Source organism: Acanthopagrus latus, chromosome 12, assembly GCF_904848185.1.
Source record: "Acanthopagrus latus isolate v.2019 chromosome 12, fAcaLat1.1, whole genome shotgun sequence".
Classification (NCBI taxonomy): Eukaryota; Metazoa; Chordata; class Actinopteri; order Spariformes; family Sparidae; genus Acanthopagrus; species Acanthopagrus latus.
This window is the reverse complement of record NC_051050.1, coordinates 20,472,307-20,616,485: the sequence shown is the minus strand read 5'-3', so window position 1 is coordinate 20,616,485 and position 144,179 is coordinate 20,472,307. Positions and strand designations below refer to the sequence as shown.

General features: G+C 41.1%; 3 protein-coding genes and 1 long non-coding RNA gene across 24 annotated transcripts in view; 3 read left to right on the top strand and 1 right to left on the bottom strand.

Moving 5' to 3' along the window:
• Window positions 1-12,242, top strand: part of mast4 (microtubule associated serine/threonine kinase family member 4) — a 99,964-nt gene extending 87,722 nt beyond the window's left edge. For 12 of the 13 annotated variants that reach the window (XM_037116415.1, XM_037116413.1, XM_037116412.1 and 9 more), the window contains 9 exons: window positions 215-324; window positions 991-1,112; window positions 1,340-1,554; window positions 2,686-2,886; window positions 3,331-3,557; window positions 4,107-4,229; window positions 4,487-4,623; window positions 5,408-5,592; window positions 5,687-12,242. In XM_037116415.1, coding sequence (XP_036972310.1) covers window positions 215-324; window positions 991-1,112; window positions 1,340-1,554; window positions 2,686-2,886; window positions 3,331-3,557; window positions 4,107-4,229; window positions 4,487-4,623; window positions 5,408-5,592; window positions 5,687-9,246 — 4,880 coding nt within the window. In that variant the 3' untranslated portion in view covers window positions 9,247-12,242. The remainder of the gene's footprint in view (window positions 1-214; window positions 325-990; window positions 1,113-1,339; window positions 1,555-2,685; window positions 2,887-3,330; window positions 3,558-4,106; window positions 4,230-4,486; window positions 4,624-5,407; window positions 5,593-5,686) is intronic. The other variant, XM_037116414.1, reaches the window with a different exon arrangement.
• Window positions 12,243-16,698: 4,456 nt separating this feature from the next.
• LOC119029479 lies at window positions 16,699-21,545 on the top strand. 3 transcript variants are annotated; one of them, XR_005078006.1, is made up of 3 exons: window positions 16,699-17,211; window positions 17,469-17,618; window positions 20,629-21,545. It is a non-coding gene; the product is annotated as an uncharacterized LOC119029479 (long non-coding RNA). The 3 variants fall into 3 exon arrangements; XR_005078005.1 differs by lacking the exon at window positions 16,699-17,211 and having other exon boundaries at window positions 17,229-17,618; window positions 20,629-20,740; window positions 20,809-21,545; XR_005078004.1 differs by lacking the exon at window positions 16,699-17,211 and having other exon boundaries at window positions 17,229-17,618.
• Window positions 21,546-44,392: 22,847 nt separating this feature from the next.
• Window positions 44,393-68,676, top strand: pik3r1 (phosphoinositide-3-kinase, regulatory subunit 1 (alpha)). Of its 3 annotated transcripts, XM_037117077.1 has the most exons (15): window positions 44,393-44,664; window positions 46,184-46,810; window positions 56,426-56,518; window positions 57,061-57,135; window positions 57,912-58,043; window positions 58,678-58,879; window positions 59,207-59,289; window positions 63,840-64,041; window positions 64,138-64,318; window positions 64,413-64,538; window positions 64,625-64,767; window positions 65,080-65,256; window positions 65,348-65,422; window positions 65,510-65,680; window positions 65,795-68,676. In XM_037117077.1, the coding sequence occupies exons 2-15, from the start codon at window positions 46,474-46,476 to the stop codon at window positions 65,982-65,984; spliced, it is 2,187 nt and encodes a 728-aa protein (XP_036972972.1). In that variant the 5' UTR covers window positions 44,393-44,664; window positions 46,184-46,473; the 3' UTR covers window positions 65,985-68,676. The 3 variants fall into 3 exon arrangements, with proteins under 3 accessions (XP_036972972.1, XP_036972973.1, XP_036972974.1); XM_037117078.1 differs by lacking the exons at window positions 44,393-44,664; window positions 46,184-46,810; window positions 56,426-56,518; ... (2 more) ...; window positions 58,678-58,879; window positions 59,207-59,289 and adding an exon at window positions 61,244-61,693; XM_037117079.1 differs by lacking the exons at window positions 44,393-44,664; window positions 46,184-46,810; window positions 56,426-56,518; ... (2 more) ...; window positions 58,678-58,879; window positions 59,207-59,289 and adding an exon at window positions 61,775-62,718 and having other exon boundaries at window positions 65,795-68,412.
• Window positions 68,677-89,387: 20,711 nt separating this feature from the next.
• Window positions 89,388-143,860, bottom strand: zmp:0000000846 (tenascin). Of its 5 annotated transcripts, XM_037118260.1 has the most exons (31): window positions 132,975-143,860; window positions 119,928-120,116; window positions 115,030-115,142; window positions 113,167-113,723; window positions 110,633-111,946; window positions 109,985-110,248; window positions 109,795-109,910; window positions 108,669-108,822; window positions 107,212-107,481; window positions 106,792-106,977; window positions 106,604-106,693; window positions 106,160-106,423; window positions 105,445-105,843; window positions 103,680-104,132; window positions 102,783-103,058; window positions 100,434-100,706; window positions 99,974-100,246; window positions 99,602-99,874; window positions 97,909-98,220; window positions 95,709-95,981; window positions 95,249-95,371; window positions 94,651-94,794; window positions 94,403-94,522; window positions 94,102-94,245; window positions 93,866-93,996; window positions 92,753-92,885; window positions 92,202-92,353; window positions 91,935-92,031; window positions 91,691-91,852; window positions 91,020-91,183; window positions 89,388-90,110 (listed from the first exon to the last, which is right to left on the bottom strand). In XM_037118260.1, the coding sequence occupies exons 4-31, from the start codon at window positions 113,642-113,644 to the stop codon at window positions 90,000-90,002; spliced, it is 7,149 nt and encodes a 2,382-aa protein (XP_036974155.1). In that variant the 5' UTR covers window positions 113,645-113,723; window positions 115,030-115,142; window positions 119,928-120,116; window positions 132,975-143,860; the 3' UTR covers window positions 89,388-89,999. The 5 variants fall into 5 exon arrangements, with proteins under 5 accessions (XP_036974155.1, XP_036974156.1, XP_036974157.1 ...); XM_037118261.1 differs by lacking the exons at window positions 103,680-104,132; window positions 105,445-105,843; window positions 115,030-115,142 and having other exon boundaries at window positions 132,975-141,292; XM_037118262.1 differs by lacking the exons at window positions 97,909-98,220; window positions 99,602-99,874; window positions 99,974-100,246; window positions 100,434-100,706; window positions 115,030-115,142 and having other exon boundaries at window positions 132,975-141,270.
• Window positions 143,861-144,179: the final 319 nt, after the last annotated feature.

Below are 144,179 nucleotides of genomic sequence, written 5' to 3'. Positions count from 1 at the left end.
TTGATGAGTTCAGCAACAGAGGGGCTGTTTTGTTGAACAATACAGGGGTATGTAAATATTTACCTGTCAGCCATGACAAAATGACAAACACAACCAGATTTCTCAGGAACAAAGTTGAGACAAGCAAGTGGCAAAAACATGAAGCGATACATACTTGCTATATTCTTCACACCTTAATCATCTGAAATCTAAACCTGTCATCATTCATTCCCAGCTCGCTCTGAGAGATACCATCACCTGGAGACAGAGGAAGAGGATACAAATGATGAAGACTTCAACGTGGAGCTGCGGCAGTTCTCTTCATGTTCTCACAGGTTCTCTAAGGTTTGTCCTTAATCTCCCACTTTCATCATTACTGCCAGAAATGTTCCTAATGTAAATGAGTTGATGCCCTCATCTGTCCTGCTCCTTTTCTCATGGGAAAGAAAACACGAATGTTTAATTTCATATGGAAATTTGTGCCCCCAACTCTCCTGCTCCCCTTTTAACCCTACAGTATTAAACATAGATTTCAGCTTTGCATATATTTTCCGCTTGCAAATCAGATGGGTTTTTTTTCTCTCTTTCTTTCTTTTTTTTCTTATTGTAGAACACAATACACAATAGAGTCATATAAGCTGGGAGTCATTGTTGTGCTGCATTGCAGTATGCTCTCCTCTCACATCAAAACAAAGAATTACAGCGTCTCAGAAAGCAGCGGGGCGTCTCAGAGGAAGTGTCGAGCTACAATGAACCTCCACATGAACGCCAGGGTTGTTAGACATGATGAGTTCTGCATTAACACAGACAGCACAGTGTCTCTGCTCCACTTTTAATTGTACATATTAAAAACGCTGCTGTATTAACCAATGCTAGCTGCACAGAATATTATACATTTATTTATCAGTTTTCTAAACCTGACTGTGTTTTGAAACATCTGCATGTCAAAATAATTTTACATTTACAGGCTGCATGAACTGAAGTGAGCCTTTGCTTCTGTGTTGTTGTCAGGTTTATAGCAGCCTGGATTTGTCCCGAGGGCACCTGGAGGAAAAAGGAGAGACGGAGGGGAAGAAGAGCGAGAGCCCGCTCACTGTTGACACTCTTAGCTGGACGCCAGATTTTACTGAAATGTATGTTTTCCTCCGTACTTTAGTCCATTGAACAATCGAACATTGCATTAAAGACAAGAAAAGGCCTTTTTGATTATTGACAAAAATAGTTGCAGAAATGTCATCTTAATAATTCTCCAACTTCAGTGGTGGTACCTTAGATTGATGTAGAAATATATCAAATATCAAAAGTAAAAGTGCTTGTTCTGCCGAAAATCTTCTAAGAATATGTCCTGTTCTTCCACCAGGCCGTCACTGTCCCACTCGACAGACACCGACAGTGTCAATCAGGGTCCTCGGCCCAACTTGTTACCAAAGTTTGCCATCTCAGCAGAGAGCGAAGGAGACGAGACCTCAGGCCTCGGTGACCCCAGCAAGACCTCGTTCTCCATCGGAGAGCTCCCGCAGGATGAGCCTGACGCTACAACCCCGGGCAGCACCCACAGCGGTGCCACACTCTCTGGTACAAAACTAGAGCTGCATAGTATTCAGATATATAATACAAATGCTTGTTTTTTATTTTCATAAAGCACATCAAGTTGTAAACAATGAAACTACAGCCGTGTCTCCCCTTCCACTGTAAGTGAATTGCTGGGAATTGCTGCCTTTTTGCAAGATAGAGAAGCAGGAAACCAGCTTTATTTAGATAAGTCACTGATAAATAGTCTTTGGTGAGTCTACATTGGACTATAATTAAAGAAACTTTAAAGTGTTAACTTTAAGAATGGAATTTGTTTCAAGGTGCAAGGATCTGTTTTCCGATATGTTAGAAGTTAATTGGTACATTCATTCAGCATTCGTACTTTGGCCTTTTTTTTTACTTCCATTCAAAGAAAACTAATCTAAGTCTAATCTAAAGAGGACAACAGCAGACCACACCAAAGGAAAGAGTAGCTCCTACAAAATACAAGCTAGTTCACAAGAATACAAGAATACAGCTGCTGTTTCATGCAGCAAAACACTACAAGAAGGATTTATCAGTAAAACACTGTTAAAGCCTGTCGAACCAAAACATTGCTCAGGCTTTTTTAAGGTCAATAAACAGAGAACAAACTAGATAATTTTTTTTTTTGCTGGCTTTTTTAATGGTCAGAAATACCCTCTATAGGTTCATGGCCTATAGCTGACACATATATCCTTGCTTTAAATGTTGTTTTTCTATCTTAATTTTTCCTTGGTATTTTTCACTGTATTTTTGTCACTCAAATACAAGCGAGTAACCTGTAAACCTCAAAACAATCAAGATAGAATCTGCTAACTAAATTTAGAGCTGTTTGTGGGAGGATTCTGTTAGCTTACAAAACCTCTAACAATCACTGAATAACACAATATGCCTTCAGTGTTTTTTCTGTACAGAAAACAGTGTAAAAATGACAAAGTGTGGTTTTGTGGGCAGTGTTTCTCCCTGTTTGTAGTCCATATGTTTTGCTAGGCTAAGCTAACTGCCTGCTGGCTGGAGCTTTACAGTAAAAGACAGAATTTTTCAAAATATCAGTGTTTTTTATGCACGTTAATGTAGTTAAATGTGATGTAGTTCTGTACCTCACTTTATTCTCATCTTCTGTAAAAAAACAAAAAACAAAAAAAAAAACAGGAAGTTTCTCTGAACATCTGGACCAGTTGACGCCCAGAGGTGAGGGTTTGGAGAGCCCAGACAGTACCAGCCATACCTCTGCAGATCAGGGGGCTCAGAGCAACTCCCTGCGGCCGGAGAGTGCTGCAGAGAAGACCGGGGCTGTGGCTAAAGTCCCAAAGTCTGTCTCAACCGGAGCCCTGTCCCTCATGATCCCTGGAGGTAAGTCGAAGAACAGCATGCAGAAAGAGATGCATACGCTGACTGAAAAATATGATCTCAAGCAGTTCTGTTGAAGGTTGGAGTATGTCAGAGCCATACCATGTGCAGAATTACAATAAGAGCAGCGGACTTTGAACAAATAATGTGAAAGAGATGAAAGCGCCCTATAGATCCGTGCGAAATTGACCCAGCATGACACCTGCTGTGAGTTCCATTTTGCAGAGTGGCTGCGGGCGAGTAGCCGAGTACAAGCCGCTAACAAGTAAAGCAAGCAGGCAAGGCAGGAGAGAGAAAATCCCATTAGTTTCACCCTCAGCAGGAGCAGAATGAACCAGGCTCATGAGCTTTATGGCATCACCTCACTACTGACTGGAGGGCCGGTCAGAGTCTGATTGATTGAATAAAGGAGTCTTCTCAGGTGGTGATTATCTCTTGTTTTTACAGATATGTTCGGGGTTTCTCCGCTGGCCAGCCCCCTGTCTCCTTACTCCCTCTCCTCAGACCCTTCCTCAAGAGACTCATCTCCGAGCAGAGACTCCTCCCTGTTCACCGCCAACCCACGGCAGCCCATCGTCATCCACAGCTCAGGGAAGAAGTTTGGCTTCACGCTGAGGGCGATCCGGGTGTACGCCTGTGACGGTGACATCTACACTGTCTACCATATGGTTTGGGTAAGGATTGCCGGCCTGTAGTAGACAAGTCGTGATCAATTATCGGTCGGCAATCTGTAAAAGTGCGTTATTTTATCTGTTGGGTGCAGTTTAAACAAACTGTGACATGTTTGCCAATGTAGTTCTTGTGAAGGCTGTACAGATGAAATCTCATTCAGCTTCCAAGGGTACTCTGTTCTGGTCTTCTGTTGTTTGTTTTTGTTGTGAAAACAAAGCAAACTGGATTTTGTGATAGCACATATTTGATCTGTTGGTTTCTTTCCCTGAATATTCAGACAGTGAGAAGCAGTTTGAAAGCTTAGTTCCTGCACTATTTAAGTTAGCTGTTTGTCAACAAAACTATAGTGACATGTTGTAACCACACAGCAACTATTCCAGTAATAGTACAACACGAAATACCGTTTTTGACCACTTCGTTAAAACAATTTTTGCGCCTATTGTTCTGTTTGCTGATACATGAATGTTAAAAATATCTTAAACCCTAGTTTTAGTTGATCGTGATTATAGAGATGATAACAATAATAAATATGTCTTGTGTCTGTCAATCAGAATGTAGAAGACGGTGGACCTGCACATAAAGCTGGACTGAAAGCTGGAGACCTCATCACTCATGTGAACGGAGAAGCAGTTCACGGTCTCGTCCACACTGAGGTGGTGGAGCTCCTGCTCAAGGTAAACCAGAGTTTTAATTTATCAGCATTTCAAGTTATTAATGATTTTCTTCTTGGTGTTTGGAAAATGTAGTTTTGTCATGTAATTGCTCTGTATACCATACACAGTGGTTAGCACTGATTAATCCTGACTGCAATGCAAATTAAATTTAGATTAATAACTAGAAATGTAACATTTGTGTAGTCTGACTTAAGTTTTAGTCCTTTGTTGGATTTGAGAGACAAAATGTCATCCTAAGTGTTGTCCTTCCTTCTCAGAGTGGCAGCAAAGTGGCAATTTCCACAACCCCGTTTGAAAACACTTCGATAAAAACTGGTCCTGCGAGAAGGAACAGCTACAGGAGCAAAATGGTCCGATGTGCCAAAAAGCCCAAGAAGGAGCGGACACCAGAAAGGTACTTAACCTTTTCATTTTATTCACTCTAGATTGAAGGCTTTTGTCTCCCTCTTCTTTTCCACTCTAGGTTTCCCTTTCAATTTAAACCGCATGGTGTCACTATAATCTTAAACTTTCTAAATACACAGATTTTGTGTTTCATGAAAACCATTTATTGTGGAAAGATTGTTCAGAAAGTGACAAATGTTGGAAAATGACACAATTTTTGACCAGTTCAGTCGGTCTTGACAGTATTATGGTTCCATACTCAAAGCTAATGACGACCAGAGTCAAGAATTCATGTGCTGGTTCAACGCAGAAAGAAACTGCGACACAGTTCTGCTTGAGATGCAGTTGAGCATTACTATATTCCTTATTGTCCTCTAGGGGGCAGAAAGACACCACTGGGGGGATATTTTAATATGTGAATGATCACTCTGTAGGATCAATGGGCTGTTTTGCATCTTAAGGAGACTGTGAAAATGTGCAGGATGATGTGTGTACAGTGAGAAAAGCAAATAATGTAATAATATAGAAATGCAAAAAGCATAATGGCAAAAAATGTATTAATTCTGAAGCAATATGATGTTTATGTTGATTTCTAATGCACTTCTAAGCTATTATGTATCCATCCACCCTTTCTTACTTACCTTTTTGTATTTTACTCTTGCACTGACATGTGTACATTAGATTTAACAAACTACTTCAAGCAATAAAGTAAATCACACATCATAAAAGACGACCGCGGGAGGTGTTCAAATGAATCTGGACTAATTTCTCTGTCTCACTTTGCTTTCTTCCAGGCGACGCTCCCTTTTCAGACGTTTTGCCATGCAGCCCTCTCCTCTCCTGCATACCAGCCGCAGTTTCTCCTCTCTGAACCACTCCCTGTCATCTGGTGAGAGTCTCCCTGGCTCCCCTACCCACAGTCTTTCCCCCCGTTCCCCTACCGCCGCCTTCCGCCCCACACCAGATTTCACCCAGTCAGGTGGGGATTTCAACTCACTCTGATGTAACTGTTTGTTTTCATTTTGTGTGTGAAATTACTGATAACCATGTTCTTTTGTTCTTTTAACTTATAGGTGGAAACTCCTCCCAGAGCAGCTCTCCCAGCTCCAGCGCTCCAAACTCCCCTGCAGGCTCGGGCCACATTCGTCCCAGCACTCTCCACGGCCTCGGCCCCAAGCTGCCGGGTCAAAGGCTTCGTCAGGGACGGCGCAAATCTGCCGGCAGCATCCCCCTTTCTCCTCTGGCTCGCACGCCTTCGCCTACACCTCAGCCGACATCTCCTCAGCGCTCACCCTCTCCCCTTCTTAGTGGGCACTCTGTCGCCATCTCCAAGACGACACAGTCCTTCCCAGCCAAGATTCATTCCCCACCCACCATTGTTCGCCACATCGTGCGTCCCAAAAGTGCTGAGCCGCCTCGCTCGCCCCTCCTGAAACGAGTCCAGTCTGAGGAGAAGCTGTCCCCGTCTTACACTGGAGATAAGAAGCACCTGTGTCCCAGAAAACACAGCCTGGAAGTGACCCAAGAGGAGGTGCAGGATGAGGAAGTGAGGACCGGGGAGAGGGATTACACCGTCTTGCAGAGTGTGGAAGAAACAGCCTGCGAGCCACCAGCAATCACCCGTGTGCGACCTGTTGAGCAGGGCTGCCTAAAGAGGCCAATCAGTCGCAAGATGGGCCGGCAGGAGTCTGTGGAGGAGCTGGACAAGGAGAAGCTGAAGTCCAAGGTGGTTGTGAAGAGGCAGGACTGGTCAGAGAGGAGGGAGTCGCTACAGAAGCAAGACGCCCTACGTGACCCTGAATCATCCTCCGCGTGTGGTGATGACAGGGATGATTTTCCATCCAGGAGTCAAACCAAAAGCAGCCCAGACTCTGGTCCTCTGGAGCCCAAAGCTGCGAGCACAACACTCAAAGATGTGCTGTATAAGAAACTCAACACACGTGTCTCTGAGGGCATGGCTGATACATCTGGTAGCAGCGGTGACAGTGACGGAGGACTCAGATCTTCTCTGTGCTCCGTCCACCCAGAGTGGCAGCACTCCAGACAAAGTAAAGACAACATGAAGCCGGACAGATTGGACTTCAAGGCTCCAAACATCGAGTTCACCAGGAAGAGGCTGTCATTTGAAGAACGAGAAGACTGCATGTGTCGCTGCTCCTCCAGCATCCATGAGAACTTGCACTTCGGCTCCACCAGGTCCAAGAGCCTCCAGCTGGACACGGCCATGACTCATGACCACATGAAGGCCGGACTGGGAAGTGTCCACTCCAGCCCTGAAGGCCTGGCCCCAAAACTGTTCTCCGGTAGAGGAGAGAGCGCTGTGGAAAAACTCCAGCTCATCTCCTCTGCAGAGTCCTCACTTCGAAAGACATCGTCTGAATATAAACTGGAAGGACGCCATGTGTCCTCACTCAGACCTCTGGAGGGCACTCTGGATATAGGTCTGCTCTCAGGGCCCAGAGTGTCCAAGACAGAAACCTGTTTATCTAAGATGGCAGACAACACAAGCGACACTGTTTCTATGAGTCCTCCAATCTGGCTCCAGACCCCGACGGAGAGACAGATAACCATCCCACAACTGAAAACAGCAGACAAGCTGAAGAGCCCACTGACTTTGTCTCCGAGCCCTGAAGCTGTTTCTTCTCTAAATAGCATAGTCGCCTCCAAAGATCAGTCAAATAATGCGGCCACAGAGGGGAAAATCAGTACGAGTGGTGAGAAAACACAGGATCGACTCAGTGAATCTTTAAAGGCTCAAACCAGCAAAGTGGAGGCGTCGAGCTTTACTGCTAAACAAGAGAGCAGGACGGGTTTGAAGACCGGGTCAACACTGGCTCACGAACACAGAGGCCCTCGACACAGCTCCCACTTCTCTTCGTGTGGAAAAACACCCTCCATACGGGAAGTCAGCAATGAGGATCAGGAGGATGAAGTGGAGCAGCCGGAAATCACACCACACACAGACGGCGCCAACACACTAGTCTCTTTGACTTCAGCGAAGCCGGAGGCGAATATGAAAACGGTGCAGTCTCCGGCTGCAGCAGCCTGTGAGCTGTTAACTGTGTCAGTGAAGCAGAGTATAAACTGTGGTTTGGATACAGGTCAGCGTCAGAGCAGTGAGAAAACGGCACAGAACTCCTGCATGACCTCTGTTTCTAAAGCACAGAACAACTCATCTGTATCTGTAGAAACTAAACAGCAGCCGGTGAACATCTGCTCCTCCAAAACACAACCGCAGGCCTCTGTGACAGCATCAGCGTCTGCTCCTGCACATAAAGTTAAAACCTGCAGTTTGAAATCTCAAAGCCAGGACTGCTCAGAAAGATCTGTTAGTAAGGACAGTGTGCAAGCTAACAGATCAGCTGTGAAAGTGGCTGGAGATCCAGTCAACACGTGTGTCACAGCTGCTAAAGCAGAGCAGAAGAGAGACGTTTCTACTGTGGTCACCTCGTTAAATAATGTAACTTTGAGTGTAAATAAAAAGGATAAAATTGTGTCCGGTGGTGCAATAGAGAGGGTTTGCGTATTGCCGCAGAAAAAAGAGGATCCCGTCTCACCAAAGATTAAGAATGTGTCAGAGCAGCTATCGAAAAACAATCCAGCCGAAAAAGCACAACAGAAATCGTCTGATCCAGAACGTTGCACCTCTAGAAAAGAAGAACCTGTAATCAGTGTGAAAGAAAAACAGAACTGTTCACCTCCAGCAGCTGAAAATGTAAAGTCGAGGCCTGACCCACAAACTGTAGCACACACCGCTGTGAAAACAGAGAAGGAGACAAAAACAGTGGAGGTGAAATCACACAGTGCAGCTCCTCCTGTCCCAGCGCTCAACAAACAGAGAGATCTGTCTAAAGAATCTGCGCTCCCAACTTCAAACGCTCAAGTAACCCATGACTCTAAACAGAAACAAGCCGCACCGCCACCCGCTGGTGTTGACGTGAAGCAGGAGGAGCTGACACACTCCCCCAGTCATGCTGACATGAAGCAAAGAGAAACCCAGCCCAAAAGCTCTGTAGCAGCTCCAAACACTGACTCGAAGCCAAAATGTCTCCCTTCTAAAGCTGGCCCTTCCTCGTCCACTCTAAAGACATCTGTAGCTCCAACACTTCTTAAACAAACCCTTGATGCCAAACATAAAGACCCTTCCCCCAAAAACCAAGCCCCGGTTGTTAAAAACCATCATGACTCCAAACCAAAACACATCCCTTCACCTCTCGCTGCACCTCAACACCAGCTGCCGCCAGATGTTCCCTTACAGCCCGATCCGCCGCCAGTGCTGCCTAAACCTGCAGCCAAAAAGGATCCGAGCAGCGGCGCCGTCTCGGGCAGGATCTCTAGCTGCGCACCCCAGGAGACTGGTGGCAAGCTATCCAAGGAAGCCCCCAAACCGGACAGTCACAAGGGCCCGGATACCAGAACCACCACCCCTGACAAACAGGTGACCCTCAGCAAGAAGGAGCAGGCTGAGAGGAAGAAAAAAGAAACTGCCCAAGAACTGACGTCTGCGCAGAAAAACACAAAAAGAGACGCACCCAGAGCTGCGCCATCTGCACCGAAGGACAGCTCAGACAAAGACGCTGGCAGGTGCAAGCAGCAGAAAGAGTCTCCACGTAGTTCTAACAACAAAAAATAAAGAGGGAAGTGAAGATGGCATCATCGCTGTCCCGAGAATCCAGATGTAGTAAAATGTTAGAAATGTTTTGTGCAAACATCATCATGCCTTCTATTTTTCTTTTTTTTTTGTTTGAGGACCGGGCAAGCTGTTACATGCTGATAGAGAGGCAGATGTGTGTGTGAGTGTGTGACGTGTTTCTAGGTCTGAATGTAGGCATTCATTTGCTGATGATTTCTGACGTTTCTCGCGTTTTTACTTTTAAGTGAATGTTTGGTAAATTTTTGTCGATCCCCGAATGCTTTCGTGCAATCAGTATGTCAATGGGGGTAACGGGGGTAAAGTAGCCTTACAAAGGTTGTGACGTACTGTAGAGTCAGTGCCATAAAAGATTTTTTATTTGCACTGTTTACTTGTAGACTTCGGAGGACCTGATGTCTTTTAAATGCAGTAGACCACACAAATTTCACTCGGCAAAAAGTTAGCAGCTGCACCACGATTGTTTCTGTTCAGTGAAATCGGTTTTAACGTTTTTTTTTTGGGGGGGGTTTGTGCAGTGGTACATGGAGGGAATGCACCTAAAAACTTCACAAGAAGATCCAGAATCATGTCACGGTTCTAGAAATCATAAATTAGTGAAGGGGCCTTAGGATTATAGGAAAATAAATCTTGCTGTTCTTAGCAAGCTGTGGTGTTAATTCACATTCCTCTGACATCTGTACATATATTTTTGATTTTTATGCAATAGGGTGTAAATATGATAACACTGTAAAACGGGGATACATGGGCTTACATGTTTGTATCATATGTATAGGATTTTGCAGTGTCATTTTGTTTGTATGCTTGATGTTAAAAGAGTATCACGTTCTGCTTGATAACTCCGTGGTCTAAAAGTAAGCTACTGTGATGTATCTCGTCAAAAGGCATCTTCTGCTTTGTGACCTACATGTTCCAAATTTAACTTGAAGAAAAGAGAGAGAGAGAGGAAAAAGGCATGAGGGGGTAACTGGGTTATTTCTAAAAATGTAGCATTATATAACGAAACTGTGAGGGCTGTCAGTGATTCCCTAGAATGTCTCTACTGTCGAGGATGTATTTGCTGGCTCACGACAGTTCAAAGGGTGATGACTGTGTGAAATATACGAGGAAAAAAAAAAGTTTTTCGAACCAGCAGTTCTGCTTATGTTTTGCAAAATAATTGCTGCGGTTAGATTTCTGAAGGCTTTCGGGCATCGTCTGCGCATCATGTCCATGTCTGTGCAGAGCGATAAAGGTCGGACGGCGAGCACAGAGAGATGGTTTCAAAGGATCTTTTGACATCAGGCTTCAGTCTCAGTGTTGTTCAAGTCATGTGTGAGTGTTTAGTTCTTCATATTGAGCAACAGCTGGCTTAAAGGGACAGTTCAGCCAAAAATGAAGTAATCCAACAAACATTTCTGGAGCTTCTCAGCAAAACAGTGCTGCAGCATCATCCAGAACAACTAAAGTAGTTGGAGAATTGTTTTAAAACTCTCTAGTAGCCCCGAGATCCCAAATTGATTTAAAGAGATGTTTTTTGTACACCGTTTTAAGCCGAGAGCTTCACTGTAGCTGCTAAGCTAAAAGTGTTAACCTGCACCTTGTCTGAAGTAGGTGCATGAGCTCAACAGCGCTTTGAGGGTGTAAATAACATACTTTTTAAAGGTGCAATATGTAAGAACCTGAAGCTAGTTAGCTCGGGGAAGTTTGTTCATTAACACCTCTTGCAAAGGAGGTTTTGGATTTTTAATTCTTACATATGGCACCTTTTTGTTTTACTGTGAAGCTCCAGAAAATTTTTGTGGTCTACGAAACTTCAATCGACTGCTTTTCAGCAGCTGAGTAAATAATGAGTGAATTTTTCATTTTTCGGTGAACTGTTCCTTTTAGAGATTATATATGAAGAATCCTGGTTATTTGCATCGCGAAGTTCGTGTCCACAACATACATTTGATGTTGAACTTACAAATACTTGGTACTACACTTATAGGCTGTCATGTATCCGTATCACTTTCTGCGATTCACTCGCACACACAAACACATTTCTATACTGTAGATGCCTTTTTAGATTGCAAAACCCTAAAGGACAACCAGAAAGTAGCCTAGGACACTAAGTATGTAATGCAGTATTTGCTCCGTCGTGCTGGCTATGTCAAAAAAAAAACAAAAAAAAAACGATAATCTTGTCTACTACATATACTCCATGTCGACGAGTCAAAAAGAAAAACACGTCATAGTCTGAACGACATACTGTATCCGAGAATGAAACCGAAACACATTGAGATTGATAGCAGAGATTTTAATGTTAATCTGATGTTTACTCGCATTAGATATTGTAAATGTATCGCCGATGTATTGTGAGAGAACAAATGCACCTTAATGTTTTGCCAGCGTTCAGTTCGGAGGGCGAGACGAGGAGTGAAACTGGAACTGAAAGTGGTTCATGAATTCCCCACTCGTCCTGACTTTACATGAATCACTGAGTTTTTTTATTTGAACGATCGAACGCGTGTTTTTCTTTTTTCAACACTTTTCTTCTTTCTCTTGTGACGACTGACATTTAAATCCTCAAAGCACATTCAATGTTTGTTTACAAAGCATCATGGATGTATATTTTGTATATTGTTGATTTGCCAAATCTATGTTCTGTGTCACGGATAATGTTGTTTCTAGTAGTGTGAGACTTTGCTCTCTTTTGCCACAAGGATGTTTAATAAGAACATTTTGTTTGTGCAGTAAATCAATGTCTTATCACATGTCGGGTTCTTCTTCGTCTGCTTGTCTTTTCAGTTTCCGTTTTCTTCCTCTGTGCAAAACTAGTATTAAATGAACTCGCTTAACGATGGTTTGTCTTTTAGAATATGTGCAATAAAAGTGTTTTGAGTTTTGTAATTTGCCCAAGGAAAGCTCTATGGATGTCATAGATGTTGTATATTAAAACAGATATTTATACTTCTAATGTTGCGTAATACTGAAAATAAAATGGAATTATAAATTAATCTCTTCACTCCTCTTTTGATTTTTAGAATGTGGTCTTCAGTTTTAACTAGTTGAATTGTTTATCAAATGTAAAAAGTCCATTATTTCGGAATAAAACCATAATAATGTCCTTGAAAAATTTCCTAAAAATAAAAATATAACTTAGATTAAAGATTAGATTAAATCAATTAAGTACAAGAATGTCACTGAATTCATTCCCTGTTGTTCTGAAGTACTTGTCTTTCCGTGCCATGTTGTACTTCTACTCTTTTTACACCATATATATCTGATCTTTAAACTCAAAACATACGATGAAGATCTTGTAAAATCTGATGTTACATAACAACTTAAACGATGAGACGGCTGACTGAAAAGTAAGTGAATTCCATGTTAAAATGGAGGGTTTGAGGTTTTCATGCCGTCACCTTGGGCATTTCCTCTGAATTATTTCAATAAATCCGATTTTTGTTGATTTATGATATTGTGGAGGGTTGTGATGTGTGTTTGGACAGAACAAACATTGTGACGGCGTTTCTCACTGATTTCAGATTTTCTTTTTAAATTTTCATCCTGGGTAGAACTGATGATCGTTCTACATTAATCGATTGTCTGTCAATGTAGAACGATCATCAGTTTAATCCAGAATGAAAATAATCATTACAGAGCAGTGCAGAATGAGCTCCACCTCAACCAACTACAACAGTAAAATCCTGCTTTTACATTATGCATGAGTCATTATAATAATCTAATGATGTCGTATGTAATAATAAAACAGTCATGGGACATTTTACAGCATTGAAAATCTTAACATAATACTTTTTAGTGCATTTTCCTTATTATACTTAACATACTGCGAACAGAAGATAATATGTCTTACACATATTGTCTTTTGAATTTATTTATTGTATAAAACATAAAAAGAAGCCCTCCTCTTGTCTTTAATTTACAAAGAGTGATGCTCATACAGGTCCAAGTCACCCATGAGTGGTGCAGTGTGTCACCAACAGGGGGCAGTATCCTTCCACCTGTGTGCTGCTCGGTGCAGCTCCTCTGTTGTGTAACATCTATCAGTGGAGACGCAGCAGAGCAATGTAGTGCCGTGAACGGAAATCCTCTCAAGATTAGAACAAATCTGATAAAGCTGCATAATTAAACTGTCTCTTTTACACCGATTACCAGCTCCAAACAGTGTCAGACCGGACTTTAAGGACTTTACAGCGTTCCTGCTGCATCTTGATATTCATTTATGACCATATTACAGGTGTTGTCTGTTGAAACAAGGACATATTAAATATTTGAGGCTTAATGCACGTTCACCCCTCCTCCTCCTACAGATAATAAGTTCCTGTTGATGTTCACTAACTGTCATTTCACACGAGATTATAGCATTAACGATACAGATGGATCAGCATCCACACAGACTGATTACTAAGCAAAAAATAATAAATACAGGAATGAATGTGGGGAAAAAAATCCTCTTAGTGTTGAGGAATGGGGTTAACTGTTGGGAGAGTGGAGGGGGGAGAAAGAGAGCATTGTGGTAACTAATTTATTATCATTAATTGGTTGTGAGCTTTCTTCCTCCCTGCAGACAAAATGTCTGTCTCGTGGTGCGTCGCAGCTGCAGGCCTTTACTGCATCTTTACATCTGTAATGTACGACATGTCGACCCCTTTAATCCATCGGCTGTTTTTCAAAATACCATCTCATAAAAGATATCTTGTTAATGGAGGAACACCCTGATCACATCACTCTGATACTCCTTTAAAAGCATGTCATCATATTTTGTTATGTTGCTACATGAAGTAAAACTAAACCCTCTACGTACGAACCATCCCCCCCTCAACCGTATTCCTCTTTGTTGTCACCTTTCATTAGAGTCTGCAAACGCAGCGCTTTGGCACTCCACCACTTGAACTCACCCCTTAACATTTACCCTCCATCATATAAATAAATAAAAAATGGTTGGTTGGTTTTTCTTAGTAGATTGTGAGGATAATAAAATGTATCTTCATTGTCCATCTGGTGGCTCCCGGAGAGTGGAGGCTGTCTGGTTCGTAATCCGTTTTGGAAACACTGATCAATACTAATGATGTGACCAGCTGTGTGTGCCATTATCAATAGGGTGTGGAGTTAAAAGTGTGTGTGTGTGTGTGTGGAGGGAGCATATATGTGTGCACAGAGACACACATGTACACTGTAGAGAAACAAACAACTACACTTCAACAGCCCGGCTAGCAGCGCTGCTACTTATTAGACACAGCAGTGATTTGAGCTAACGTGATGCTAACGTGATGCTAACAGTTTCCAAGTCTGAAAAGTGAAGTCGATGCGAAAGTGTCTTATAACTGCCTTCTTCCTAACGGGGAGGCGACTCCACCGGTTTCACAAATAAGTCTGATTGTATTTGAGCTTATGAGAAAACGTATTCAAGCCTTCTTGATGTTCATGAGGTAAATTATGGCACCATTTGCAGTAGAATGGACCATGAAGCAGCGTTTGTAATACCACTGGTGGCCACTGAGCAACATTTGAAGCAAAGGTGAGTTTCTTTGTCAGATCCAACCAGCATATCATCCAAATATGGTCACTTCTGGCTCCAAAATCCAACATTGCGATGGCCATAATGCCAAACTTGATGCTTTGGAACCCAACAAACCAGTGGGTGACATCACTCCTTGTTAGCCTACCAACATTTGTTGATGGGCACTAAACTAGAAGAACAGCTGAGGCGGATGGGAATATTTTTGGTCAAATTGAACTTTACCTGATGGTGGCGCTAGATGAGAAGTCAGGGGGGTCAGAAATAGCCAGAGAAACCATCAAAGTCACTAGGAATCATCATCTGGGAACCACGAATGTCGGTCTGAAAACATGCTGCAGTGATATTTTACATTTTAAGTTCCCACTTTGGCATGCTGGTGGAGCTAAGTGAATAATAAGGGGCACCACCATAATAATTAAGATTCATCCTCTGGGTACCATGAGCGCTTGTTCCAAATTTATAGCAATCCATCCAGTTGTTGTCAAGATAATTCACAAAGGTAGAGACTTCAACCTCTTGGAGGAAAAGTCAGGGAATAATCAATAACAGCAGGGATCTCCCTCTGGGGACCATGAATGTCTGTACTAATTTTCACAACAATCCATGAATTATGGTGCCAATTAAGGATTGTCAAGATGTTTATCTCTGAACCAAAACTGTTGGAGTCAAGACGTTGGTGCAACAGTATTAGTCAGCAAATCACCAAAGTCACTGGAAAATTATCATCTTGTGACAATGAATCAAAACATGTGCCATCCTCTTTGCTAGATATAGAGATATTTTCCTGGATCCAATGTTGTTGTGATGTGTCAAGCAAAGTAAAGATCCCAACCTCACGGTGCTGCCAGAAGAGAAGTCAAGGTATCATCACACCCAGCAGGCTTCTCCCTCTGGGGACCACGAATGTCTGTACAAAATGTAATGGCAACACAATCCAACTGTTGTGTCTGTATTGCATTTCATTCAGGAGAACCTGGAGGACCAACTGACTGACAGACCATCACTGCCAAGTAGTATTAGTGGTAGTCGGGCTAAAAATAAATAAAATAACATTGTCAAACAAATGAACACACAATATCCCGACAGTTTGCGCTGCGGCTGCGGTGAAATCTCTGAAACATCTGCTGTTTCCCTCATATTTGTCTTTAAAGAGCTTTCTCGACGACGAGTAGAGAAAAGTGAATCTTATAAATAAAGCAGTGGAGAGGCCGAGAGCGACGGTGGGAAGATTGCTCGTTCCTGTAGACACATGCAATCCGAGACACAGAGAGATAAATCCACTCTGGCCCTGTATTAACTTTTGCTGCTGGAATTTGTTCAAGTACACTCTGTGACTTGGGGGGAAGCCAAAAACGCCGGCCCAGCTCTCATATCTCATGTTGCAACTAATGGCTTCTGGCCGACTTTTTCCAGCGCTCAGCCCTGCTGGCCCGTCTCGCACACGGGGAGGAGCGAGCTCGTTGTGTAGGAGGAGGTTCACTCTCATGCTAGAGATGTTAAACAAAAACCACCGCTGCTGTGTCAGAAAATATAACATTTCTCATGGTGTCGGTTTCCACCGTCTGTGTTATTACTTCCCTACTTTCACTGCTCTGGCTTTTGCTTATTATTTGCACAGTAAAGCTGCTGTAAGGCGCGTAATCCTGTAGACATAATTAAAGTATTTCAGATGCATTTTGTGGAAGAAGCAGCGGTGAAAACATCCCCGATCCTTACGCAACAGTTCAAACTCTCATGTATACCCTGCAGACATACGGACGACCGTGTGACATGCCTGCTGCCGTGACGTATTTCGTCGTGTTGATAAAGTTAAATGGATTACGCAATGTAGAGACAAGGTGAAGTGCGTGTTTGTGTGTGTGTGTGTGGGTGGGTGGGTAGCAGCCGGTCAAGTTCAGGGTTAGTCGATGCTAAAGTACACAAAATGGAGATTGCGAGGCACTCTCTGAGGATATTATTTTCGGAAATTCGTGGAAGCGTCGGTGTTGCAGCAGTGAGATGAATGAACACTTGGTGATTACTGAATCTGTCGTGATGAAATGCTCGGTTTGAAAGAGATTCTCGGGCTCGGGAGCACAAATGAGCAGCCTCCATGTGTGGCAGGGCACAAAGAGAGCGCTGATTAAAACCTTCACAGGGCCCTGCGTAGTTACAGTCGAAATGAGGGGATGATGTATGACTGGATGATTTTGTGGTCAGTGTGTCAGGCGGCTAAGTGGTGGGTTGAACCAGCGCGCTTGTGTATACTGTGAGCTCAGATGCCGAACAGTGCCGGGTCAGCAAAAACGCTCCTTTTCAAAGATTGTATGCTTTGTGAAAGTACTTGTGTCACGAGCTTGTTTGGTTAAAGTTTTATATTTATACCATGACTTCAGTTTAAACAGACGGATGATAGTGTTTGTTTTTTAGGTGTGGGACTCGGGGGAGCGGCAAGAAAGAGAAAGGTAACGCATGACTCCAGAAGGCCTGGATGGACTTGATTAAAACACATGAGGGCTGCTTTGTTGTTTTTTCTTAATCCAGCCATTCACAAAGTTTGTTTTTATAACTTTAAATTCATAGATGAGCACTTCATTCATTTACCACTGCACTTTTCTAACGCCGGCAGACTCACAGTTTGCGTTTTTGAAGGTGCAAAATGAAAAAAGAAACAGCTAGAAAATGTGTTAGAAACATTCACAAAGTGGACTTATATCATCAGCAGTGTGTGAAGAAACAACAGAGTTCACTACATGCCAAAGAAGACAATGTAGGCTGCTCTGATGAGGAGATGTCTGCTGAAGTTAGCATGCTAACCAGCTAGCCCCGGCCTGTCCTGTCTCGTAATCGGCCAACCACTCAGCAGCAAGAGGTAATAGATAAATAAATATAAGACAAATATTGTTGTGGAATAACTGTTTACCTATAATAGAATAGAAATACCTTGAGAAGTCTTCTAGAGCCAGACCATATGACAACTATAGTCCTTTTCCTAGTCTTTTTGCTGTTTTATCCCTCCGTCTTGATTGTTTTAAAACAGCGGGGGCTTTCAGACACTTGATAGTTTTCCTCCTATGAGTCACAACTGACCAGTAACACGAATGTCTCCAAAACCAAAAGGGGCTTTTACTTCTAACTTCCTCTCTGCTGGGGTTCTCGGGGAAATCTGGCCCACAACTCATCCTTTAGAAAGCAAAAACAAAGTAATCCGTCAAAACCTCAATATCTTTGGAACGAACACAAGGAACATCTGGCCAGGTCACTCTGACTTGTTGACCTTCAAACATTTTTATGCTTACGAAACTGAAAATAACACTTTTACTCTGCCTGAATTGAAGTTTATCTCTTTTAACAAACTGAGACGAGCTTCATATGCCTCGTCAACCCGTCGTAAAACAAACTCCGTTCAATCAAAGCAAACTCAAGTCAGCTAATAAGACCACTAGCTCCACAGCTAATTAGGCTAATTAGCCAATGGCAGCTAGCTAACTACAACAACACGTATAGTGAGCAGCAGCTGTCCGTTCTGGTCATATTATACAAATTACACCTTTGAAGGGGCAATTTGTAATATAGGGCCAGAATTTTTTGTTTAAAACTGTCAAAGAATGAAGCTACATTATCAGCTGAGTGTGACGAAACAACAGTGTTGACGTTTCATGTACTCTGTTGCAGAAATATACACAAGAGTTAGCATACTAGCCTGCGAGCCCCAGTTTGCCCTGTCTCGTAACACCACTTTCTGAGAGGTGATGATCTGATTGCCCTCGTAGTTTCATCTGGAAGAACAAAATAAACTCAGGAAATGTCAAGAAATTAACCATCTTTTGACCTATTTTCTTGAGCCTACTTACCAGAAAACCACAAATGTTCACCGTCTGAATTCAAGTTTCCATCTTTTACCGAACAAAGACAAGATTAACCGTTTAAGCCTCAAGCCAATTTTCTAGGGTTAGGGTTAGGGTTAAAAACCCCAAGGTCCCCCAAGTAAAAGGTTAATTACATTTGCTTGTTGTATAAAAACACACAAGTAAGCTAATAAGGCAGCTAGGTCAACAGCTAATTCAGCTAATTAGCTGTTAAGCTGGAGGTTCAGGTGTGGCAGCTAATGTAGCTTTGGGCTGCTACACTCGAGCAGGGCTGAGGCGCCGATGGGGACAACAGAGCCGACACCCTCAGATGTTTTTCATGTTCAGTCTTAAAATCTTCAGCTCCAACTGGCGCTGACTCACATGACTGTACTGTAAACATAGCTTTGTCGAGCGTTAGCCAACAGTTGAATGTTTACAGACGTTGCGCAACGTGATCAGTCATTTTGGAGCTGTGGTTTCCTCCAACAAATGAACTTAATTCCAGTATTCAGCCTGATTTCAGCTCGGCTTTTGTTCCTTAACCAACTCATGAGGAAAATATTTGGCCCAGAATTTAGCTGCTAAAACCTCCACTGTGTTTACATGCTTGTCGCTAACTTTGCTTGACTGCTGTTTGGTGCTGCGCAGTTAGCGTACAATCGGATTTTCATAACATTTACGATTAAAAAAAGAGCTGTTACCTGGGTTTGTGGGAGCGGTGAGAGTGAACCGTGTAAAGTAAAGTTTTGGGCCAAGCTAATATCCAAAACACTGAGCTGAAAGATGCTAAACTGCTCCACAGGAATGAGGTGACCTGCACCTTAAACACAGAACTTGAATTGATCGTTAACATGGAAAATGCTGAGTGCTGCAGCTTTAGGATTATGTTTGCCAAACTACTATTTCCCCTCCAAGCAACCCGTTAGGTAAGAGAAACAAAAAAAAAACAACACATGACTCTCAGATGATCAACAGCTCTCATCTGTTTGGACCCTGTCAATCATCACTTCTGGCGTTTTCTTCTTCCAGTCATGCATCAGAAGATGTGAACTTTGCTTCTTGCACAATCCAGAACATAGATATTTGAAGCTGCAAGGAGAGAGAGAGAGAGTCACACATACCATTTCTGTTTTTGTAGGTTCTATTACACTTCAAAACACAAATGAACCGTTGAGACGTTGCGTAACATCAAAATCGCTGAGGCGAGTTGAAAGTTGTAAGTTCTGTTGGGTCAGTTTTGTGTCTGTAAATAGCCCGAAGATGAACGTGTGCATGAATGGTCGTCTGTTTTTTTTTGTGATTGAGGTTGACTGTCAGCTGGGATTGACTCTGGCAACCCCCTGCCACGCTTAAGGATAATCAAGTGTGGCTTATGGATGCTATGTTTAGCTAAATAAATCGAGCTCAAGTCAGGACAAGCGTAACTTTTCAACTTTGAGTCACCTGCTTACCGATGACACTTACATGCACAAGGAATGCTGTGTTTTTGACCTTGTTCTGAAAAAGAAAAGACAGTTCTCCATGACGTTGAATTTAAAATTAATGTTTCGTCAATTCCCGTTCACATGCCACCGTGCATTCTGGATTGACGCGACCTGACGTGTTCTTAACGTGTCAGCATTTGGAGAAATGGAACAGGTGGAGCTGCTCGTTCCACATACTTGAAAAAATACAAGTTTTCCCTCGTTGCTGGACCCGTTCGGCTGTGCAAACACAGTCTCCATCTTTCATCCCCTTTCCCTCCGCAGTCCCAAATTGACATGAAAAGACGTCTTCAACATCCTTTGTTAAGCCTAAATCTGAGCTTAAAAGCTACATTTTATGTTCATTTTCATTGTTATTTTTGGCATTTCAACACGAGTCCTCATCTACTTCAGTTGTTTAGGATAATGCTCCACCGCTGTTTTGCTGAATATTAGTGTGCATGTAAGGCGTGCGAGTGCTCCTTTATATGATGTGTGCATAAAAAATACATTAATGTCTCATATTTGCAGTAAAAGTTGTCTCTTTTTTTTCTCGGCGTGTTCACAGAACTGTATTCCAGAGAAGGTCACGACCGTCAGGGAAGAACACAGAAGACACAGACTGATGTAAAATGAATGTGTATGCTCAGTGAATGGTCTCTCAGGAGCTGTGTGGAGAGGTAAGTAAAGACCTCTTAACATGCCGATTAACAGCTAACACCTGATGATTCTTTCCTTCTGCCGTCAGATTCAGAGGGACCTGTGGAGCGGGTGAGGGGGGTAAAGGTCAGACAAGTGTCAGAGGCTGAGAGACAGTGGTCAGTGAAGACATGAAAGAGGATGAAGATGGCGAGGAGGAGGATGGAGATGGGGATCGGGGGGGGGGAGGATGAGAAGATCCCTCTGTCAGACACAGGGTCGGGCCCCGGGCTCCGGGCTCAGGAGAGTGACATAACCCCGGTGTGGTGTGGTCCCACAGCGAGCGCATTAATGAGTGTCTGAGAGGGGTTTAAGCTCCAGGGCTTAGCACAGATCAGGCCTCTGATTCTCAGCCTCAGGGGAGAAAAAAAAAAACGGGACTGGACTCTGAGCCTCCATTATGGCCCATGCTGGGAGAGACGCATTAAGGTTAACGCAGATGAGCGCAGGGCCTGAAACGCTGAGTTCACATGTTGTATACAATCTGACACGCAGGGAGAGTTGGAGCCTTAGTAGACGACGGGCTGTCGTTTGTTGCGTCGGTTACACTTTAAATCGACTACATAACATATATTTGTATTTTAAGATACTTGTGCTCATCAGTGTTTTCCATTTCTATGCTACTGTTCTTTGTCAAGGAAGAGAATCTATGGTCACTTTGACATTTAAGATGTTTTATAAAAATTGTAACGTGGCAACGACCCAACTGTGTAAAGCTGAGGCGACAACTCAACCAGCTACAACAGTAAAAAGACATTAAACAGTTATATCAGTGCTGGAAAAGTACATCTGGGCTGTCTGCATAATGGAAAGGTACGACTATTGTTTGACGATCAGATGAATTTGTGTCCTCTGACTGTATGAAACCAAAGAGGCTTCGTTGTCGTGGTTACAATAATAAACACGAGGTGACGGTCAGCTCGGTCACCGAATGTTTGTGAACATGAAACTCAGCTAAAACCAAGAAAAGATGTTCAAAGTGAGTGTTTTTCTCACTGTCAGGAGGCCAAAATGAAGATTTAGTGCGTGTTGCGTGAATACAAAATGAAACAGTTCGGAGTGTTTTTCACTGTCAGATTGCCGAATGACTGTTTGGTGTGCGTGTGTGTGTGTGTGTGTGTGGAAGCCTATGAAACTCAGCTCAGACCATGTGGTCAATCACAATCATTCAGCTGTGAATGTCTCTGAGCGGGACACTTGCTTCAAACACTTCCTGGCAGAGAAAACGCAGCATTAAAACTAAGAAGAAGCGCTTCAAAGTGAGCGATTTAAGGCCAAAATGAAGATTTACTGCGTGTTGCGTTGATACTGAATAACACTTGAACCGTGTTACCGAGCAAATTGAATGTCTCTGAGAAGGAAAGTTGGCTTATTTGTCCAGAAATAAAAGTTTTGACTGTCAGCCGGGAACTGAACGTCGGTGAGAAGTCCTTTTGTCTCAGACTCTGATCCGATGTTCTGTTGAATCATCCGTCCACTGCAACTTCCTCTCCCTGCAGACTTTGTCATGTCATCTCGCTTCCTCCTTTCGTTCCTATCGTGATTAATAGAGTTACAAGAGTGCTGTGTCTTTTGAATGTTAACTTTTTTTTGTTGTTGTTGACGTTTCTGGGACACTTCCTGAAAAGCTCGTCCACCTTGGGAGGATATTCACTGTGTCTTCAACCCATGACAGTTGCTCCTGGCAAGGTTTCAAGGACTTTCGCTAGCGGTTCTATCTATCTATCTATCTATCTATCTATCTATCTATCTATCTATCTATCTATCTATCTATCTATCTATCTATCCTATATCTCTAATATCTACTGACAACCACTCTCTCGTGCGCTCTTTCCCTTCTCCCGACATAATACACACTAAATACTTTACTCTACAGTGAGCAGTAAATAAATTGGGACATGTTGATAACTTTGCGGCGTATGATTGTCACTAAGTAGCAGTGTGTATGTCACAGATGCCACAGATTTTGCAGTGATTTTTACCCTACATAAGAATGGAGGACAAAAAATGTCTTTGTGCCTCCAAGAAAACAGGAAGAAAAAAAAAAAAGTGAATAAACATAAATAATCCTCTCTGCGGGCCTTCAACTTTCTATAGGACGTGCTGTGTGAGAGAAAACAGCCCAAAACGAGCGTTACGTAAACACATTCCCTGCACGCACGGCCCAAAAAAAGCCACAGCTGGTTGAATTTGCGTAAGAGGCCCCCCCGGCTCAGACGCAGTGTATGCCATCCGGGTTTGTAGATCACTGCAAATCTGCTTTGGTTCAGTCCCGTGTCACAGGCGCCGACTGCATGGTACTGCTGCAACGGATGGATTAACGTAAGTGCAGGATTGAGGCTGTCCCAGATAACTCGAGTATCAAACGGGGACTTTTTGGCCTGACTGATTTCCAAAAACACTTGTGAAACTTCGCGGGGGTTGTCCAAAGGCTACTGGATTGAGAGACGCTCCACATTCAGCGAACTGTTCAACTGTTTAAACCTCGCTGAATGTCTCGACATTTCTTTGGGCTGTGGGGGAAACATGAGAACACAACTACTGTCATAAAGTAAACTGGATGAACTATCAGATGCGGTCGGCTGGACGAGGAGTGATTCTTTTAAACTTGATGTTTCTGTGAAGGTTTGCGCCTCCACACTGTACCGGCTGATGATACTTCCAGTCAAAACAGACATGAAAACGTTTGTGATTCCTGATTTTATTCTCTACAGTTATAGGAAGCATCTAGGACAGTGTATCAGATGCTCTGGTGGCGCTGAAGCCTGATGTTTTTGTGAGTGAGTCACGGCGTGTTCGTCGTCGGCTCCCATCACACAAAGACGAACGCAGTGTTGACTCGATATCTGTTTCTGCCTACCGCAATGGAACACGCTGTACTTCTCGTTTAACCAGAACTATCTTTTGTTGTCTTTCTTTAAAATCTCGCAGCCTTTTAGATTTCACAACACGTTGCATGTTGTAACCTCAGCATGGAGCTGCGTGAAGGGCTCCACCGGCCGGGCCGCACGGAGGACATAACAGTGAAAGTATCACTGATGTTTATCACTGCAGACCAAATTTAAAGGAACAGCTTGTTGTTCATAGTTTTTACGCTAAATGTGCAGCTAGCCAGTGGAGATTCATCCCTACTGAGACTGGAAACAAGAGTGAACAGATGCCATAATATTTCCTCACAGCTTGACTTTTTAACATTTCAGTTTTTATATGACATAAATAGATGAGATATAACACGTTAATTACTGATCTTAGCCTGGCTAGCTCTCCGTTTTTCCACTCTTGCTAAGCTAAGCTAAACTAAGCTAAGCTAATCGTCTGCTGGCTCTAGCTACACATAGCGTAGCAAGCAGACATGAGACCAATATGGTTGTCTCAAGGTTTCCTGCTGGCACAGAGAGCTGTAACCTCACATTCAGGCCACAGTCTCATTCTAGCACTGTTGGTTTCCTGAAACATTCAAGATGAGGCTCTTGTAAATGTTTAATAAGGTAAAAAAGTGCATTCATCATGCATTTCTTATTGTTCAGCTGTCTGACAACAGTCTCTCAACTCTCAGTGTTTTTTTTGGCCGCGGCAGATGGCGAAAAGACAAAACACACATTTGAAAAACACCTGCTGAGCGCCTGACAGCAGAGCGACACAGCTAGCAACTAGCTAACGGCAGCTAAAGAGCCGAATACTTCCTGGTGTAAAACCAACAAAAAAAAAAAAACACATCTGTAAGTATATCGTTGTCTTTCAGGGGTGTACAACCATGTGTGGTAGCAGAGAGTGTCGAGAAAAGAAATTTAGTAAAGTGCGAAAAACATCTTTTAATATCGATAAAACCTTTCAGTGCAGTTTTTGGCTCTGGAAATACTCTCTGACGCCGTAGCAGCATCTACGCTAACACATGTGGGAGCTGCCATTGTTTTTTTAAAATAAAAAGTCACTTGTCCAATTATTCATCACATCTAAACCAAACCTGCAGCTGCCAGTAGTTCCTCAAAGATCACCGACTGGTCCGAACCACTTTGGTTTGCTTTGTTTCACCATTTCAGCTTAAACGGTGATGATGTCATGTTATTTGTGTGTTAACATGTTAAAAAACTTGACCCAAAGTGGCCAAAAAATATCAGTAATGGCTTTTTTAAAGACAAACGCTGTGTTTCATACGTGTTTGTTTCACAGCAGAAGTAGAAGCTGATGTGTGGTCCCCCAAACCCTCAAACCTTTTCAATTTCTTCTTCTTAAAGCAAACATTAATTTGCATCTGAACGGGAGAACTCACTGTGATGGGGAAATTAGAGCTAATTTGCCAGGAGCACTTACTCTGGCATGAATATGAGGGAAGGTCATGCACTAACAAGTACAGCCAGGCACTGATTAGTGGGTAATGCACTTACTCCAGTAAGTGGAGTAAAGCGCTCCGCTGTATAATTGGGATAGACTGGATTTGCCTCACTCGGTTGGTCTGCCAGCATGAACAGTCTTAACAGTTACAGGAACACTTCGCGTACTGCTGCTCGTTTCATCAACCCCGGGGTGTAAAAGAATCAGCGGAACAAAGAGCTTCTGTTGAAGGGAGAAAGAGCCAATGAAACACCTTCACATGATTTATTTTTTTTTATCAAGTGTTTTCATTTATTGTATACAGTTGGACTGCGTGTTGGAGTGAGGAGATAATGAGACAGTAAACATGGCTTCCTCTGATGCATTTTTTTCTTCTGGCTCAGTTGATTTGGCCCCATTTTCTGTTTTGCTGAAAGACACTGAAACAGACATTTCAAAACTCTGATCCCTCTGAAAACGGAGGGTCTGGAAATCAGCGGTATCTGAATTTCTGCTTCGTTTTCATTGTTGCTGTGTGTGCACGCGCCTACAGACGGCAGCAGTGGTGAGGTGTGAAATCAGGGTTCAGAAACAGGCTGCAAATAACAATGAATGGATGAATAAATAGATAAATAGCTTCTATCGTCACTACCACCAAAGACAGATAAGCTCATTTACACATGCTCAGAATGTTCTTCTCTGGTGTTTGACGTATAAGTTGATGTAGACTTGATCACCGCCGACTGGTCCGAAGAATCGTATCGCGTGCTCGTGTGTTTGGAGGTATTTTGCAACATGAAGGTCGTGTGGACAGGATTCCTTAAATAGGGACATTCTCAGAAATATCTGTGTCTCTGTCTGGATGAATGTAACAGGGTAGAACTGTCCCTTCTCTCCCTCTCCTGTGAGAAGGACACTGACTGTTTACTCCAACATTTCTTGACAGTTGAGGGATTTGAGTGTTCCCGTTGATTTTAGTAGTCAGGACTAAGCTTTAGATGTCACATGAATGAAAAGTTTAGGCGCTCTGGTGCAGCGAGTGTATGGCTTCCTGTCTGACAGTGTCCGTGTCCCAAAAACTGAGCAAGACTGTGTTTGTGTCCAAACTGGGGTAAGTCTCTCTATCTGACGTGAGTGGACAAATCTGCCGTTGGCGGATTTCTTGCACTCTGCAGACCAGCGGTGACAGACTAGTGGAGCTGCAGATGTTCACAGATTATAGGCTCGGGCAATAATCAGCTTGGTGGAGCTTGGTGTTCACTCTCTCATTACATGTGTCCCGGCGTGACAGACAGACAAAGAGGCAGAAATAGGTGTCCTTCTTGTTTTGGAAAGTGAGCAAGTGCAAGTTTGTCTTTTTTGAAAAAAAAAAAAGAGGTGGAAAAAGTAAATAAATCAGGAGAAAAATGCGTGCAACTGTGAACGCACCGCTAAAAGCTGTCATACTGTAGCTACCGGGCTGATAGAATCACCAGAGACCAGCCAGTCGCAAGTGAGAGCCACATGAATCATTCACTTACTCGATAGGAGGGAACCTTATTCTCGGAATAAGGACACTAAAGGCCATCTCTGGCGGCACATATCGGAGTAGTCCTCCCAGGAAACGTCTGGTGCTCGGTGGGCGCTCAATAATTCAACTGGACGCGACCTGTAAAAGCACCGTTGGACCCGGCGGTGCAGGAGGAAGGCTAAAGGAGACGATCCGGTGCAGCACAGAATCAAAACAACACCGTCTGCACGCATACAAGACGAAGCTTTGCATGTGTTTTTAAAAATGACTAACATATCGCATGTTTGATCGACTCCACTCATGATGTGTTTGGTGATTCCGTGATGCTGTAAAAGAAAGTGGTTTTTCAGCATAAAGGAACAGTTCACCTGAAAATGAAAGTTGCTTGGATGGAAAATCAGGTGAAGTCAGGTGAAGTCCACAGATAATTTCTGGAGTTTCAAAGCAAAACAGTGTTACAGGCTTCTCTTCAACACCTGAAGTAGGTTCAGGACTTTTGAGTCACTCTTCACTGGAGCCGCTAAGCTAAAAGTGTTAGCGCACATCCCGTCTGAGGCGGCAGCGTGAGCTTGACTGAGTTTCGAGGGTGTAAATAACATCTTTTCACATCAACTATATGTCTTTTGGCTTCCAGACACTTGGATTTCGGCAGACGAGCTGCATGAAGACATTTTCATTCTTAACTTTCGGTCACTTATTTCACATTTCAAAACAAGTCCCTATCCTCTCCAGTTGTTTAGGAGAATACTGCCATGCTGTTTTGCCGCAAAGCTGATTTTTAAACCTACAAAACCTCACCTGACTTTCCATCCTGATATGATCCTTATTTGGGGTGTACTGCTCCTTTGAAACCAATATAGATAAATGGAGCATTGATGACTAAACATTATGAAAAAAGCATGTGACGACGAGGGGGAAAAAAAAAAATCCAAAACAATACAGAGGTTGTGCTACAGGGCGTCACACAAACCCAAACTTACTGGAAGCATGTCTAAATATTTAATGCTATTCGCCTCCCTGAGCTATTAGTGGAGAGCAGGAAATGTGTGATTTTACAGTGAATGTTTGGACGTGACTTCTCTTAACACATGTGTCACTTCTCTCATTCCAGCTTGTAGCATCTGGTGCTACAGCGGTGACACGAGCAGGGTTCGACTTTTAGAGGGAAGAGAAACTAATGCACGGCACATATTAAGTATATGTTGAGGCGGTGAGTTACGTGTTCTGAACTCGCATTAAAAGGCTTTGAACGAATAGCGAGGCGGACATCTTTAATGATACAGTCTATTTTAGACTCTCCCTCAGATCGCAGGAAGCACTTCTCTTTAATGGGTGACTCATGCTGCGACTTGTTGACAAGAACACGGTCCGATGTTCCCAGAGGAGCTGTACTGAAAAGCCTCCGACTCACATTACCCGCGTTAGGCTTCAGTCAAAGACCCGATAATCAAATGAGCCAAGCGGCGAGCTTACCTTCCAGTGTCCTCGTCCTTTCTCTTCTGTTTTCACTGGAAAAGGTTTTTCACGAAGCATTGCATCTAAACATTGTTGTCCGAGAGAACAGCAGGGTGGAAATATAAAAGGATTGATTTGTGCTCTCAGAGCTAATCAGATTTTACGTGGAGGCATCACTCAGTGCCGCACTGATTTTCTCGGATAATTACATTTCCTGTGGCGTAAAGGCAGTCTATGGTTAAAAAGGGGCTGAAAAATGCAACACTGTAAAGACAGAAACACTCAACCGTAATGCACAGATTAGTGCGTGGAGTCAGTAACAATGAACTGATTCTATCAAGATGCATTCCGAGCAGTTAAAAAAGAAGTGGCAGTTTTGTTTCAGTCTGAAACAACAAAGGGCGACTGTCCATATTTAAAGTCCTCGGCTCCATCCAGAGTCACACTCACTTATTTATGAAACCCTTTAATCACGAACAGGGACTCAGAGAGACGGGAAACTCAATCTGGAAGAGTCAAGAAATTTCCCCCAAAAGCAAAAAATTGGTTTTACTGTGATTAATAATGAGTCCGGAAGGCTTCGTTGATGTGATTGTGGGAGTTTTAGTGTCAGCTGAAGCTCAAAAACAAGAACAAAATCATCAAATGTCTGGTGTAAATGTAACTGTTGCATTGTGGGTAATGTCCACTGTTGGAGCATTGCACCCCTCTGACACTGTTGGACTCACGACAGACAGAAAACCAAAATCAATCGAGCAGAATCACAGATATCACCTCTCTTTATTCCACGCATCCTTCTTCCTTTTCAAAACCAGGCGCATATATATTACCCACAATGCATCCTGGCCACTGAGTGACATCACTGGAGGCATTTTATCCGACTATGTGCAGCTTCCTCTGGAGCCACAAAAGGCTTCATACTACTTTGTTTTCCGATATGCAGTTGCACTCCCCAAGCTGGTGGAGTTGCCCTTTAAGTTCTGGGAAAAGTAGAGTAAGAAAAAATCAAACTTGTTAGTAATGAAATGTGAATGCAAACACAGCGTATTATTAAATATTATTGAAGTGCACTCAGCGAGGTTGTCGAGTACGCTTTGGTGAGTAACACCGACTGTGCTGTAAACAGGACTTTGTCAAGTGTTTGCATACGCAGAGGAACACTGTCATTCATCTGGTGTTGTGTAAGTCTGTTGTTTGTGCTCCACTGAGCTCTGGTTCTGTCTTCACCTCCTCCTGAGGCAGAGATCTGGCCCGTTAGCTGCTAAACGCTCATCTATCCTGACCGGCCAGTCGTTCACTTCGTCTGTCTGCCTCATCAGGAAAGGACACCGATGAGAGCGTTTGGAGAAAATCAGTTAAAGTTGCAAGACAGAAAACCAAAGTGAGTGGACGTTCTTCTGTGGGTTCATCACTTTGATTTTTAGGGAGTGAAAACATAACCCACTTTGCAGATATTGTATACAAGCTTCTGAAAGCTTCTGGCCGGGTTTTGCTCAAAACATGTCTCGTCAGCCGACATCAGAGGTCAAATGTGTTTATGTGAACGTAGTGGTTTGCACAAACATTGACTGGCAATATTTTATTCTGGCCACTGTGCTGGTTTTCCTCAATTTTCAAACTTGATGCAAAGCTAAGATAACTAAACTAAACTTTACTGAAACCTTGGAGCTGTCGAAGAAGACCGCCTCTTCCAGCAGCATCAGACGAGCTGCAGTGTTATCAGAAAAAAACACGCCTGTTTTTGCTGCTTGCAGGCTCAGATTGAAATACTTAGTGTGTATTTCCTTGAAAAATAAAACCCTTTTTATTTACCCACAAACAGCTGTTATATTGCTGCCTTAAAAACCACCAAACTCTATTGACAAAAACAGCAATTTTACCTCTTGTTCATGACTAATCTGAGTTACACGAGGTGAAAAACCGGCCTTCGTGGAGACAATAATTAATATTTTCCAGAAAGCACACGGAGTGCTGCACTCGGTTGTTCAAACTAAACTGGACATCGTTTACAGTAAGTTTTCTCTACTTCCTGCCTCTTTCATCTTCAGGCCACCATTGCCCCTATTTTTACTAAACATGAAGGCGACGTCAATGCGGATGTTCAAAAAGGTTCAAAGGTTTTGTCCTGCTGACTGTTGTGCTGAGCTCAAATAACAGAGTCGAGAGAAGTCGGAATCATATTCTAATATTAGAAAGGAGTTTCTTAATGAGTTTGGCATCGAGAGGGTTGAACAGACAGGATGTCTGATTCTAAACAGGGACTGGAACCCTCTCACATACCCCTCGCCGCACTTAATCAGATATGGTGCTTTCCCAAGAGACAACCCAATCACGGGTATTAACATCGCTATGCGCCTCCGTAAGCACAAGATCCAAATGTGCTCGTGAACGACTGAGACGGCCTTCACGTGCTCGCCGGACAGTCCCAAGTTGGGAAGTCGCTGTGAGGACCCTGTTGTGCTCTCAAATTGTAATTTAAAAACAATATGAATGCGAAAAAGGGGATGTGCTGTATTTATCACAGTTAATAAAGCAACCAACGTAATACAAGTACCTCAAAACTGTGTTTGATTAAATGTACTTATTATACATCTATGATTATATTCCTTCATGTTCTTGAGGAATACTTATACAATATAATGCTTTCTAATACAACATATTTACATACTTTATAAAGCTTAATATGACCAGTTTTGTTGAATATTTAAGTCAAAGTTATTGGTAGTGTCAATGATAATTATGTAGTGAAGTAAATATATTTCTAATATATTATCTTTGTATCTTTGTAAATGTAGAAACTACGACTGAGCTGTAGAATTGTATTTGTATATTGCTTTATATTCTACATATGTGTCTAATGAAGTGGCCACTGAGTGTCGATGGACTTTTTCTCGTTACTAAACGTGGATTAAGACGTACAACGGGTTTGTTTTGTTGCCCTGCGGTGGTCTCACAGGCTTAAACTCCTCCTGGGGAGGAGCGAGATCATGTCACGTTCAGACTGGGGAGCGCCGGCTGCAATATTTTTTTATATCGCTTTCCTTGAGTGATAAAATGCCCCAGAGCGATGTTCATAAATGTCAGTCATGCCTCAGCAGAGGATATCACCGCTGAATTAATATTACATGTCGAACAATGCCCAATCCAATTTTATGAGTCTATTTCGGTTGCACTCACACACACGGAGCCTCCGGTCATGTAGTCCTGTTCCGACCTGCATGGTGAAGCCAGACTTCCTACTAGTTAAGATTAAGTCCAATTACTTCAGCATTTATTCAATAGCGATAATGAGCGGCACGACTAGAGATGCAGTTTTGTCCAAAGGGCAGCAGAATGATTCTGCAAATCTGAAAAATCCAAGTTTTTCATTAAAGTAAATCATGTTTTAGTCTCACTGGAAGTAATGACATAAAATGATCATTGATGATAATCACATTTACAGCCGCAAGTAACACTTGTTTTTATTAACCTGCTGTTTATTTTTTTTTCAGAAAAAAAAGAGAAATGACGCTCAACATCTCCAGTGCCAAAGTAATGTTTTTGCGAAGAATTAAATGCAGCTGACAGGCTCAGATTTTAAGTGTCTGCCATCTGTATTGAAGAAATCCTGTTTTCTTAAAGAGTAAAACCCTTTTTGTTTGTCCAGAAACAGCCGTGTTATTGTCCTCTTGAAAACCACCAAACTCCTTTGACAAAAACGTCAATTTTACCTGACAGGAAACAGGAGTTACCCCTGCTTTGGTTGTGTTTATGTATCACTGTTTTATTAAAGGGTTAGTTCTGATCTGAACTCATTTACTTTCATTTAGTCAACACAAAAAACATCAAAATAGGGTCCAGATTTGGAACAAACACAGGAATAAAAGTGACCTTTAAGTTTTGGCGGATGGTTAAGAGTGAGTGAGTGTTTGGCCATTCAACCTTCAAATAAGCACCTGCTCATATCAACAAGTCCTTGAAATGTTAATATATGTAAATAAAGAGCTAATATTTCATGCATTTATGCTTCTTCTGACAGCAATTGCTGTTGAAACAAACACACAAGTCAGTCTTGACATCTTCCATTGAGCGTAGCTTGTGTTTGTGTGGTGTGATGGACACTCTGTGGGGCCCTCCACGTTCCCAGCTTCTGTTTTTTCTTTTTTTTATGATGCCAGATGGTCGGCCTTATGCACAATGCAGTGCCCTCTCCATCATGTCCTGCACACTGGTACCTACGTAAGCCCGCGGTGGGAACTGGATGTGTAGTCCAGATGAAAGTAGCAGGTCCTTGCTTGTTGTTTTAACTGCTCTCTAGAGCCCGGACCCCCACCCTCTCTCTCTTTCAGCGCTGCATTCAAAGCCTTTTCTGCAGCTCCTTCTGCCATCTTCTCGAGGTGTTTTGATTCCCCTACCATCTGCTGTCAGAGCCAGAACAAATGTACATTATCGGGTAAAAGGGGGCTCTACCTTCTAGAGGTTATATAAAAACAGAGGATGTTACGGGGATGACAGTTGCTGGAACATTATCTAAGACCTTGGACTCGAACCATATCGCTGCGCTTGTTCCCACAAGCAGGAATTTAACAATACGTCTACCCACACACATTCCTTTTTCTTTATTTCCAGACACTCTCAGCTCGTGCAGCAACTTGAAATCCTGATTCTGATTCATTTCCGACTGTAGATATATAGATGTTGTTTACTGTTTTGTAGACTGATGATTGTGGTGTGTGCTCCGGAGAGATTTACACATTCATAATTTCTCTCTCTGTGTTTTCCTCAATTTAAAAGGAACAGTTAACTCAAACACTAAAACTCAGTCTTCATCGACCCAACCGCCATGTCTTCCACGCTTCCAACATGAAGATTTCATCCATGACGACGACTTGAAATGAGTCTCAATCAGTAGATCTGTATTTTGATACCAAGGGTCCCATTTTACAGGAGATATAAGATGCAACCCAACTCGTTTATTTATGCAGGGAAGATACGGAGTAAGTCAATAAGACTGGATCACTGCGTCCCTCCAACAATGTATCTTACTGTGGGACTGAAAATGTAACACTGGGCCAGTGACACGGATGGATGAGCATCTACCAGGAAATTCAATTTGCAGCGGGATCATATAGCCGCCTCATGTCATTTAAATTGACTCTCTGAAACCGCTTGCCGTGTGCCGATGACGAAGTTAAGGGGCAGGTGGGAAATAGCTGGATTGTACTTTGGTGTCAGAGTTGGGGAGAAGAACAGGACAGGACAGCCTGTGTTCAGTGCTGAGCGCTGAGGACATCCTGGGACTATCATGTGGCCGCGTTAATTAGGACTGATGTTCTTACCTTTGAGAGATCACATGCAGCACATACCGTCCACGTTTCAACCTGCGGCTGCTGCTGCTGCTGCTGACAACTTCATTCACATTGTTCCAGCAGGGTCACGCTGCTTTACACATGTCCCACGGCTAACGAGCAATCGCAGAAATTAAATATAGCTTTTAAAGATATTTATAGATGAGATGCGAGATTAGTGTGCAGCCATGCCGGCAGCTCGAGGCTGTACTCAGCACACGGCAGTGCTCAGAGGTAAATGCTCGCATCATCGTGCTAACATGCTCACAGTGACAATGCTAATGGGCCGATGCTAAGCAGGTAGTTTATCCAAATTCTGCACCTCAGTCACTTTAGTCTTCGTGTACTATCTTTCCCATTAGCTCGTTAGCTCTGTTAGCTGTGCAGCTAGAGGACCTAATCTACCACACGATGTTGTACTGACACTTTTTGGCCACTTGGAACGTTGTCTTCAAAGAAACCCAATCAGAAGAATAAACGTTAGCCATGTGTTCATTTCTGCTTCGACCAGTTAAAACTGAACGTTTCTCTATGTTGCAACTTTATGTTTGTTTGGGTTTAAATTTTAGCGCTGTGCTTTTTGCTCTGGTTACGTCTACCGACTGAAAACACATCTTCAGTGTGAGGAAACAAATCAAAGATCGACTCAAAATACTTCTGTTTTAGATGACTTGCCCTGAAAAACTTATAGTTTTAGGTGCCACAGAGACGGCTGGAAATGCCTCTTAGTGAACGCCTCTAAAGAAAAACAGTTAATATCAAATAGTCATGACCGTGAGAGTTCATTGTGTCAGGCATTTTTTATGGCAGTGAACAGATTACAACCCTGCCTTTGCTAGCCAGATAAATCCCAGCTGAACGGAGAAAATAGCAGTGGAAACTGATCTCGAGGCCAAGTCAACCATATGAAATTATCATCCGTTGTGGTTGTGTCGCTGTATTATTAATGTCAAAAGCGAAAAAAGCTCATACTGGGACAAAATGTCTTTCCCATTCTCTGACTGATGTTATGACAGGGTAACACAGTGGGCTCGCTCTCCTCTGCCCTTTATCCAGCCAATCTCCGTGAATTATTTCCTGCCTCACAGGGAGAGCGTCGTGGCAAACACATCAAACAAGATTACACTTATAGAGCAAGGGTATGTTTACTCCCCACTGGGACATATTTAATTTGCCTGTTGCCCTGGTAACATGAATCTCACAAAGAGTGGCTGTGGTGTTGCCTGTAATTATAGAACAGGCCTCTTCATCAGAGGCTTTAATCTGAAAAATGAATACACCCGGGCTGTCAGGCGAGGCCCTGCAGCGGCTCACACATGGCCTCGGACACCCTGAAATAGCTGCCATAGGGGGAAGGACTCGTTAAGGGTCTTGAACTTGTGGAATGAGCATTAAGTGCCATTTTATAATAACGGGGCGAGAGGGGCAATTGATGTCATTACTCTCCTGAAGTGTAATAGAAAAATAGAACATATATTTTGACAAGAGAAAGAACACGAGTCGCTGAGAGGTCGCTGGGTTTACTGGTCAAGTGCTGGATGACTTAGCGAAGCAGCCGAATGCATTTGTATCACGTTGAGGAGGCGGAAGGGGAGGGGGAGATAAATAATTCAGACCAGGAGAGGCATTCGCTGTACAGGCACTTAGGAAAGCTACCATGAAGAAACTGGGATGACTAAGCCTGAACTCAGAGACAAAAATCTCAAAGTATCGTTATAAAAGTTTGTGAAATTAATGACCTAAATATGTTAAAAATTATGGAGCGAGTCTACAGACATGCTAGTGAGTCTGTGAGGTGACATCCATTGAACAGTAGTGCTGAAAGGTAAATTGCTTAAATCGACGTACTTGTACTTAACTTGAGTAGTTTCACTTGTACTCCCACCCAACTACATTTTCGAGGCAAACATCGTACTTTTGAATCCACCAAATGTATTTGAGGTTTAGCACTTTGAAAATAAAGCAGAAGCAAAAAAGTAGCACATTTTTAAATAGATTTATTTTGTTGGCAATCAGATTCAAAAAAACGATTCAGGTAATCAGAAAAAATGTTGAATATCAGGTCCGATAATGAGAGGCTGATGAGGATGTCATAAGTATATTTGTCAAATTTCTAGTCAAAATGTCTCATAACAACTTGTATAAGATGCTATCCCCTAGAAAGTAGCATTTGAATGAGATTTGGGACACTTGTTTTCAGACTAATTACTTATTTCACTGCAGACTAAGGAACACCTTGTTTTACATTTGTTTTAGACTTATTTGTGAAGTGGCATTTTTTCCAATGTAGATAATAAAACGTTAGGGATCTCTAGAGTCGCTGCAGTTCGTCCTGAGGGGAATATGAATATGTTTACCAAATGTCACATCAGTCTATCCAGTAGTCAAGTCAAAACCTGCTGCTGGCACTGGAGGAAAAGTCAGTGAATCACCAAAATCAACCAGGTACATGGAGCAAGAGGCCGAAGCAGTTTTAGGCAAGTCTCACCTCTCTGCAGCCATCTTGGAAAACGAGCATTGAATGAAAAGAATCACCTGTGAAATCTGTTAAAACAGCTTTTAAAAAATTGGTTTAATTTGCCCCAAATCAAGTTTTAAACACTTATCACCTTGCAGGTCATATTTCTACTGTGCATGCCCATAGTCTCCCAGCCCCAGCTTCTTTATGGCTCGATCTAAAGTGTTGTGACATGATGCCAATGAGCTCGTCTTACCAGTTGTGTCTTAGTTTGATGTCTTTTTTTTAAATGTCTTTGTATGTGTTCCCCGAAAACAAATATTGTTTAAAATGCTCATGAATCTCAGCTGTACGCTCACATCAGTGCAGCAACATGTCTGGTTGATGTTTCCAAGGTTCAGCTGTTTTAAAGCAGATGCTTTGGTTTTTGCAGGTCAGTGGTGGGATGATTGTCTATGACTGATGGTGATGATGCCATTCTCTTCTTATAACGTCTTTGACTGTGCATCTGTACTAGAAGTAGATGTTGAGATATCTCCTGGGTAAGTGAAAACCAGAGTCATCAGGATTCATCCTGTCAGCACTGTGGGTATATGTGACGAATCCTCAACCGGGAGAATTCATCCTCTGGAGACTGTGAAGAAATCCATATCTGTTCGGACCGAAGTGGCGGGCAGACAAGGAGATCAGGCATGGCCATCCCGAGAGTCACGCTGCTAGCACGGCTAAAATTGTAGGAGATGTAATAACAGAGACATAAAGCTGGAGAAGGGCTGGCATGACGGAGGAGTGTTCAGGTTCCACCCAGCAAGAATCGTGTCTCGTCTGCTGGAGTGGTTTCAAGCCCAAGTGCTCCAAATGAGAGGCCCCCGGAGCAAGGGTGCAATCTCTGCCTCGCGAAATCACTGGCCTGTGCTCATCAGCCATAAACATGTCAGTGCCAAACTAGGTCACTGTTCTCAGTGTGCGCGCACACCAAACGGGGGCCTCCAGTGCGCTGGTAGCTGCTGGCACCGCGACTTTCTGTGACTGCACCTCGACATGATGTGGCCCATTTTTTTCCCCTCCTTTGTTTACGTGACATGTCACCGCCTCTCGCGGAGAAGCGGGACGCTAACAGGCACGCCGGACAGGCAAGCGTTAACAGAGAGATAGAGAGAGAGAGAGAGAGAGGAAGTGTATGTGTATGAATATAGAAAGAGAAGTAACGTGGAACTGCAATGGGAAGTCTGGAGGTCTTAAAGGTGTCTGTACCCACTGAAAAGTCATGTCTCTGCGTCTGAAAGACTTCTAGATGGTCGACATTAATCTGTAAACAGAAGGCGACCCTGCAGCTGAGGAAAGAAAGACAGGCTGAGAGAGGGAAACTATCTAAACATTCGCTTCAGTTGACAGTTCAGGTTTGTATCTGTGTCAGTGATTTCCCAGAAGTCTCCAGTACAGCTTGCCAACATTATTCATTAATCACCTCTTAGTGCTTTGTGCCAAGACATCTTGTTAATGCAAGGCAGAAGTTACCGGATTTTTTAGAGCAGTGCTCAGCTGACATGTGCTGCATGCAAGCCCCCTGTTTGTCTCTCTTCTCCTCCCTGGTTTGCTTTTTGTCAGCTTTTTGTTGATTCTTTAAGATAATATTGAACATTTGGGGAATTATTTTCATCCTTTCCAAGTAGAGGATGTGCTCGTGATCGATCTCATGTCATTTTAAATCTCATAATTGTTGTATTTCATCAAAAATCAATCAACAATAAGCACATTTTCCAAATGATGCATTTCTCCCTCAGGCTTGCTAACATTAAAAATGTCATACACGATAACAGATTACTGCATGCAATCATTATAGCACATTTACTGCGTGCTGAGCGAGGCTGTCATGCAGTATTGTCTTCACATCCTCGGTGTAACATTATCACACGTTCTTCATCCTGAGTGTCCCATCGGTCAGATCTTTCACCAGGTCAAAATAATGTGTGCTCACGTCCGCACATGCAGAACAACACCAGCGGCTTTATGATTACAGAACATCAAATATAGGTGCAGAGTTGGCGTTTTGAAATGGAAATAATTCAGATTAATGCGTTTTTTTCTGGTTATGAAACAGTCTTAATGTTCTCTCTGATGACCCACATAAGTAAACCTGGCCATCAGCGGGAATAATGTCTATTATGTGGTTGTTATGTTATTCTTAATGCATGTCAGTGGGTCATAATCCCAACCTCTCCGGGTTGGATAACTGACCGATAAGTCTATAAATTGAAACTATTTTTAGTGCTGCGGATGGACTGATGAGTCTGGCAGCTGGAGGAAAGAAGCTGCTCTGTCGTCTGGTGGTGCGCCGCAAAGACAAAGTTTACTATGTCATACAGAGTGGTGTAGCAATGATGTTATTTGTGTAGGCTAACCCTGACGTTAGCGTCGCCCAAGCACAAGTTTATTACATGTTTTGTAGAGCAAGATAATCCTCACAGATGGACACCAGTTTTGTGATTTTCAAAACGTAAATGAAATCACTAGCAGTAAAAAGCTAACGTTAGGCTATAAAGAGACTACACTGCGGTCACACGACTTAAACCTCTAACTTCACAGTTACAACACACGTTTTCTGTAAATGGCTCATCAGCTTTAAAGTTAGAGTTTCAACAGTTTTTTAAAAGGACCAGTGGGCAAATGAATCTCGATGTTCGCTGTGATGACGTTTAGCTGCTTGTTAGCAAGAACCATTTTTCTAGACACAGAAGTGCTTTATAATTGAATTGTGGGTTATATTATATGATGTTTTTTATGTTGTAGAACAGAATGTGTGAATATCTTAAGCTTGTGATAACCACAGACCTTATTTCAGGCATCTAACTGGAAAACAGTTCAAAAAAACTAAGAGACTAAGTTCCTCAGAGACGTCTCGACCACAAATTGGTGCATAAAAAACAAACAAACAAAAAACAAAATAAAAAAACAACCAGAATGCAGTAAAGTAAAATCAATATTTCCTGGGCGAGGGAGCCCCGCAAAGTATATTTCAGTCAGTTATGACTAGTTAATGAACACAGCGGAGCGTTTAGTTACTAGCAAGCCAGATGATTACCTCTGAGAGGAACTGAATCCTGTTGTTTATTATACGCTGGATGTGTAATCGTCAAGTGTTTATTAATATTAACTTGAAAGATGAGGTCCCGTCAGTTTTGAGTTTCGCCCCACCAAGAAAGAAGTTTAAAATTGAGGAAATACAGATTTGCCGGTTGAGACTGAACTACCAGTATGCGCTAAAAACATATACTATACTTCCTATATGTCATTAACACTTTACATGTTTGTGCTAACCTCAGCAGCAGGCACATTATATTTGAATAATCTAGTTCCTGATTCGCAGGAACATGCAGGTCCACAACCCTTCACCACGCCTGTGTGTCCCTCACAGCATACAGGAGCTCTTGAGCTTGTGGCGTATATCGAACATGAATGATTTATGGACTGTTCCAGTGAAGTAGTTCATTGTCTGCTGCGTCTGACAAGTTGATGGTTGAGAAGAGAGAAGTGTTCCTTCACATGCCAGAGGAATGTTGTTACTGACGAGCAAACAGGCAAGTAAGTCCCTGCAGAGGATTTTCTGAATTGCAGGGTGTGAAATTAGCAGAAAATCATCAAAGAGAGAGACTTTGAACTAATGAAAACTCGTTCCAGACTGCGTGATTTACATTTTGGCAGCAGGGAGGGGCCGAGACCTCAGAGTGCCAGAAATGTTTTTAAGTTGGAATCATCCATGTAATTAACTTTCTTTTCTTGCAAAGTTTGACGAGCAAATAAAGTAGAAGAGTTTCATAACTGTGACACTGAGACCTATAAACATGTCAGCACTCTCTGTGGAGTTGATGTCATGATGCATATGATAATGTGGCTGTGCGAGCATGTGAGTAGTGCTGATTAAAGGAACCGGATGAATATTCAGGCAGGATCTGCTCACTCTCATGGAAAGTTGGGTGAAGTTTTGTAGTCCGCATAACATTTCTGGAGCTTCACAGCAAAAACAGCCTTAAAGCATTCTCCTAAACAACTGAAGCTGTTTTCCTAAATTAGCTCCAATTTAGCAGAATCAAAGGAAGCACCGAAATCCCAAATTGACTCAGAAAATGAATTCATTAGACACCTTCTGCTCCCGCCTCAGACCGGGCGTGAGCTAATAAGCTTAGCAGCTACAGTGAAGAGTTCGTCTTGAAATAGGGTCTGAATAAGGACATAAAAGGTTGTTTTTTTCTACGTTTCAAAAAACATAATCCAAGCCTCCGAAAGCCCAGACATCTCACTTTATTTGAAAACACATTATTTACACCTTTTTTAAAGCCGAAAACTTCCCTGTAGCTGCTGCGTTAAAAGTGTTGCACAAAGGGATGCACAAGCTCGACTATGCACTGATGGAGTAGACCAAAACAACAATAATACACATTTTTCAGTTGTTTTTATATGTTATATGTCTTTTTTTAAGTATTTGTTGGGCTTTTCTGGCTTTATTGACAGTACAGCTGAAGATAGTGACAGGAAACAGGGTGAGAGAGGGGCCCAGGCCAGGAGTCAAACCCAGATCCGCTGCAGAGCCTCAGCACATGGGACGCCGGCTCTATCAACCGAGGTAAACGCTAAACGCTAAACTCTGAGTTTTATTACTGGGTGAACTGTCCCTTTAATGTCTATATAGCACATGAACATAAAGCCACGATCGCTAATTATTATACATGATTTAGCCCGCTGGGTTGAGATGAGAAGTCTGTTTTTTATGGTAATTCCTGGATGGGATTGAGGATGTTTTCATTACACTCCTCTCGTTGGATAATGGGCATTTCAGAAATATAATGAAACGCTGAACGTGTAAATGTGCCAATGCAGCGGAAAGATGACTGGGTTCATAGTCTGAAGTCTTCCTGTGGTGACTGGAGAAGCAAAGCATAAGGAGGAAGTATCGTTTCTTTTCCTTTTTTTTTTTTTTTTTTTTCTCTTTTGGTTTACTTTAAATAAGCGTCGGTGGGCGAAGCATTTCACAAGTTCATCTCATGTTGGAGAGCATTACGGGGGTTTACCCATGTGAGAATTCTCAGCTTGCTCACAAAAGTAAAAGAGGCAGTGAATAGAGGAGCGGGGAGGGAGGGATAAAACGCTAGGAGCCTGAGAGCCCTACACACTAAAGTTTGCCTTTATTAAAACCCTGAAAACACTGCATAGATTAATGGTTTAAGGGGCCCAATCCACGCAGAATGAATTCTTTAAAAGAGCAGGTCCCACTGCTACAACATGAAAGGAACGCTCTGCCAATGTACCTGCAGCTTTAATCCAGCGCCTGAGAGCCCAGACATCACTCTGCTCACCACGGCAAAACCATTCTGACAGATTCAGGATGGTCGGGAGGGAGGGAGAGGAAGAAAAAAAAAAAACCTGGTCGCATGTTTTTAACATGAGGGTGAATTCTTGTATTTCAAAAAAGCGTACACACACACACAAATCATCTCGAGACATCCTGCGTGCTCGTGAAGGAATAATAGTGCTCGCATTAAAATCTCCGGTGACATTTACATTTTGCACATGGTACCAGGACACCTTTTTGCTTTCGAGCTGTGCATGAAACACGTTCACAATATTATTCTGCGTTGTGTGCTTGACCTACTTCAGACTGTTGTGGAATGCTGTGGCCTCGTAGGTGGTCCGAGAGCACTTCACACTTCACACTTTGGGAATTACCATGACAAAAGCTGAAGAGGTCTCACAGTATGACGGACTGCAAGTACCCTTCAGTGAAATGTATGTCAACTTGAAAACTGCTTATCCAGAGAAATATTCAACATGCTAAACCAGTTCAAGGGTAGTTATTCAGTCTGCAATATGTTTGGTGTGCTGCAGGCTCTCTACAAAGTGAAGCTGTAGTTCGACGTATTTTTTGGAAATTCTTCCATTCACCACTTTGAACAGAGTTACACGACAGGATTTATAGCACTCTCATATCTGTCTGCTCAATATGAAGTTATATATTCAGCAGCTAGTTAGCTTAGCACAATGACTGGAAACAGAGGGAAACAGTTAGCCAGACAGGACCTCAACATCTCACTTGTTAAACTGGCAATAGACTTCAAGGCGATGACGAAGACTCGGCTTTCATAATAAGTTCATGTTGATTGCACAATGTTACGGATGCAGAGTGATGCAGCCCTTCGCTGTCTACGTTGGTTCCCTATAAAATTTGTCTGCCTCTGGTCACCCAGCAAAGGAAGGTTAACTGCAGATCCTTTTTCTATTATAGTTTAAATGGTTGAATAAACTAGTGTTTTGTCCTGTGTTGCTGCCATTTTGTGACAGAAATCATCCAGGCGTCTTTGCAACCATGGCGCCAACGTTAAGACCACATGGAATCACTGGGGAGGAAATTTTGCTGATATTATATCTCATGAATGTCAAAAATATTCCGTTTAAATGTCAACTTGGCAAGACAGTTGATTTCCGAGTTGATTTCCAGTCCTCTCAGAACAGGACTCAGGACTAAAATGTTATGTGTGATCAGATGACGAGCCCCCAGAAAGCTGATTTCAGACGTAATGAAACTGTAATTTCTATTCTGGAGAAGTTTCCTGATTGGGCCTTAAATGACACAGTACAGCAGATGAGAGCCTTTAAATTGCAGGTTTTTACTGAGAGCTCAAACTGACATCAGAATTGAGTAGTTACAGTAGGAAGCTAGCTTTAAGCACACGTTTCCTCTCAAAATGTGTGCTGAGGAGTAGAATAGAAACGTCACGGCCACAAAATATTGTCAGCATGAACACATCCAGTGTCCAGTAACGGATGTTCAGAATGAGAAGGAACAGTACGTCTCAAACTGCGAACTGAACCAGTATGGACACTGGTCGTATGCAAATCTTCTTAGCTTTTTCATACAGCATGCAAACAACCTCTTGGTTAGAACAGAATACAAACATTGGGTCTGAGTGTTTTGATATCCACTGGACTCATAATTCAAAATAATTGAAATGTCGTTCTATAAATGCCTCCGCAGGTCCGCAGCTGCAAACACAAAGCTGCTTCCAATTTCGATTCTGGATTTCACCAGAACACGAGTGCTAAATTTACACCTGAAGTTACACTCGGACACATAATGAGTAACTCTCTGATTGAAGAATAACCCATACTTCACCAAGTAAAAAACACAACTTGCTTGCTTCAACAGTGTTCTACCGCAGGAATGAGCAAGATAAACTTCACTTACAGTGCGATCTACTTTTGTTTTATGTCTCGCCGAAAATATGAGTAAAGTCCAGTCCAATAAACATTGAGCGTCTGTACAGGGGAGAGATCCTACCAGAGGTGTAGTTTGGGTATCTGCAGGGCAGCAGATGGGTCACCAGAGTCTGACTATTTAATCAGGGGGGCGAGGTGTGCTGCTGCTGGGACAGTCGGGGATTAAACGGTCTGGTGATTTGAATATTAATTTCCATCATCTACAGCAGAAATATAAACCCTGACTCTATTAGTAAGTGGCTTTTTTTTCCGTCAGTGGACACAGCTTGGTCCCGCATTTGAGAAGGAGAATAAATAGATCTTCTTCGTCATGCACGTGGTTATGATCGAAGAGACGCGGGGATGAGCAACCGTGAGGTCACAGCGCTGGAGGAAATAATGCAAAGTTTAGGGTTCATTGGGTAAAAATGATTAATGTGACTCTGACTCTGACGTTGGTTTAAGTTTCCCAATATGCTGCAGCAGCAGTTTGAAGTTCCTACTATTAATTTCAACACCACCAATTCTCCTGTTTTTTGAAAACTGCTTCCTCTTTTCTCAGTGGTGAATGCCTGTGTGACTGCAGTACACTCAAAGGGGCCTACCCTGCTACAAAGCTGCTTACGGCCTCTTTTTAGCAGAGCCGGGACAGTAGGGTTTATACTCGATAGGGGATTTTCTGCAAGCCAGCCCTCTTTCCTTACCATAATTAGGCCACCCACATTCACAGTCATGTGCTTTAGATGGTGACTGTAAGATATTTGGGACCTTCCATATTATGATTTATTATGATTTAGAGTTAAAACTACCTAATGTGTAACTTCCTGCTATGTTCTGTCACAGACATTCTTTTATATCACATAATTTCCTCCATCAGTTAAAGTTAATGCTATTAACTTACAAAAAAACAAAACAAAAAAACAAAACAAAAAAAAAAACTGTAAACAATGAAGACTAACAGTTTCTGCTTTCCAGATGTCCTCTGGATGCATCACACATAAAGTTGCGTGATATCTTCACATTGTCCTCATTACTTTGCGTGAAAATGCTCAGAAAATATTCCCCTTCAAGTTCCCCCCAAAAACAGATGCTGTTAATAAAAACCGCAAGAATCCTGGATAACATTAGTTTTCTGCGTGCAGTGGTTATGTAATTTTCATAGGTGTTGCACGTTGCGTGCAAGAGTACAAGAAAGGGGTGGGGGGGAGTGGCAGCCACAAGTGTGCATCCGATTGGTCAGATCGAGCGACGTCTATGATTGACAGCGATGCCGGCCAATCAGCGGCCGTGCTTTGTCTTGCCCCCTCGCTGGCCGCAGAGGCGACGTCCAAGGGAGCGTTTGTTCTGGACGGGGAAGACGTGCCGTTATGTGGACGGGCTCGTAACAGTTTGTACAATTCGCTAAAGCGGATTTAAAACCCAAGTGGAGGATTTTTTGTTGTTGTTGTTGTTTTAACCGTGCTCGTACGGGACACGTGTAGGGTTGCGGTTTGTTAACAATGCCCCGGCAACTCTGAAGTTTAACGAAGTGGAAGCGTTTCGTGCGGGAGGAAGAGGACTCGTTGGATTCGCCTGTGGATCCATGCAGCAGACTCGGTATGTGACTGCTGCTGCTGCGGCTTCTGCTGCTGCTCACTAAGCTGGCAAAACGTTAACGATTAAGTCACTTTGTTAAAACCTTATCGTGTAAGAGGCTACCTGTCAGACATCTAAAGTGTCCTGAATGTTAGTTAAGTTGAACTTTAATTACTTTTTTTTGACCGTTGTGTTAACTTACGTTTCTTTTCTTTCTCGCATATTCTGCTTTAACGTTAACTCGACCGTTAAACTTGTTTTTTCAACTTTTCTGCTGGTTGTTGGCTTCTGTTTACAAAAATCTAACTATTAACTAACCTTAAACATAAGTACATCCAACATAGCTGGATGGCGCCGCTAGCTAACTAGCTAACTAAGCTAACTGTTAACCCTCCAGCTCCCCGGACATTTTTTCGCCCACTGTAACTGTAAGTTACAGGGCTGGAAAACTTCACTGCAGCAGCTTGCAAGCATGCAAACTCTTTTCTGTTATTTAAATCGACATGTTGGCTGCAAACACTTATTTCCAAATGTTACCTACATACCGAGAAGGCGACTTTTTAAGTTGTATTAATGAGACAGCGTTGTTAATGTAAAGCTGTCACGGACGATGCTAATGTTAGCAGCCATATGTTGGTCGGAACAGCTCACAGGAACTGTGAAATGTTTATTAAAAAGCTGCTAATTGGTAAAATACTTTTACTCATTTTGAACCCAGTTGACAAGAATAGGAGGAGCAATGGTAGTGCAATGAGGGACCACAAACTATTAAATGATAAAGATGAAGATTAATAATTAATAAAGGACTTGATCTAAAAGTTGATTAAAAAAAAGTTTCCTTAAAAGAAATTGTGTATGTGTCATAGCAGGGTAACAAAGGTGGTATATAATGCACAATACATTAGTCAAGACTAGATAGTGATATTTTTATGATTGATTGTTCTGTAACATAATCTGAATCTTGTGTTATGTGAATATTTTTGTTCCCCAAATATAAGGTATCAAATTTAATTTGTGCACAAATCCCGATATCTGTAACTGCAGTGTTTGTGTTTAAATACTAAAAATGTTCCCATTGTCTTTGTTTGCTGGAAGTAACTTTAGTATTATGTAGGATTGCATCGGCAAAAGATTTTCACTCTATGATAACCATCTCAGAAAATGTCTCAGTTTCAGAGTTCCACGTAATTCTTATTATCAGTAGAGCACGACCGATATATCGGTTGGGAGATATCATTGGCTGATATTGGCCTTTCACAGATACATTGATATCAACTTATATGTCACTTGATTTGCCCTGATATGAAAACTAATTTTAAAAGAGAATTTAATGCAAGTACATGGAAAAATGTTCCTAACGAAGATGTAATGAAGACACTAATGTAGTTGATTTCAGTACTATATGTAAGCAAACGTAAACAGTACACACGCACTTATTTTGCACATTTAGTCCACAGTATAAACTGTTTTTTGTGTTATAAACTATACTGTAATTGTCTTATGCAATGTGTTGCAAATGGCCTCTCTGCTCATCTTACAGGTCTGGACCGCATTCTCAATATCACAGCTGCAGGCCATTTATTGATGGGTGCATACTGTGAGGCAACACACCAAGAGAACTGGAAATCTTTCAGAAGAGACAGGAACTGTGAAAGAATGAAGACAGGCTAGATACTGGTGTCTCCAAAGAACTGTTTTACTGGAATTGTAAAACCTACAATCATTTGAACTTAGCAAATGTGTACCTGGACTGAACATATAATCAGAGAAGCCTGAAAAGTAACTTTCTTGGTTGGAGTTCATCTTCGAAAGAACACACAAGTGATCAACATGAGTGCTGAAGGATATCAGTATAGAGCGCTTTATGACTACAAGAAAGAGAGAGAGGAGGACATTGATCTGCATGTGGGGGATATACTGTTGGTAAGCAAAGGAGCTCTGGTGGCTCTTGGGTACACTGATGGGCTGGAACAGAGGCCGGACGAGATTGGATGGCTGCCAGGCTACAACGAAACCACTCAGGAAAAAGGGGACTTCCCCGGGACATATGTCGAGTTCATCGGGAAGAAATGGATCTCTCCGCCCACTCCCAAGCCAAGGCCCCTCAGACCTTTACCTGTAGCTCCAGGTGTCTACAAGGCAGAGATGGACTCTGACTCGGAGCAAGGTGAGATTGACAGGAGAATTGTGTAACAAGAAGAAATTTAACCAAGATTGTTTTCATTTTCATCAATCTGACGTTCACTTTCTTGATAAGTGTTTTGTCAGCAAATCCCAGCAAATTCCATCACGTTCCCATATCGACAATTTCAGTTGTCTGAACAATGGTCAAAAAACCCAAATATATTCAGTTCACGTTCATAGGCATGCGAGAAAAGAAGAAAATATCACCGTGAGAGGCTGTCCAAACACTCAAGTGAAGAGTTTTAAACACCTACAAGTAGATAGATAGATAGATAGATAGATAGATAGATAGATAGATAGATAGATACTTTATTGATCCCGGAGGAAATTCAAGTGAATATCTTCATAGTTATTAACGGTGTACCCAATGTTTGTAAACTTGATCCATAATGAAACAGTTTTGATGCAGAAAATGAATCAGTAACATGACCTCGTCATGTTATTTTGCACAGAAAAAGCCATATTTTCACGTGTTTCCATATTGTGACAAATTCTTCATTGTTCAGCTCTGGCGCCAGAGAAAGCTACAGGATGTGAACTCGGCCATATTGTAGAAATCGTGTTTACATTTATCTGGTACCATGAATAGCTTGTAGCTGAATGAAGTCATACTGATTTGTAACCGTTTGGATTTCATTTTGATCCCGTTTTCTGGTCTGGTAAAGACAACTCATTAGCATGTACTTTTAATTAAAACAGTTCTCAGGTTCTGACATGAGTGGGAATTTATGTAGCTGGTTTGCTCAGTTGTCATGGAGACAATTTGGTTTTTAATCGCATGACATAAGAGGTAGAGGAAATCTTGATCATGTGATAACATGAGGGAGTATAGAGGGAGTTTCTTTTGCTTCCTCCATCTCTCTCCTGTCGTCTGCTGACTCCCTGCTGATGACTTGTTGGTTATCAAGTTAAAAAAGAACTCGTGGATTTCGAGTCAGCTTAGCAAAGTGTGAGAAAGATGCTGATTTTGCAGAGCAGTTGTTGTCTTTGGCAACAAGTGGCTCTGCCCTGTGAAGTACAGCTGCACTCAATGTGAAGCTCAGTCCCAGAGGACAATGGATCTGGCTTGGATCCAGGCTATCTTACACCGCAACATCTTGTGCCAGCCATATGTTACCAGTGGGTATCATGTGTGTTTCTCCACAAAGCCACATCTTAGGGGAATATAATGCCCTTATCAGTGTTGGGAAAGATGACTAGATCCCTTTAAAATGATGAGTAAGCCACATTGCCCCCTTTCTTGAGTGGGCCTGAGGAGCTTTTGTTCATGATAAGATTATGACAAAGGTAACGGTGTAACGGTGTTGCCCCATTTTTGGGCAAAGCTAGGGCTAACACACATTTTCAACTTTTTGTTGTGTACACCGATGAAACTGATCTTTTATTTTACTTTGTCTCAGATGGCAAACAAGGCACATTTCGAAAAAAGCCTTACTGTAGTCATATTTAAAACATTTGAGCATGTTTGTTGACTCCATTACATTGAAGTTCTGGGAATTTCTAGACGGTCGTGTATAAAAATCCCCCTTTGAAATCTGAATAAGTGTTACCGCTCAGGCCACAACTATGAGCAGCAGTTAAAACTCTTTTTTTAAAAACACTGTGGCCGACGTGAATGTACACTTAAAGCTTCCTGCTCACCTAAAGAGCAGCTGCAGTTGCCAGGTTTCTACTTTCTGCCCTTTTGTGGTGCGATTGTGAAATTCTTTGCTGTGGTTTGCAGAGGGCGAGCGAGGAGCTGTATGAAGGGAGCATGTGTTGAATGGCTGTGTTGTGGTTGAGTGGCAGTGCTGAGCCCAGAGCGAGTGTGAATGTAGCACCGGGAGAAGAAAAGTCTCTGTGTCCTGGTGCTGTGGGAGACTCGGAGAGCAGTGGGAGGAGGGATGGGGCCCGGAGGTTGTGGGTTAGCGAGATTGCTAAAGGGTCGGTGTGCAAAAGGATCAGGACCGGAGCGGAGCTGGGGGTTTGGTGCTGGGGTACAGGGTGGGGGCCTTTGGGAGGGACTTGGCTTTGAAGAGCGCCTCTGTGATGGAGGCTGGGCTCTTGTTGCTCCCAGAGTGTTTGTGATTTATTGCCCACCACCACCAAGGGATCTCACTCCCTTCCTCCTACTCCTCAGCTTTTTTTTTTTCTTTTCCTCCCTTCCCTCATCCCCCCCTTTTTTAATGTTTTGATAGTTCCTACAGTCAGCTCTGGTAGGGGGAAAAGAGGTGGAGAATAGAGGCTTTGGAAAGGGGGCCTCTCCTCTCTGAGCCACAGGGGTTTACATGAGTGCAGCAGATGTGGAGAGGGTGAAGAGAGAAAGAGATGAGGGCTAGGCTGGGAAACTGTTCCGCCTCATTCCAGCGCTCAGCCGTTTTTCTTTTTTTTTTTTTTAAACATTAAAGTGTTGCTCCTTCTCTGGGCCTCTCAGTTGAGAGAATATACATGTGTCCGGGCCCGCCAAGGGAAAGGAACTTGGAGATTGAAACCCACAGATAGAAGCCCTTCTATAGCTCCAGTTTCCCATTTAATTTCATGCAGCAGTGCAGAACTGATTGAAGAACTTTTTTTTTAAACATTTCAAAGCAAACTTGTCATGCTTTTGTACCATCTAAGTAACAAAGAAAGAAACTCAAAGGTGAAAAAGATACATTTCAAAGTGTGTTTCATCTTCACAAATAAATACTTCTCAACAAAGTAAATGCATACCATCAATTCAGGCAGTGTCCTGACTTGGGATTGATTGACTGTATCGTAAAAGGAACCCCTTAAAGTAAAGATATCACCTTGGAATATAATTTCACCCATACAGAGTCTTGAAGTATCTGATATTAAATGTATTTTAGTATCAAACGTACAAGTAAATTACACTGATATTGTTACATACTGTATACTATACTTACTAAGTACATTTTGTCGAGGACTCTAACTAACTTGGACTTTACTTGAGTATTTCCACTTTCACCTTCTTTACACCTCCAATCCACTACGTTTTGAAAGGGAACAACTTTACTTTTACCCTACTTAATGTGATCATTTTATTACTAGTTACTTTGAAGATTACAATACTGTACTTGACCAGTTGTACCTGGAATATGAAGCCATTTGTAATGGTACTGAAGTTCAGTGACCGTGTCAGATATTAACATCACTGAGGTGATGGCATTACATGGTTAAATGTTCTCTGTTTTAGTGTGTATATGTTCTTTATCTCCCAACAGCCAGTCTGAGTGAACATTCCTCCAAATGTTTGAGATAAAGGTGCGAATAACCGGTTGTTACTCTACATGCTCGCACACAGTTCAGCCTACGTGCTCAGTCTTGTTTCGGGAAATATTTGATGCCATCGGGCATCTCGTCCTGCTTATCTGAGGCTTATCCAAGGTTTTGTACAAAGTCTTGAAAGTTTAGAGAACGCTTACTGTCAACCGTTATGTTTTTGGAAAGTGCTTTAATTCGGGTATACTTTAGAGTAGTTTTGTGAGTCGTGCACTCTAAGCAATCTTTTCTAGTTCAGATGAATCGCGGCCATTTAGTGTCACATGAGTATCACAGCTTCTGACATCTACAGTACCTGGGCTGGAGATGGAGATAACATCTCCATGAAGAAAGCTAAACCAACAGTTTAAAAACCACAGTCACAAGACAAAACATATGCACTACCGTACCCATCAGCAATAACAAAAACAGCGAGCTGGTATGTTTTAGGAATATGCTTGAATTCAAATACTCCTTGAAAAAGTCTTGATTTTTCAATCTGATGTTTTATCTACAGTGGATCTTCTGTCTACTAATGGACCCATCATACAGTATATTTGCATAGTAGACTTTACTAGATCGAACTTTTGGGTTTTGTAGAAATAGATGTTTTGTAAAGGGGCTACTGAAAGAAGGAGAGCAGGCTGTAGAGAGGAGACACTTGCAGGGAGAGTACCGTGCATAGCTGCAGATTGAGATAATGTAGCTCTCCTTCTCTGGGCCTCTTTCGTACTCAGGCTGACATCTGCTGTATTGAACACTGTCAGTTCTGTCAATTTTTTTCCCCGCCAAGAATTCACTTCTCTCTTATGTTGGGCATGCAGCAACTTCAGTTTTGGTTTCAGGTTGGTAGATATATTTCCCCTTTTTTTCCCCAGAAAGGACAGTGACAGATCAGTAAGAAGAAGTTTTTATACAGTGATAGTTTGCTCTGATGGGTTCCTCTATGGGGCTAAAGGCAGCTGAGGCCAGGAATGTGTTGGCGCTTCTTTGGTGGAGGGCTGTGCACAGACTGCATGGTAGACTGATTTGTAGCTTTGTGATGAATCAGTATTGTGCTAAGTGCTGATTGCAGTAACTTGGTGCACAATGCAACTGGACAATAAATGGTAGCGCGCTGAATAGGACCCCGGCGATTGCTGTTTTACACTGTCATTGTTATCAGCGTACATGCTGCTGGCGTGAGGCTTTAAATTTAGGTTTTTCTTTTAGTTTAGAATGCAGATATTCCTACGTCTAGTGTCAGTTTTGTTTATTTTGAGCCGCTTAATATCAGTCTGTAATGTTGTCGACATTAATCGGGGTTGAGGAGAGTGTCGACTGCAAATCCTCTGCCTGCAAACGTCAGACTCAAGCTGGATTTAGATATATTTCTGGCTTGTCATAGTTTCCAACATCGGAGTGTGTCACGGAGGAGCTACTAAATGTCAACTTTTCGTTACGCCAAGGCACGTTTCACTTGATATTTGTCTTTCACTGTAAGCAACGTCCCAGCTAATACGACAACACAGACTCGTCTTCCCTTTATAATCCAAGCAAGTGTATGTGAAGTGTTTTGTTTTTGGTTTTTTTTCCTTGATTAGAGATGTTGAGGTTATGTTGTTCAGCCAAATGCCTATAAATCTACAACCAACGATTATTACATCCACTGAGGGGGTTAGGTTTTTTGTCATCCAACCAGTTCTCTGTAAAAACTAATCAAGGAAAAGCTAATATAGGTTGAGACCACATTGTGACCTGAGTTCAAACTCAACCAACCCACAATAAGCCAGTTTGAGTGAGTATATCGCTTGTGTGAAATAGCAAACTTGTGAAAAAAGTGACAGATCCTCAGCTGCTATAATTAAAAATATGTTGCTCTTCAGTAATAAGAAAAAGGAAAAAAAAAAGGTAATATAATTTCAGAGCTCAATAAAATCAACTCTGTAATTAGATTTTTTTTCTCCAGACTGCATTAGTGTATGAGTCCAGTGAGACTCATAAGGAATTGTGTGCATGAAAGCGTGTATAACTGTTTCATTACTTGATTGTGTGCAGAGACTGAGAAGTCTGAATGTGCAAATCTTCTTTACTAGAGTCAGAGCATGTCTGCTAGCAGGATTAAAAAGGAGAGAGAGAGAGAGAGAGAGAGAATAAGACAGAGAGAGACAGACTGATAGACTTGAACGTAATAAGACTAAGTCAAGGGCAACAGAGGAGGTATTTCAGATATGTGATGTATGTGACGGGGAGGGAGGGGAGGTGGACCAGTGAGAGTAGCGAGGCACTGTGCAGGCCTCGTGCTGGGAAGGTGTGGCATTACATAACACTTCCAACAAGACGCATCTCAGACTCCTCCTTATTTGCCAAGTTTGGGTTAAAACGGTGGTCAGTTTTATTAAAAATAAAATTCACTGAAGAGCCTCTCAATACGATATGCCATGGAAAGCTAAAAAGCAGTCACAGCACACCCTTTAAGCCAAAACGTTACATTGAAGTTACACAGTCACTCTGATTAGTGTTTCTCAAAGCCCGAGGTGGTGTCTTCAGATGTCTGGTTTTGTTTTAATCTGTTAATTGTGGCAAGCGTTGTGTCATTTCCGTTAAGGCCATTCTGCTTCGTCACAAAAAGGTAGGAAAAAGATTGCAAGCTTAAACTGGTTGAATCATCCTTCAGTTCTGCAGTCAGCACTGACAACTCGAGCAACAATTCAGGCATTTGTGCTGTACGTTTAATTTAAACAGGAGTTGTGCTTTGCACATGTAAGAAAAATGCAGAAAATGTCTTCAAGTAGTCATTACTGAGCGTATGTGGCCTGATGCAGGTCTGATTCAGACTTTCTTGCACGGCAGGAAAGACTTTTTTTTTTGGTGTAGATTCTGTGATTCATTGACAGTCTGCCCTTTTTAGGGTTAATTGTCAGCCTGTAGCAACAGGCTCCTCATTGGCTGTTGCTCCGCTTGTGCACTGCGTCTTCCACCCTGCAGGAGGAGACATTGCCTGTTCTTTTTTTTTTTTACTGACTTCAGCTCAAATCTGTATGCTCCACTGACTTAAAGTACAAGCATTTTACAGCATGTTTGAGCTTCACTTGGAAATGTCAAGGGAAAAGAACTCTTTTTTTTGTATTTTTCATTTTGTTAAAGCCCTGAGTAAGGCTTCAGCAGCACCCTTAATACAATCCCCCTTCATACAATCCACCTTTTACACCATAGTATTATAAGCTTTAATGAATTTTGTGTTATACTGCACTTATTGCTCTATTATGTGCTGTCATGTGTGCTGCGGTGTGATGCACTTTCCAAGGGTTATTAATTTTTACTGCCTAGTCCCTTTTCAGACTAGAAGAAATGATTCAGCCTGAAAACGCTGGTTACTTGAGTAGGCCCCCTCTAAATTTATCTGAAGAGTGTGCTATCTTTAGTGTGTCCGTGTTGCCCCAGCCCTGTCCTGCCCGCAGACTGCAGTTTGTCGGGTTCAGACATACCGTTTAAGCCAGGGGAGATTGTCCCCCCCACACCGCAGCAGAACAAGTGGCAGCTGCGACAACTTCCTCCACCTGCGGTCGACTAACTGCGTTCTGACTGGCTGGGATATCATGAGAAGCTCTGCCAAACATGCAGGCCTGCACAGACACGTCCAAGGGGCCCCTGTCTCCGTACTCTCCTTCCCCAAGTTGCCACAGAAACCAACTTCTATAGAAAGTATGAACAGAGACTCGTGCTTGTGCAGCCCCCTCAGCTGTTCCAAACAGAGCAAACGGCAGCGGTGCTTTGTGTTCATACTGTAGTAACACTGCAGTAACACAAAGGGGATTATTTGGTGTGTTTCTTGCACTGATTAGACTGACTGGTATTATGATTCAGCTACTATTGCATGAGTTTCTTAATGTTTACAGCTCCCCAGGGCAAACCGAAGTCCAAACGACATGTTGGTACTCTATTGAGGTGTACAGAAAAAATACATTTATCCCAAGTGCCATTTACAAACATTCATAAAAGATGGTGGATAAAACAGCTATGCGTGTTTTCTCAACATTAGTAAAAGATGAGTTGTCATAGCCGGAGTGAGAATGCTGGAAAGGTCAAAATGTTTTAATTTTTCAAATCTTTTATTTTACTAACCATTGAACACAAAAACACAGATACCGATAATCAGAATATCGTCCCAGACAGCAAACAACTTGATTCTTGATTCTACGCTCTTTTCTCAATTTTTCTCGGTAGTACCGAACATCGATATTTTTCAGTTTTTTGTATTGACGTCAGACATTCCATCATTTTGACAACACTAGTAATGACTGAATTATGTGTGTATTTATATGTGTCTCCATGGTTATAAGTGGCAGCCAGCAGGGCAGGTTGCTGGTTTGTTCTCATGCCAAGGCATCTCAGAAATCATCGCTGATGGCTCCAAACATTTCTGCCATATTTCGTCTGCCACTTGATACAATTCCATCGGTGCTGAAACTATCACATCGTTGACAGTACCAAGAAGCAACTCTATCTACAGCCTGTCTGGTGTCACTCATAGGCTGGCTCACAGAGCGAGTAAATAAACACCAGCCTTTGGATCATTTTGAAGAGTCTTCCTGTTTTATCTCTAATCACCAAGCTACTGGAAATGCTACAATGCATTGTTGACTATTAGCTCTTTTGTCCTAACAGATACAATTCTACCTTTTAAACACCCTATAAATTGTTGATGAAACCAGCCCACCCTTTTTGGGTGCAGTCGGAAAATTCATAGAAAACTTTGGGTGGGTGTATTAAATTTAACTTCAGGTTGTGAGCTGAGTTTCTCAGAAAAAGGTTGGCTGTAGAATGACAGCCGTGTTAGATATCTTGTCTGAGAGAGAGGTTACACGTCCAAGGTGTGCTATGGCAGTGCTGCGTGTCTCGATCTCTATTTAGGGAAACTCTGGTGTTCCATCTTAGAGTTTCACTGCTTCTGAGAAAACCCCCCTCCCACTCTGCAGTTCCAATAATGTCTTCCAGATGACCAGTTGTCCTACATGGAGTTTTGTGTGCTCTGTGGTTAGAAGGACTCGGGTAAGCCAGCTCCTTCACACGCAACATGCCAGCCTGTGTGCTGCGCTAGCCAAAGAGGATGTGGATTTGGATGAAGTGGTTCATTATTTGCCTGATTGAACGCTCTTTTGGTTGAAGAGGGCAGTTCCTTGGTAATGACTGGCGTGCATGCATGAATGGGACCAAAGCGTGCCCGCTTTAATGCCTGATTCAAAAAAATTTGTAATAATTTTGAAGCTAGAAAGAAAGAAATATACTGTTACTAGAAAGGCTTCCATTCATGCATTTTGAATCTGTCGACTTTGAGCTGAACAGTCCAGCCTTTCAGAAGTGGCTTTTCAAAATATGCCCTTGCAAATCCAAATAAATTCCTTGCCAAGCCCTTCGTCCTTTCATGTCCACACCTGGATGCAAAGATCTAAAGGAAAAACGAGGAAAAAACTCAGACCTGGCTTACCTCATATCACAGGGTATTTGCTTAGTTCCTCAGTCCACCAAACCCCAACTTTACTGGTCCGCACCTCCTGTTCTTGAATCAGTCTGCAGTAAATACTCACCTTTTACTTCTGAAGGCAGTGCTTTGGTCAGCTACCTTTGAAGTTCTGAGAAGTTTGTGTTGTCACACGCCTGATCGACCTTTGCTGGTTCAAATGAATCGCAGCAATTTAATGTCACATGAGAATCACAGCTTCTGATGACAAGAAGACCATTTGATTCTTTAAAGGATATATTTATAGGGTCGGTTCAAAGCCATAGAAATGTGGAAAATGCATAGTTTTATATATTTTTATATTTTTTAAGTTTTGCATGGGTGCATCACCTCAACTCAAGTGCATATAAAATCATGTAGAGAGAATCAAAACTGGTCCTTGAAAAGGGTTGAATTCTACTTTTTCAAACCCTGAATGTACTTTCTGTTGAATCTGCTGATATGACTTGGAACTCCGCTCATTGTCACCACTTACATCAGAAAGAAATAGACCAAGTGAGATCCCCCGAGAGCTGCTGTGTTGTCTCTACAGCCAGAGGGATGTGAGAATAGATTCTCTTAGTCATGATTATGTTGCCTTTAAGACAAAGCATCTCTGTACTTCCTCATGGTGGATGATTCTTATGTTGCATGTATGAGAAAAATGTTCCTCAGGCATGGAGACAGGAACAGTATTTCCTCTTGCATTTGAAGCACTGAAATGGAATTTAGAGTGGAGTTGTTCTCTTATCATTATTCTTCCTGCAGTGGGAATTCCCCAGCATGTGTTGGATACTACAAGAACTAAAATGATCGAAAGAAGAACAATCGGCAGTCATTTTGATCATAACAGTGATGATCTGTTGTTTTCTCCTCCAGGCTTCTGTCTGCTGGACCTGACGGAGCAGTTCGCCCTTCCAGAGACTTCTCCACCTATGCTAGCCAGAATACTGGAAGCCATTGAGAAGAAAGGTGAGCTTTGACCGAGGGAACTTCAAGTCACTCACCTTGACATGACACTTGACACTTGAGTTTTAACTTTCCCTGTTAACAGTGACTGTCTGCTAACCACATTTTAATGAGCTCCTGTGAGTTGTTCCACAGGAACACACACACTGCAAGAAGTGAAATGTGAGCAAGATTTAAAATATCTTAAATTGAAGTGCTTTACGCCTTTATTTTGACAAGATATTTCCTCCTACCAGGCAGTTATAATGTCAGATCATTTCACATGTTCAGTCTATTTGATCCTTGTTTATCTCAATAAGATACTCAAACTTGTGACTGAGATTTCTTTAGCAATTCCGAGTAACTTAATAAACTCCATGAAGGTGTCTGTTCACCACAGACAAGCACAAATCTGTTACAGCTTTCTCAGAATTTCTTATTGCAAGTAACTTATCTTTGTCATCTCTTCACATATCAGGAACAGACCTGTATCAGCCTATCAGAGAGCTATTCTGAAAAAGTTATGTTAGTCAATGCATCTAACAATTGTGTCTTACAATCTGCAGGTCTGGATAATCCCACTTTATACCGAACATTTACTGCTGGCGGAGGACTCGAAGTCAGGCAGTATTTTGATGGTGGTAAGTAGCTTTGTTTTAGCACCCTTTACTTCATCTGAATGTTTCCAGTGGTCTGGGGAGGGAGACAAGCAGAGGCCAAAAAAGTGACTGACGTTAGCAGTAGTGATAAACAGTGGTAAATGTGTGAAGGGCCTTGAATGAGACTTGCATGTGTGCACGTACAGTGTTTTAAGTAGAGCAGAGAGGAGGGTGATTTGTTGCATGATATGGTTTTGCAGATTGTACATGAGATAAGGTAGAAGTGTATTAATCCTGAGAAGAACAAAACAATAGAGTAATAGATATCGAGTGCAAAAAGAGTAAATGATAACATCAGAAAATGTAGTATATGTTCTGCAAGGGTTCTGAGAGAGATATGGCAATAACTGATAAACTGCAGTCATCGAATAATATATCATGATACCTGTCTAAATTTAGAGGGCAAAAAAAGCTGTTAGTTGCATATGATGTTTTGCTCTTTTTATGCGTATATCTTTTTGATGTCTGTCAAAAAAAAAATTAGATAAAGGAAAAATATGAAGTAAAGATAATCGTTTTGCAAGACGAAACATATATTGCACTATCCTTATTATGGCCCACCCTTAATAAAATATTGTATTGGAAATAATATCAAGTAGTTATTGTACACGATACGGGGGGAAAACAAATCTCGGAGAAGATGTCGATGTTATTGCTCTCAGTGTCAGAAGTTACACAGTATGATCCTGTAATTAAAGATGCATCTGTGCAGGAAGGAGTTTCAGTATTGAAGTGTGTGTCTGTGTTCTGCACTTCAGATCCTCCCTCTGCAGACCTGGACCAGCTGGACCTTCCCATCCTGTGTGACGGTCTGCGCAGGTATCTGCAGGATCTCCCCCAGCCCGTCGTCCCCACTGCAGTATACGCTCAGATGGTCCACACTTCCAAAGGTTAGAGCGCTCAGTGACAAACGGCACACTTTCAGGGATCATTTGCACAGAGCACATTTTGTCTAAAGCACAGTGCTGACGTAATGTACCCCTGACACGCTTTTGAACATTCAGTACTTTGAACACCAAACCACAAGAAGTCGTCAGTGCCCTTTGGCCCTTAAAGAACACTTTTATATTTTTAGGCCTCTGTTTTTGAGACTTCATGTGCTTTTTCTTACTCTACCCATGAAGTATGTAATTACCGTATGTAGTCACTTTCAACTGTCTGTGTGCCTTTTTTTTTGCTGCAAGCACAGGCATATTTCTCACACCACATGCTGTTCTATAGTGCTGCAAGCTCTTGCTGTCACAGGGCCAGAAACAGGATATATGTGGTTAATAGGAACTAAAACAAGCCTGAAAGTTTATCTCTAGCATCTCTGAACAGCCAATCACCTGCTAGTGTACCTTACGCTCATTGTCAACCACACATTTCTCTGCGGTTTCCAGGCCTAACTGCACATGACGCTTTTTTTCCACCTCTCTCACTCTCATTGTACAAAGAAACATCTTTCACTATATGCTCCTCTTCCACCGAGGACGGATCAGTTTTCCACCTCGCTGACCTCTCGCTTCATTTCTGTTTCAACAGAGGTGGCAAATCCTGAGGAATGCGCACCGCTGCTGCGTCGCATCGCCAGCACCCCGAGCCTGCCCCCACAATACTGGCTGACTCTCCAATGTCTGCTCAGGCATTTCGCTAGAGTGTGCCAAAACGGCTCCAAGAACCTGCTCAGCGCCAGAGCCCTGGGCGAGATCTTCAGCCCTGTGTTCTTCAGACAACAGACCACCAGGTGGGTGTCACTCAGGGCAGCCGGGTCGCGTCTCACTGCAGCATACCCTGTCAAAGATAGACACCCGGGCAGCAGACAGACAGACAAGTGTGCAGGCTCAGTCATGCAACATGGAGGCACACCGACTCTCAGACATGCACAGTTGCAGACACACACACAGAGGCACTGTACACGGATATAGGTTGGGGCTTTTCTACTTGGCAGCTGTGCAATTAAAGTAGCTAAGCCTGAATTACCATCAGATTGAAACCAGCACAGAGCAGCACAGAATGTCACCTGGGCTGTAAAACTTTTTTATTTAACTACTTTATTTCTCCTCCTCCACAGTTGTGAACCCAGCTCGGATGCTCACATCAAGATCATTGAGGTTCTGGTGACCAGTGAATGGAGTGACACTCCGGCAGCTCCAGGTAGTTAACCACCTCATTTTTTGACTTTTTGACTTCACATGCAAGACTGTTTGGCCGTGCATTGCTGCTGTTTGTGTCGCGTGGATGTATGTTCTGCACAACGTGAAAAGATCCCCCTCAGACCTGAACTATTTATAGCCTGAAGAAAGGTGTTGAGACTTGTAACTGCAGCAGTTGTAGAGGGCCACAGAGTACACACACACTGTGGAGGTAAAAACTGTCATGGCTGGAGCAGGTTAAGGCTGTTTTATAATGTATTGGTCAAGTGTTTGAACTGTCACACATTTCCTGATGATCTTTGTTACATAACAGTGAAGCAGGCGCAGTTTGAAAGGACGCCAGGTACTTTCTTAGAGATAAATGCCACACTCACTCTGTTTATACAGTTTATTGAATGGCACAATCTGAACAAGTTGTCCTTCAGAGCTTGTTGTACAGCATAGTGTTATTATAGCTGTGTTGTGTTGATTTTTGATTTAGCAGAGAGAATGTTTTTTGTTTTGTTTTTTAAACTAATTGTGATGAACGTGATTACTGCCAAATACCAGTCTAACTAATGATTTGAGGAGTGAGGCAGAGCTGCAACGATTAGTTGTGTTAGTATCAGATTAATGGCCTCTTTTTTATGTATCAAGATGGCCAAAAAATATTGCATTATTATTTTCAGACCATATCTTCCAGCCCTAGTTTATATACTGAAGGAGTTTGTTGTTATAGAGTACAGCTAGTGTTACAATAAGTATGACAAAGCAGAAAACAACATCCTCAAATGTCTTGTTTTGTCCACAACCCAAATACTTTTCGTTAACTGTCACACCTAGAAAGCTGAAATCAGATACGTTTCTCAGAAAATTGCTCAAACAGGTGATTCGATTACCAGAATAGTTGGTTTTATCATCGCAGCTCTAGTCATTTGCAGGCCTGGTCCAGCAGAGCAGTTCAGTGTTATGATAACTGTGACAGTGTTGATTCTTGTGTCTGTATGGTGTGAACTGAGCGTGATTAAACATAATTGCTGGTGAATTTCCATTTTTATGAAGAGAGAAACTTTATGAAAGCTTTCTGGGTTTCCTCTCCGGACACATTTCCTTTTTCACGGCTGATGTTATGAGTTGGTTCTATATCAAACACGGAGCTGCACAAAGCCGGTACAGTGGTGGTCTGCACGGTGTGCTGCTGCTGCTGTGTGACTGCCGTGCGTTGCGTGGCACAGTTATGTTTTTACAGTGCTAGTTAAAAGTCGTTGGCTGGCCCAGAGGCCCAGAACTGACTGTGGCTGTTTAAACATTTTATTACCTGTTAGGGCTATTTATAATGTTCCTGTGCATGGGCCACTCTCAGCTGTCAGTAATTTGCACCTGCGGGAGCACTTTGGCAGCGGGGTGGACGGACGGAGTGAAGGGCGGCCAGGCAGGCGAGCGAGAATCGGGCCATGAAGTGCTTTTTAGTGCTTTTGTTAGGACGTAAAGCGAGTAAAATACACGGGAAAGTTCAGGTGTGGAGTCATCTGTCTCAAGAAGAGTGATGAAGAATAGGCTACACACATGCACAGAATGTACATGTGTTTCTTAGAATGACCCGTGTGTGTGCGTGCCTCCTCCCAGTTACTGCGTGCCTATTTTAAGTACGCGACAAAAGGCCCACTTAGATTTGGTTGGCTGGAAAGTCGGCCTGCTCCACAGAGCACTTCTTGTTAACGGAGGGCTGCCTCCAGTTTCTAGGGCCGCTCTTCCCCCTCCTCCTCCCTCTGTCCTCTCTCTCTCTCCCTCTCTCTTGCTCTCGCTCTCTCTCCGCCTGGATCTCCACATGTCCTCCCTGCCTCAAACTGCCCAGCTCAGCAAATATTTGAAACTTTGCAAGTTAATCATAAGACCGAGCACCTCCTGCCTCCTCATTTACAAACAGAGAGAGGGAGGAGAGAGAGGGAGTGACTGAAGAGTCGAGGAGAGACACGCACACACACGCTGCTGGCACGAGTGGCTGCTCTCAGAACAGGCAGCACCGACACCGGAGCAGCTAATCATTAACTACCTGCTGCCTCCACACGAGCAGGTCTCAGAGAGAGAGAGCGAGAGAGAGAGAGAGAGAGAGAAGGGGGGGAGAGAGAGGGGGAGACTTTACCTCCTTCACAGCAGGAACTGAGTCAGTTAGACAGTCGCATGTTGCACCTGCCTCACGTCGAGCGGATTACCTGGATTTCATTGAGAAGCGCATAAAGCCGAGGCCTTTATTCATTTTTTTCTTTTTGAGAATTAGAAAATTCACCGGCCTAAAACTATGAAATGGAGCTTTACTGGAGGACTTGAACTGAACTCACTCACTGGATTTATTTTACCTTTTGGGAATAAAAGAGAAGCTATAAAGAAGAGTTTGTTGACTCGCCAAGCCATGCACAACTTGCAACGTAAGTTTGATGATCTGAAGCTTTCTTTTTAGCTGTTTCAAAAAAAAGTGGGACAGCATGTTTCTGTCTGTGCTGCCTGCAGGCGGAAACAGAAAGGGTCACTTGGGTAAAGTAAGACACGAGTAAGAACATGAAAAGAAGAAGAATAGTTTTTTTGTTTCCTTAAAGCCTCCAGTTGTAGCTATGAGCAAATGCTGTTTTGCCTACTGCTGCTGCTTTCGCTGTAGAGTTCTGAATTATTCTCACTTGTAGTGAAGATTTCAGTTTGGACTTTAAATTCAAAGAGGTCTTTAACATTCCCAACAGGTAGTTTCTATCAAATCAAGTATTTTAACCCTACAGATAGGATTTTATTATAAACTGTCCCTACAATTTTATTAAATTATTTAGATCACAGGCTCTCAGTTTTTAATTTCTTCAGAGCTCCACAGTTGAACCTACAAGAACATCCACTGCGTTCCACTTGAGTCCCTCTACTTTACCGAGAAGCAGGTCTATTTCAGTTTCACTCAGGAAATCAAGGGAGCTATCCCTGTCATGCCGAGTGTCACGCTGTGGGATTACAGGCGTATTTTGGAGCTCTGGGTGCCGCTGACCGGAGCTCGGCATTATAATTTAGCTGTGTACGTGCTGCTGCAGCAGAGCTGGCTTTGTCTGAGTGCCAGAAGTGGGCCGGACTAAAGCTCCGCACGACACACGCAGAGAGGGGAGGGGCCGAGCAACCTGCAGGAGAACAAGCAGCCGAGCTCGACACACACTGAGAGAAAGAGAGAGAGAGAGAGAGAATGACAGAGGAAGTGCATGGAAACAGGCTGCAGCTCCTTCTTCTAGCAGAGAGATGCTGCACATTTAATCTTAACATGGATGCGTGCTCAGATGTAGAATTATGAGTTATTTCAGTTTAGCCGAAGCGCTGTGAGGAACTGAAAAAAAAAGGTAATGGGCTTTCAGAATGACCTCATCGCTCTCAGGAAATGAAAGATGCAGGAGTGGTTGGTGACAGACCCCCCGTGTGATTGGCTGTGGTAAGTGATGTAACACGTTACTGAGCAGGCTGCCCCTTAATGGATTTTTCAAATGGATGTTCAGGTGGTTGTAATAAAGAGAAAAATCGGCTTATTGTGCCTGTTTGGAGAGCATAATCAAATACTGTGAGCTGTGTTTGTGTAGAAATGAGACCGGAGCGATTGCTAAGCTGTTAAGACTGGATTGTCCACATGAGCGGTAATAAGAATTAGAATTTTCTGGTAATCTGAAGAGGAAATATTATCAGATTGGAAGGCAGTCGTGAAGCAGGAAACCATGTGCTCACAGGCTGCGTTTTTGCACGAATTGGAAGCTTCTGCATTTTCTGCCATGTCACAACTCCAGCTGTCTGGCAGCAGTGAACAGCGGTGGAGGTGGTGGTTGGGTTCTGAATGAGCCTGCAAGGTCCATTGTAGCATAAAGGGTGTTAATGCGGAGGGAGTGAACAAAGGCAGTGCAGATTTGTGGGTTAAAAATAGCTCTGCTACTTTTGCTCGGCTACAGCTAGTGTCAGCTCAGGAGCAGCCACTGCAGATTTAAGATTCAAGCTCCAGTCAGTGCTAAGAGGAAAAAGAGATTTATAGGTTTCCAGTTATTTGGTTACAGCTGATCTCTTGCTGCAAAATCTTGAATGGGAATCAGTGAGCAGCTGTGTGTTTGCATTAGGTTTCACAGCCTGTGTGCTTCATATGTAACCTTTTCTGATCCTGCTCTCCTGTTTGAAAGAATCCCCAATCATGATGGTGTGAGCCTTTATTACAGGCGGCATTTTTTCTGCTGTATTTGCAGCGAGGAATATTAATAGATATTCTTGAATGAAATTCATTCCCCCTGACTCATGCCTCATTTCCCCCTCCCACTGCCTCGCTGTTACCGCCTCTCGGATGGAGAGCGGCAGCGCTGTTTAATCAATGGAAAAAAAAAAAAAAAAAGATGAGCAAGTCACAGAGCGTGTGTGTGAATCCCAGTGTCTGATTATGATTAAACAAATTCAAGCAGAGGCGAGGAGAGTCAAATTTATCCAGTTGTATTTTCTTCTAGAAGAAAACCAGTTGTTTGGTTCGACACAGTCACATCGCGGTGGATTTTATTTACATCCCGTCCTCTTCTTCTCTCACAGCTCTACCTCCAAAGCCACCCAAGCCCACATCTGTGACTAACAACGGTATGAACAACAACATGGCTCTACAGGATGCTGAATGGTACTGGGGGGACATCTCCAGGGAGGAGGTCAATGAGAAGCTGAGGGACACTGCGGACGGTACGTTTCTGGTGCGAGACGCCTCCACAAAGATGCATGGAGACTACACTCTGACTCTGAGGTGAGCTTCCTCCTTTCAGTTTCCTCTGATCAGCCAGCATTTACTTATTTTTAGCAGATAGTTTAACTGGTTTCTGTGCCTCTTCTTTATCTACAGGAAAGGAGGAAACAACAAGCTCATTAAGATATTCCACCGGGACGGAAAGTACGGCTTCTCGGACCCTCTGACCTTCAGCTCAGTCGTCGAGCTCATCAACCACTATCGCAACGAGTCACTGGCGCAGTACAACCCCAAGCTCGACGTCAAGCTGCTGTATCCAGTCTCCAAACACCAGCAGGTGAGAAGGCAGCTCAGTTGAAGAGGTGCACATCTACATTTTACTTTCGTTTCAGGCAGTTCAACTAACTTTTTCGTCTTGAATCTTTTCTCAGGATCAGGTGGTGAAAGAAGACAACATCGATGCTGTGGGGAGGAAGCTCTGCGAGTTCCACCAGCAGTACCAGGAGAAAAACAAAGAGTATGACCGTCTGTACGAAGAATACACCAGAACGTCACAAGTGAGTCCAACTTACATTGAACATCAAGAATTCTCCAGCAGTATTTTGTAGGACTGGCACTAAAACGTCTGTGCTTCTTCTTCCAGGAAATCCAAATGAAAAGGACGGCCATCGAGGCTTTTAATGAAACTATAAAGATATTCGAGGAGCAGTGTCAAACGCAAGAGCGGTACAGCAAGGAATATATCGAGAAGTTCAGGAGAGAAGGCAACGACAAGGAGATCCAGAGGTAAGAATACAGCACAATTTACCAAATCGCTCAGAAAATAAGCAACAGTCAAAGTTAAATCAATAATTCTTAATGCAGAAATGGAAGAAAATGCTGTTTTATGCCCCTTCTTTAAGTAGATTTCCTGCTTTTCTCAGAATATCTGGATGCAATATATATGTACACATTTATTTTTTACTGTTTTCTGACATTTTATGGACCAAAACGATCAGTCGATTAATCTAGAAAATAACACAATGCACAAAGAACACCTACACAGTCAATTAGTTGCAGCTTGGGCAGAAAATAAAAGGCTGTCCGTGTTTTTGTCAGGATCATGGGGAACTACGAGAAGTTGAAGTCACGGATTAGTGAAATTGTCGACAGCAAGCGACGACTGGAGGAAGATCTGAAGAAACAGGCGGCCGACTACAGAGAGATCGACAAGAGAATGAACAGCATAAAGCCAGACCTCATCCAGCTCCGCAAGACCAGAGACCAGTATCTCATGTGAGTACAGCGTTCAAACCTTAAAGCTTCCCTCTGGAGAGAATTCAAAATGGACTGACCTGGTTTCTAACGTCCTCGTCTCTCTTGTTAGGTGGTTGACCCAGAAGGGAGTCAGACAGAAGAAACTCAACGAGTGGCTCGGAATCAAGAACGAGAACACAGAAGAGTGAGTGTCCATTTTGATTTCAACAAATAACCCAACAAGAGATGCCTTTTTACCCCACAGCTCACATTTACATACTTTTGTCTTTAGTCAATACTCAATGGTGGACGACGACGAGGACCTTCCTCATCATGACGAGCGCTCCTGGAAACTGGGGAACATCAACCGACTGGAGGCAGAAGCTCTGCTCCAGAGCAAGAGAGACGGAACATTCCTGGTTCGAGACAGCAGCAAAGCAGGATGCTACGCCTGCAGTGTTGTGTACGTATCAGCTCGCTTCACAATATTTCAATTGTGCCTGTATATATTTTAAAATAGCGAGCAGCTTTAGTCTGTACAGATTGTGACCTATTGTCCTCCTCTTCCTCTCTGCAGCGTGGACAGCGAGGTGAAGCACTGCGTCATCAACAAGACCCCCTCAGGTTTCGGCTTCGCCGAGCCGTACAACCTGTACAGCTCACTAAAAGAACTCGTACTTCACTACCAGCACACGTCTTTGGTCCAGCACAATGACTCTCTGAATGTGACGCTAGCGTACCCGGTCTATGCCCAGCAGAGGCGGTGAGGATCCACCCAGATGTATTCTCACGGACGCAAGAAAAAGGCCTCATGGGAGTTGGAGATACACGTCCTCGGACTCTTTAAGAAAAGAGGCTCTGTTTGCCTGGCTAGGACTTTGGACGAAAAAGACGCAATAAAGCCTGAAACATTTCAGTGACTTTGCCTGACCACGAGCCCGAGGCGAGTCTGAATGTAGATTTCTCTCTTTTTGCTTTTTGTGGGAGCACAGAATCAAGCGGAAACTGCTGAACTGTCCCCCAGCAGCAGCAGCAGAGGACATCTGAGGCCTTTTTCTAATGGTGCTTGTTCTTTCTAAAGCTTTACCAGCCGGGAATGTCTAATCGCAGCAGATAAACTCTTCAAATGGAACTGTACCCGCCGGCCACAACTTTGTTTTTCCACTTTTATTTTTCCTTTCACTTCATCTTTGTGTGTGTGTGTGTGTGCGTGTTCCTGCACAAGTGTTTCTGTGACTGAGCGTGTATGTGTGTGTGTGTGTGTGTGTGTGTGTGTGTGTGTGTGTGTGTTTGTGTGATTGTCCATGTGACCAAAACTCATAGAATCAGGAAACTGTGTGACGTTGTGGAGGGGATGTGTAACACATTTGCTTGTGTTAACTGTTCAGTAGCAGACCGAGGGTCAGCTGATAAATGTAGCAAAATGGCACTTTTTAAACAAAGTTTAATTTTTTTTTCTTTTTATTTTGAAAAGACTCCTATGGACTTCTACGAGAAGAGCAACTCGCCTTCTCAGTGTCGAGCATTATCGCACAGAAGTAAACTTGATCTTTACTGTGGGCAGGTGAAACTATGAATGGACTCACTATTTCATGTACATATGTGAAAATGTGCAAAGTCATGAATCAAAGTGCACCATACCAAAAAGGATCAGTTCCTGTTTAGTTATATTCTGATCTGCTATGCAATTCTTTCTCCATTATTTCTTCAGAATTGTGTTTTTATTCTGTTGCAACCCACAATATAAGCTTGTTTTATTGCTTGAAAAGTATCTTTTCCTGTGTAAATATCCACAAGGATATTTTGTGTCAAAATGCCAAGATACAGTAAAGAAAACTGCTTATGATTTTTAAAGATAATAATAGCAACATACACTTTATTATAAATTACTTTACCAGCTGGTATAAAGATGGAAAAGATGAGTATTTTATTAGTCTTTTTGTTTTATTCTCGCTTCAAACTAATGTTCTTCTCAGGCAGAGCCTTTCGAGTATTTGAGCTGCTTCAGTACTATTTCTCACAGAGTTGAGCCTACATGCAGTTCTTTGTCGAGACGGACAAAGACGGTTCGAGCACTCAGAGAACGAGATGATGGGATTGTACGACCCCTTTATCATCCATCACCGCGATAAACAACAGTATAGATTTATTTTGTTATAAAATATATATGTTCCCACATGAGAATATATCAGAGCAGGATGGTGTTTTTCAGCCGATGGATATTGTTATTAAAGATCGACGTACATTGTCCACTTAGTATTTTTCTGTATCAGAAAATCACTGTGTTTACATAGGTGGATCAGCTCATTTCAGATCTGTCTGTTATTTCATATTTCAGAGGACGACGTTTGCCAGTTGAATCCTTGACAGAAATATTCAGCCACAGCTCAAATACATTATCTCTCCTCATCTTTAATCTCTTGGCTTTTTTTTTTTATTTTTTACAAGCGATCGGTACATGTTTTAAACCCAAACTCTTCATTGTGTCAGGCCAACAGAAGTATATAAAAAAATGGCGCCCTCATTCAGTCTGATTGCTAAATTAGATCACTCAAAATGACAAATATATGAATGTTACAATCTTAGACCTACCTGCTATTAAATAATTTAAATGTGGTACTTTTACTCCCCGCACCCCCAAAAATGTACTTGTGTTCAGCACGGCTTCCAATTTAACTGTTTAATGTATCTTTGTGTAACAAATTAGTTATAAAAACTTTAACCTAATAACATTTTGGTTATTACTGCCATTTTCAACTACAGGTCAAATTTGACTCTTAATTCTCTCCATTTTTGACACAAATGCTGTTTTAATGTGTCACTTCCTGTCTAAAGAATAAACATTTGTTATCTGTGTGAGAGAAACGTTGTGCGAAAAGACGACCACAGATGAAACCTCAGCAAAGAAACTATAACAAAGAATATGAGTTTCTTGCGTATTATTCTCAGCCCCATCATGGCAGAGCTGTACAGAAGCTACTGCAGACACAACTCAAAATGTAAAATGTGTTTTAGGAGTATTTGATGATCCGATTTTAATTTTTTTAGCATGATAGTTAACTGTCATTTATCCTAGTTTTCTTGGTTCTCTTTCGAAGCCGTTAACAGATGTCATGGATATTAGATCTGTCATATCTGACATTTATTTTATTAGAAGATTTTTATTTACCTCCCCAACAAGCTGCTGGCATGAACGTTTTGTTTATTATTGTCAAAAATGAAATTTTTTTTTTTTTATAGTTCTTGGACAACATGCACCATTATTTTCTTTGCCCCAGTTCTGGGTTGTATGATTATTTTAGGTGTCTTTTTTTATTTTTATTTGAAGCTCATCTTTTTGTGGGTGTCCCCAGACGTGATGATTGGATTGAGATTTACCAGTGTTCCCCAGTTTTGCTTCAAATCTGTATTGGGCTTTGTTAAAAAGAAAATAAAAACACTTCTTTTTAAGAAAAAAAATGTCCAGTTTTAGTGTCATTATTATATCCTTGACTGATGACTGATGTTCTAACACTTTTTAAATTCAGCAATGCAGTTTAGCATCAGCTTTTTATCAGCAAGCATTCACAACTGTGATTTCTTCTATAGCTTCTATAAATGTCATCACACCATCAAATGCTTTTGTTCCAAATCAAGAATAATTTTCTTGACCTTCAGTGAAAGTGATAGGATTCAACCTTGTCATCAAGATGTCATTAAATGTTTTATGGCCAGTCTGATGAAATGGAACAGGTACAAAGGTGATTTAGGGTGTTTTACTTGTTTCTAAAGTAAGCTAAGTGCTAGCTGCTGCTACTTCTGGCAAGCTGTTGTTAGTTAGCCAGACCTATGGAGGAGTATTAGTATCAGGGGTGAGAAAAAAATATCAGAAGGAAGTTTTGTATTATCATGCACTTCAAGAAAAAGTTGAAATACAATTTCGAGATCAATGTCGAAGTGTTGAGAATGAAGTTGACCTTTCAAGATTAAAGTCGACTTTTTGCAAAAAACATCAAACCAGGCATACGACTGCCTCAACAAAAGGCCTTTTGTCGATGAACTGGTGAAACTGTACTTCAGAATCGGCTTGAGTAACAAAGACATTATTTCCCTTTTAGCTCATAAACGCAGTGTAGTTGTCAGTCTAAGGACTTTGAATAGATTGTGCCGAAAACTTCATCTGTTCAGAAGGAAAAACATCACGAGCATGGAAGAGGTGGCCGCATTCTTGCCAGCTGTAATTTGTTTCGTTTGCACGGGCAGCAGGCCCCCGTCAACATAGATATAATGTGTGCGCTCCTATGTCAGTGTGAAGGAAGGTGCTGAGAGGGTTGATTGGGACTCTAACCCAGGTCTCCCGGTTTATGTCACACACCAACAGGGGTCGATGATATTGACACCACATCCCTAACCCTAACCCTTGCGTTCTTACCAGAACCTAACCCTAACCCCAAAAACTAACCGTGACCCTAAGGGTATAAAACTAGGCGGGGAGGTGGGGGAGTTCATTTCTGCTTTGACTTTTGAGACAGACACATCACAGTCAGCCGCTGAAGACTAGTCCGCTATTTCTTTAACAGTGTGCCAAGCCTGTGGAAGACCATTAACTGGTAGAAACGTTGCCACATGACACGTTTATTCTTCATTTATATACATCAAAACTGTTTTTTCATTTTTTTTTCATTTATTCTATACATCTTTTTAAGTTAGTTTAAAAAGACATAAAAACATTTCATTACATAGATACTTATACATATCAAAAAACTAGATAAGCAAGACTTGATCAAAAAAACTAAATAATTGATGGGGGTTGGACGGAGGTGTGCAGGGGGAGAGGGCACCAACGCAACCACCAACCCGGTTGGGACCGGATGATAGAGGCTTCTCAGGGGAAGTACCGCACACCTCCTGTGCCTCTTCAGCCAGTGCCTCCCCCCGCGGTCGTCTCGTTACTTCGGTCCCGAATTTTGGACATTGGCAGCAGTGGTACGTCAAAATAATCCGCAACCTGCCCCTAGATTTGACAGGTCAGACAGCAACCAGCTGACCTGGAGTTTTGGCAGCTGGTGCGAAAGATGCATTCAGTCATCAAAATAGTCCACCACCTCCAAAATGCTGCCCCAAAGCCAGGCAAACCAGAACCAAGTATGAGCTTGAGGATGGTGGACGTTCTTTCCTCATTGATTAAGCCAGCATCCCCCACGGCAGGGGAAATGCTAACAATTGGGGATATAACACTTTGCTGATCCCGGAGGACTATTACAAATTACAAGACAGAACTGGGCAAGGTTTTGGAAGACCTTTCTAAATTAATGGTCCACGATTGGGCACCGGCCTTCCAGGTGGCTACCACATGGGCTAGGAATTTGCCCCATGTTGCCCAGGATGTCATAGAGCATGCATTTCAAGGGAGGAAGCAATTTTGACACCCATTCCTGCAATCCCCACACAGGGGGACCAACTAGTCCAACAAGACATAGTTCAGATCCATCGAGATGGAGATTCTCTAGCGGACAGGTCCCAGCAAGACACACTAGTTAATCAAACTTCCACTCCCAAACCACAGTGCTCCAGGGTAACTAGACACATTAATTTGCGGACCGCAAAATGATTGATTGGAGTTTGAGTGTGGGGAAGAAATGGCTCACTGTGGTGACTCCAATCTCTCAAGGCTCCTGGGATACGTTATCCTGGACCAGCAGGTTCCCTTTCACGGAAATTTGGGTACCACAGACACATTTTTGTCCGTGCCTCCTAGAGAACAACAGAGTATCTGAACATACTCAATAATCACATTACTAGGAACATGCCATTTATCCCTATCCTGAAGGACTGTGATTTCTTCACAGAAAATGATACCGTCCATTGGACTAGGGAAACAGCTAGAGTTATGCTGAATCATAAGATTGCTTGTTTAAACCTGACCACCGGGTAAGCCTGATGCGGAAGGGGGTCAACGGATCGCAATCCCGTGTGGCTCAAAATGTCATCATATTAGCTAAAAACTTTAGCCTTTGAAAACTACAATGGGTTCCTCTGAATCGGGGACTGACATTTGTTCCTACCCTGGATATTGGCAAAAAACAAAAAGGACAACTTAAATTGTACACACAAAATTATCATAGAAGAATTAAATTGGCTACATACTTCAAAGATGCAGAAAGACAGGAGGTACCACCTTTCATGGAGACCACCACAAAAAGTACCTCAGGAGGTTCAACTTCTGATAGACAGAGATATCAATCTCTTTAATGATCATTACAAATCTTATATAAGAGCAATTTAATTTGTCGGGAGATGAGGTAAAAGCCTTCTGGGAGCTTACACATAGTAAACTTAACTAAAACTAAATATTATAATAAAGCCTGCAGATAAAGGAAATACGGTTGTTATTTTGAATAGGGAACAATATGCACATGAACACAACATTTGGTGAATTTAGTACACTTAAAAAAAAAACCAGATACTCATGCTTTGTTATTTATAACAAGTTTTCATCCCAGACATACCTTTAGAGGTGTTGTGAAGTCAAATTACTAAGATTTCATTGGATTTAAACCCGGAAAGAAGATTTTAATGGAAGTTGTAAATATTCAAGATCCTTTTTGAGACACTGTCAGAAAACATTTCATATTCAGAGGGACAGAGACAACAAGAAGTTAATGCCATTAATAACCTTATTTTCATCAATTGGCAGAATTCTTCATGGTCATGGCTAACCCTAACCCCAACCCATCTTATTCAGATGTGAATCCTAATGATGACCGTAAAGTTAGGGTGGCAGAAATATACACCCATTTTGGTGCACACGGCAGGTCAGATTTTATCAATAGCAGGCTTAGAAAGGAGAGCGGGTTGGACACACAGAGACTGGCAGCAGAATGACATTGGATCAACAGACTGAAAACTCTGTTGCCCTGCAGTCGAAATGAAGACTGATAGGGACAGCAATGCCCGAAAGATTCAATTTTGTCTAGGGACTTTGTTCCTTGGTCAAGTCCCCTTGGCAAAACCAATTTTTGGTTGAACACAGCAGTTTTGCCTGGGGGCTTGATCAGGAAAAAAGCTTTTTTTAGAGGTCCTGCTGTAAAGGACCATTTTGCCTAAAGAGGCAGCTCTACCTGGAAGGTTTGGTCAAGAGATGGTTGGTTTGCCTTGAGGGCGTCCTGTCATCAGGTGGCACATACGGGGGGGTTAAATTATTCATATTCATAGGCTGCGTGCACGTGCCTTTGTCTTTGGCCAAAACGTCCAGAATTTTTTAAACTTCTGTTTTTAAATCTAACCCTAACCCATCTTATTCAGATGTGACCACAATATCTTCTGCAGCCGCCATTGTTGTTGTTATGAGACATAAGGGGTTGGGTTACGAGGTTGAAGGCTAAAGGTTGAGGGGTGGGGCGACGGCATTATCGGTACACAAAGTATGCAGATTGTCCAAACGAGAACACAAGAGGTGGCAGTTTAGAATTTTTCCACCCTGAGACCAGGTTTCAAAACAGTGCTTTTACAGGATCCATGTGGACGATCGGCCAAAACAATACAAAACATTTAAGGTTACACACAAGAGTGTTTCCTTATGGACGGCCCCTTACCCATAGATTCTGCCAGATACGTGTCCGCTGCCTTACATCTCTGCCGCGGAGCTGCCGGACGGCGGCGTGAAACTGCAGCAGACACGTATCTGAATCCCCCATCAACCCTCTCAGCACCTTCCTTCACACTTACATATGAACGCACACACACACATTATATCTACGCTGATGGTGGCTCTTCCCTACTGCCCGTGCAAACGAACCTCCAAAGGTGACCTAACAATATTTGTCCTTCCATCTTAAATTGGGGTTGGGGTGGGTTCCCACTCAGTAAACTGAAAAAATAAAAAATAAATAACGTACTTCTCTCATTTAGTTCCTCATCTCTGGCCCTAATACTCTTCCTTACAGACCGGACAAAAAAATCCACCTTTGTGATCTTATCTTTAAACTGAGCTCTGTAAATGTGCAAGTTTTTTCTTTGATGAGTTGTTAATTTGTTAAATGTGAAAATTAGTGAAAAAATGCCATCGCAGCTTCCCATAGACCCATGTGACGTTTCCAATTTGACCTGGTTAGTCTTTTTTAGCTCTGCATGCCAACGTGACCTATAAACTGCAATGAATCCATTTTTGTAATCCGACTACAGAAAAACCAAATGTTCCTTCAGCTTCTTAGATTTCTGTCATCACAGTGTACCATCAAACTTATCGAGTTCCAACTTTTCCTGCCAGCAGACTAAAGTATTTCAGATAAGCTCAACCTGGTGTACAAACCAGTTTTTTTGAATGACAGCCTTTAAGGGAGCCTTCATTTTGTGTTGTGAAACATCTTTGATGTTTGACAGGTACAAACTCTGTCAACGTGACTGACATACCAGTCATGCATTGAAACTAGAACGCAATGTCAGCGGAAAATTTTCACCAGATTCAATCCACAACTGTCTCTTTCTGTTTCCCAAGAAACCTCCTGTTGTGTTCTGCAACATCTATTTTTATCAACTTGTCCTAATTTGTTTCGTATGTACTGTGTTGTAGATTAAAGTTTTATTTTCCTCCTGGTTATTTACATAAAACCGACTTGTGATACAATCTTGATCCAGTTCTACTTTGATTCAATTTTGATGTGGCTGATTCGATTCAGAATCAATTTTCGATTCTTGATTAAAAAACGTATAATTGAATGGATGGAAAAGGGGGCGCTACATTCAGTTTTTTGCTCTAGGTTTATGTTTTCGAGACATTACGATGTAATGTTTGTTTGAGGATGAATTTGTTTGTGCTGTACTACCATAACACACCACAAATTAACATTAGATTTTTTTACATTTATGTATAGATTCTGAATTGTGAGCTGAGTTTTTTTTTTTACCAGTAGGCAGGTAAGCAGTCCATCATTCTCTGCATCACTTTCCACGGCGTAAATGAAGCAATATGAGTTGGGCAGAGGTCAGAAAAGAGCTCAGCGTCACGACTTAACCACATCTGCTCTGGTTTCTGCTGAACGGTGACACACATTGCAGCTTAAAGAATAGAAATGTAGCACAAGCAGCGATGTGAATGCTTCAAATGTGGAGCATGATGGTGATGTGCCTTTTTGTTCGCGGCCTTGTCATCTCAGGCTGCGTCAGTGGATTGTCGGTGATGACGTTAATGGAGCTCCTGCAATTGTGATCGCTGGTCGTAATCTGCAGAGAATATCTAATGATGCGGATTTATAACTGCAAGGGAGTTAATGTGGTTTATATGAGGACAGATGCATTAAAAAAATAAAGGAGTATGTCTGCTTATATACAGTGAAGATCTGCTTTCCTGTATTCCCACGGCTCTGACTTTACTTTTTGTCTCCGGTCCTGTAAGAAAAGCAATTCTCCCTCTTATAGGTCAGATGATCGGACTGTAATGTAGCCACACCGGTTTCTCGAGCTATAAAGGATGAGGTTTAAAGATAAGGCAACGGGTTCAGACGGCTTATCTTAGAAAACCCTGATAGAGGGAGCAGAGGCTCTGGCATTGCACTGCACTCCATTAATAGTTAACAGATATATCTGCAGCATTGATGAGCAGCTCTCAGAAAGAGATCTCAGGGAAGTCACTTTCTGACCAAAGTCCATCAATCCTTCAATCCGCGCTCGGCGAAATGACCTCTTCGAAATCATGGGCGTACATTTTATAACTAATTTCAAAACAGTCAGCTACAGTTCAAGTGAGAAAAGGTCATCATGCTTTGTGTCTGTTAAGTGGGTTTGAACTAGTTTGTCATGTCTCTGTCAGTGAAATCTAAATAATCTCCCTCTCATTCTCCATCACCTCGCCTTGATGTGGGCCGTTCAACGATATCAAAAAAGTTCCATTGTCGATCCTCTGATCTGGTCTTGGGAAATTGATGTGTTCCAGGAAGCACGTTCACCGAGTTATCTTGATTCACAAGATGAGTCACGACACAAGAACCACCTAAACTCTGGAACACGTTCTGGGTTTCACTCAGTGGAGATAACTCTGGAAACATGCTACCAGGAACAGAGCGAGGTAACCTTTATGTAAAGACTTTAGCTTCGACTGAAGGCAATTACATCTGTCCAAAAATACTTGTAAGGCAGACTCAGACATACTCTGTCCAACATGTGGTCACAGAGGGAAGCCTCCAGGCGTGCAGCTGAGAGAAACAGTGATCAGTCACAGTGTAAACTGCCTCCACATTTAAAGGACGTCTCAACAAAGTAAGACGACTTCAGCAGCTGGTCACATGCTTCTGAGTGCATTGCACCTTATGGCTGCCCTGCAGAAGTGTGCACACAGTAAATACGCAGACTGTTAATCAATAATCGAGGCTGTTATCCTGACTAAGCGACTCTTGCCGGAGCCATATGTGGTGTCTGGCAGATATGAAGACATACGGTCTATCTTGATTGCAATCACTTTAACGGGTTATTGAGGTGACTGAAGTTCCTTGAACTTGAGTAGACAGGTCAAACGTGGGTCTTTTTTTTTTTAGAGGTTGAAATAAGTGGAATAAATGACCCAGGAGGGTAGTTAGTTACTCTAGGGAAGTTACTCATGAAAGCAGCTGAGTTGCTTTAAGGCTCTCGTGGACAGAGTGCACCGTTATTTTGGTCACGGGGGGGGGTTGAAAACTTTCTGTACTAAACTAAAATCTAAAATCAAGAATCTTATCAGGCTCTCAGATCTTTTCAGGATGTCGGAGCAAAATCTGAACTGCTTTGTGTCATTGACAGCTGCTTTAAAGGAGCTGTATGTAAGATTTTTATCACCAGAACTTGTGACATAGCAGTTGCTGTTCTTGTTCATGTTACATCAGAGATGTCTAGCGTTTTCTTCTTTTCAGGCAGAAAAAAGCTGGCTGAACTCTCCGGAGCACTGAGATGAAGCGCATTTGTCTCTCGTCTCTATGACAACAATAAACATAGTCTGACTTTTGTGCGCAGCGCTTTTCAGAAAGGCGGCAATTACATAATTGTCATCACTTTTTCTGTTTCCTGGCCTGGGCGTTATCACTTACCGTTCTTTTTTTTTTTCTTTAGTCTCTTACCAATTACGTCATTTACCCACAACATCCTCCTCGCTCTGATGTCCTGGTGTCAAATCAAAAACAAGCAACAAACATCAAGATATTTTCGTCATAGAGACAAGAATGCATGTGTGCATTTTTTTTCCCCCCTCAGCACACAAAGGCTTCATCTTAGAAGTCCTGCCCCCCAAAAAAACGCTTTGCGGACGCAAGAAATGCCAAGGCATAACAGCCGCAGGTCAGCAGGAGAAAATGATCCTAAAAATGATCCAGTTTCACCAAAATCTGTGAATAATGTTATAAAGTTGTAGCTGTACAGTTTTAATAATATGGCAACAGTGTACTTCCTGTTTTCATCCTCCAAAGGCCCAAATTTTGTGAGTTGTGCTTCAAAAACTAAACTTTTTTCATCTTGCATTATCAATACTTTCTCATATCAGGACTCAGAATGTCTAAATTCATATACAACGTCTTCATGTTTGCTTAAAAGTCCTGAAAACGTATTTTGTCGATTCTTATTTTGAGGGACTTGATCATTCAGTAAGACAATTTTTTGACGAGTTAAGATATATCTGCATATTTCTTTCCTACCTGCTATTCTGGTTCAAAGTGGCCGTGGCTCAGTCGGAAAAAGATGATGTCACATACAGTCGGCGGATTACCAATCAGGATTTCGCATCATTTGAATCAGAATGTCATTACGTTATATTACATTTATTGGTCACATTAATCAAATCTGATCGAACCACACCCATGTAATCCTAACAGAGCCAATTGGCTGACTTTTTTTTTCATATTATATCTCAAATTGTTATTTTCTTTAATTGTTGCTCAATACGTCATGAATATTTAATGTCATTGAGAAATACTTTAGATTTAAAGCTCAGATTTCAGGAGCTTTAAATCCCCAAAAGGTTCCAGACTAAGTGGAATCTATAATGCCGTCTCCGCACTACGTTCAAAGATAATGCTCAGGGCGATTATCTAATTGCTAATGTGTAATATGGGTCTCTTAATAATTAACGAGGCAGCTGCAATGACATCAGCTCCGGTTAGTGCTGCTGTTTGAGAGCCGGCCAGACCATAAACTCTGGTTCCATTATGGCTTCATTTATTAATTTCACAACAAGTCCGTCTGGTCACAACACATAAACGGCAAACACAACAGAATCTGCGCCGCCTCACAAAGACATTAGATTTGACTCAACAGTGAATAGTTAAAGACTGTCGAGGACAATGGTATTTTTTATTATCCTGTGGTTTTCCCCGATCACTTGTTAGAGCTTGTTCACCCTTCAAAGCTGCACCCAAGGCTGTAAAGAATGAATTACTTTCAATCCTGGGTTTGTTGATCTTCCCTCTAGGGTAAGTGTCAGGAGTCAACCAATCGTAAAATGCAGAGTCTGTAATTTCAGGTATGACAAGATCTCAACAACAACTGAACATAAGTGACGCAATGTAACATATGCTAGGCTTTTACAGGCGTTTGTGATATTAACTGGTATTAAATAAGTTTGAGTTGATGATGGCTGTAGATGAAAAGATCAGAAAAGGTGTTCATCCTGAGGGAAACATGAACATGTGTGTTAAAATTCATGGAAATCCATCTCAGCACCAGAAATATCAACCTGGTAGAACTAGAAGGAAAGTCAGAGGATCACCAACGTCCCCAGGATACCTCATCTGGGGATCATGAATGTCACATGTTTTTTTGTGTAGATGTTGAAAGTTTTTACTGGATGGGTGGACTGGATGAAAACCTTGACAGGCTGGTGAAACAAGGTGACATTTCATGGGATTGCCAAAGTCTTTTCCCTCTGATAGCCATAAATATTCTGCTGGTGGTGCTGGTGGAATCATCAAATTCTGTGAGAGCCATGAATGTCTGGACCACAGTTGTTAAAATATTTGTTTTACAATTGACATGCTGGAGGCTCTGTATTAGGGAAATCAGGGGATTACCTTCCAAGGTAAAAGATAAAGATCCTCTGGGGAAATTGAACATTTGAATGAAATTGTACACTGCAAGAAATCTATTCAAAAGATGAGGTATTCCCATAAAAAACTAAATTGTCAACGTAGCGGTGGTGATAAGGGAAGTCAGAGAATCACTTAAGTCAAGAGGATACAGCCTCTGGGGATCATGAATGTGTCAAATTTTATGCCGAATCATGGAGTAAATGTTGAGATATTTTACTGGAAAGGCGGACTGGATGAAAACTGTAACATTCTGGTGGTACGAGAGGAAATTTCAGGGCATCTGTACCAAATTTAATGCCAATCCATCAAAAAAGAAAAAAAAAATGGCGATGTGCTGGTGGTGCTTGGGGAGTCAGTGAAAACCACAAATATCTGGACCAAGGTCTTTATCATCTGGGGACACTGAAAATACGTATGAAATTATATACATCAAGAAATTCATTCAAAAGATGAGGTATTCCCATTAAAAATATGAATGTATTGACATAGCTGGTGGTGAAAAAAAGGAAAGTCAGAGAATTAGCAAAGTCCGGAGGATACATCTTCTGGGAACAATGAATATCGCTGACAAATTTTTGTCAGTTCATGGGAAGATGTCTAGATTAAATCTCAAGGAATTACTCTAAGATTTGTTAAGAGAAGTGTGAAATGAAAAGTGTCTGAGTTGATCTCAATATGCTTCCTGCGCCTACAGAGTGATGAATTTACTCTCATGACCCACAAGACCAGATTTGAGCTCTGAGGCTTCGACCTCATGACGTGTTGACTCAAGTCACCACTTCACAGTGATGACTCGTAACCTTGTTTAAGTGTCACAGATAAACTGACCTGGAGGCGAACGAGCAACACAGTTTTTCTCCTTTGTAACGGTGCGAGCAACAAACTGCTCCTCGTCAGAGAACTGTGGTTTGAGCAGTTTCACAGAGGAAACATGAACTCAGAGGATGCCACCATCACTGAATGCTTGTCAGTTCACTATTAGTTTTTCTTTCTTTTATGCATCTTCCTGCAAATCATGTTCGGATTTGTAACTTCATTCTTTTGTCATTTGCTCTTTCTTTGCTTTTTCTGCAAGAAAATCGATTCTTCACACTGTCAGACCAATAAAATCTTCCCATTATCGACATCGGCCTCTACTGACCCATTGGTTTGAAACCATTTCAAGGCTCTTTGGAGGCCTTTTGTGTTTTTATTTCACAAAAGTCAATCTAACAGTTTTAGAAAGAAATCCAATCTGTCTTCAATTACTTTTATAGCCCTAAAACTGCACTCATAACTGATTTACTGCTTTATTTTGAATTTTTTCCTGGTTGAAATTTAATTTAATTTGTTTAACTGAATCATCAAGATGTAACAGGTTGTATAACTCTTTTATTCATTAGGCCACTAACCTTTTAAATGCTCAAAATAATCCAGATGATGATTAGTTCTCCCATTTAAAGGGAAACTCCACCAATCTGACCAATTAAAGTGTGATTACAATTTTGTTTTCACATATGCAGAAGTACTGCCCTGTAAAGCCTTTTGTGGCTCCAGAAGAAGCTATGTAATCTGATAAACTGCTTCCAGTGATGTCACTTGGTGGCTAAACTGCATTGTGGGTAATGTAAGCGCTACCTTTTAGAAAAGAAATGGAAAGTGTGCAATAAATAACAATGAGATAAGTCTGGTTCTGCTGTGTTCATATGGATGTTTGTTTTTAAACTGTTCGTAAGGAGTCCAACAGTGTAATGAGTGAAATGAGCCTATGTTACCCACAATGCAACATTTTTAAAACTGTTTTAACCCATTTTGGTTTTATATTCTATGCATACTTCATTATTTTACCATTTACTCCATTTTATTTTAATGATCATAAGAATATTTAATCATTTATTTGATATTTTGTTTGAAATTGTTTGATAATTGCTTTTTTTTTTTGGTTCCTATTAATATTTATTGTTCCTGATATGCAGCAATTGCATCCATCCATCTACTGTACACATCCAGGCCACCAGCTCTCTCAGAGACACATGAGAGATCAGTGCCCACATAACAAAGTGGGTTTGGCACCGTGACGGTCCACACAGCCACATACACTCGGCCCACATTCAGCAATGAATTACGGTCCAGACCTGGCAGCCAGAGCTCGGTGCCCATGACATATGCATGCCTGGGTTCTGGTCCAGAATAGGGTCCGCTGTAGTCAGACAGTTGGCTACCAGATCTAGACCACCTGTGGAGCATAATTCATTGCTGAATGTGTCCCGAGGTCTAGCTTGTCAGCGGGCTTGACCAAAAATTGCCATATGGGTGGTTACACCAGGGCTGCAACTAAAGATTATCTTTACTATCGACTCATGAGCAGATTATTTTCAACCCAGAGCCTAAAGTGACGTCTGCAAATTGCTTCTTTGAACAGTCCAAACCTAAAGACTCCTCATTTACTGTCAGAGATGACAAATAAAAGCAGCAAATCCTGAGATTTCAGAAACTGGAACCAGCAAATGTTTGACACTTTTGCTTGAAAACTCACTTAAATCATTAATAAAAGTAGCTGGCAATTAACAAGTAATTGATTTGTCAACCAAAGATTGCATCAGCGCTGCTTTCTTGATTTATTTATTGAGTAAAGTTGAACATCACTGCAGAGAATACTACTATAAAAAGTACCTTAAGGAATAATTTACCAAAGTGGGTCAGGAGCTCCAGGGAAGCCGGTAACAATGCAGTGAAAATGTACTGGCAGATAAAAACCTGTCACCACCGGACAGCCCCTCTAAAACAGCTCCGCACTTATCAAAAACGGACACCTCGCTGGAATGACAGCTGATCAAATCTATGTTTAGCTATCACAACACAGATGGGGATTTAAAAACATTTCAAATGTCAAAGGCCACGGAGGAGCTGACCTCTGGGTTTGAATGCCCGGGGATTCATTGTGATGCTAATCCTGTTTTATCCAGTCGGACCCTAAAATAAACCGAGCGCTCTGAAGAATGAGTCGTAATCCCCGTCAGCGAGCCTGTGTGCTCCTGTTCTGAGCCGGGATGTTATGTCACGGAGCTGCGGAGCTAAAACCATCATCAGATGAGAACGAATGATTGAATACGAGCAGGTACAACAGACATCGTAACGGGATTGTCAGAGTTGATTTGAAATGTTTTTTCACAGCATGCAAACAAACAAATATGTGCCTGTTGTGTGGTGACACAGGCTGATGGAGGGAGAGGCAACATCCGTTAAAAAATGTGATTTAAAGGAATAGTTTAACATTTTGGGAAACAGCTTATTTACTTTCTTGCAGAGAATTAGATGAGAAGATTGATACCATTCTTACAGCTTATATGGTTAGCTTAGCATAGCCAGAGTGGAAACAATGGGAAACTACTAATCTAAAGCTGAACAAACCATGAAAGCTTGACGATTAACCCTAGATATTTTGTCTTTTTTGACATGTAATCAAACGTAAGTGTAAAAAAGACCAACGACTAAAACACAAATTGTAGTTTTTGTCATTTCTACACTTTGATTTTTGTAGAAAATAAACAAACAAGGTAAAATTCATTGCGAGGTTAAAAGTGACCATATAGTTTGCCTGTGAAAGCAGCTTATTATGACCTCCATTACTCCACAGTAATTACTATGGCAGCAAAGGAGGAAGTCGGGTTATTCTAAGCCAAACCACGATGTGAAAGTAACAAAGTCTTTTTCTTGCCTTAACCAAACCAAACGTGAGTGTACGACAAAGATCTGTTATGTGTTGTTGTTGAGCTGCAATAGTCATGTTGTTTTGGGAAGATTAACATGTTCTTTGAAGAGCTTTAATGGTGCTGGCAGTAGCTAGCTGTTCCACCCCCATTATCAGTCTTTATGCTAAGCTAGCTAGCTGCGTACTGCAGCTTAACATTTACCATACAGACAAGAGAGTGATGTTGATCTGTTCATCTGACCTTCATCAACAAAGCAAATATTGTTTCCCAGAACACGTTTATCAATTTATGCTAAGCTGACTTGCTGCTGGGACAGACTTGAGAGCGGTCTCATTTTTCTCATCCATCTCTTGGCAAGAAAGAAAATAAGTACATTTCACGAAATGTCTTACTACTCTCTTTAATCAAAATAAATAAAAACACGTGCTGCAGAGTTCAAAGGTTGAGATATTTAGTCTGAAAAATTGGACCCCATCCAAGCAAAGCGCCTTAATGTCTATTTGAAAACCCAATAAAGCGAAGTACATGTTGTTTAAGTTAAAAAACAAGCATTTCAATCAGGATTACCCCTCTTCCAGCAATTAAATGTACATACATGGCATTTACTATACATTCTTGAACGTATACATGCTGATGGAATTTGGTAGAATTCGCTCTAAGGAGCTTTGAACCCAAAACTCCCCGAGTCCAGATGGCAACTTGATGAGGTAAAAGAAATTGGGGTTGTGATCTCTGTAGTATGTAGGACTGTGATGAAGCCGCTTGAGCCCGTCATATGTGAGATTCAACATGCATGCTCTAAACACTGCCACAATCCTCTTAGGCTCAGGTCCAACTTGACATACATGTGCAGCGATCTAATAAAGTGTTTTTTTTGTTTTTTTAAGTTGTTTTTTTTTCTTAATGCCCTCAATGTAAAGCAAAGGAGGGCTGGACGCACACTGAAATGTGAGGATTACACGATCCCTTCATTTGGGCTAAAAGGAAGAAGATCGGCCGCACTGAGAACAAAGAGATCAAAACTAGCATGCAGCGGAATAATTCAGTTTAATGTTGCTGTCAGCTCAGCATTCTCAGCTTTTCATCAGAGGTCAGACATCTGGCCTCGGGGCTTTCATGTAATTGCTCTGCTTTTCTGAAATGGACAATAGCATAAAATCCATACATTTGATCCAATCCTCAGTGATTAACTAAATGAGCTCTGTTGTTAATCTATGAAATAGGGATCCATTAGAGGAGATCACTCACCATCTTGATAGGTTATAAACCCCTGATGCATGTTGGTCCACACATAGAAGGTCACTGACATTCAGTGTATTACAAGCTTTAAAATTTGACAACATGTCAGATGGATGCAACCATTGCTGAAGCCCGCATATGTCAAGAAATGATCATAGTGATTAATGATCATAAGTGGGTGATTTTATACAATCCTTAGTGTCATATATGTGATGCTACAGTATCATTAAGAGCTGTTTTATGGGAATTACGATCATTTTTATGAGTTAAACACTTTCGACGAATGAGGTGCAGTTACTATTAACGATTAAAAATTACAGCTTGTCAAAACAGTTAAAGTTATTTGTCTTTCTCTCTTTAAATACAAGTTTATGAGGACAAATCCTAATGGCTTTCTCGACCTTTCATAAGTGCCACCATGATGATGACAGTTGTGGTTTTAAGTGAAAAAATTCAATAGCATCAGCTGGGATGCCACTTATTTTGATAGAGCCATTAATGATCTTATTTACAGTTGAGAAGTTGTAAAAATGCTTTTGAAAATATTATAAAAGGATTAATCTGCAATCAAATCAACTGATGAATCAATTAGCTACATACAATATGTTAATGTTCCCCTCAGTAAATCAGACATCTGACATTAGCCAGTTTTAGCATGCTAAGCTAATACAGTATGGTGAACACTGTTAGCATTATACCTGTTAGACATTAGCGCCATTGAACATAGCATGAATACATTAGCATGACAAACATTAGCAATGCTATGCTTGAGTACAGCCTAGCTAGCTTGGCTGTAAACTGTAAACTAATATCACTTTTCCACCAACATTTGCGGGTCTACACAGGTTTTTTAAACGCCAGTCAAGCCGCAGCAAATCGCGTACTTACCTCACTCCCATGAGACTGATGAGAGTGATTTAAGAGCGAAGTCGTTACGTTGTACGTCACTGACGTCACGAATGCGCCGGAAACGGATGTAACAGAAGAGAAAACAACAAAATAGCCTGTGAAAGAAGCGTGGATAAATTATTTTTGATTGGTATCACTGTCATTTTTTTGAGCCATTCAATCCAATAACATTTGGGAAGTCTAGAAGAGACGCACAATTGAATTATTTTATCCTCATTCAAGTTAGCCGGGCGCTAAACAGGAAGTTAGCCGGCTCGCTCGGCGGAAGTTTGTAGTGCGCACGCTCTGTGGGCCGCAAAAATGCGGAAGCTATACGGAGTAACCCCGGCCAGACGTCGGGCATGTTTTGTGGCCTCATGCGCCACTAAGCAGCTTTCAAGATTGTAGGTGCAAGATTAAAAGGTTTATTTATCACAGGAATTAACTATTCTCCGCCGTTAGGGCTGTGTCCATGGCTCACCCCCATCAGTTTGTTGTCAAAAAAAGATGGTAAACACACACAGGATTATACCTGCAAAACATTAGTACCACCAAAAGCTAACGAGCCTAGCACTGGCATTAGCATGCTTGCTTAGGCGACACTGGGCTTCTAGTAGAGCCTAACTAGCAAAACTGTAGACTGAAAACCAAGATGATAAACATGGTAAACATTATAGCTGATAAACGTTAGAGGCACAAAACAATCATCTGACACAAGTATTGTCATTGTACATATGTTAGCATGCTAACATTGCCAAGACTAGTTTTGAGTGAGCTCCACTGTGCCTGAGTAACAGCCTCACAGAGCAACTTCAGGCTGAAGACTTCTAGAAAGTCTAGAAAGTCCTTTCTGCCGTAACCTGCTGTACACAGGAGCTGCTATACACACGTCACTTCTTATAGGGTAAATGCAAGAAGGTGAGGCTCCACTTCAACAAGGACCTGCCTGAATACATGTGAACCCAAATTAGCCTGCAGTTCTCAGAAATGTCACGGTGTTGCGACACATGCTGATACTCTCACTATTTGTTCAGTATTATATCATTGTTTGCTCAAAGAGCTGCCTCGCATTTACACAGCCAGCTCTTTCCTGCTGATGCAAGACAAGTCTCACCTTCTCACAGTTTCTATTCAGTTTAATTCACTTTTTATTATTAGGTGATGCTCTGTGTGTTTCTCCTACATGATCTGGTGCAGAGTCTCCAACAGATTACCAAGAAGAAAAGGGGGTATAATATGGAAATAAGTCAAATTTATGATAAAAAGAATAGAAATTATGAGATTTGAAGTAAAACGTATTAAAGTTAAAAGTCATTACGTGTCAGAACGTCAAAATTATGGGATAAAAAAACACAATTTGGAGGCAAAAAGTCTAAGAGTTATCAGATGATACGTCCAGATTATGAGATAGACAATCATACTTTCAACCAAGAGGAAAGTATGAGGGAAAAGTAAAAATGATGACTTATCATGGGGAATTTTATTTAAATCAAGCTAAAGTTTCATCTGTTTTTTAAATTTCTCTTTAACTGTCAGAGATGGGCTTCCACAGTTTAACATGTACTCTGAAAGCTACATGGAGATCGTATAGAGCTTTTTTTTTTCCTTCATGAGGTCGAATAAGAGCTGAAATAAAAATGTGATTTCTGTCTGTTGAGCAAAGGTGACTCTGTTGCCTAAGAAAACCTGTTTGCATTAGTCACGCCATGCAGCCGCGCTGAAACACGCCGTACCGCCATTAATCATGTTTTTCAAGGAAACTTTTTCCCAAGAGTCTGTGCTATATTTGAATTGGCTCCGCTCTCGGTGCAGAGTCCCTGGCACTGCGTGAACACGTATCTAAATCATCTGCCACGACCCTGTCAGTGCGCTCAGCACTACTTTCCACTCCACCATCAGACATATGTAACTGAAAAATAGGTAATTTCACGCTCCGTCTCATCATTGTACATGCGGAGCAACCTCCTCATACATGTGTTGTAAATTGACGATGGCGGTGCATATTTTAATTTTGTGTTTTTACATTTCAGCCTGCAGATATGATTTCATTTTTATTTTTCATCCCTAAAAAAATATGGAAGCCACTGTGAATTTCTGGAGGATAGTATGAAGCTCGGACCTTAAGTTTGTCTCCACAGTAAAGAGACACTGCACCAAACAAGTGCTGAAGCAAAAGTACACTCTACCAACCATTCTTAGACATTGATTAATGCTGTGTGTATACTATACCGTGCTGCATTCAGGCAGCAGCACAGCAGGAGAAGAGGCCTGCCTGGTTCAGTGAAACTTACTGTAGGACTAGTTGTCAGCCTAATGGATCAAATTGATACAGATCATTAATATTAACCAATATCCAGATTTATAATCCAATTGCGTCATGTGGTTATATGACACTGGAGATAAGTTATTCCCACATACCTGAATTCTTTAGAGACCTATTAAGACTAGAGACTGCAGAGAAGTCGCAGATGACCAGGAGGCAAATAAGAAATAAAACTAAATTAGATTAATATACTTTATGTGGGGAAAATAAGCAAACAAGAGTTTGCTGATGCAATTGTTGAATTTCCCCTCAGCTGGAATTCTTTTTATTAGGTTTTTTTTTTTTTTCTTTCAGTGTTAATGATTAATACAAAGTGGGGGGCGGAGAGTTGAACTTTATTCAGCTTCTGAAGGGTTCATGGCAGGAAAAACCTTTGAGAAACACAAACTGAACTACGGAGTAAAGCACAATTCCTCGTAGTTTTAGAGTACAGATAACCTGTGTAAACAAAGACAGGAGTACTGATTGAACTTCTTTACTCAAGTAAAAGTAATAGAGTAAAGGCTCTAGAATGTTCTGTGCAAAGCTAACTGAAGTGCACTATTAAACTCAAAAAGGTAGCATCAGTAGGATTTGTCCCAGCTGTTCCTGAACGCACCACAAAGATTGTTGAGTTGATTGCTGAGTGTCATTATAAACCGTTTTTTCTGCTGTCGTACCACCGGACTGCAGAGCGACTGCCGTCTGCAGCTCCACCGCAAAAATAATTTTAATTTCAGAATCTAACCCGGTGGCAGACATTAAATGTGCAGCACGTCATATCCACCACTCGGGGTCTCTCCTAGCGGGGAATCATGGGAGTTGTGGTCTTGTGCTGACAGACGAGGTAGTTTTTGTTACAGTCACATTACGTTTGGGCGACTTTTTTCTCACCAGGAAGTCGAAGCGACAGGCTGTTACCAATTTTAATGCATACATGTCATATGATAGGTCTTTAAAAATGTACAATACATGAGAACTGACCACCTGTCGAGTTCAAAACAAATAGGGGGCAGCATATAGCGAGAGTAACGGGCAACTGCTGCCAACTATGGCTACCGTTAGCTAGTTAGTTCAGTTAGCCGTGCAGCTAGTTGTCCTGATTGGCAGTTTGGAGGACCAAGGAGAGTGTCGGTGTTTACGACATGGCACTGCTAACATGCTGATGTTTGCGTGCTAAATTTAGCAAATTAGCATTATGCAGAAAGTACAGCTGAGACTGATGGTAATGTCATTAGTTTTGCAGGTATTTGGTGTACAAATTAAAATGTAAACCTGTTGCTGTCAGTGGAAAGTCAGATGATCATGTAAATTACAAACAGCTCATCCAGGAGAGAAACGACACAGCGATCAGACCAACAGTTGTCACAATATTTCACCAAAACAGCCACAAAACAGAAAATGTGAACCACGTGGAGGCACTTCGAGAAAAATCACCGGATTTCCCAGAGTCATTACGATCCGTCCTCCTGAGACCTCCGAATGTTTGTAATAAAACTTTCCTGGCATCCACCTCATGGTTGTTGAGATGTTTCAGTCTGGAGCAAAGTGGAGGATCAAATGACCAACAGACATCAGAGCTGCACTGCCAGCGGGGCTAAAAACATTAGCAACCAAAAAAACTAGCCATTTCCTTGGTTTGCTTTATAGAAAATCCTTTGGATTTAGGGTAGTAAACTGTGTGTGTTGCAGTCTGGCTATAACAGCTCTCAGAATACATATGATCTCGTAACGAGGCCTCTTATCGGCTCTTATCTGACCTCCTGACAACAGGAAGTGATCGAGGTCATGGGAAATATGGTCCTGATTTTGACAAACACAAGATAATTGTATAATCTCTTCCTAAAACTGTGGGGTAAGATCACTGGAAATCCTTTACTTGAGGACACTCATACCATACGGACATTTGCCTCATGACACCCCCGAAGTCCTTATTTAGAAACATCTCAGGATGAAATCTGATCTTAGCGTTAGGCTCAGGCTAGAAATCCAGGTCAAAAGTTATTTCTAAGTGGAAAACTTTGAGCTCCCTGCCAGCCGACATCTAGTGTCTCATCAGGTCGTCTTCGCATTCCTCATTGTCATCTTCAAACAAAATGTCCCAACATCTTTAACCTTTAACAGCTGAGAGTCACACTTCTCTGAACACACGAGGAATACTCTGAAACCACCACTGTGATCGTGACTGACTGAGTTGTTGGTCTGAGGAGGATCCCATGCGAGAGGGCCAAAATGTGCCGATTAAAATGAGCCGCAAAACAAACAGAAGCAGAGAGGACGTGGAGGTGGCCGCCGATCAAGACGAACGATCGACCCGAAGTCACCTGACTGATGTCGAAAGACTGAAATGACCTTAAACTTCCGAGCCAGCAGAAAGTAGGACACAAAGATTGGTCATACTTCATCAAAATGATCCCTCATTGAGGGCTCTTCTGATTAGTCTCGTTTAGCAGAGCCACCTCAGCGATGGATGTGATGACAGATATTGATTTTGAGAGGTTTGCACAATAAGGCTCCAAAGGGCTCCGGTTGCAAAAGACTGATAACGCTAATTTTAACCTAAACTTTGGAACCTCTGCGAGGCTGCACTCGAGCCAGCAGAGCATGTGTCAGGATGTACTAGTATTGGCAATAAAACTGATATTCCAAATTAAATACTTGTAATAAATAAATCCATTGTCTCTTAAGTTTGTCATAGCAGGAGGTGGTTATGCACCTTAAACGACGAAGATTTCATCCGTTATTTAAACAATCTCATGCAACAATCTCAAAGCCTTTTCAAGCATTTGTCTTTCTTTTTAATACCCAATAGCTTTTTTTCTAACAATCTTCAAGTCTTTCATGTGTGTAAATGACCCAAACAATTAATATTTCTGTTATTTACTGTCAGTTTGCTTTATAACATATAGTCATTAGTAGCCACGGGCCACCACATTCATACAGTACATCACACAACATGTATTGCACAGAGAGTAAACGCTGCCATCTGCTGGAGCGGAGGTGGAAATGAAAAGAGCTCAGACACACTTTTATCAAACTAATGTTTTTATTTGTTTTAAAGGTTGCAGAGCATCAGATCCTTTTTTACTATTAAAATAAGTAAAGCAACATTTAAATATGAAGTCAATGGTATCAGTGGCCTCAAAATGTGACTGGTCTCTTGGCCGTACAGTAAATATAAATGACATTTTATTCTTTAGGGTGAATCGTTTTATTCAAAGTATCCTTGTTGATGACACTGAACAACTTCAGGGGATGTGACGCCTTCTGACTATGTGCCTTTGACATGTTTCTGATTCAGTGGATCATTTACACAATTTTACATTTAATTCTCATGATTACAGATGTTTGCTGTCGTTGCGGTTTGTGTCCATTCACGCTGAAAGTCTTCACTGTTTTTCTCTTGGAACGCAGAAATATAATGAACCAAAGTTGCCAAATTGGGATGGCTACACAATAAAAACGGCTAACTGTTTGAGTCTTTGGTGTGATGTTATCAGAACTGAATGACATTCGGTGTGATTGTCTTGTGTTTGTGTGTAATTTAGAGAATGATTCAAGGACGGGGGAACGCGGGAGTTCATGACGAGGCTCGGTGGGAGGTGGAGACGAGGCGAAGACGGGGCGGAGTTCACCAGTCTATGATCGCTTTCTTCTGTTCTCAAAATTTCTGAAGTTGGCCGGCCTGATCTTCATCTCTGCAAATTCAATTGAGTGTTCGTGGCCCTTCCAGTGGAACCAGTTGATCCCCTGTGGAAAAACAGAAAGAGCACAAATGATGGGAAACAGGCTCGAAAAGTGAGATATCCAACACTTCAGATTCATCTTTCCACACACACCACACAGATCACAGAGGAGCAGGAAATTCTCCTGGAACAATCGGACTCGTTTCTCTATTATACTGAAGGTGAAAAATAATAACTTACATAATGTTTGACACAGTGTGGAACATCTGATGTAGATCACTCACATTTTGGAAAATGTTATGTAAAGTTTGACAACAAATACTACAATATAGCGCTCCTTTCAGTTGTACTTTATATCTTTAGTTGCATCTTTATATATACATTGAGAGCTACTGTGACTAAGCACATGACACAAAGCAGTTTGAGAAGAAGAATGACGAGCTAAAAGTTAAAATAGTCAGGGCAGACAAATATAATTTTTCTTACTCAAGCACTGCAGGTAATTATAAAGCTATGAGTATTTGGTCTCCTCTGATGCAGGTTTTATGTAGGAATATTATTAATTATTCAAATCAGATTAATCTTTTTTGCTAACAGGTGAGATCACGTTATGAGGTTCACTCGCAGATTTAAAGACTTTCACACAGGAGGGCTCGACTCATTTTAACAAAATTGAATCAAAAGATGGATCAATTAAATTAGATTTTGGCAATTAAGACCACAGAAATTGAAATTAATACAATTTAATGACTTTTAACTCCGCAGGACGAGCAGACACCCTGAAAATGGCGATAATGGAACAGAGCTGCAAATAAAACCAGCAACAGGACTGAATGATGAAAAATGTGAATACATTAATTTTGTTACTGTGATCGTTTAATGTTGCGGACCACAATAGAATCATCCCTCCGTGAACAAAACAGGAATAATCTCGTCCGAATGATTTTATGGAATATGTGCAAACTGTACCCACCTTACTGTGACTTGTGTCTCCGTATTTCCCCATGAGGTTGACACGATGACAGTTTTTATACCAGAAGGCTCCCTTGTAGGACAAGGCGCAGTTGGTGACAGCGATATCGTTATCGTTGTCGTAGGTGGAGAAGGGTCGACCCTGGTGGTAAGTCATGGAATCACCTGGTGGAGACATTTGACAGTTCAGCCCAGAAGACACGAACGTGTGAGTTTATTCATTTACAGACAGTGTTTTTTGTGAAAGGTGTAGTAAAACAATTTGGGAAATATGTTTGTTTTCTTGCAGAGAGTTAGATGAGAGGATCAATAACACGCTCATGTTGGTGTGCTCAGTTTGAAGGCACAACCAGGAGATCATTAACTGGGTTTTAACCTCATGTCCACATACAGATTATCAGGATGTCTGGATGGGACATTTTCAATATCGCCCAAGCCAAACTACATGTTCTTTAAGAGGTAAGCTTTTCAAATCAGGATGACCCTGTACTTATTGCAATTCTAAGCACATACATGACTTGTTCTGCACATACATTAATGTACACGCTGATGGATTTGGTCAGCGAGGACCTTTGAACCCAAAAGTCCAGATGGCAACACGATGAATAAAAGAAAATGAGGTTGTGATCTTTGTAGTATGTTGTCCCCGAAGTCCTTTAATGGGATACATACCTGCTGTTCCGCTGTATGCTCCTATGTAGAGTTTATAGCGTGTTCTGGGCTCTGCGATCGTAAACTTGTCGTACTGAGCGTAGGCTGATTCCCCTTTGTCCCTCAGGTCCACTCGCAGCTCGTAATGTCCAGAATTTGTGATTTTATGGAGGTTGGATAGACCTGTGATAATTTAATATGTGTGAGTTGGGAGAGCAGTACGAGGGAGGTGAAGTGTATAAGACGAGAAGACAAGTGCTCTCACCCAGCCAGAACTCATTATTCATGTTCCCGAAGCCAGCCGTGTAGTTCTTCCAGTTCCTGTAAAACTCCAGCTTTCCATTCTGGCGTCTGAGGAGAACCTGAAGGAGAAGAAGAAGAGTGTCACGACAGCTTCACGATAATCACAACGAGCACGGCCAAGTTCAATGTGGTTCAGGCGCTGCATAACTTACATGATCACATCCTATTTGAAGTGAGTTATGGTTTCAGAGCTGCCATTAATTGGACTCCAGCAGGCTGATGTACTCACCATCCATCCCCCGCCATCTGTCGTCATGTCACAGTAAACCTGGATGGGCTGGCTCTCCTCTCCTCCCACGTAGATGGTGTACAGACCAGAGGTCGTCTCACCGTTCAGTAAAATCTGAGCACAGTCCCGAGGGCGTCTGTACAACTGTCCAACTAGAAGCACACATTAAAAAGAAATCATCTCAGGCAACACAGTTCCTTCATCTTCATCTGTGCTGTATATATGAATAATAAAAAAAAAAGAGTATAGAGTTTACAGGATCGTGTGTGAGTGAGGAGCTTGGAAAGAGGAGACGGGTTTTGAAAAAGGAAAATTAAATCCCTCTGGGAGCAGCTCAGACAGGATGAAAAATAAGCACAGGTGAACTGACTGGAACATCACTTAAAGTGAAAGGAATTTGCATTAGAAGAAGGAATATCTGTCTAAAGGACTGTTACGTAACGCATCACCAACCAGACCAAAAAGAACCTTCTGGTCCTATTTCCACAAATGATTTCTACAAAATGATTAAAAAAAAAGAGGTGTGATCTAGCAGGTGCTTTCATCCTTACTGGTGGTGAAGACGGTGCTGACGAAACGACTCCTCTGGACTCCAGCGATGGCTTGCAGTCTGACGGTGTATTCTGTTGAGCCAGTCAGTGGAGCCATGCTATAGGAGGACGCAGTCGGGCTGAGCACCACTTCCTGAATCCATGAACACACATCAACACAAAGTACTCACAGAGAGCAACACCATACTGTAGACATACACAGAAAGATATAAGCTTTTAAAAATGTCCAAAAAGTGTTGATACTGATGAGCAAAGGTGAAAACAAATTGTGTGAGGAGTTATTCGTTTTTTTTGCATCGAATAGTTTCTCTAAAAAAGAAGGCTTTCCAAAATGAGTTTCCTTGAATGCGCTGACAAGAAAGTTTAGGATTGATTGCCAATAGTTCTTCAGGTGAAAGCTGAAAACAATGGCTGCCTAGAAGGTAGAACATAAATTACAGTATGTTTTGGAAAATGGCTGTCAGTAGAGAAGGATTATGCAGTCTGTGGATTCTGGGTTTTAGCCATGGATTTACAAAAAGATGAATGACGCGTCTCCACTTCCTCCAACTGCACAAAAATTAAGCCAAAATATCCTGAACTGGAGTGTTGTCATCTTGCGCTGGTGATGTCATTTGTAGCCAGAGTCTGCACAGCGTAGATCTGGCGGTGGTGTGAGCAACATTCACATTCATACCTCTGCTAAGTCCCCTCTTGTACTCACTCATAGATACCAGCAACTTAAATAAACCTGCATCATCAAGATCAATGCATTATTCTCTGACAAATTAACTAAAATGTTTACCATATTTGGACAAGAGGGTGGAGCTGTGGGGGATATCCTGACTGAATCTGACTGAGAATCTGAGAAAACGTTATGTAGCAACTTGTCAATCACAAGGTAACCACACCCTCTTAAATTTCAGTCTAAATGGGACTTGCAAAATGAACTTCATGAAGAAGACTTGAAGCTAGAGCTTAAGGCCATAAACTCACTAGGAAACTGTTTATTAGGGTCATGACTGAAGTGACACGTAGTGTCTCATTTTCTCTTAGGACTCCATTATTAAGGCTACAGATTCAAGGAGCTTTACAGTCAACGGTTGTGAAAAAGCGTTGTGAGGATGCACGTACCCTGATTACACCATCCACGGAGGAGAAGGTGAGCGTGTAACCAGTGACAGCAGCCTGCGGAGGTTTCCAGGTCAGAGTCGCACTGTCGGTCTGGATGTTAACAGCTGTGAGATCACGAGGAGGGTCCACGTCTGAAAACACAACATCACACCGTGGGTTAATCATTCATTAAAACAGCTGCGAAATATACAAAGATTAGAATGAAAGTTGCTTCATGGTCTTCTCTCTCAGCGTACCAGTGGTGAATTCAGTAACTGCAGAGTCGCTCTTCAGAGCTTCTTTCATAGCGTGCACTCCAACTGTGTAGTGAGTTCCTGGAACCAGGGAGCCCATCTCGAACTCCACTACGTTCCCAGAAACATGCTTCACCATGGGGGACACTGTAAGGAGACACGCATCAATAAATCAAACCAGACGATCAAAGTTGTTCTCTCACACACACACACAACGAAATATCACCTTTAAAAGATGACCTAATTCTGCTTCTTGTGTAAATCAAAGGGTAATACAGATAAATGAAAACATGTGTAATCTCACCCGAATCTGCGCTGTATGTAATGACGTAGCCATCGACAGTGGCCACAGACGGTTGCCACAGCAACAGGGCTGAGGAGTCCGTGACATTGACTGCAGTCAGACCCTGAGGTCTGTCCAAAGCTTAAGGGCACAAACAGGAACACGGCGTCAAGAGGGAAGGCTTCAATTAAGCTTTCCACGAACTGACTCCACAGGAGGACTGAAAACAGAGGGTATGAGCGTTGTGCAAGGAGAAGAAGAAAGCTGACCTGTGGTTACAGTGTCTGTGCTGGGGTCACTTTCCTCCAAACCCTTCACAGAGCTCACAGTCACTTGGTACATTTTGCCGGGGATCATGTTGGAGAGTAGAGCCTCAAACACGCCACCGTCAACGGTCACCGTCATCGGGCTTCCTGTGGAGGAGAGAGAACAAAATACGAATCTAACTGGGCCCAAAAACAACAACAACAAAAAACCCTCCGTGTTAATAAATGATGGGAGTTGTTAGTTAAAAAAAAAAAAGTAGGACAAGAAGGATTACACAAAAACTACTTGACATTTGCACTTTGGCCACTTTGGTGCAGATCCAGTCCAAGAATATTTTCTCTTTCTTTAAGCTTGTAAGATAGGCAGTTTCCACATGCCACATTTATGTTAGTTTCTCAGGAAATATTGCATGGCTCTTAATGAAAAAAATCAGGCATGATGAGGTTGCTTGAATCTTTCAATAATAATCTTACTGATGCAGATCAAAGAGACTGTTTACTACTGAGTGCCATTCTAGTTTTTTCATTATCCAAGTTGGAAACTGAATTAAAGCCCACAGTAAACTATATCAAAGCACAATAACCCTGATTGACCTCTTACCTCCTTCAAAGGGCAGATAGGTGATTCTGTAGTTGTCCACAGGAGAGCGAGGCATGGACCAGTGAACCACAGCTGAGGAGTCAGTCACATCAGAGAAGTGAAGTCCCCGTGGAGTGCTCAGGCCTGGCAAAGCACAAATGGATATGCGTGGACAGGAAAGCAGAAAAAGGAGAAGAAAAAAAAGACGGGAGAATTAAAGTGAAGAAAATATGGCCTATAACATTGTAAGAAAAAAAAAAAAGAAAAGAGAAAACTATGAGCTCAGAGTTGCCACATTAAACTCCAGGAATTATGTTTCCCAAAGGACCATTTTCCACTACAGTCAGACATGGAGTTAAGCCTACACCAGACAAATAAAGATGATTAGTGAGATTGTGGGTTCAGTTCTGACAGCAGACGACACACCAGAAAAGTTTAACAGTTAGTATGAAACTGCACACTCTGCAGTGTTCTTCAGTACCTGTCTGAGCCACCCCAGTAATCGAATGGGAGCGTTGGTCCAGTGTGACCCCGTAAAGCTCGATTTCATACTCAGTGCCACTCATGAGTCCAGTTAAAACCTTGGTTCGTTCGTCTCCACGCACACTGAGCTCTTGAGGATGAGCTAATCTTTTGCTGTCCCTTATTTTGATCACAAATCTGTCAAAGATGTCTTCATCAGAAGTCCACGACAGACGGAAACTATCGGCTGTGATGTCCGAGACAAAGAGATGCTCCACTTCTGGCTCAGCCTCTGGTTAGACAATAGAAACAAAATATTGCAGTAGGTTTGGCGTTTTCCCCGCAATATTCACCAACTTCTCAGAGATGGCCAAAGACATCAGTTTGGAGGAAGTCAGCGATCAGGCAAGAAGGTTTCCGGGGTTAGATTCCAGCCTGAAGGCAGCTCTGATCTGCCATGCTCAGGTGTCTGTTAGTGTAAATCGGTCGAAAACACAGCACACGGGAAACAAAGACGTACATTTGGGTGGATTAACAAGACAAGATGCTTTTGGTAAATGTTTATTTATGTCAGTCAGCAGGTTCACATTCTGTAAAAGGCTCCAACGGATCTGTTGGAGGTTGAGACGAGGTCCCCATGCGTCTTCAAGGCCGGCCTCGATGCATTCAGTGCATTCAAAAGGTAAAGAAACAAATGAGATCAACTGACATTTCATGCTCAGAATGTCTTGTTGATGTGTAAGTGTTTTCCCGCTTCTGATCATTTTGTTTCAATCAGTGGTTTCAGCCAGATTTAAAAAACCAGCATGAAAAGGTAGCAGCATGGTGAAATCAACTTTAAAGAGACATTTCATCCATAAATCAAAAATACATGTTTTTCCTCCATTTTTGCCTACAGTGCCACTTATCTATCTAGATTGTTTTGGTGTGAGAATCTTTATACTGTACTACACCCATCAACCATATCACAGGAGAAGGAAGCGTGCATCTATTCATGGATTAGAAGCCCGAGCATGTAACAGCGTGGGAAGTAAATAAAACACACAATATCCCAGAATTAACACCCAGAGTCAGATCAGATTCTGCTCTGATCTGGAATCGTTTACTGACAGGAGAGATCAGAGATTCATTTTTAACCTTTGGGATTAAAAAGTGGATTCATCTTCACTTCTGTTCATCCACCTGACTGCAGCAGTGATGCACGGTGACCTCTGTTGTTGAGTGTTAACTTTCTGTAATGTTGATTGCCAATAAGAGCTGAAGGGGATTTAATCATTGTTGGATACACTAGGGATTATGCACCCAATGCAATGAAACACAATAAAGGTCTACAAGGTGCAGCCACCATGAGCAGATGCTTGCTTCTCTCTATGCATTGACACTATGATTGGTGAAATTTGGTAGAAAGAAAATAATTCCTTCATGAAACTCCTCAAATAAAGTCTGTGGATTATCTTGAGTGTCATGATTTCTTGAAAGAGACATTGCTTTTAAGCTTTCAAATCTATTTTTTTGGCACTTTTGAGCACCTCAAGCTGAGTACCATCTAGCTCCAATACATGAACGAAAAGTTAGTCATCTCTACAGCTGATATCTCCAAAAGTCAGCCCCTCACACCAAAACAGTCTAAATGGGTCAAAATTGCACTACAGGTAAAGAGAAAAAATATGGATTTTTTTTGGTGAACTGTCCCTTTAAAAGACAGACTGCATTCTTGTTATATATCCAGGGATGAATGTGGTCAGACATCTGAAGGAAAACACATTTTAAAATATGAAAACAAACAAATATGCTTGCTCATATTTTTTGGAGGTAAGAGGAAACAGACGGGAGCTCCACATCTCATCCCCCCGGTGACGAAGCTGCATACCAAGAGAACACTTCAAACAGAAAAAAGAAAGTGAAGTCATTCTGGAAGAGAGTTGTGTTATAAATCTTGAGTTGGGGTTAGGTTACAATACTGAGCTGAAGCCTCACAATCCAAACATAGCAGTAACCAATATTTGTCTGGCTGAATATGTTACATCATCTCTTTTGGCAACTTCTAATGAAAATACTGAAAATCAAATGATTCTTTAATTTACAGATCTGCCAGGTTGTGATGGTGAAACTTCAGATCGGATCATAAAGTTTAATGATCATATTTGTACAGTGGTTGAACAACAGGAACTGCACTCTTTAGTTAGACGAGGGGCCTTGCAGCGCACTGTGAGTGGTACCTGTCACAGCCACTGTAGTGAGAGGCCGAGAGAGAAGCCCTGACTCTGACACCCCGGTCAGTCTGACCTCATAGCCAATGCCGGTGATGAGGCCCCAGATGTCCAGCTGACTTTGGTTTCCTGGCACAGTGAACTCTTGAGGCTCCAGCAGCCAGCCAGAGTCTGTCACCACTATGTGAAAGTGGCTGAAGCCGCCACTAGAGGGGGCTAATTCCTTCTGCTGCTGCAGCTGCTGCTTCACCTCCCACGACACGCGGAAGCCGTAGGGGGTTATGTTGGAAATGGTCAAGTTTTCCACTTTAGGCAAAGGAGCTGGAGGGGGAGTGGGTTTGATTGTTTTATGAGAGGGAACACATGTGGGAGGGGAAGGAGAGTGAACAACCAAGTGTGCAATTATTGCAAAAGCAAATCTTAATATCTGTTCTTCAAGGTTTTAAAGGGGTAAAACGAAGTTGTTTTGACATGTAAAATGACAACATCTGATCTGAAAATCTCAAATTTCAAAGGCCAAAAGACATTAAGGGCAAATTTGGCACGCATCACAATGCTGTATATACTTCTGCAACAGACTAGAAAAATGAATGATCTTTTCTAATAGTGTCTAGAGTCACAAAACCAACTGAAGGGGGAAAAATGATCACTGCCGTTTTTTTGTTATGAATCCCAGAAAAGATACTTCCCAAGACAAATAGACAACACACACTGCGAGAGGTGAAGACAAAAACTTGACACGGGCATGCAAACTCCCCTGAGAACTCAACACAAACATCTAGTGGTCATTTCTGGTACTGCACCCGGAGACAATTTTGCTTTACAGCCAAATTATCACCTGATATGTTCTAGTGACATTCCTATAGGTTAAACATCAACTCTGTAAAAATGTTTAAAATTACATTATATACGACTACTAATGGCTGTAGAATAATGACATCATTGGTGCTCGGACTGGTTTCTTTAACTTTGCTTTCACTCCATAATCTGTCTGTCACTGTGACAAAAATCTTGTGGGAAAATGATGGCTGACCGGTGATGGAGTATATCAACAGTGTACACAACAGTGTACTTCTTTAACATTACTCTTGTTAACTTAGGTAAAAGCTCTGAATAGTTTTTCTACCACTGTCTTTTAATTTTTAATACTTCAAATACGAACTGTCACTGTAGCCAGTTTCTGTGAGATAAACTACATCTACACCATATGGAAACAAAAATTTGACATTTATTCTGTTGTATATCAAACGATGGTTAGACGCAAGCTGGTAAAATATAATTAGCAAAACTGTAACATCTGTCTCTGACCTCTTTGAGGTTAATAAATCAAATTGTTTTACGCAGCAGAATTGTTACCAGATTGTGAAAACAGTTGGTGCTAATGATGCATGTCAAATTGCTCTTAATGCATTTTCAGACTTTAGACCTGCAGACACAAATGGAAAAACCTTTTAAATAAATGTTGAAGGTTTTCAGTCATTCAGGTCATGGTAATATAAAGTGCTATATCATCCAAGCTTAATGGATGAGAGGTGAAACATCTTCAAGAAACTGAAACAAGTCCAGTTGCCTGTGATAAAGCAATTGATGGTAAATTATCATGACACAAAGTTCCTCATTTTAGCCTATTAAATGTTTTGATGCAAATCCTTCCAACTACAATTGATGATAGAGTTAAAGACATGAGAAAAATACGTAGTACCTGTGACAGCGTGGGCTAACAAAGAGGGAGTGTGGCGCCCGTGAGAGATACCATACAGCTCAATATCATAGCCTGTGGCATCCATCAGGTTAGAGATGGTAATGTTACGGGCTTCACCAGGCAGTCTGAACTCCAGTGTATCAGACTGCTGCTCAGGGTCACTGACCCGGATAACAAATCCATCAAAGTGGCCCGACACTGTGCTCCAGGACAAACTGAGATCATGTGGGCTCACAGATGAAGCGGTTATGGGCCCCAACTGTGGGACATCCTCTGAACGAAGAAAGAACAGTGCTTTTCAGTTATGTTGTGCTGATAAATTACAATGTGGTTGGTACATGCAGTGTCAGAAAATGCATGTAGTTGTGATACCTGTTGTAGCTACATCAAATAAGGGCTGCGTGTTCTGGCCACCAGCACTGGCGTAAAGCTTTATGTTGTAGCTTGTGCTCGCTTTTAGCCCAGCCATGACTGTGGAGCGCACGTCTCCAGGCAGAGCGCGCCCCATCGCCTGCGAGGGCAAAGCAGACTCTCTGACTTCTACTATAAAGTTATCAAAAGCCTTTTCTCCTGTCCGCCACGACAGAGAAAATCTGTCTGAGGTAATGTTAGAAACAACTAGCCTGGACAAATCAGGCTCTTCAGCTACAGGGGAGAGAAAAATATAAAATATATTCATTTAATGAATTAGAAAGCATGTATTTGTCTCTCTATAAAAGTCCAGCATATGCATACAGGCCCAAGTTAGCTTTACAGTGCAGATATAAACTGGAGAACATTAAACATAGCCCTGGTCTTTGTAAGTCTGACAAATACAAAAAAATCCAAATACCTGTTGATGCAACAATACTGACAGCATTTGTTCGGGATCCCTTGTATGTCCCATAGAGGTAGGCTACATAGTCAGTGCTGGGCCTGAGCCCTGTGACATCATGGGACTTTACATTGTGGGATATGTTATATTCCTTTGGCTCCATCAGCCAATCAGAATCAATTATCTCCAGGATAAAACCATCAAATTCTCCTTCAGTGCCATTCCAGAGGATTGAAAAGCTCTCTGACGTTAAGTTTGAGATATATAGTTTGCCAACCACAGGCTGATTCACTAAAGAGAGAAATCATTATTACATTTTCATCAAAACCATCTTAATACAAACGGATGTAAGTCCTAACTTATTGGTTTATCTTATTAAAATGAATACAGTGTTACAGGACACTCACCACCAACCACTTGAAATTGCTGATAGTCTGAGTAGCTCAATAAAAGATTAAGACGTGCAAAACCTTTTGCATTAAAAAAACCCCCCCACAATAATTCTAAAACAAACATTTTTGAATCAAAGTATCTTTTACCAAAAACATGATTATTATTAGAGCCCAACTGATAAATTAGTCAGCTGATGTCATTGGCCAATGTTGGCCCATTGGCCACAGATACATCAGTACTAGTGTTACAGTGGTATGCCATGGATGTCATAGTACCGTGTACATTTGTTTACCTAGGGAATTTACTTCTACTGTACAAGCGCTATTACAAATATACATATTCAAACTTAATATTAAATTTGATGTTTATCAGAACATTATACCAATTTAATAATTTATTTCACATGGACATGACAGTAACATTGGTGCTGCAACATAAAATCATGCACAAGCCCCAGATGCACTTGTGTACAGTGTTGTAAAAGAGCAAGATGCTTATTTACAACACCTCTCCATGAGAGGCTTTTCAAAAGTTAAAGCGTGAAGAAGTTAAGCAAAGCAAATAGAATAAAAACAAATTACAGCTACAAAAACAGTACAGGTAAAAATACAGTACATGTTTTTGTATGAAGTATGAGAACAGTGTTGTTTCTCTTTGAGCCATGATTTAACACTTCAGTTTAAAACATTTAAGCTGTGGTGAATTTTACTCGTTCAAGCATCACTTGTAATTGATTTTTGACTTTTTTACTCGCTAACATTGATATTGACCCCAAACATCCAGTATCGGTCAGGCTCTAAGAATAACATGGACAAACAGGTACTGCCAAAGGAAAAAACACAAAAGCCTTCATAGTGTAGCTGAGAAGTACTGGCCTGCAAGTTTAAATAAGTCAATTGTTGATTTAAATGTGAAAATGTGGCAAAAGAAGGAATATAATTGGATTTAGTCTCTGTCATGCATAATAAAGGGACTGCTAGCACTAAGGAGGAGTTAAAAGCCACATAATGTTGCAAACGATCAATTCAAAGCAGAATGAGAGAGCTACAGAGAAAGTTTAACTAAAGCAATATTTTCCCATGCAATGAGAATTTTAGTCAGTTAAGTGCAAACATGCAGTGAATATTAAGGCATCATTCAGATGTAAAACAAGGTGGCGTGACTGTTAACCTCAGATTATATCAGCTTTTTACCTTGAAAGTGACAAGAAGATTTAATCATTTGCCACCTAGCAGTCCAAAAGGAAATGAGCAGTATTTACTTTGACGTTCTGTGCAAATAAGCTTCATCATAATCGACAAAACTGAACTAGCTCAGTTTCATTCACACAAACCAGCAGAACTCAAATGTCACTAAAACTGTGAGTACTTACACATCCACGGGCAAATGATCCCTCAAGGTTAATCAATTACACACTGAATGAAGGGTGATGGGATGAAATGAGATGGTCACGCTCTCGTGGTGCGACGGGCGTGTGAGGGTGAAAGTTATCGGTTTGCTTTTGCAATCATTGCAGCACATCAGCGTCAAACCTCACCACGATGCAGGGGATGGTAGAAGGGGGAGGGGGCTTCATGCACTTTGGTAACTAGGATGGATGGAGCAGCTCGGGGTAAGGGTGAACATTTGAGGGGCGTTTGCTCGGCTCAGTGATGCGGCACTGGTGCTCATCACCCTGCCCTCTCTCAGCTAGACAGAAACAGTGGCTGGAGGGTAAAGAATGGGTCATGACATGTTTGTTAAGATGAAGCAGTGGGCACCCTGAGGCCAGGGTGTTGGACAGTGATGACAAAACAGAAATTAGGTTATTATGCTGTTCTGGTTTCATGCAGCGACGCTCCACTGTGAGTCAGAAAACAGAGGTTCTAGTATGTGTCTGTGTGATACCAACTGAAACAGAAAGATGATAAAATATCAAAGGAAAGAAACAAAGTTAAGAGGATAAAACTCTGCAACGCTGTAAGTTGCAGGTACCTGTGGTGGCGTCAGTGTACACGGGTTCAAGGAAGGAGCCCTGATACATCCCAAACAGGCCAACCATGTAGCTGGTGTTGGGATTGAGCCCGGAGATGCCCAGGCTGAAAGCGCCTCCTGACAGAGTGAGGTTCTGGCTCTCTGCGAAATTCTCCAAGTTTGTTACCTCAATGACAAAGCTGTCAAATTCCCCACCAGAGGGGCTCCAGGACGCAGTGAAGCCGTCCCATGTAATGTCAGATATGGTGAGGTTCGTCACCTCTGGCTTCAGCTCCTCTGGTAGATAGACAGATCAGAGTGGGGTCAACTGAATGGCAAGATAGATTGTAAGAATTACTTGCACATAAGGAACATAATTCATTACTATGAGAATGACATGAGTGTTCGGGCCACGTTCAGAGAAAATATGGAGGATTTAAGTCAGTCTATAATAAAAAAAAAAGAAGTTGTATTTCAAGAGGAAAGTTGTAATAATTTGAGAATTAATTCAGAAAATATACCTTGCAATATTAGGACTTTCTTCAGAGTATTATCATTTTTTACCTTTAAAATATGACTTAAATCATAAAACAGTATGACAATAATCTTAAAAGTACAAGTCTTGCAATATGACTTTCTTTGTTGAAATGGTTTAACTTCATTAATTTTCAATATCATGACTTTTGATTGAATCTAATATAGTTTCAAGTCTGTCCTCAGTTTTCGTGGCCCTAATACTCTGCCGAAAAATAAGATTCAGAAATCAAGTAAAAGATAACACAGAATGAAAGACATTATCTTTTATAACACAACAGTCTGTGGAAAAAAAAAATCACCATGCAGAAACACTGAAATGTTTAGAGCATTGATGATGGGTTGTGATGAATGCCTATAAAAAGAAATACTTGCTCCATGTACCTGTAGTAGCAAAAACTTTGACAGGCAAAGATCGTTTTCCTTCCACCAGCCCTTGTAATGTGATATTATACTGTGTCGAGGGGGACAAACCCTCTATATCAACCTTCCTCGCGCTTCCCGGTAGTGTTGTGGTCACATGAGCTTTAGCTGCCCCTGACGGAGAACTGACCTCCACCACAAAGCTATCAAAGGCCTCGTCAGGTGCCAGCCAAGCCAGGCTTAGATTAGTTGAAGACACATTGACTGTGAGGTTCCCCAACATGTCATGGGTTGAGCCCCCAGGCTCAGACCCAGAACCCATCACACCAGTATCAGAAGTGGAAGGAGCCTCGGTGTTTAAAGGATGGAAGAGATCTGAGTTTTGTACTGCTTCAGTATCCAGAGCAGACTGTGGGGTTGATGACGAATCCTTGATGCTCAGCGTAAGTACATCTTGAGAGGTAGGCTTTGCTGCTATAGTGAATAAAAGCAGGTTAAAACATGAATGCTGTATGTTACTGGCTCTGATGATGACTTAAAAATTTACCTGTGAAGAAGAAACTGGGTTAAAGAAAAAACACTGTAGGATTCACATAATACATCAAAGTTCTGTCCATGATCCGTCTAACTGCTGTTAAGATTTCATCGTTTTCTCTCGTCTCTTAACGGTTTATATCATCAAGCAACAGCTACGGTATTAATGACACTGGAAGTCAGTGCCATTAATGTTTGAAGGTTCTGAGTAGTCCACCAGAGTGGAAGTACACAGTTGTCTTCAAATCGATGGTGAAGCCATGCACAGCCATTTTGTTGCTGCCGTCCTAAAGAAAGACTGTTGAGTCACTTGTTTGACATGCGAGTGACGTATGCTGTAATTTCCTCAGACTGCTACAGTCATTTCATCGTGTAAATGGGTTTGATGAAGATGAATGATGTGGATGGGATTAGTGGTACAGGCTTTCAGAGAGCAGAATGGTTGCAATTAAGAGCTCAAATACAGGATGGCTCAGGAGGACTTGAATTTCTTCTTGTATTTGAATTTCGAAACATTCTGCCACAGGACTGAAACCTTGTGAGATGACAGATGGGATGAGGTGAAGACAAAATGTTTATGAAAAAAAACAATCATCTCAGTTGGCAGGGCTCCAGACTAACTTTTCACCACCATCCAAAAAGACAATCCCAACGAAAGTAAAATGTTGCAAAATAAAAACTGTGTGTTTAGCTGTAAGTTATTAGCTCCATTAGCCAAACACTCTGCAGGACTGCAGAATTCCTGCTAATTTCAACACAGAGTTGATGTTCACATAGTTGCATTGCAAAACAAGGGTTCATCCATCCTCGACAGTGACCTTACTGCGTCCTTTTGGACTTGAAAGCGTGTTATTTTCGTATTTTCAGAGTAGCCAGGCTGTCATTGCAAGTATGGTAACAGAATGAGGCGATGCTTCTCTATAGTCAGCACTCAGTTTTGTAAGTTTAGTCTGTAATTTGCCAAGTTATAAAAACAAGAATCCCCCTGCAAAGATCTCCCATTAACATTCTCTATTATCCCCTGGACGATAGGATGCCGTTAGTCTCAAGCCCTGTCTGCTGGGACTGTCATCATACCCTCATGCCAAGGGTTGGTTAAAAGAGAAAAAAAACTGATTGCTGGGAAATCTCAATGAGTAAAATGCTGGCATGCAAATTGTTGTGAGACTCTGATTGGAGTTTTGTCCTCTATCAAGAACAGATTTCCACTGAGGTCTCAAATGAATATCCATTCTTAAAGAGAACTTTATACCTGTGACTGCAACAGCTTCAAGTAGTGCAGATCTCTGGCTACTGGTTACTCCGTAAAGTTTTATTTCATATTCTGTCGATGCCTTCAGGCCTTTGATTCTAGAGCCAGTGGCATCTCCAGGAAGTTGGACCTCGCTCACATCCCACAACTGCTGAGTGTCTTTATATTTTACTGCAAAACTATCATAGAGACTGTGAGCCTTCAGTTTCCACGAGAGGTCAAATCCATCAGGCGTGATGCCTGAGACTGTCAGCGTTCCAAGCTCGTCCTCAGGCTCCGTCCCAGAAAACTGGGTCTCGGAGGGGTCTAAATACACAAAGCTAATGACATTGTCCTCCGAGCCTGTAGGAGTCGTTAGCTCACGGTCGTCTGAGTCAGCTAAGTAAAATGTGAAAGAGGCTACGAGAAAAACAAAAAGGCACAAATCAAGAAAGCTTCTTTAAGTTGAAAATTCATCTGAATTTTTTTGGGTTTGTTGGCTGCATCAAATCAGACATAAAATCGCAACTTGTAATTCTAGAATTATAAGTTTAACTCTATAATATACTAAGTAAATGACGATGGACTTACAATTAAAAATATGAGCAAACTCTGGAAGAAATTCTAAGGGACCTGTCAGCATATTTTTCATGATGAATATGTTTTTTATCCCTCTGAAGGTCTTTGTTATCGTTTATTTTAAGATCATATTGTGGTAAAATTATCTTCTACCCACCTGTGGTTGCAGAAAGTGTGACAGGTGTGCTCCTCTTGAGCCCCCTCTCTGCAGTCAAAGTGATGCTGTAGCTCATTCCAGGAGTCAGGTTGGGCAGGACAAAGCTCGTTGCTGTGGCTGGGATCTCCTCTTCCTCAACCTGGCCATCTTTGGAGACGTACACCAACCTGTACCTGCCGACTTTAGCCCGAGGTTTGGCCCATCTCAAGGTGAGGGACGTCTCTGTGGACTCGACGTCTTTGAAATCAGTGGGAGGATCGATGTCTGACGGGAGAGAGAGAAATTAACTGTAAATGTGACGGATGGTAAATTTCACACTCAAACACTTCGCCCCCATATGATTCATTTCGTCACCCAATTTGTATCAACAAACTTGGCTGTCTGTGTATTTATGAGGAGGTGTGAGGAAGACTGTTTGGACAGCTGCTCGGCAGCCTCTCTCACCAGTCGCTGCGTTTGTGGTAGCAGGGAGGCTCTCTCTCTCGTTCTTTACGGCTGTCACACCAATTCCATATTCTATCCCAGGCTTAAGCCCTGCCATTTAGACAGATAGGAGGAAAATTACCACACCGCATGACTGATACAGGTTTTGTGTTGCTGTAATTTGTAATGTTAGTCTCTTTGACTCTTACCAGTGATGGTAGCTCTTGTGGTCTGTCCTCGTCCTCGTGGGAACAGCTCCTCACCATGAATCGCTCCAGAGATGGGACTGTATTTCACCCGATAGCTGCCAACGTCAGCCTGACTGTTTGTCCACTCCAGAGTGATGCTGTCGTCCGTCTGTGACACAGCCTGAAGGCCCGTGGGAGCATCCAGGGCTGCAGTGAAGACATCTTTAATCATATGAGGACACACACCTTTCTTGTACACTTACACAAACACACTGAATTCATTATTTTAGCTATTATTGGAAATTGGGCCACTCCAATTTGCATTTTAAAAAAACTGGCTATAAAGGAACACTAGAGCAAAAGCTTACTGAAGTGTTTTCTTTTACATGAATCTTAAAAATATATCAAAATATAAAGTAAAATCTACTATCACAAGCCCACCTGTAGTGAATGTGGCCATCACTGGGTCACTTCTGATGTCTCCATTCCTGGAGATGAGCGACACCTTGTACTCAGTGTCTGGTCTCAGACCGTCAAGGCTGTACTGTTTGTCCGGTGGGAAAATCTGCACTCTGGTTTCATCTGAAGGGTCGGAGCTTGGCCCATAAAACATGGTTATTCTGTCAATAGGAGCCACAGGCTGAGACCACCCAACAAGAGCCGAAGAGTCCGTCACATCTTTCACATCCACCTGCCGGGGGCCGTCAATCTCTGGGATGGAAATTCAAGTTAGAGAGACGAGGGAATGTCAAAGTTTAGTGGGACATCAAGTCATGAAAAGAAGTGAGTTCTACCTCACAATCAAACTGATGCTGATGAAATCACTGTGACCCAAGGGCTCATTATAAAAATTACAAATAATTGAGAATATGGTTGTATGTAAAGAAAACAAAAATAAAGAAAACGGAGAAAACTAATAGCCATTTTCATCATGTAAGTTATTACAAACACTCACAGCACCATCTTCAGGTCAAAGTTTTCATATATGCCGAAACCAAAATAATAACCGTCCCGTTTGCTTCTGCTTTATTTTGTATTCTGTCATATGTTTTATCCGTTGTACACAAAACAACCCTTATAAGACTCAACTTGGCTTTTCATAAAACAAAGCAGTAACTTGGATCAACACAGGGAGGACTATTGTAAAATATATTAAGATTCCCTTTCACGGACATTGTGTTTACTACCTTACAAATCTCCTGTGTCAACATGTGGAAGAGACATCTTTCCTCTATGTTTCTGAGCTGTGCTGAAAGGACCTCTGGGGGTAAAAGGGTACAAAAGCTTTAACCTTACTTCTATCATTCATTTCTGGGAGCTGTGTCTCGTTTCAGCCTACACAAATAAATGACATCAGAAATGAAATGGTTTGATACTCTGGAAGTCCATCAGCACAGACTTGTAAACTAAATGGTTTTTCCATGCACAATGAAGTTTTTTAGCCTGGCGTACCATATCGATTACATACGCAACTGGAAGCATTTCACAACGTAATGTATGGAGTAACACTGCAATAAAAGCTTCAGTGAGTGGAGCATGAGAGCTAAGAGCATGATTTAGTGAAAGTGGAAAAAAACAACTATTACACGGTCATGTTAGGCTGACATTCAATGTGTCTGAGTAATTACTCTTTAGGTAAAATCTGTGAGATGGAACTGTGGTGAGCTAGCTGGGATTTCCTGTTGTTAATCTTCATTATGGAATTTCACTTGCTGACACTAATGTATTTTTTTTCTTTCTTTGTGCTCTTGTGAAGTCAAAGTTTTTTATATCCTTCCAAAGTAACAGCTGCCAGACAGAGCAGGAAAATGAAATGCCAGCTGAAATGGATATTAGTAGCAAGTGGATGTTTTGAGAAATCTATGATGTCATCGGTTAAATGTAGCTCTGATACTCACTGGTAGTGACTTTTTTGGATGTTTGGGGTCCTCTGGTGTTGTTCTTGACGATGTTGATGGAGACTTCATATTCCTGGCCTGGTCCAAGGCCTGACTGGAGAAACTGGTTTTGGGAGGATGGGAGGGTGCTCATGACTTTTCCATTTTCTTCTTTCTGCAATGACACAAAATGCATAAACTAATTTGAGATATCCTGTAAAAGGACATACACACTAGAAACCAGATTACTGTCGGAAATCAAGTTAAGGGAGGAAATCAGAGGACGCATTTACAGACAATGACTGATGCCTAAATTCAAGTTTACATCCAGAGTTTTTTTCATAACTTCTTTAAGTTCATTTGTCATATTGTGACAGTATATGCTCAAGAAAGGGAGAGAGGAAAGTATCTTTTTACTGTGTTTGCATGTTTGGGGAATTTTAGAAGTACTCTCAGCTGATTCATACAGTTTTGTTTGGCTGCATTTTGGATGAAGTTGGAAACGTTTTAAGATTTTTTGAGCAGAAATCTAGCTATGTTACTATTCATCCTCTTAAATCGTAAAAGACCACATCCCCAGTTTTTGCAACTGCTATTTTTTAGTTAGAATAAAACTGTGTTTCATACTTTCACGACACATCTGAAATCACCTTACAGAGCTTAATGGACTGATACTACATGCAGCGTTGATGATTTGTTCATGTATGCACAACAGTTGCTTTCAATTTCCACAGCAAAGGAAATGTGTGAGAGGACTGATGGCCAACACCTCGCTGACTGAGAAGTGTTGTGTAATAAACTACATCACACAGCCCATTATCACAAATAACATGAAGGTCAAGACAGGAAAACATCTTGAGTGGCCAAGAATGGGTAAAAACTTTAAAATGGACTCAGATTTTTCAGCTGGCACAGCTAAATAACTGGCTTGGATTCTGAGCAGCACATTTACTTGCAGTTCTATAACATCCAGGCTTACCTTCACTGAGTTTTTCCATATGTCACAGCAGTTTTAATGGTTAGCACTGACATAAATCCATGTTTTGCTGAGACATCCAATAAGCTGGCATTGCTCATCACCTCTCACTTTTTCCCTGTCGGTTAGTAAAATCCTGGGCACGCTTTCAAAAGAGATAGGCAGACTGACCGTGTTGCGGAAATAGATCTCCCAGCCATCGAAGGAGATGTCCAGCTGGTCCCATACCACCTCCACTGATGTCTCTCTCACTGATTTAAATATCAATCCCTCTGGCTGTGGAAGATCTGGAGGGATGGAAACAAAACAGTTATTACCACTGATAGCTAAACCGCATAGCCTTAAGACGACTATGATATACCTGTGGCCACCCTCGCGCTCACAGGGACACTCCTCTTGTTGCTCAAAACAGCGTAGACACTGATCATGTACTCGATGCCAGGCTCAAGCTCTTTCACAGTGGCAGCAGTTTTGTCTCCCGACACAGTGAATTCCTGGAGAAGACCGCCAGGACTGGTGGGCACGTACGTCACAAGGTACTCTGTAACCAGCATCTCGTTCTTCCAGGACAAGTCCACTGTTTCACTGGTGACCTCGCCAACAGTAAGATCCTTTGGAGGAGACACTGGAAAAAGAGAGAGAGAAAAAAAAAAAAAAACTTTGCTAAGGGTGTTTTCTTGGATAGATTCTCATGCCCACAATCACACAGTATCCACCCCACAGAGCTAATGCAAACCCCAGAGCCACATCTGGCTGTGGTGTGAACAACAGCCAGAAGAGTACGAATGAAGTGCACACAATGGCAAAACACAAACCGAAAACTTTTATATTCACAGAAATACTTTTTCTCAAGATGAGTTGCGAGTGAACTTCGAGAATAGAAGGAAATTACATCATTGCGGATTTGCTTTTATAGAACATCTAGTTAACACATGGAAAATTTCAGGACTTGTGAACTGCCAAATGCTTTTTTTGGAGTTTCTGCACTGAACTGAGCAGAGCTCCTTACCTTCTGAGCAGTCCTCTCCGATGTAGCCCTCGTCACAGACGCACTGACCATTCACGCAGCGGCCTTTGTCCTGGCAGTTGTTCAGACAGCTCAACTCTGCACAGCTTTCTCCTTCATATCCACTCTCACACAAGCATCTTCCATTGAGGCAGCGACCCCTGTTGTTGCAGTTCCCTGGACAGGCGAGCACAGAGCAGTCGTCTCCTGAGTATCCTTCCTGACAGTTGCACTTGCCATCGACACAGTAACCCCGGGCCAGGCAGTCGTTGGGACAAGCCTTCTGACTGCAGTCTTCTCCAGCAAAGCCTTCGTTACAAACACACTGCCCATCGATGCATCGACCGCGGTTTTGGCAGTTGTTAGGGCAGCTCAGGTCACCACAGTCCTCGCCAGTGAAGCCTGCATGGCACACACAACGTCCAGCAACACAGTCACCTCGGCCATAGCAGTTTGAGGGGCAGGTCCTGATGCTGCAGTCCTCACCAGCGAAGCCTTCCTCACACACACACTGGCCATTAACACAGCGCCCCCTGTGCAGGCAGTTGCTTGGACATGAAAGCTCTGCGCAGTCGTCTCCCTGGAAACCAACATCGCACGAACACTGTCCATTTATGCACTGGCCTCTGTTGTTGCAGTTGTTCAGACAAGCTAACTGACTGCAGTCTTCACCCTGGTAGCCTATGTGGCAGATACACAACCCGTTGTAGCATTTACCTCTGCCATTACAGTCGTTGAGGCATTTGAGCTGAGAGCAGTCTTTTCCACCGAAGCCAGCATGACAGTCGCACTGGCCATCTACACAGAAACCATTACCGTGGCAGTTGTTGGGACAGGTGCGTCCTCCACAGTCCTCCCCAGTGAATCCCTCATCACAGTAGCAGGTGCCATTCACACAGCGACCCCGGTCGTAGCAGTCTTTTGGGCAGATGAGTTCAGAGCAGTCGAAGCCTGTCCAGGGTTCATCACACACGCATTCTCCGTCTTCACATCGGCCGCGGCCCAGGCAGTTGTTGAGGCACTTGGATTGAGAGCAGTCTTCACCGAAGAAACCATCTGAGCAGATGCAGGTACTGCCCACACACTGGCCGTGTGCTCCGCAGTCCACAGGGCAGACTTCAAGTGTGCAGTCTTCTCCGGTGAAACCCTTGAAGCACACACACTTTCCGTCAACACAGCGACCTCGGTTCTGACAGTTATTGGGACACTCCGGTTCAGTGCAGTTGGGTCCCTTCCAGCCAGGCTCACATAAGCAGCCACAGGTTTCAGAACTGTAGTTTCCATGACCGTTGCAATAGGGCTTAGTTCCCACCTCACCTTTGAAAAGAAGATAAAGACATTTTTTGTATGCATTTGCTGGCTGTGCCTTGTCCTAGTAAAAATGCTTTGATTAAATCTTTTCTCCGTAAAGGTTATTCTGTCTGGAACAAATTTCCTAATGACATCAATCTGGGAAACATTAAGTTCTCTTTCAAAAAGTCAATCAAAGAAAAACTTAGGAAGCACTTAAGGATGTGATTGCATTTTTAACCGTTATGGTGCTCTGTTTGAGTTTTTTGTTTGAGCTGTGCATTTTTGACAATTTTGTTTTGGTTCTATTGCTTTTTGTTGCTTTAGGTGTTCTACTTTTTTCATTTGTTTTCTGGTCTTCATACTGGGCCTTAGACTGTGAAAGCTAATGGGGTCCTGTTAAAGATTGAAGAATTGGAGAGTTCTGTGCACTGTCATCTCTGTGGCATTGTATTAAATTATTGTGTGACACATTACTGTCAGTTTTTCTTTTTTGGAACCACAATCAGCTGGCAAATTTCTGTAGTGACACCAAAAGCCAGTTGATTATTGCTTATACAGAAGATACAGCCCTCTTATGTGTGGCAGACAATTAGGTTAGCATAAGGATTGGATGGGATGGGAAAGCAGCCAGCCTGGCTTTATCCAATGGTGAAAAAAATCCACTATAAACATCTCTAACAATCCTAAATCGATGTTATATCTTGTTTGTTTGATCTGAACAAAAATCAAAGCCCAAAAATTACAAGAGATTTAAAAATAATTATTTTCTTTAACTATTTCTTGGTTGCAAACCTTAGCATGGTTTTTTTTGTCCTTTGTGTTAAACTAAACTAATCAGATCTAATTGGAATGGCAGATCTGACTCTCAAAAGACAGAAAATACCCTAAATTGTAAATCTCTCTTTAAGAGTGCATCATTGTAGACATCGTCTGAATCTTATTTTAGCAACTACCAAACAAGACTTCTTACTTTCATTGATATTCAGGGACTGCATTTCACAGCATCTCACATTTGAGTCGAACAAAGCCCCATTCACACTAAGTGTTGAGTTGTCGGAATATTACACCCCCACACTGAATTCCCAAGAATTCAACAGATGAATGACACAGATTATACGTACAAAGACTCATCAAGTTATGTAGAGTTCTCAGGGTGGCACTTTACTATGCATTTTTAGAGAAATTAAGGATTATTTCACTGTACTGGCTGCAATCTATAAACTCATCTGACATGGCACACCTACCTGTGACCTGCGCACTGCAACATGCCCTGTCACCATTACAGTGATCCCTCAAAGCTGAAACTTCTCCTTCAAGCATCTCCAACCGGCTCATGAGGTCTTTGATGCCTGGCAGGTTTTCAGTACAGCCACAGGCCTGCCGAGGTATGTTGATGCGGTGGGTGAAGACTATCTGGTTCTCTCCATCGACGGTATGCTCAGTGGCGTGATGGCCTGGCGACAGTGCTGCGTCTTTGGGCTGCAGCTGCATGCTATCTGGAGAGTCCAGGTTCACTGAGCACAGGGAGCTGGCGGGAACATTGATGTTGTAGACGTGATTGAAAACCACAGGATGGCCTGCACTTGGGAGGGTGATGTTGTGTTCTTCAGGTAAAGCCGCAGTCTGTCGTCGATGCCGGAGGATTTTCTTCACGAGCCCAGCGTTTGATAAACTGAGCAACGCAGTCAGGAGGAGGCAGCCTAGAAGGCTTCTTGTACCCATGCTAGTCGTGGGACGTGGATTTAATGAAATATCTGTTTGAACCTCTAACTAAGGCCAATCCTGGTTAATGGTGAAGGTTCTGGAAAACAGAAAGAAAGTAATTCACATAAACGCAGTTTTCTTTTTATATAGAGCCGCAACAGTCAGTTTTATTTAAACAACAGTAAACTATTGAACAGTTTTAAAAGCATCTGCAGTATACAGTAAATATTAGCTAACTAACCCAAATGACATCCCAACAATCAGACCTGACCACTGGCGCACGCCTTGAAGAATGGAGTTAGATTAAAATAAAACTAAGAATCAGACATACATATTTTCTAGCAGTGGTTTATAACCGGTGAACCCTTAAGAAAAGGGCACAAATAAAGTCTGACGGACTGTAAAATCACAGGAAAAGCAGAAAATACATATCTTTGCTACAAAAAAATCCTTTAATTTTATAAAACTCCTCTAATCTTCATAAATTACTGTATAATTCTATCTATTCAGGCATCTAGGAAATGTCTATGTTCCATTTATCCCATTGGGGATGGTTCAACTGTTTGTTGGCATACCACCACAAACATATTTAAGTGTGTTTTTAGAACAAACTCCAAAGTCAGAGGTTCCAGGATCCCCTCACTTTACTCAAACAAACATCAGTCTTTTTTGTGGTCCACAAAAGTGGTTTTTATGACTCACTGATTATTTACCCTTTGCGCTACACAAGTACCTGAGTCACTGTGCTGAAAACAATGCAGCAAGCAACAGTGGTTACAGGCCCAACAGAGATTTATATGGTGATTTCATTCATCACCATTGGGAAACCAGAAACAAAGAAATACTATTCTGATAAAGTTTTCACATGTGTAGAAAAAAAGTCAAACAAGCAAAAACCACAAAAACATAGTGTTAAACAGCCTAAATTCATCACAACATCAAGATACATTTAACCAGAAAAAGTGTATTCTTAATGCCGCATTAAAGGATTTACTACCAAGGAATTCACAGTTGTGCTGGCACATCAAGTTTCTTGCAAAGTACTCTTACACATATTTGAAAAGTCTCAGCTGTTGGCTGACATAACGTATATAACATTAAAGAAAAGTGGAATTGGTCCCATTCACAGGAGTCCTTCTGGCCCACGAATCTCAGATGACTTAATCAGCCAAACACCAAGAGCGCTATAATTTGTGGGAGCCAAACTACTGTAGAACTAGTGAGAATCTTCTCCCTCAGTGTGGGAAAGCCTCCCTAGATTACTCAGTGTTGAGTTTCCAAAAGAACTGAGTAAGCACAGGAAATCAATGGACTGTCCCACAATGACTTCACAGACTGTATTTGTGCACCGGTCTCTACCTCACTAATGGAAACATCCTCGCTTAAAGATTTTTCACATGTACCTCTGCTGCTATGACTGGGAGGAAGCCAACTATACAGTGCCTCTATAAAGGGGTTGCATCTCTGCGGTGGAGGACTTTGTCCAGATTCTGTGATTGGTAGTGTCTGAATGAGCCTGCACATGCAAACAAATGAAAAATGTCTTTAAGAAGGGAAGAGTTCATGCAGTGAGGGATATGAAAAGATACGTGCCGCATCTGGATATGGATTCTCAAAGACCTCTGGAAACTGATACTGATACTCAGCTGCACATCTACTTTTTTCCCCCTTGTAGCTAAGGTTCAACTGAGTGTTTGTTGCATCTCAGTGTAACCATGACTGCATCCACTTTTGTTTCTCTTGCCATTCCATTGACACTTCCAAACTGTACCTTCCAGAGATACAAAATTGAAATAGATAACAGCATCTGCACATAAATCAAAACCTTTATTTCAAAGTAATTGCCACAAAACTGATACAAGATGGAGGTAAAAAGGATTTTAGTTGTCACATGATGGGAGGGAAAACAATTCTTTAACCCAGAACAAAATCTGCTCAACCATTCAGCATCCGATCTAGATTTAGACAAATCTATAAATCTTTACAACTTTAAATGTTCTAAATAAAGAATCTGGCCAAAGTCTGCAAAAAAATATACCCACTGCAATCTCAATATTAGACCCAGCCCTTGAACCCAATTCTACATTTGACCCCACACCACAGGATTAATACCACATTCCTGATATATCAAAGCTATCGTAATTTTTAAAGTTTCAAAGCTCAATACATCCCTAGTTACAAAAAAACCTGGGACTACATACAGAGAGCCTGAAAACTAAACAAATACAGACGCATTGGCTGGAAAAATATTATTGGTTGGGCTCTAATTAACATGGGAATCTTCTTCCATCCATCCCACTGGATGTGAAAATACAAGACTCTTAATATCTTTAAGAATATCAGAACCTCAGTTGACTTTTTAAGATTATCAACAGAAAGGTTCAGGATTAACAGGCAGGTTGAGCCTGTGTGTATTCACCTTTGTTCCAAAATATGAAGCACTCGCAGGTTGTGATGAATTTTCCTGTTAGGAATGCCTGAGATTTATATTTGTGGAAAACCAATAAAACAAATTAAGTAGCAGGAATAAACAAACTTTGATGTGACAAGTTGTCAGCTATTGGTCAACAGTCTTTGGATGCAGCGAGTGTCCTACAAGCTGACAGGAGATGTTGTGGTGTTGTTGTAGATCAGGGGAGAACAGCATGATGAGTGAAAGTTGTCCTTCACTTTCTATACTTTTTGTTTTCTTGCTTATATTTGGATGACAGGCAGCATGATGTTTTCTCCAAAACAAAACTGACGGCTATGACAAATATTTTTCTGTTAGGCTGTTTGGGCTGAGGCAGAAGTATGAAGGAAGACCCACGACATCAATCTTCTTTCCTCCCCTTTTTATTGTCCCTAACCTTCGACCCCTCTTTCTCAAGCACTTTTTGCACCCCTTCATCTAATCTCTTAAAGACAGAGATATAACACTGAGCTTGAGTTTCACGAGTTCTCACACATCTGGTAAGTAGCAGGATGAAGGTAAGTTATGGCTAGTGTTGTAAATCTGAAAACTAGGTCTTGTCAATATGTTTCTGATCTCCTTTCTGAGAACTTTACAGGACACGAAGACTAATAATTTGCTCTGAAGCAAAGAATGAATGCTTAACACAGCTCTTGCGGCACATGTTTCAGCTGAGGATGTTTTTGTAGTTATTCAAGATTTCAAAATACCCCGATAATTTATACAAAGGTGATTTGATATTGTAGCCATTTCTTTATATCAACAGACAAACTCATTAAACTATATGAGTCTAATAGTGCTTGCAGTAAAATTCCAAGTATCCATCAGTCAAAGCACCAGGGGTTGAACGAGGACATTTCGTTAGGGGAAATGACTCGGGGACATGGGAAGACAATTTGGAGAGAAAATTGAAATAAATATAACCTGTTCACTAAGCTATAATCCAGAATCACTGTAGCTTTAGTATTCTTCCCCCATGCTGGCAGCGAGAAGGGAACTTTCCCGCGTGGAAAAGACAAACTGGGAATGTTGGCCCTGGACTGACGACATCTGTTTTGCCTAGTCAAAGAAAAAAAAAAACAAGGCACTGAAGTACTTGTCCACATAGTGGCTCAGTTACTGCAACCTTCAGTAAAACTGAAAGTGCCACTGCATGCTTTATTCATTGAATATTTATTTTGTTGTCTTTGATCAGCTCATCTGAAGGACTGCTCCTGAACGCTTCATCTCACACACTGATTTAAACCAGTCACATACATGAGAGCACGAGTGCAGCATGTCTGGCCTCATTTCTTATGGAAAACATTTGTGGCTGACAACAGTGTGTCACGACTCTGGTCAGCAGTGAATATTAATCCACGTTGTCTGTTTACTTGCTCAACTGTGATATTTCAGTATATTATTCACCCTAAATGGCAAAGTCATACTTTCACAACATCTTGAACAGCTTGAAATCCTCCTGAGACAGTTAATTGGACAGATTACTGTGGCTGATACAACAATAACAGAAACTGTAACGGCTCATGAAGAGAGTACACTTTCCCCACTGCTGCACAGATATCCTGAAGTAGTCCTTTAAGAATAATAAACCTGAGCTTCATGTGTCCCCAGTGGTGCCTGAGAAGGATGCAAATTTCAGTTTCAATTTGCATTTATGTGCTTTCTCAATCAGGAGAAAAAGCTTAACAGTTTGTAACAAGAGACTTTTTCTTGATGGTTTGTTTCTGTTGTTTCAGCAAAAATCCCAAACATTTGGTAGTTCCAGCTTCTCTGTGATGATTTGCTCCTTTTTCTTTGCCATATATGTTAATAAACTGAATATCTTTATGTTTTGGGCTATTGGTTGGACAATCAGAAGTCACTTCGGCCATAAGGTAATCATGATTTTCCAAAACAGTTGTTAAAAAGGTGCTGAGTGGAGTTTTCCTTTAAAACAAACAAATGTGTTTGTTTTCAGTGTTACCCGCCAGATAGCACTGTGTGTATCCTTGAGGGCTAACACAAATGTCTAGTGCATTTTCTTCCTAATTAAATATTTACAAAGTAGATTAGATTAGAGAATAGATTGTTTACACTTAAATCTACTTTTGTTTAGACCCATGTTTACAAGTTTATAGTCATTTTCTTGCCACCTGTCGATGTCGATCGATGGAGCAATTTACCACCACTGTAGGACGAGCTAAACACAGTGAGGCCCCCCTCATAGAAAAACACCTCTATAGCGCTATTAGAGGTCTAAAGAAAATACTGGCAAATTAATTAATTAAGAAAACCAGTTGTTGAAGCTCTGGTCTACTGTCAGCGGCTCTGTGAAGCTCTCAGGCTGAAAAGGAAACCAAACTGTTGGATAGATAAACTGAAGTATATAAAGCATAGAACTTTTTGTTCTCTAATCTCACATGTGCATTTATGCTGTGCAAGACATCAGAAGATATTCCCCCACTTACACAACAACCATCTGTCCACTCCCCCCTCACAACCAGCACACCTGATTCTCAGCACTCTGGCAGATTTACAGTGTCAAAGGCCTTACACTGACACAGCCAGAGCATGCAGTTATATAAGGTTTAACTTTATTATTAATTTGAGTATTCTGTACTTTAAAATTATGTCCAACATGACTTAAATTGGTTTCTTTGATGTAGAAGAGAGAGAGATTATTTTATTATTTGATGAATAAGCCCAACACAGTGCGCTCACTGACACTCTGTGTCGCCGCGCTAACCCCTCGAAATTAGGACCTGGAAAAAATCTGACATACTCTGCATAAAACCCGGAGGCGTGTGATTTTGAATTATGATCTACCCCTGGCTTTTTGTGCAGAGGTCATGCAGAGGGAAACAGTGTAGGACAAGCCCTGGGGGAGCTCCAGCTACTGAACCAGCTGTCCCTCTAACTGTTCACCTAGACACCTTTTTCTCACTCTGCTGCACAGACATATCCCAGGACAACCAACACATAGCAGAGAGGCTATAAAACATCCTGGCTTGAATATCTGCAGATGGGACACGACATGGGTTTAGATAAGAGTTTGAGAATTGGCGGATGACACAAAAAAGCTTAAATAATCTTGACAGAACATCAGAGGAGCTGAATGATTATGACCTTCAGCTGTAATATTTATATCTGAGCTGAAGTTGAAAACCACAGTGAGCCAGAGTTGGATTTCAATTAGGCAGAGCTAATGGACTGAATGGATGAAGTATTTTTTCTCTATGCTCACACTGGCAAATCCTGCCACCCACTTTTCCCTTAATTTAATCTCCATGATGGAAAAATGACACACAATGAAAACTGAATTGCATTGCCCAAGGTAATGCAATGAATCATCAGGCTGCATAAACTCACCAGACACAAAAACACATTTTAGCCCTCATGCACAAACACACACACACACACACACAAATGGACAGGTTTATTTTTGGGAGTATTGATATACAACCTGAGAAAATTTTGACTGAATCTTTTTGGCATGAAGTGTATTGGCTGCAGGCCCTTCTACAGTGACGATCAAAGTGGTGGATAACACTTCCACATGTTCTCTCCCACAGCAGTCAGACATCACCTCTGATCTTGCATTGGCTGCTATGTGTGTCTGACTGAGGAAGAAGTTGCAGTACACACAAAGAATGTACTTCTAATAAACTGTAATCGATGCCTTCTGGCACTGTGGCAACCTGCGCTAGACTGAAAGGTACTGCTAAAATAAATTTGTGCAACTACCACTATATGTGCCTCTATTTTTAAGACTCACTTCATTTAAAGGAAATTCAAATAAAAGAGCATGAATAAACAAATAAAAGTCAAGATAATTAACTATCAGGGAAATACATAAAAAGATATTCTTACTTGTACTCGTGCAGGTAAGATGAGGTGCTCCTCCGGGTCTTCATGCATTTATTGAAGCCAAGAAAATTATGCTTTGCTCTGTTGTGTCACTGCTCTGTCTTGCAGCCTCTCCACCAAGGTGGCAGCTCTGTCAGCCCTCCCTCAGCCAGCTCCTTATCTTTCCTCACAGCTCGGGCTGAGGTTCAGCTCCTTTAGTGACAGAGAGAGAGTGAGTCGAAACCAGCGAGGGGGAGAGAGAGAGAGAGAGAGAGAGAGAGAGAGAGAGTGGGAGTAAATGTCTTTTAAAGTGTTTGGGTCAGACCCCCATTGCTTAAACTCCAACCCTTAAATAGCCGTCATTCTCCCTCCCTCCTCAGTCTTTCTTCCCTCCCTCTACTGTAACTAATGGATGCAGAGCTGGGCTGCTGCTGCCTTCAAATGAGATGCCAGTGTTACTGGGAGTCATGACAAAGCGAGCAGCGCTTGTGGTTGTGCAGGAAAATTAGAGGGGAAAGCTGGGAATGAGAGGAAAGTGAAGTCAGACTGTAGACAGAGGACAGGCAATTTCCCTTTAACCATATTAACTTTGCAGTAATGACTTAAAATTGTATCCTGTATGATTAATGCTGAAGAAGTGAAGCAGATTCTTTGTTCAATTTACTCAAATATTGAATCAGGGAAAACCACCTTCAATCACCCATCACCATGACTCTTTATTTCCACACTTAACACTAATCCCTTAGCTCGTAAAAGCTCACAGCATGAATCTTTGTGCAGCACAGTGACAGTGATTGATATCTACTGCAGCTGAAACCACACTTTATTATACATGTACACACTCTTAACTGAATAAATATGACTTTTACTGATTGAATAGTTCCAGTAATTGTCCAGTGTGGATGGATGCCCAATTTTAAGGCCAATCTCCAATTCCTGGAGGAAATGTATCCTTGCACGGACACAGTTATATCTTGCACAGACATGGTCAAATGTCATACATTTAACAGATGGACTGAGCAGGAAACAGACACATTCTCAACTATTGCGTCCAGCCATCTTGGATTAAAATGAAAGCAAGCTACGAGAAAATATGTGATATCAGTTACCATCTGTCCTGAATGTAAAACTGCAAGACTACTCAGAGTTCATCTGTGGAAGCAGGCAACACTTCACCATACGTACACAGTTTAATCTTAATATAAGATTAGATGAGGATAAGACCGGTATCAGTTTAAACCTTTAAAGTGAGTCTATATGATTGCTTAAGTACTCAAGACATGCTGGTTTGTTGTTTGTAGTTCAGACTAATTGTAAAACACCTTTAGATTCAGAAGATAATACAGATTAGGGAACTAATGCTTATCGTCATTATTGATTATGTGTTGATGACCAATCAATGAATCATTTGGTCTAAAAAAAAATGTCAGAAACTAGTAGTGTCAGTTTTTTGCTGTGTAGTTTCAAGGGAGAACAATCTGACTTTCATTTGTTTGTGAGGTTTCAAGGATCCCACAAAACATTGCATACCGACAAATAAACTAAAAACTAAGCTTGTGGAAATTTACACAAAGGTTTCATACCACAACTACAAGACTACTGGAGGTTTTTCCTTCAATGCGGTGTACTGAACAGCCACGGGAAACAATGGAGGGCAACTGCTGTTTCTGTTGCCATCCCAACTGTGTTTTGCAAACTATACTGAAAGTAACGGCTGCAACCAAGGAATTTCATTCAAGACAGTTATCTTGTTCTATTTTGATTTCTCATTTGTTCATTTAAAAATAAAACAGTAATAACCCCAAGCGATTTAAGCAAATTAAACTCCTGTGAATTGCTTGTTGTCAGAAACCAACAGTCCAAATTCAAAAGATATTCAGTTTACTGTCATTTAAGACAAACAAAACAGAAAATCCTATAAATGTCTGGTAATTTTACTGAATGAAAAATCAACAATTGTTTGATATACAGCCACTCATTTGTTTTGCCATTCCCCCCACTCCCCCAAACTATACAAATGAATTACAAACAGATATGTGTAAAGACTTCATCTGCATTAAGGTAAATAAAAGATGTAATACATTTCGATCAGAAAAGTTAGTTGTGGCCTTGTTTTCATAAACTGGCCATAAGGAGGAGCATTTAAGAGTCAGTGGACTAAAACAATAAATCCTAACTAATCTAACAGGACAACTGAGCTAAGTAGATTTGTCACTTTTCATTGCAGGTTGTTTGAGTCAGGTAAATGAACCCTCAAGACACAAAGACAACAAGTGTCTGTTCTTCAGGATCCTATAATGCAAAACTAAATATATGCATGTCTGAGACGGAGTTCAAGTATGTGTTGAAGAGGGTCCACTCACAAGCCAGGGAAAAACACATAAAATCTGTCACCGTTCTGTAAATCAAATATTCTCTTAAGCTTCAGAAGACCCCAGGGATCTGGTCTGGTGAAGAGCCCTGAAGAAAATGAGAAAATGTGGAACCAAGTAAATAGGTCACACTGTGGCCCCTTTTAATTTAAGAGTCCACATGTGTTTCACATGTACGACACACTGCAACACAGATTGTGTGGCTCAGGCGCTGACCATAGAACATTTGCAAGCTATTGTGACAGCTATAAACACAATAGGCAGTTATGATTACAATAAGACAATCTGAAGGATGTCTGCCACCGTTAGAACAAAAACACTTAGGCAACCATGTCTGCTACTTAACGAGACTGAGTGTCTACAGCCATGCTAGTAGATCTGAGAGGCACTAAAAACAAGTACAGTACAGCTAGCTTTTACCACTGCAGGTATTTGGTCATAAACCAAACAATAATGTATTGTACAGATACAAATTTTGACCTCATGATGGTGCTGGAGAAGTTAATGAGTCAGAAATGTTATTGCTCTTCAATCCATACAGTAGTTACTGAGAATATTTTCTCAACCCCACAGATGCCAACCATGTGTTGGCACAACAGTAAAAGTCAGGGGATTCTTCATCTGAGGACCATAAATATCTGAAAAAATAAAAAATAAAAAAAATAAAATAATAATAATCCATGGATATACATCCAAAATGTTGATATTTTGCTAAGACACAAAAAACACCTGCTGGGAGAACTGCAGGAAATGTCTGGAGATCACCATTGTAGGATTTATTCTCTGGGGAACATGCACTGATCAGCCACATGATTCATATAAATAACTATAAAAAAAATTTCAACCCATCAAACAGTCGAGGTGTTTCAGTCCGGACCAAAGCAGGAAACCACCATTGTAATTCCTGGAGCCAAACCATTAGCATGGATAAAATTGTATAAATCTATCATTGATTGAAAACTTTGAGCACTGCCCAGTGAACTCTGATATCTGCAATAAAAAGAAGGTCAGATGATAGTGGTAAAAAGAATAATATTTTTTTAAATGCTGTCAAAAAAATGTATGAGCAGATGTGCAAAGCAGACGGCTCTGTGAGGAGACTTGGATCAGACCAAAACCATCCTCCTTTAAAACAAAACAGGTGTTCTGGTGTTGGAGGTTAAACTAAGTGTTACAGATCTTCATCACCTTAAAGAAAAAAGGTTAAACTCCATATTCTGAGTTTTCATTCAACATGTGGTCCAAACCAGATACAGAACAGTATGAGCCTAGTGAAATAATGTAGACTACAGTGAGAACATGGTTTTAGCTTCAACACAGAAGTTCAAAGTTAAGATTTAAGAACACCTTTCAATGAGAAGAACTGAAATTGTATAGAATTCAATACCCACTTTCTTCATCTTTTGTGGCAATAAATTAGCTTTGGGTTTTGGATTGAATTTGGACTAAGGAAGCAACCTAAAGATGCTATCTTTTACGATTCGCAATTTCAACTGTTTTCCAATTAAATCTGCTAACATGTTTCTTTCTCAAAAGACTACATGAAATCACAATACATTTAGAAAAAACCTATTAAGCTATTCTCTCTTTGCACACTGAAATGAATTTTAGTCTCCAGTGCACTTTACAACTTGCCCAAGACTAAACATCTATTGGTAGTTTATACAATGGCATTCTTTCCTAGGAATTATGGTTGATACACCCAATCCATACAGTTGGGCTGTCACACTCCTTGGTCCAGTCCTCTATAATCTCAACTGGCAGAACCTGGCATAAAGAAAAGTAAAGTGTCTCCAGTCTGACCTTTGCATCGGGTTGTAATCATGGAGCTCACCAGGTTATGGGTGGTTTGGGCTCAACAGTTCACCTAAAATGAACCACGGGGTCTGTAAATGTAGGTGCAGGATTGTTTTTATATAAAGATAGCAAAAAAATGACAGCTGCTTTTTTCTTTCAATAACTGACATGCACAAAACCGGAAAAATGATGTGCCAAGTTGCCAAACAATTTTATAAATTCATATCTACAAAATACTTGGGACAAGAACTTAGGAAAAATTAAACTGGCATATGATTGAACTGAAATTTAGTTGCAATGGCAACAAAAGTCTAGGCTTTGATTGTTGGCTACCAAAGCCAAGTTGGCTAATGAAAGAGTCGTATAAGTAATTTAGTTTTTTCCATGCTGACAGGCATCATATTGAAATATTTACATAATTTCCTTAATTACGTAGCTATAAAATTACTGAGTGTTTCTGCGGGAGGTTTTAAAATGGGAGGTGTGTGCCATTTGATCTTTTCTAGTTAAAGAGTAGAAAACTAAAAAAGGTAAGTACAGAAAACAGTCTGACTTGAAACAAAGTTGTAGTGCAAATGTTTTGTGCTGTAGAGGCAGCTGTAAAGATTGACAATACTAAGTTTATTAAATTAGAATTGTTTTGTTGAGGAAATGGTACGTTTTTTTTCTCTCTTCAGTTTCTCTCAAATATAATCAATAAAAGTTTTCACAGGTCACTGTTTTACGGTTCCTAATAATATATATTCAACTGTAATCCCTGTTAAACCACTTCAGTGACTTAAAAAAATTCACTTCTCATCTCCAGGCTTGTGCCTCTGAATCACCTTTTCTTGCCTGGAGTGTTAGTTAGTCTTCCTGATGGAGGTTTCTCTGTACTAAAATCAACTGAAACTATACACAGGTCATTTTAATTTTTATCCAACTTATGAACTTATCCATCTACCCACAGCTAAATTGTTGCATGAATCACAACAGAATTCAAGAAACTCTGCGATAAAAATAAAAAAAAATCACAATTAATGCATGTTTCCATTCATCGGTAACGTGAATATTAAGAATTTGTTTTGCGATAATTTTGTACACTGGAGCCACTGACCGACTGCAGAAGAGGAGGGTGCGACGAGATAATGTAATCAGATGAGTGCCAGTTGTTAAAGTTACATCATCATTTGTTTCCACTGCACTGAGGCTTTCTGATTTCTGTCAATAAACTAACCTTTTCGGTGTCAGCTAATTTTGGGCTATTTTGTGATTCTGGGGTGAAAACTCCTTAAAGGTCGCTTATTTCAAGACGTGTCCCTACATAACCCGATTGAAAGAAAATAAATAAGGTCACAGAATAAGATCATATTATATCGCATCCGTTTCTGTTGACTTTTAGATGTGAGGATTTTCCAGCGGAGATCACGAGATTTATTATAAACAAACTGTCCACAAGTTTTAAACATAGCAACACAGAAAAGCTACCTCTCAGATAACCTCATTAGTTTAAATGACCCACTATAACTCTAGCAAATCCTTGACACAGGCAAGACATTTGATTTATCTGCAGATTAAATTAAATAGCCTCAAATAACAGCGGTGGCAGTGATAATTGAGCTGTGGTAGAGTCAAGAAACCTTGAAACACTGTTTAACATCAAACTTGTAGCTGAGTAACAATCAAACAACTGTGGCAGAGACACAAAAAAACAGAAAGATTGAGAGCCAAGGATTCTCATATGTGGTGTTACATCCTCATCAGTCTAACTCTGAGTCAGCTTCAGGCCATGTGCAGACACTGAGCAGAACAGAGATGTCACCGCTCACACAAACATGAACTAATATGGCTCTGAAGGCATAACAAATCCTCTCAGGTCGCTCCAGAGGCTTGCCAGCACATCTGCTGAGAGCTTCTGATTACAGTCACTATTATGGGCGGCTTCAAGCAAAACCATACGGCAATTTCTGCATGGAGATCCCTTCCCTTTGTTGTCTCAATGTGGTAACTCTAATGAGCTTGTGTTCTTTACAGATTAGAGGATCTGCACTCCCAGGCATTAGTTTACGGATTATGGTGACACTAGCGAATGATCTGTACTGAATGTGACCCTTTGTTAACTGATGTGTTTGGCTAGATTGACTGAGAGCTCAATCAAGCACAGGCCAGATATCCTTAATAAGATCAGTGATGTATCATTCATTGGTACAGTTTATGTCATGGTGATGAGAGGAATTACAGGACTGCTTTCATCTTTCATAAAGCTGGCACATGATATATATTTATGTTGCAAATCCAGCATTTTCCTGTATTTTCAAAAGGGACTAGCTCAACATGAATACATCTACCTCAAAGTAGATAAACGCTTTGGCAATTTCATGGCAATCCAACAATAGTTTTTCAGACTAACTCAAAATGTGAGATGTCAACATCTTGGTGACCTTTGTACATGACTTAATGGTAATCAATCAGTTACTTCGGACCGACCAGCCAAGTCTTAATAGTAATTCCACATAAGAAAAAAAAAAGAATACAAGCCACTACTAATTGTTTGAACAGATTTAAAACATTACCGAAACTTTTAAACTACAAAGAAGAATATGTCTTGTGTTGTAGTCGACATGGTCCAATTCAGCCTACACTTTTCATAAATTATCTCAGTGCTTCATTCTCTCCTTTTGATGGGTTTATTTGCTGAGTTAATGGTCTTTTTGAGCAGGGAGAAAAATTATCACTGTCAATTAAAAACAGACAAAGAATATAAAGACATGCTTTGACTGCATTAGGAGAGTCTTTTGTCAGTGCTGCACGGTCCAGTGAACTCAGTGTTGTAAGGTGAAGATGTTCAGGGATTGCTGACCACACAAAGCGCTTCCTAAAATGCTGAGAGAAAATTGAGCAGTAGATACAATCTGTCCCCATCGAATTGTTAATTAAACCCATTACATCTGACAGCATTTGCCATGAATACTTAAAAAAACCCACCATTTTAAAAGCAAACTATGACAAGGACCTTTATAGCTCTTCTAATGTATTTTGCCAACAATCATAATTCTAGATTAGACCAAATATTTATTGTTATAATAACACTGACACTTGCCCACTTAAGACGACAGTGGAAACATGCATTTTCCCCTAAACAAATCTTACAAGGCTTACAACAACCACCACACACTGTCCCAAAATACATCAGTAAAGTCCCGAAAGACAGAAAATCTACAAGAATGCAGCTGTGAATGCGTCAGCTCAGATATCACATTGAACACATAAGCCAGTGTCTCTATTGGAGTTTAGATCACAGCATTAGACCATAATCCTCCCTCAGGAGTTTATGACATTCATGCCAACAGAAATGCTGCAACGTTTGAAATTTTCCATGGTACAATTCAGCTTGTAACTTTTAACAACTCTCTGTTTAAGCAATATTCAAAGATCTTAGAGCATTAAACATGTTTTTCTTGACCTTACATTAGGCTACGTATGTTTAAGTTGTGAGCAGCTCAGCCAAATTGTTACATTTCAACAGTTTGTAGAATTATGAAGAGATAACACCATCTAGTATACCTACATCGATTAATATTGACAAAGATAACTTCCCATGACCTTGACAAAAGTGACTTAGCTAAAGGCACACAGGATGTAAATCCTGGTCTCCAGTATCAGATCCACAGCACCTATCATCAAGACTGACCTTTGACCAACAACTTGTCTGTAGTACAAAAACATGCTTCCCTCAAACCTTGCCAAAGTCTGTAGTGCAGTCAAAGCACGGCCAACTTCTTCAAGTGGATTGCGGAGAGCTCACATGGGCTTCATCATCATTCAGGGACAAATGGTAGCTTCCTCTTCAACATCCATTTAATCTTCCATTCTCTGTTTTTCATGCAAGCAAATGTAGATTCAAAGCAACATTGTAATAGCCTAAAAAAATCCATGATGATAAGCACATTGCTACCAACAACTGTTGCACAGTACAAAAATAAATAGTGTTGCAGGGGGTGCTGCTATTGACTGTCATCGACACAAGACAAATGCATCAACAGTTATAGACACGCTGTAAAGCAGGCAATGAAGAGGGAGTGCTGCTGTCAATTCAAGTGTGTATGGAAAAGGACTTAAAATGGAATTATCATTAGTACTATACAAACTAAAAAGACAGGGTTGGATAATGTATGTGATATAAACTTGCAGATCGTAAAATGATGTTGCACTAGAAACGAAACATTGGTGATATTATTTTGATTCTCCTGATATTTTCAACTCCCAAATACAATCTTCGGCATCAGCCTCAAACATCCAGTATTGGACTGGCCATAAAAGGATGTACACTGTTCTATAAACAAGGAAAACTATAATTACAGGGAGGATATCTTTATGTTGATTGACAGAAATCAGTAACAAATGCTTCAGTTTATTAACGCACTGCTGATTCTATGTTGGCAGCTTAATATTGCGGCTTCAAACATGTCATTTTGTGCACAAGTTGCCCTTCAAAAGTTATGGCACAGAGCTGAAAGCAGTCCCAGCTAAGTTATAACACTGCTGGTACTCTCTGCTGAGCTGCAGGGCCTCCCCAGTTTCCAGGCCTGCCTCATTCCATCCAGCTGACATTTCCCCACTGTGGGAGATGGCTGATCTTCACAGAGGCTACTCAGTCTGGCCTTAGTTAGCAGCTACTCAGCGCTTTCATGCACACAGCTGCAGGAACTCTGCGGTCTGAACTTGGACAAAGACTTATGGAAAAATGTGTGGGAGCATGAAGCGATCATTCTCACTCATGTGACGTCTTTCACTGTGAGGTAACTATTTTTTCATCCACATGAGAATTAGTCTAATACAATATCTGGTGAATCTATAACTGCTAAGTGTTAAAGCTTGAGGCTCATTTCCAAGATTTAAAATACACCAGTGAAGAAAAGGTGACACCCAACTTCCTCTAGCATAAATGCAGACAGACAATGTCGACAGACAAGCTGCATTTTTTTTCACCTAATACTTTGGTGTAGCAGTAAATATGGCTTGCTGGAGTGAAATATTGCAGCACTAATACACAACAACTGCACCACCTTCAACTGGGAATAGACAGAAGTAAATTATTTCCTCTAAAGCAATCTGTTGCTGACTGATGCGCAGATGAGCCGGCTGGCCATCAATAACTGTCAACACAGGATCTGCTGCATAGAGGTCATAAAGTGTGCACCCAGTATAAAATACATACACCATGTAGATACAGAATATTTCAAACTAGCTGTCAGGTCACATCTAGGCAACACAGCGCACCATTTCTCTCTGCAGTCGACAGGAAGAATAGAAGAGTCTGCAACGGATTATCTCTGCAAGATTCTTTTTTATATCTGATAAAACCAACTTGGAAACACGGTGTATCTAAAGCTACACTAACACATGCCTGGCTTGTAATATAACATGATAAAACAATGAACTTAATATATCTCACACAACCCAGCAGGAGTAGGCATCAACCAGTACAGGACTTCCTACCTTTAAGAACTTAATATATAAAATGTGGATCAACTGCTTCTTGAAGATCAACTATAAACCTTCAATATCAGTTTTCTGACACTTGGGTGAGGCAAAAACAAACTTTGGCACAACACTGATATATATGGTTATCGTCAAATGCACCCACAAGATAACTTTTGCATATCCTAACCTTGCACAGTGGCCAAGTTCTGCTATTTTCATTCCATCAACATAACTGTATCAATAGCGCACATAACATATATGTAAATTGATATCACAACATGGACCATATTCTAGCCATCAGCTTCATCCAGCCTGTTCTAGAACACTAATCAAATAGAGCATTCATGTGTTGCTACAGTACACCCCTGCTGCAACAAAGACAAAATTAGATCAATGTATTATTAGCTTTGTATAAGATCTTACTAGATTAGAAGACATAACAGAGGAGGCTGCAGTCTGAATGGGACAAAGCCACCACCGGAGGACACTTCAGTGAAGACAGAGGATGTGAAAAGCCTTGAACATTTTTTTGCTCAAGATACTGTTTGCATAAAATGTGGTGGAAAGCATTAACAAATGCACACAAGGTACAACCAAATATTTACCACACGAGGTCATGTCATTTACCAGCACACTGCAGACAAATTTAGAAAAGGGAGGAAAAGAAAACTACATGTCAATTAGCGGGAGGCATTTCCACAACAACTTCACGCAACTGTCCAGAAAGCTAGTTTCCCCAAATGTTTATCACTACAGATGCTCAGTCAGCATCATTTGTAGATAAAAATGCTGATTCAAAAAAGAGGAGCCCTAAAACATAATCCAAGCACATTCCACTTAGAATTCATAAACATTATGTTTTATCATCTTAAAATAATTCTAAATCTGCAAAATAGGCAATACACAAAACTTCAATGTTGTGATTGCAAACAGATTTAAGATGTCAGTTTGTTGATATTTTCTGCTTTGCATGGTAGGTCTTTGTCTTGAAGAGCTGATTCATGTACTTAACACTGCATACCAAACAAAGACACCTCTAACAATCCCCAGCAGATTCCCATCAACCATCAGTGAGAAATATTAGTTAAGATGAAGTTGGCTTTAGCACAACAGCTGCTTTTAGATAAACTTCTCTGTGTGACCTGACTGTTGTTATGCTCAAAACACAAGTTTTGCATACAGCCGGTGAGGGGGAGGTGATGTCATGCTTATCAGGCTACTGGAAAAGTTAGTTCAGCGCAAAATACTGGATAAACATGTCTCGGTTAGATTAAACATCAATGTGACAAGTATCCATTAATCTAATTACTTTCTGGACAGAAAATGTAATCAAAACTCTCAAAGCACTACCATCTATGCTGTCATTTACAACACTATCATTTACAAGTATGTCTTAAAACAACATGTACTCAAAGGTGCATAGAAAGAGTTACACTTCTAAGGGTGAAATAAGGTCTTGTTGAAAGGAGGGAAATGCAGTTAACCATGCACAGTGAACATGCCGTGGACTGTGGGAAGCACCAAACCACCCAGTCATCCTGCTGCACACGAGTGAAGTTCTGCCAAATATGAAGTCAGATGTTTAGTGGTTAGGTCACTGTAGAAGCAATCCGTTCTTCAGAATTTATTTTAAGGCATCGAGAATTTCTGTTATATTAGCATTTTCAGTGTCTCATGATGCTATTTAAACACAAGGTTCTTAAAATTAAATTCAAAGGTTAAAATGCTGACATCGAAAAGACACATACTAATGACTCAATACTTTACTTTGGTTTCATTAGGGGAGGTCCATCTAAACGTGCAGCAACTGTTTAATATGGATTGAAGAATTTATTTCAGTCCTATTCATGTAAGATGTACATTTTTTTGATGACACAGAGGAAAAGAGCTACTCATTAAAAACTGACCCCCTCACCAAAAGACCAGCCTCACTTGCCCAAACCAACCAAAACAATCTCCGGTTACCATGACAACTGTACCACTGTCTTTTGATGCGGATGACCGTGGGAGTAGGAACATTTCTGCAGAGGTTACTCAGAGATGATTTTCACATAATACACCCTCTAAAAACAGTCATCCTGATGTTAATTTTAATTTCTGGAAGATTCTGCAGTAAACATAATACAGTATTGAATAACTGCTCAATCACATTTCAGACACTTTTGCTTTTTTAAAAAAATGCTATTATAAGATTCTGATGTATTTCTGATGCCACTTTAGTTTTCTATCATTGCATGAAATTGAATGATGTGATGATGAGACTATGTTTCTGACATCTTATTTAAAAAAACTTGAATTTATCAATCATGTATAGAGGAAACTAATCTGTATATTAAATAAAAAAAAATAAGAAAGTATTACTTTGCAACCAAATGCAACCAAAACAATACTCCGCTCAGACCAAACAAAAAAGCCACAAACTGCCATTAACATCTGGCTTTTGACTTTAACGTGAATGAGTACAACTGGAATTCACTCATGCATCAAATCACTCAGCAGTAGTCACGAGTATTAACTGGTTCCAGCTCTGATTGGCTGTGATGGGGATACAAAACTAGGGTCAACACACTAAATTCTGCCTCTTGTCAGGTGTGTGACTAGAATGCACATTCAATTGAACTCTACAAGTCATTCTGTAAAAGTGTCCCCATGACAAACTGCTGGTCCCCTGACGATATTTGAGATTTGACCCCCATAGTTTACACTCAGACATACTTTCAATTAAGCAAGTATGTAAGTGTATGTAAGTTGTATTAAGCATCCCTTTCTGTTCTGCTTGAAGTGGCCATCCATCTCCAGGGGAATGTGACTGCTGTCTTTAAAACCATGGTGAGGAAAACACAAACATCTCAAACAAGGAGAGTGACTTGAGGGAAAGCTTGGTGAAGCAGACAGCCTGAATGGTGGATGTCATTTGTCTGAACCAGATGTGCTTACAAATCAGCTGCTGTTTTCAACAACTCCTCAACAGTACACAAAGTTACATTTCAGTTTGGGCTACTTTCCTCATGTTGTCTTATACTGCTGTTAATGTAAAGTATACAATTATAGGGTATTTTATATCATTATAATCGATTTCAATATAGCAAAAAATACATAGCAATTATCTTAGATAATTGAAATGAAGTGTATATTGTACTGACGGGAGCCGTCCAACATACTCTGATAGGTATTTTCAGCAAAAACTGGATATCAGTTGTCTGTTGAATCAATACCACAGTATATTTCTAGTCCAATCTGCCATGTGGAGTTAACACTTCACTGAACACCACAAATCAAAAAAAGCCATATTCATTTACTTGCCAATTTGTAAAAGTACTTTGAACACAACAGCCGTCTGCTGAGCAAGATCAATTTACCAAGACTAACGGTAAGTAAGAATATTATCCATTTTCTTAAAATATCAGAAAAAAGTGAGGCAGTCAGTATTAGGACTTACAGTATAAGTTGTTTTGTCCACTTCAGCTCTGATTAAACTGCAACAGATGAACTTCAAGTCTTCAGGAAGAATCTTCCAGGTCATCAAGCTGATGATAGAAAGGCAAAAACACGAGCTCAATCCACATCTAGTAACAGAGAGAAGTTCTATCCTTCAATGGAGCATTCAGTCTGTTGTCTGATGTTTTGTAAAAGCAAAAAAACAAAGAAGTAAACAATTTATCTTAAGTGGAACAAATTGTCGGTGGCCAACAGTAGCTGATATGTGCATGGGTCATCTGGCTCCCTGCAGGAAGTCTGTAAAATAAAGGAGCCAAAATCAATACCGGTAATAAGCCATCAACTGAACAAAAGAGGTCAGTGCTTCCAGACAGAGAGGGATTAGAGCTGGCATGCTTGTCTGGGTAAAGCGGTCTGAACACTGCTGTCCTACACTTGGACTGAAGTTTTGCTACCAAGCGTTTCTAATTTTATTGGCGGTGCTGTGTAACCTACTGTCTCTATGTGCTTATGGAAAGATTAATTCATTTACGTGGCTTTGTATTTTGACAGATTTATGCACTCTGTCAAACAAGCACATGAACGCATTAGTCCCAGCCTACTTCAGGGCTTGTCTTTCATTTGACTGCCTTCACAGGAGTACAGCAATTGATTTTATTAAATCTGAAATGTGTCAAATAAAGAGAAGTCCTTGCCATGTTTCTTTTTTATGGTATTTACAAATCAATGCAAGAAATCGCAGGCATGTAATCACATTTTGAACTTTTTGCTCATTCAAAAACATTTTTATTTTCTGTCCTTTTTTTTAACCAAATAAACATTGATTGCATTTTCTTAGTATAGCTGCATTTTATATTAATGTACTTAGAAACATGTATTATATCACTTAATTTTGCTATATCATGAAACATTCTCATTATTTGACAAAACATATCACAATAATTAGGCATAGGTGCACACCACAATATAAAAGCCGCTCACAGCTTATTAAAACATATAACATGTCTGGACCAATAAATTTATTTGATTGCTGTAGACTGAAGCATCATTTAGTTTTCATAACATGAAATCAGTTTGTTTTAAAGAATGCAGACATTTTATTTTCATTATAAAGCATTAAGTGATAATGTCATTGATAGTGACATAAGACACAAAAGAATTGTTATCATCACCACGAAGGACCCCTTGATCCCTGCTGAATTCTAACAAATAGCTAACTACATTCTAACGACCGTGCCTACTAGCAAAACAGAGACACCATGCAGTTAACTTCAGTTGTCTTTACGATGACAAAACAGAAGAAAATAGTGGCTTCAGAAAAAAAAAAAAACAGCTGACCCCTGGGTTAAATTACAACCCGCATAACATTAAAACATAAATCTTGTGCTCCTGGAGAGAAGGCAGTAAAATACAGCTGTATGAGGTCTTGCGTTAAATCTGTTGTAAATACTCAGCTTTGTAATAATGTGTGCAAGTTGTTAGCAGGTCAGAGGTAAACCTGACATGGATACTCTCTGGCGTCTTTGTTCTGTGTCCTCAGGAGGCTGTCCTGGAGGAATTCTTTGAAAAAAAAAATCGTTGGCCTGCTGATTTATATTAGTTCTCACTAACAAAAGACTTTCGGATATCCTCTATGCTCATTTGCCAGTGCTAACACTAACGTAATTTCCAGGACCAAAATGAAAGTTTCCTTCTTTAACTTTCAGTGTTGGATGTTATTCTTCCTCAGGGGTTATCAGGAGACAGGGAGGTGACGAGTAAATCAGGACTATTTCATCAGTTTTTGTCTCCCTGCAGGAATCTGAGGGTGTTAAATGTTACCTCTGAGTGTCATCAGTTGACATCATATTCCTAAAAGGAACAACTGGCCAATTTTCAACCTTGTTCCCATGCATTAGTCATGAGACTGAGATGTCTACAGTGTTAACGCCCACCATACTTCCCAATGATTTCTTTATCACTGCAGTTAATACTGGAAAGGCCCAGAGTGTCCCAACAGCTCAATCAGCCATCAGGGTAGTTATGTTTTAACAGCAGAAATACGTTTCTTGTACAAGTGTGGACGATATGAGAGCTAAACATGGTTCATCTATTTGCTTAACAAGAAGAAATTAGTCATCACAATTTATAAAAATCCATCTTGGTTTCTTCCATCTTGAAAATTCTGATGTGCGCTTTTCACTATTTTCTGGCTTTTTTTTTTTTTTTTTCTCAGATTAATCAGATACTGCCCTCTGGAGTACTGAAGGATAAACGTCTCACAATATATATGTGCTCAAGTACAAGTGATGGACTGATTCATATATTTAATGAGCATGGTCTGGAGTTGCATTCTGCATGGGATTCCACAAAAAAAAAAAAAAAAAAAAAAAAGACAAAGATGATGATCTGCCTCATCCTGGTTGTTACTGTTATTGTTAATCCGTTGATGGTGTAGGGTTCATTCCTGACACAATATTTTACATAGAAGGAATTTCCCTCTGATTTGGTGTTAAAGCGTTTTATATAGATTCAATTTCACACTTGTTACGTGTATTTGGCAAGGCAGCATGCATGTGGTCCATTAGTATTGTGTAACTTCAGCAACGTGAGTCCAACAGGCCTTCATTTAATGCTGCTGCCAAGTTCTTCAAGATCTCCCCTCTGAGAAGAAAACCATGGAAATATCCAAACTGGTTATTTGAGTGATGTTGTCATCAGCTTTGCCTTCTTTCTTGGAAACACTAAAGACAGAATACACAATTTATGCTAAAGTTTTAGCATACATACAGCTGGGAGGATCACTTTCACGTGTTTTGAAGTAATGGAGACAGTTCTCTGACCCCTTGTCAAAAATCCCTGTGGCCTGATGTTTCCATCTTTAAATATTTGGTTTCCAGGGAAACCTTGAATAGCATGAGTACAAATGTTTCAAAAGCTGACAAGAGTTTTCTTTCTGTGCATTTTTGGCTAATCAGTAAATGTACAAACAATAATATTGTTGCATGATTTGGATGAAATTAACAATATTGTACCAGGTGACCTCTGCACTGTTTAAACAAGTCATTCATGGATGGATGCCATCAGTAGCAGAGATTTCTAATTCCACATGCAGGATTCATTGGTATTGTGCTGCAGATGTGAATTTTGGCACTGAAAATAACAAGCGTAATTTATAACTTTAAAGGCAACACCAGACTTCTACTTTCAAAAGGCTTTAGACTCAGGCAGACAAAGACAAAGTGTAAGCAAGTTAACAAAAACCAAGGCCAAAAATCGACATCAGGATACAACAACGCGATGAATCAGGTTGTTGTGAGGAAGCTGAGACACAACAGTTTAGGTCAAGATCTGATGGTCTGCTGGATAGTTTCCTTTTACTTTGATTTTTTTTTTAAATGACACTGCTCTCTTATAAGGCTAGCATATATAAAAAGGCTGTAGGTAGTAACTAATAGCTTAATTAATGATATGTAAACAGTTGATGCTTTATAGATCAGTTATAAGTCATTTCTTAGAGAAGCGCTGCAGTCAAAAAAGTGTGCAAGTGAGTGGATATCATCCAATCAGTGATTGCTTGCAACTTTCCCAGCTGGTTGATCAAGCACAGTTTTTAAATCTTTAAAACACTGCCCAGTTATAACAAATTCTCCTACTGAAGAAATCATATTGTTTATATGTACTAATTTGAACCATTTGTCTACTGCAGGAACTGGATATAAGGTATTCTAACCCACTGTGGATATTTATCAGGCTACCAATATCCAATATCTCTGTCAGGATGTCCTGTGGCAACCTCATTAATTGTGTAATGGATATAAAAGCTTAAACTATAAACATTCTTCTCTTTTCTCCAGGAGTCCTTCCAAAAAGAACAAGGCCCCAGGAGGCCCTGGAACATCTCAGATTTTGTCATGAAGTTGTTGAACAGGGCTTCCTGATCCAAGAACGCCAATAAAACACACCTCTGCCCTTGAGGCTTGTTTATTTGAATGGATGACTGCTATTTTGGAGATAACAACATGGATGATAAAGCAATATATAAATCCATCAAAAGATACTAACTCATGACTTTTTGTGATGTAAAACTAATGAATTTCATTTATTCCTGGATTCTTGTACTAGCTTACTATGGTAGAATGTCAATCATTTTAAAGCCAATCATATCTACTATTGTCTGTTATCTGATTCAGCACAGTCTAACACATTGATTAGAGGCTCATTTCATTCAGCATTAGTTACCACATTAGTTGGCGGATGACTGCATGAGTGGAGAGAGGAAACAGGCACATAGTGTCAATAGGTTCACTTGAGTCAGGGCAGATGAGTCACGAGGTGGAGTCATGCACCAGTGGAAATCTACTACCAGAACACGTGCACACTTAAAAATATTCAACCAATAATAACTAGTTAATATAAAACAAATCTGTGTAATACTGTTAGCCTCATTACAGACCTTGAAATCACCACAAAATATTCCAGAAAAGTTCAGCGATTCAAATTGGTTGACCAATCAGAACTAACCAAAATTAGGAACAGGATACTGTTTGTGCCATCTACATACCTTTAGAGCATTTCCTTTACTACAAATTTTGAGCATTTAGGAAGGCAGGCCAAGCTTTTTATTTGTATAGTATGTTTCAACTACAAGGCCATTTTAATCAGTATTTTTTGATTTGTCATTTGTGGTTTGTTGGTTTGGATACAGTTTGTGTAATCCCAGATAAAAATATCCGCGTATGAAGTGTGAAACAACCAAAGTCAAGTTTAACACGCAAATCTATTTTTAAGTTTTACAGCAAGACAGAGAATTTAATAAATGAGGTCACTGATGTCCAGGTGGGGGATGAATCAGAGGATGAGTTACCCGCTGGTCATGCAAACTCCTCGCTCTCAACAGTGGAGCCACTGACATCAGACTGTCTGTGAAACACAAGCCGGCCTTTCACTACTCAGCTTTTATAGTTCTAGTCATATGATTAACTGGATGTATTGGATTTTATGGCAAAAATACAAGTTGTTACATGTCTTACCAAGATTCATAATGTCCTCTTTCCCAAAGATAAATGTAATGTTTTAAACAGAAGACATCATTAACTGTTCTACACTGCAGCACAGCCTCTGACACACCACAGTGGTTCATACATGCAGAAACTGCATGGGAAGTGAGTCTGTGTCCTGCCTTTTTAATTATGTATTGACAAGACCCCGGGGAGTGACCTAATTTCACTGCTAACCAGCATTTAGTCAGTCAGTGTGGGACATGTTTAGAAGAACATACAAGAACATGATTCCGTTCTGTATAAAGATATTAAACCTTTGTCTGACTGGAGGGTCCAATCATAGTCAAGGTTTTTTTTTTATGTTCTGCGTCACTCGTAGCTCCTGATCTCTATGATGATGATCAGAGTAGAAATGCCACAGTAAAAAAATATTCAATACAGCACAAGTTAAAGGCATTATCACATTAAAATGATTGGATATTGCAAAACCATTATTACCATCATAAAGTCTTAGCATAATAAAATAATGTGCAATACAATTATGAGCCGTTAAAAGGCTAATAGGGCTCATACCACTGCAGTTATATCCAGTACATACTGTTTTCAACTGCAGTACCAATTTAAGGAAACTAAGCACAGAAGGTAAACAAAGCATTTTATATATCTTTTTCTTTCTATCTTAAGATATGCTCCCTTACATTTCCAATAGAGTGAAAGAGCTAAAATCATGTTTTAATGGCGTGTTCCTTTTAATTATGTATTAAAGATGACATAATACAATCACCAAAACCACAATGTAAATGTAAATTTAAGTTCATATCAGCCACCCCAAATATTCAAGTAAATGACAAGTAAGTGAATATTACACTGAAGTTCTGTAATTCAGATGAAAGTACTTAGTTGCTCTTCCCTCTGCATCAGCTTCAGAATTGTATAATTTACAAAAACTGTTAATCCCTGCTGGTACTGGCAGGCAACGGTAAGCAACGGTGAGTGATCTTATTTAAACTTAAGACTTAAGACTTAAGAGTAGACCATAGCAGGTTAGCTTCAGTAAAATCTTAAGTTTTAAATGGTTTGCATTCCCAAGAGTTCAGTAGTTACTCTTGTCCAGCAGTGGCTCAAACACTGGTCATCAGAAAACATGTGTAAACATTCCAAAGGATAAAAATGATCTAATGTGCTTCGGCCTGTGTAAGCATCCTGAAGTGTGTAGGATTGTGAAAATATCTCTTGAGTACTAGAAATAACATGGCAATAAACAGCTGTAGGTTTATGAAATGCTCTTCTGTGGTAGATGGTGAAAAGAATGTGGGTGCACGGTAATTCTGGAAGAGATTAAAAAAAGCTTGGAAAAAGGTACAAAGATACAAGGTCTAAATCAGGTCTGATAACAATTACCTACGGTAGCAGTACAACTAAAATGCATGGGTGAGTTGGCCATTTCTCAGAGTAGGTTTATGGTTAGCTATATTTGTTTCTGGATGCTTTCACTTTATTTTTGCCTGACGGTCCGGTCCAACAGAAATGAGTTTTGTATCAAGAAGGGAGTCCAATTTGAGGGGGAAATGTAATGTAATGTAATGTAAATGGCATTGTTTTAAAATACTAATACCAATTAAAGTTTCTTTTCCACATAGCTGCAACTAATAATCGTCAAATAACCATTTTCCTCAAGAAAATGAATCGTGTGGTCAGTAAATTACAGAAAAAGTTCAATAAAAACCAGAGTACTGGTTGCTTTTAGACATACAGAAATAGCACAACAGGATTCTTCCTTGTTTTACATCATGCTACAAAACACACAGCTCATTTGGCTGATGCTCAAGCCATAAAACAGCATCCAGAAACAGGAAATGGAAACTGTGGCTGCTGTAAAATTCGTGGGATCACCATGTTGGCAAACTTGGAATTGTTTGCAGCTTTATCTCCTACTCTGAACTGCCAGCATATTACCTTCTCCCTTGGCCATGAATGCTTTTGCTGAATTTCTCTAGACACATTAATGTCCAAAGGGCTTCACTGTAATCTGATTGTGAGACAAGTTCAGGCCATTTTAACTTGAATGCAGTGATTCTTGGCAGCTACACAGTGTCCTTCACTTTAAAGTTGATGTGACTTTAAAAAGTATGAGGACTAAATAAACAGAGGAACTGCAGGTGTTTCTTCTAATCCCTTTTGACCAACTGCCAACAAACATTCGAGACCAGGCATGTCGTTATGACAGCAGTTATGAAGCTACGTCTTAATCTGAGTGGGACAAGGGCAGCATACGTCAGCCACGACACTACAAGTAAATGTTTAGATTACAGAGGATACTTAATACTGTCAACACAAATTTATAATTTTTCTGTACTTCATCAATGCCTTTCACTACTGGTTTGACAAAACAAGGCTAAGAATCTACAGCCATGCTAGCAGCTCTGTATGGCTTTGAGCTAAATGCTCAGTGCACTGATATAGTTAACTAGGAATTTAACGCTTATAAATTACCCCAAGCATCCTTTTCTGCACTATAATCTCTGATAAACAAGTTTCTGCATGACCCGATACCAATTTATCTGTGGTATGCCAATATCAGCTACCTGGTATGTTGGCTGGGCCAACAAAGTACAGCTGAGGCTGATGGAAATCAGGTATTAAGTCAGATTTGTTACTAGACTAATTTTGATCTGATGATTGCGCTAGATGTAAGGTAAAGGGTTCACTAAATATCATCCTCTAGGCAACAATTATGTATACATTGTATACGAAACTACTTGGTAATCCATCCAATAGTTACTGAAATGTTTCAGTCTGGAAAAGTCTTGAACGGACTAGCTGACCAAAAGCCAGAACAGCAGACCGACATGCCATGACTAAAACTGTTAAGTCTGTCTCTGGTAAGTTACTTTTTACAACCAACACATCACCTAAAAAAACAAAAAAACACTGTTTCTTACTGCAGGCCACCTCAAGTCTTTAAAATGGTGACATCACACTTCAGCTGTTGCTACTGTATACATGACTTTGAGTTGAGTTACCCAACTCCTGACTGAGCTGAATCCTGGGTGAAAAAAAGAAGAGGCAGTGACATGGTAGCCGAAACATGCCTGCTTTCTATCATCAGTGGAAACGTCCCAGTGCTTCCACATAAAATCAACAAACTGGCCAACAAAGCCACAAGAAATTAAACAGAGGGACAACTGTGCCTCGAGCCACCTCACATTAAAATCCCATAGTTTACCAGCTCTTTTCAGGACACATTAAATTGATTTCTTGGCATAAAAAAAATACTTTTATGTTATAAAAAAATATATATATAATAAAATAAAAACTTAGTTTCAATCTAACCCAAGAATTCTAAAATAAAAATGTAATGTGCATTTTTAGATTTGTGCCACAATTTAGTGCATGATATTTCTGTGCTTCCACTGATCAGTTCAATAAAAGCGCTCCCTCTGTTGGTCTTTGATTCAATTTTTGATGTAATGTTTGAATCCAAGGCAATGAGTCATTCACCAAGATCAAAACCAAATTCTACTGTAGCTATCACTTTTTTCCATACCATGTGTCCACTTATTGCTACATCTATTAGTAAGAACAACTCTTGATTACATTTCAGTTTAATAATTTATTAAAAATGTAATACAAGCATTGCAACTCTGCTTTTGATTTAGATGACGGAAAGCTCATTTCAATTATTTTTTTATTCTAATTGATAATCAATATTGTTTGTTCCAGCCCTTAACAAAATCTTCCATTCATTTCATATAAGAGAGTCTTAAACAATTAAGCATTACTTCACCCAAAACTCTCCTTCACTTAAAAGACTCCAACAAGGCCAGTTAAACATCTGTGGTCGAGCCCTATTCATGTCTATCAGCTGACCTTTACCCTCAACAAAAAACAGAAAATACACAGTGGAGTCTGAAGGAAATATGGACACATAAATTTCATAAAATAAACTCTCTGAGCACATCCTGAATCATGCTCACAATGCCTCCAATCCCCCATGGGGTCAAAGCTGCACTAAGTTCTATGAAACCAAACAACACGTTCATTACTCTGGTTGTTTAGTCTGAAGGACACCACTGGCATCTGCGCTTAATGTCTGACTGTAAGAGAGCAATCCCAAAGTGATGAGGTATTTTGAATATGCCGTCATCGCTCACGATGTCTGGCTTATGTACGCATTACAACTTGCTTGTTCTGGCCAAGTCCAAAACTGAGCATCCGCCTCACCTTTTCTGTGTGGGTTTACTTCCCAGACCAAGGGAGATAGTATGTTTTGCACAATTCTGATGAACTTGTATGAGCTCAAATTAACTAAATCTCTCGTTTTCCCTAATAAGACAGAAACTTCCTAATGACATTTGAACTTTGTTGAACTTGAGAGAAAGTTCTGAGTTGGGTTTCCACATGTTAGAGGGTATGTATCTTCCATGTATCTTCCATGTATGTTTTTACTATTCTACATCTTTAATAACAACCAGAGTTATCTTCCCTATAAAAAATATTTTATTGATTAGTTGATTAATCGGTTATCACTAGGATAAACTGACCAATTGACTTGATGCCTGATTTATCAATTGAGATACTTTCCATGAAAAAACATTTTATGGTTTCAGCTAATAAAATGTGATGTATCAACTTCTTTCCCTTGCATCCAGACATTTCGTGTGCATTACTGGAAGGGCACAGAGTACTGTTCCCTTTCTATTCTGTAGTTTCACCTGACAGAAAAGCAAAAAGACGCATGGAGTCAAATGTTCATTAATTTTCCATCTGCTTTCCTGTCAGCCCCTGAGAAGCACCCAGTGATTTCTTATATTACAGGTTCACATGAGTACAGAAGAGTTACTTCCTTTCTGTGCTCTTGTTAGTGGTCCCTTCTCCACAGGTGATAGAACATTATTGTTTATTATTCTTTTTTCCACCATTTTTCTGCCATTTGTGTCAATGCTTGTGTCCACTATACAATCAGCCAAATAAGAAGATAAATGTAAGTTGCAGGTGCTCCAACAAGTACAGTAAGTCTAAGTGATTTACCTACAGTGACCCTGGCAGTTATCTGAACACAACACACAAAAACTGTGCAGCAACTAACCGGGCCAAATAACAGTCAACCTCCTCCAACAGAGCGGACAACATTGGAACATTTCTGTGGAGATTCATTTAGCAACAGCAGAGCTCAAACAGATAGGCGAGTGCAGGAGTGTGTCATCTATTCCACTCAGTAGTAGTCCATTTGACTGTTGGAAAGAGTATGCAAATGTTTATCCCATGCCTGCTCCACTGTCAGAGCCCATAAACATCATTCATTTCAGCACAACAAGCCCTCCAAATTAAACAACAACATATGCTGCTTGTACAGATCCTCATCTGTCAGGGCCTTTTCAAACTTTCAAACTGCTTCTGATATATGAGGTTTGGTTATGTTAAGGCACAAATACGATTTGAGATCATGTCCAAAGAAGTATGGATTCAGCTTTGTACAGCAAACACCCTGGTGGCTGTTCTTTGTGATGCTCATGAATTCTTAAGTGTCTCTGATATAAATTAATAGAAGACCCCTCTCAATGTTACACAATTCAACAGCAACTTAGCTACTCAAGTGGATTGCTGTACCTGAATACATGTTACTAGCGCTTTTTAATTTTCAAGCTACTTTTCACTTCTCTCCAAGCCCAAATTTCAGCTTGAAATACTGTGCTTTTTAAATTGACTTTTCAATATTCACTATAAAATATCTTGGCATACAAAGCATATGGAGAAAAAAAAACATGTACTACTCACTACTACTGTTGGTACAAATTCGGCTTTGTGGATGTAGCCAGCTAATGGCGTAGCTATTTATGGTAACGGACAACTAAAATTGCCTTGCAGAGTACTATGCTAGCGTAAGACACACACAACATCCATGTTAGAACAAGAACACTTATCTGGGTTAAGTGAAGCAGTGGTCCTCATCTTGAGGAGGCGTTCTCAATCCCGGAAAGCAGCAGGGAAACTTGGCTTAAAGTTTGTCTTTGCGGCTAGCTAACAGCGCAGCTAACTATGGTAACGGACAACTAAAATGGCGTCGCAGAGTGTCCGTTAACGTCGTATTCAGAGCTGTCAATCATGGAGGTTGGGCTGTTGATTCTTTCTGATTGAGACGAGATGAGATGGAAAGTAGAGACAGGAATACATTCCACAGGTGAGTGTAACATCCTGCGACAGGTGAATGTATGAAAACATCC

What these genes read in the sequence shown, in the direction of transcription:
- pik3r1 (XM_037117077.1), top strand. Translation starts at nt 46,474, where the DNA reads ATGAGTGCTGAAGGATATCAGTATAGAGCGCTTTATGACTACAAGAAA. An exon ending in TTCAGACAACAGACCACCAG is followed by an intron (nt 58,880 to 59,206) that starts GTGGGTGTCACT and finishes CCTCCTCCACAG; the next exon opens with TTGTGAACCCAGCTCGGATG. An exon ending in AAGAACGAGAACACAGAAGA is followed by an intron (nt 65,423 to 65,509) that starts GTGAGTGTCCAT and finishes TTTTGTCTTTAG; the next exon opens with TCAATACTCAATGGTGGACG.
- zmp:0000000846 (XM_037118260.1), bottom strand. Translation starts at nt 113,644, where the DNA reads ATGGGTACAAGAAGCCTTCTAGGCTGCCTCCTCCTGACTGCGTTGCTC. An exon ending in ATCCAAAAAAGTCACTACCA is followed by an intron (nt 107,482 to 108,668) that starts GTGAGTATCAGA and finishes TTTCCATCCCAG; the next exon opens with AGATTGACGGCCCCCGGCAG. An exon ending in AGTTACTGAATTCACCACTG is followed by an intron (nt 93,997 to 94,101) that starts GTACGCTGAGAG and finishes TTGTGTTTTCAG; the next exon opens with ACGTGGACCCTCCTCGTGAT.